The 130,488-nt window shown below is 44.3% G+C and overlaps 4 protein-coding genes, 1 long non-coding RNA gene and 1 pseudogene across 11 annotated transcripts in view; 3 read left to right on the top strand and 3 right to left on the bottom strand.

The window, feature by feature from the left end:
- Window positions 1-9,653: 9,653 nt before the first annotated feature.
- Window positions 9,654-44,443, top strand: NMT2 (N-myristoyltransferase 2). The gene is made up of 13 exons (XM_039240052.1): window positions 9,654-9,869; window positions 16,134-16,192; window positions 16,516-16,651; window positions 21,037-21,181; window positions 24,148-24,266; window positions 24,362-24,453; window positions 24,569-24,685; window positions 26,193-26,363; window positions 27,562-27,670; window positions 36,085-36,255; window positions 41,555-41,722; window positions 43,241-43,378; window positions 43,780-44,443. Exons 1-13 carry the CDS (start codon window positions 9,654-9,656, stop codon window positions 43,798-43,800), a joined length of 1,662 nt encoding a protein of 553 aa, XP_039095983.1. The 3' UTR covers window positions 43,801-44,443.
- Window positions 44,444-46,949: 2,506 nt separating this feature from the next.
- On the bottom strand, window positions 46,950-51,698 carry RPP38 (ribonuclease P/MRP subunit p38). The gene is given in 3 exon segments (XM_039240039.1): window positions 46,950-47,892; window positions 49,784-50,000; window positions 51,649-51,698. A coding segment is annotated over 1 exon segment (843 nt). The 5' UTR covers window positions 47,882-47,892; window positions 49,784-50,000; window positions 51,649-51,698; the 3' UTR covers window positions 46,950-47,038.
- Window positions 51,699-65,839: 14,141 nt separating this feature from the next.
- On the top strand, window positions 65,840-74,934 carry ACBD7 (acyl-CoA binding domain containing 7). 3 transcript variants are annotated; one of them, XM_039240036.1, is made up of 4 exons: window positions 65,840-66,119; window positions 74,371-74,488; window positions 74,627-74,689; window positions 74,770-74,934. In XM_039240036.1, the coding sequence occupies exons 1-4, from the start codon at window positions 66,072-66,074 to the stop codon at window positions 74,841-74,843; spliced, it is 303 nt and encodes a 100-aa protein (XP_039095967.1). In that variant the 5' UTR covers window positions 65,840-66,071; the 3' UTR covers window positions 74,844-74,934. The 3 variants fall into 3 exon arrangements, with proteins under 3 accessions (XP_039095967.1, XP_039095968.1, XP_039095969.1); XM_039240037.1 differs by lacking the exon at window positions 65,840-66,119 and adding an exon at window positions 66,297-66,405; XM_039240038.1 differs by lacking the exon at window positions 65,840-66,119 and adding an exon at window positions 69,630-69,649.
- Window positions 74,935-103,594: 28,660 nt separating this feature from the next.
- LOC120236918 lies at window positions 103,595-107,790 on the bottom strand. The gene is made up of 3 exons (XR_005529806.1): window positions 107,699-107,790; window positions 106,388-106,577; window positions 103,595-103,891 (listed from the first exon to the last, which is right to left on the bottom strand). It is a non-coding gene; the product is annotated as an uncharacterized LOC120236918 (long non-coding RNA).
- Window positions 107,791-117,088: 9,298 nt separating this feature from the next.
- Window positions 117,089-117,356, top strand: LOC120236920 (annotated as a pseudogene).
- Window positions 117,357-118,955: 1,599 nt separating this feature from the next.
- Window positions 118,956-130,488, bottom strand: part of MEIG1 (meiosis/spermiogenesis associated 1) — a 16,503-nt gene continuing 4,970 nt past the window's right edge. Inside the window, exons 1-4 of one of the 5 annotated variants that reach the window (XM_039240032.1) lie at window positions 125,982-126,128; window positions 122,773-122,974; window positions 122,011-122,177; window positions 118,956-119,288 (exon numbers count right to left, since the gene is read on the bottom strand). In XM_039240032.1, the coding sequence (XP_039095963.1) occupies window positions 119,160-119,288; window positions 122,011-122,148 (267 nt within the window). In that variant the 5' untranslated portion in view covers window positions 122,149-122,177; window positions 122,773-122,974; window positions 125,982-126,128 and the 3' untranslated portion in view covers window positions 118,956-119,159. Of the gene's footprint in view, window positions 119,289-122,010; window positions 122,178-122,772; window positions 122,975-124,873; window positions 124,979-125,981; window positions 126,129-130,488 lie in introns of those variants that run through there. The other 4 variants (XM_039240030.1, XM_039240035.1, XM_039240034.1 and 1 more) reach the window with 4 other exon arrangements.

The raw sequence follows: 130,488 nt of genomic DNA, 5'->3' as shown, positions 1-130,488 counted from the left end.
GATGACTTTAGTTACCACTACCCCCACCCCCTGCACCCAGTATGCTATTGAGCACATAGTAGACGCACAATAAAGACGTGATAAGCTATGTGTTACAGCAAATACTCGGCACCCAGGAGAGACAAGCATCAAGCGTTGGGGAAATCTGAAAAGACTGTTTATTTTGCACTGGTGCTGGCCTAGCCAGCTCACCTCCAAAGGCTGAGCATCTGGCTCAGGTTTTACTGATCTTTTATACATAATGTGCTTCTGGGTTGGGCCGGACTAGTATAATGAAGTTTCTGGTTCCTGGCTGCTGGCTGATGCCAGAGGCAAGCAAGTTTGCAGAAGCCAAAAGCATGGAAAGGGAGTATCTGGTCTTGGACATCCGGCTGGCCCTTTTTATCTGCATTTACCAGCTTTCCTTCTCTATAGTAGGTTTAGCCTGTAGGTGGGGAGAATTGTAGCTTTCAGAGGCATTTTGCCACCTGGCAGTAGGTGATTTAGAATCATCTCAAGAGCCAGAAGTATTCACTCACGGATTCAACAAGCATTTGTCATAAAAATCTACTAATGTCAGGCATTATGGTATCTCAGACCTAGGGATTGCAGATGTGAATAGCTTTCATCTCTTACTCCTCCCCCCGCCCCCCCCCCCCCACAGATGCGGTACATCCATAAACCACACAGTCACAGTTCAGCAGGCTCATCACTCTGCAGGGGGCCAGCCCTGGGGACATTGAGGGAGGGAAGCATGAAATATTCGGACTCCCAAATCAGAGAATTCACAAAACCATACTTACCCGCAGCGTATTTCCTACGCCTATATGTGGCTTTGATGTGTTGAAGCCCAGTTGCTAGTCAGATATTTATGGTTGTTTTTAACCACCAGATGATTTTAAAGATAAACATCACAATAGTACAAATTTGATGAAAATAAACAACTCGTTTTGGGGTAGGAATACATGGCTGTTTATAGACCACTTGGGTACCATTTGGCAGGGTCTTCACGTTGTCCAAAAATGCACACTCCTTTCTATTTTCAGATCAGGAACTGGGAACTATGACCCTATCTCAAGCACTTCTCTTCAGCAGTTTTCTCACGGTGGAAGATACCTTTTACTTATTTATTAACTTATTTTAAATTAAATCAAATTTAACATTTATTCATTTTTGAGAAACAGAGCATGAGTGAGGGAGGGGCTGAGAGAGGGAGACACAGAAGAAAGCAGGCTCCTGGCTCTGAGCTGTCAGCACAGAGCCCAATATGGGGCTCAAACTCACAATCCATGAGATCATGATCTGAGCTGAAGTCAGACACTTAACCTACTGAGGCATTCAGGTGCCCCTCTTTTTTTTTTTTTTAATTTTTTTTAATGTTGGAAGATACCTTTTGTATTTTGACTTACAGAGAAGTGAATTTCCATTTTAAATGGAAAAGTTTTTTATTTTAATACATAATCACTGGAGGAAAGAAGAATCCCTTTATGACCTTGCTATTGGGTGATAAGGCTTTGTTATCATTTAGGATACTCTGAGTCAGCCTATGGTTTAAAAAAAAAAAAAAAAAACTCACAATGCTGTCGTGTAAGTCACCAAAGGTTTGTCTCCCACCGACCCTGTGTGCATGCAGGCAAGGTCCTCCACTCCTTAGAGGTATCAGGGGCCTCACTACGTAGGAGGCTCCTTCTGCTCTTGACTCAGAGCCTCAGGGCTTGGCTGGAAGGTGAAGTCAGCAAAGAGGAAGTGTAATGACTCTCCACCTTTCACCTGTACTTGTTCTAACCTCCATTGGCTACGTGAACTGCCTACCTGCACATCACTTTCAAGGGGATGCGGATGTATATGTGTCATATTTTCCAGTGCCCGTAGAGGAGGAGATTCAGAAATATTGGTGAAGAGAGGGCCTGGCTGGCTCAGTCAGTAGAGCATGCAACTCTTTTTTTTTTTCTTTTCTTTTCTCTTTTTTTTAAGTAGGCTTCACTCTGAAGCCTAGCATGGGGCTTGAACTCACAACCTTGAGATTAAGAACTGAGCTGAGATCAAGAGTTGGGTGCTTAACCCACTGAGGCACCCAGGTGCCCTGAGCATGCAGCTCTTGATCTTGGGGATGTGAGTTTGAACCTCATGCTGGGTGTGGAGATTAGTTAAGAAAAAACATATTGGTGAGCATGAATAATGCTTCCCACACATCTGAGTAGGAAAACCCTGCTCTCCCGCCGCGGTTTTCCTTTACCTTCCCCTCCTGCCACATCGCAGTACTGTGATCCCAGGTGTGCGGGCTTTCCACCTAGCGGCTCGGCCATGTCAGCTGAGTGCCCTACACATTAACTCCATTCTGACACTGTCTTTCTGAAGAGCGGCCCACATGACTGCCTCCCCCCTCACTTCAGATGCCAGTCTCAAGCCCAGGTTATCACCCCTACTTCTGACCAGCCAGTTATAAGTTGGGAGGTTACACCAGCCCCTCCTCAGGTTCAATTAGTTTGAATTCACAGAACTCAAGAAAACAAGTGACTTACTCTTTATTAGTTTGTTATAAAAGGATGTGATAAAGGTTACAGGTGAACATCCAGATGGAAGAGATGTGTAGAGTGGGGTAGATGGAAAGAGGCATGGAGTGTCCATGGCCTCTCCAGGTGCACCACCCTCCCAGCACCCCTGCCTACTCCCCAACCTGAAGGTTCTCTGAACCCTGTATGTACTTTTGGGACTTTTACGAAAACTTCATGAATAGGCACGATCGGTCATTAACTCCATTTCCATCCCCTCTCCCCTCTCTGGAGGATGGGGTGGGGGAGGGCTGAAAATTCCAGCCTTCTTTTTTTTTTTTTTTTAATGTATATTTTTGTGTGAGCAAGAGACAGAGCGCAAGCAGGGGAGGGACAGAGAGAGAGAGGGAAACACAGGATCCGAAGCAGGCTCCAAGCTCCCAGCTGTCAGCACAGAGCCCGATGCGGGGCTTGAACTCACAATCCACAAGATTATGACCTGAGCCAAAGTTGGACGCTTAACTGACTTAGTCACCCAGATGCCCCTGAAAATCCCAGGCTTCTAATCATGGCTTGGTCTTTCTGATGATCAGAGACTGATATCTATATATTTTCCTACTATTTCATACATTTTACAGAGAAATGGGAGATGTTCTTTTCCTAAGGAGCTTACGTTGTAGTGGGAAGAGCAAGAAAGAGCACCAGGTTAGAGTGTGCTTTGTAGAGAGATACTCCGATGGCAATGGCAGGGGGGTCGTTAAGTTGGGGGCACCTAATTCAGCTTAGGGGAGGGGCAAGAAGCTTTCTCAGAGGAGGTGATTGTTGGCCTGAATCTTGAGTGACAAGCACTTTGCCAGGCAGCAAAGGAGGGAAGGATGTCCTGGCAGGGAAAACAACATGCCTACCCACATAGTCCTGGCCGTACCTACTGTCTGTTGGCTGGCGTTCTTTGTGCGAGCCGCTAGACTACACGCCGCGGGCCCTGTCTCATTTGATTTCCCACGGCTCTCCCACTAGTGTATTATCTCCTGCCTTAAGATTATAAGCCTCATAAGACAGGACTTGCTCTGTTTGCTCTTGTACCTTTATGTTCCAGTAGCTGGTGCCCTATAACAAACAGCAGACATTTCATTAGGCTCACAGGTCCTATGGGCTAGGAATTTGCAGAGAGCCCGGTCGGAGGGGTTTCTCACGGGGGCTGACTCATGCAGCCACATTCACATTCCAGCTGGGGCCGCGGTGAGCCGAAGGCCCCACCCGACTGGACACCCAGGGTGGCTCACTCACGTGGCTGGCCAGTAGCTGCGGCTCAGCTCGCTCCTCCCTCGGCGTGGCTACCTGTCGCCTCCCCAGCAGGGCTGGACCCGGGGTCCTCTGTCCGAAAGAGTATTCCGCGAGAAGTAAGTGGGGGCTGCTTGCTTTTCTCACTGGACTTGGAAGTCACATATTGACACATTCGTTGTGAATGCTTGGTTATAAGTGAGTCGCCACACTGAGTCCACACATTCAGGGGAGAGGAACTGTTCCCAGGACACAGGGGTGCAAGAGCACTTGGCTCTAGGGGTCCCAAATAGACCGGGGTCAGCCACTCACCACTGACAACCCAAAGGCAGGGAGATGAGTGGGGGCGAAACAAGAAAGGAATTCATTTCAGTGAGGCCAACACCCGGAAGTGAGTAGTCTGGTGCCTGCAAGAGTGTCTCCAAACTGCCAAAAATACCTCCAGGTTTGTGTAAGGAGCACATGGGACAGAGGTCGGTGGGTACATGCAGGAGGTGCAGTCAAGGTCAGGTCGATCATTGTCTTGGGGGTCTTGCTGGTGTCTAGGTCCCTATTGCTTGAGGAGATAGTTTCGGGTCCCGTCGTGGGATGCTTTGCCTGCAGGGTCTTTTGCCTGAGTTAAGACATAAGCTGGAGAGAAGAACTTAATCAGTCAGAAAGCACGGACTGAGGTCAGAATAGAGAGAGTGGAAGTCCTCATTCAGATGCGCCTGCCTGTGGCCCTGTCCCTGCTGTCAAGCCCACTGTCAAAACACCGTACCATTTCTGTGGAAGGAGAAACCCATTTCTTCTGTAGCCACTTCCTGCTGACCACGGATGACACAGGGATTTTAGATTGGAAGACCTTGACAGGGTAGGACTTGGTTTCTCTAGTCTCTCCTGAAATAGACAGTAAGGGCATCTCCACGCCTGTGCGAATAGCATAGGCTCCCATTTGACAAATACAAAAAAGTCAAACAACAACCAAAAAGAACAAAAAATAGAGCAATGCTTAGCAGAGCATATTTCCATTTGGAAGGAATCAAATTTAGCCAAGTACTAAAAGGATCTAGAGCTAGAGTGATTATAGCAGTGATGTGTTTGTTTAAATCTTCTGTGGCTTCAGTTTTCGGGTAATTTGGAGTATAGACACAACATTCTGTTTGTTTTTTTTAACTCTATTTATTTTGAGAGAGAGCGAGCACAGGAGGGGCAGAGAAGGAGAGAGAGAGAATCCCAGTCCACACTGATAGCACAGAGCCTGATACGGGGCTGGAACCTATGCATTATGGAATCATGACCTGAGCCACCCAGGCGCCCCTGACGTAACATTCTGTTTTAATGAGGGTATAGTTTCCTTCTTGGGCTGCAGGGATAGTATTAGGGGCCATGCTGTTTTCTGTTTCCGTTTTGTCTTGTTCTTTTCGAGTTTGAGCATGAGAGAGAGACAGGGTGGGGCGGGGGCAGGGGGCAGAGTGAGGGGGGAGTGGGGGGAGAATGTCTTAAGCAGGCTCCTTGCTCAACATGGAGCATGTTGAGCATGGAGCCTGACATGAGGCTTAATCCCACGGCTCTGGGGTCATGACCTGATCCAAAATCAAGAGTCAGACCTTGACCGACTGAGCCATGCAGGTGCCCCAAGAGCCATCCAGTTTTGAAGGACTACTTTTCGAATTTATGTGGTCATCATTTAAGAGGGTGACTATGTGCTGGGTTTAGTTAGAGATGGTCACTGCACGCTTAGCTAAAGCCTTGATTTGTAATTCTGCAATGATAGAGGAGCTCCTGGGACAAATATGATCAAGGGATAAAACCATCAAGAAACCCTCTTTGCCTGAGGTCTAGCTTTAACAATGTCCTAATTACGAGGAGTCTCCAGCAAGTGGGAGACAACTCCTAGGAGTTATAGGTGTCCCCAGGTGTATCATCCAATCAGTCATCAGGAAGGTGGGCCATCCCCTGATTCCACAAGTCCACAGCTAACCCATGGAGCAGGGACACTCCGGCTTTTGAGGAGCGATTTTGCCATCCCCGCCATGTAGAATCAGTCAAGGTGATAGTTGACTTACACAACTGTTGGGGAGTCCATCCTGTTGCCCAACTGTTAAAATAATCACATGTCCATGGGGTCCTGTCATTATTCCCACAGAATAGTAGGCAAGAAGACTGTACGTGAGGTGTTGTGGCAACTCTGAAGTTTACCTCCAGTTGTCTAGCTCAGGCAGGCAGCAAACATCCAACAGCAGTCAGAGCTAGAATTTCATATCCCGAAAGGCGTGTTAGTGAAATATAAATTTTCTCTCTAAAATCACTCTCATTTTCATCAGAGAGAGCCAAAGTAAGACGAATTTGTTTGTTTAAAAAAAAAAAAAGATCCAGTTTTAACCAGCTTGGCCTAATTATTGGCATAATTCGTAAGTATTGGCCTGATCCCACCGGCATCAGAATAGTGACTATAAGTTCTTATAAATCTCCTTTGCTGGAACTTTTAAAAAAGATTTTTTTTAATGTTTTATTTATTTTTGAGAGAGAGAGACAGCATGAGCAGGGGAGGGTCAGAGAGAGGAGACACAGAATCTGAAGACAGGCTTCAGGCTCTGAGCTAGCTGTCAGCACAGAGCCCGATGCGGGGCTTGAACCAAGGAACTGTGAGATCATAACCTGAGCCGAAGTCGGACACTTATCCGACAAGCCACCCAGGCATCCCTGCTGGAACTTTTTATAATGAATTTTAGATTGAACTTTTAATAGCCTCTCGGGGCCAGAAAACAAGCCGAATACTTGCCAGCAGATTTGCCTTCGATAAGGGCACCTGGGTGGCTGTCGGTGAAGTGTGCGACTTCAGCTCAGGTCATGATCTCAGTGTTCATGAGTTCAAGCCCCGCATCAGGCTCTGCACGGACAGCAGGGAGCCTGTTTGGGATTCTCAATCTCCCTCTCTCTCTGCCCCTCCTCCACGTTCTTGGCCGTTCATATGCATGCTGTCTCCCTCTCGAAATGAATAAACAAACTTAAAGAAAAAAGAATCCCTTTTCTTCTTTTTTTAATTTAATTTATTTTTTTATTTATTATTGAGAGATGGAGAGACAGAGCAGGAGCATGGGAGGGGCAGAGAGAGGGGGAGACAGAGTCTGAAGCAGGCTGTCAGCACAGAGCCCGGTGCGGGGCTTGAACTCACAAACAGTGAGATCATGACCTGAGCCGAAGTCGAATGCTTAACCAACTGAGCCACCCAGGTGCCCCAAAAAGAATCCCTCTTCTTGAGGCCCCCAAAATATCCTAAGGTTTCCTACACCTATCAGGAAGTGACCTTCTTGTTTTACCTAGTAAAGTGGGGGGAACTCTAAGCGAGGTATCAGGGCAGCATTTGCAAGGGCTCCGTTGGCTCCACGAAGTCAACCTGAATTAGTTCCGTAAAGCTGTGTGGTCATATTGGAGTCGACGCGTGCCTCTCGAGTAGGACATTCCCGTCAAAACTGTGGTAACCTAACCAGCATCTCCAGTGTTGTCCTGTCACAAGGAGAACAGATGTTTATTGAACTTATACAAATAATTGTAATTGCCATGAAAGAAAGAATACTCACTAAGAGTTTGCAACCTAGAGGGTTTGGGACGGGACAAAAGATAAATGTTTTAGTTTGTTCACAGAGGAATATTTACCATGTTTATGCAAGTTGTAGACATGAGAAACAGTTTCCTTAAATCTGGGAGAGCAAACGTTAGAGAGCCAGCTCAAACAAGAGTCACACGACTACCGTCATCTTCCTCAATTCATTCAGTCCCGTGTTACTAATTCTTAGTTCTGTTTGAATGCAGCTTTTCCTTTAGTTCCAAAACTTCTTACCCAGTTTAATTTTACAATCTTGAGGATGTCAGAAACCTGTATTTATCAAAAGCACTTTCAATGAATCGCCTTGAAGATGAAATGTATTTTGCAAGAGCAAAGGCACAATAAGTATAAATGACTCAAAAATGGCCGTGTTTAGAGATCTGATGAGAGTGCATTATAATGCTGTTGACAAGGAAATCCAATTATTTCTGTGAGGTTTGGGGTGATGGGTTCCTGGGTCCCAGAGCCGATGACCAAGAAAGAATTCTTGAAGATGTCTTTGGGGCAAAAAGGAGATTTTATTAAAGCTCATGGACAAGAAGAGCTGCACTGGGGCTGTGGGGAGACACTGTTTTATTGGGGGCTGTGGAGATAAAGTCAAGAGGGAGTTGCCCAAACAGACTTTCACACGCTAGACTCGCTGGAGGCCTACCTATTGTCAGGCTAAGGTTGTTTCTTCCTGTTGCAAATTATTAAGACTGTTGGGAGTTAGTTCCTTTACGTTAGGCTATCATGGGATTCCCTTTTTCTGGTAAACTGGTGGATATTCTTATCAGTTTAACCATTTTTTTTTTGTCCTTTCCTGTTTTTGGGTAGCCTAGAGTGTCCAAGGAATATCGTGCCTGTCCCAGGGCGGGGATGAAGTGGGGGGTGGGGGTTCAGTTGAATTGAATGGGGGACAGGATGGGGGGAGGTTCAATTGAATCCAAGTTCAGTTCTCATCCTTGGGAGCTGTCCTCCCCGGCTCTGGTCTCTTGTCTTTCGGGCTGTTGGTTCTGGCCTTCCAGTCATCCTTCCAGAAGAAAACAGACTTTGCACCTGAGTGAGTAACCTTCTCTGTCGGCTTCCTGCCTATAAAAGATTGAGGGGGTCCAAAGGCCCGTTTTCATTTTGTTCTGCTCTTTTTCAAGAGGGTGTAAGGCCTTTAGAAAGGCCGTGGGCTTTCCTAAAGTTTCCGTTTTAATCCACTCTGTTAGACAAAAGCCACCCAGAAATCTCTTCTTTCAGATAAGCTTCTCTCTGTGCTGGGTTCCTGGTGAGGATGCTAGAGATTCTTAGAAGCTCTGTTTACAGAGGGTGCACAGGTCTCATCCTTCTGTGTCGGCCTTTTGTGTGTCTGGAATGGTCGAGAGGCACCACCTCTCATCTGTCTAAGGGCCTAACAAAGGGTCATATGGCTCCACCCTCGCGGTTGACTTTCTGTCCTGAGGCCATCTCCTTTTTGTTTTTTTTTTTAATTTTTTTAACATTTATTCATTTTTGAGAACCACAGAGAGAGAGTGTGTGAGCAAGGGAGAGGCAGAGAGAGAGGGAGACACAGAATCCAAAGCAGGCTCCAGGCTCTGAGCTGTCATCACAGAGCCCAGTGTAGGGCTCGAACTCATGAGTCTTGAGATCATGACTGAGCCAAAGTCGATGCTTAACTGATTGGGCCACCCAGGCGCCCCCTGAGGCCATTTCTTAATATGCAAACCCTTTGCCTCCTGGAGGTGCAGGGGGATGAGAAACTTACTTTTTAACCTCCAGAGTACTGGCTGAGTTTCTTATATTCTCGAACTTCCACTAAGAAACTGAGTAGCTTATTCTTCCATTGATCTCTCTCCTGTCATTATAGAAAGTAGGCAAAGCCCGCAGCTGCAACCCTCTGCCCAGAAATCTTTTTAGTTAGATCATCAGCTCATGGGTACATTTTCTGTTTTCCACATCGTCACTGGCAACAGCTTTCTGAACATTCCTGCGTCTCCTTTCCTCCATCAGATTCCATATTTGAAAACAAAAAAATCACAAAAATAATCATGACATGAAGTACTGTCTCTGTTTTTCTTGTTGCCCTCGCCAGGAAGCACCACCCCCCCGGCCTTCTCACCTGGCCTTGGGGCCATTGCTCATGTTTTGGGGTTTTCTTAGAGCAGCCCTCTGTTTGCTGGTACCACATTTCTGATCCGGTTTTTATTGCTGTGTAACACATCAGCGCCAAGTAGTGACACAGAACAACGGTCCCCTCGTTCTGCTTGCACGCTGTGCGGGTCAGGAGGTGGCAAGGCAGTTTCTCGCTTGCTGTGTCATGTGCAGGTGCAGGCTTGACCGAGCCTATGGTCCAGCAGGCCACCCCCTCCCGCCCCGCCCTGGTTGCTGCCAGCAGCTGCGCGGAGGTCGGGGCGCTGTCCCCTGGCCCAGTGGTCTCAGAGCACTTGGACCTCTTCCATGGCTCTGGCTGCCCTCAGAGTGACATCCTCAGGGAGCTGGGTGGAAACTGCATGGCCTTTTGTGACCTAGCCTCCAAAATCACATGGGGTCACTCCTGCTGGGTAAAGAGCAGGGGTGACAAGCCCGCCCAAATGCAAGGGGAGGGGAATCCACTCCACCTCTTGGGAAAAGTATCAAAGAATTTTCAGACATGTTTGGAAACTGCTTGCACCTGGAATGGTATCGGGAAAAAAGAAAACCTCGGTATGTCATTGCATCCAGTAAATGGGCCGGTGTGCCTCCCTCATTGTATTTGCTCATCAGTCTTTGGGCAGGTGCCGTGGGACCCAGGAATAACAAGCTGATGTTACAACAGGGCTTGTGTTTGTAATGTCTTCTTGAAAAACAGAGACATGTACTCCACACTGTATACCTTTTATTCCTAATGAATTAGAAAGCTAAATATTGTTTTCCAAAAGTCACAGAGTTGGTAGAGGGAAAACATAGAAGGATGATTATATACTTTTGGAATAGGGAAGGTCTTTCTAATAAGCAATGTTTAAAAGCCTCGGAAGCCACAAGGGAAAATTTTTAAAATATTGGACTCCACCAAAATGTTGAATGTCCGTACAAGAGAAGATACCATAAAAGTAAACCAGGTAGAGTATTTGCAATCTACATAATACACAGCAGCCTAGACAATGCAATGCAGACGGAAAGCAGTGTTGCTTAGGGCCATAGGAAGGGTGAAAGGAAAGGGCTCAAAGTAAAAATACTTAACACCTGATAGATCCCATTCATGTGTTTCTAAAGATCACCTACACATCCATTTTTGAAAGATATGGGTAACAGAAAAAGGATATGAATGAGTGATTCATGGAAAACTATAAATGGTCAATTAATATGAAAAGATGTATAGCCTCGCTACTGATTAAACAAAGAAGAATTAAATCTGCAATGAGACTTTTCTACCTGTCAGACGATCAGAGATGAAAAAGAATTGTGATATTTCAGTACCGGCAAAGAGGCTGGGACATCGACGGTCTCATTTCCTTACTGTTCTTTGTTCCTTTGTAGGTGAGGTGTATTTTGTCTCTGGCTTCCTTCGGGATTTTTTTTTTTAATCTTTGATTTTCTGTAGTTTAAAAAGGATATGCCCGTGTTGAGGCGTAGTGTTTTGGGACCTGTATCCTGCTCACTGTTCTCGGAACTCCTATGTGTGTGGTTTGGTGTCTGACTGATTGGTGGGAATTCTCAGTCATGTTATTTCAAATATATATATTTTTAATGTTTATATATTTTTGAGAGAGAAAGACAGAGTATAAACAGGGTGAGGCAGAGAGAGTGGGGACAGAGGATCCAAAGCAGGCTCCTACTGACAGTGCAGAGCCTGATGTGAGGCTCAGACTCACAAACTGTGAGATCGTGACCTGAGCTGAAGTCAGACACTTAACCGACTGAGCCACCCAGGCGCCCCTATTTCATTTATTTTTTATGTTCCTTCTCTCCTTCATGCATGTGTTATATCTCTTGTAGTTGTGCCACAGCCTTTGGATGTTCTGTTCTGTTTTTTCAGCCATTGCTCTCTTTGCTCTTGACTTTTTCAAGTGTCTATTAAGGTTTCCATTGCTGTATCTTCAAGCTCAGAGATTCTTTCCTCTGCCACATCCAGTCTGCTAGTAAGCCCATCACAGGCACTCATCATTTCTCTTATGGAGTCTTTGTCTATCATTTCCTTTTTGTTTTTTCTTAGGATTTCTGTCTCTCCATAAACATTGCCTATTCTTGCATGCTGTGTACTTTGTTCATTTGATACCTTAGCATATTAAACCTAGTTGTTTTAAGTTCCTGGTCTGACAATTCCAACATCCCTACCCTATCTGGTTTCTGTGCTTGCTCTCTTTTCCAGCTATGTATTTGGCCTTTCAATATGCCTTGTAATTTTCTCTTGATAAACAGCCGTGAAGTACTGGATAAGAGGAACAGCTGTAAGTGGGCCTTTAGTAGCATGGTGGAAAGGTGTGCAACGTGCAAGTTCTGTGGCCCTGCGATTGGGCCCCTGTCAGCTGTTAGTGAGCCTGTGCCTCTGGACTGTGAACTCACTCGTGCTTTCCTCAGTGTTCTTGCCCTCCCCAACCCCCCATATGTGGGACAGGATGCTACAGTGGGCTGAGTTTGCATATTTCCTTTCCCCGTGTCCCTTAGTCTCTAGTCGACTAGTTTCCCCTAGGGGCCGGCCTTGTTGAGAATGGAGTCCTCTGGCTGATTGCAGAATGGTACCTCTTGTCCCCAACTGCCAGGAGCATATGGGGATTTTTCTCTGGTATTTACTGTGGGAACCTGATCAGGCTCCTGGAGGTAAAGTGTGGGTCCCCTGTGACCGGGTCTCTTTGCTCCACATGCAGGCCCAGCACTTGGTCTGTTACATTTAGGGTTTTCCCCCTTCCTTCCTTCCTTCCTTTCTAAATTTTTTTAATGTTCATTTATTTTTGAGAGACAGATTGCATGCAGGCAAGGGGCAGAGAGAGAGGGAGACACAGAATCCAAAGCAGGCTGTCAGCACAGAGCCTGACATGAGGCTTGAACCCACAAACCGTGGGTTCATGACCTGAGCCAAGGTTGAACCCTTAACTGACTGAGCCGCCCCGGCACCTTACATCTGGGGTTGTCTCACTGAGCACGGGCCCCCGTGAGGTGTGTTGTCCTGAGGCTATGCCCCGGGAAGCCGCAGACCCTGTATTCACTGATCTGTCTCCAGTCTTGGGGCCTCTGGTTGGCCCTGTGTCCTTGCGTTTCTCTTGGATCCAGTAGGAGTTGTTGATTTTTCAGTCTGCTAGGATGAAGTGGTGATTTCTAAGCTCTTTACATGCAGAGCCAGAAACTGATTTACTGTTGGTGGAGTGGATATTGGTACAGTATGTAGTAAAGCGATCTTAATTTTCTTACTAAAATTAAAACTATGCATGCTCTTTAACCTAGCATTTCCACATTTATGAAAGCATAAAGATGTAAGTACCAGAGGGGTTTTTTTTTTTGCAGTAGCATTTTATTTTATTTTTTATTTTTTTAAATAGTTTATTGTCAAGTTGGTTTCCTAGAACACCCAGTGCTCATCCCCACAAGTGCCCTCCTCCATGCCCATCACCCCCCTTCCCCTCCCCCCCACCCCATCTGCCCTCAGTTTGTTCTTGGCATTCAAGAGTCTCTCATGGTTTGCCTTCCTCCCTCTCCCCCAGTATTTTTCCCCTTCTTCTCCCCCATGGTCCTCTATTAAGTTCTTCCTAATCCTCCTATACGTGCAAACATATGGTATCTGTCCTTCTCTGCCTGACTTATTTCACTCAGCATAACACCCTCAAGGTCCATCCATGTTGCTACACATGGCCAGATTTCATTGTTTCTCATTGCCGTGTAGTATTCCATAGTATAGATAAACCACATCTTCTTCATCCATTCGTCCGTTGATGGACACTTAGGCTCTTTCCATGTTTTGGCTATTGTTGAGAGTGCTGCTATGAACATTGGGGTACATGTGCCCCTATGCATCAGCACTCCTGTATCCCTTGGGTAAATTCCTAGCAGTGCTATTGCTGGGTCCTAGGGGAGTTCTAATGTTAATTTTTTGAGGAACCTCCACACTGTTTTCCAGAGGGGCTGCACCCGTTTACATTCCCACCAACAGTGTAGGAGGGTGTCCGTTTCTCCACATCCTCGCCAGCATCTAGAGTCCTCTGATTTGCTCATTTTAGCCACTCTGACCGGCATGGGGTGGTATCTCAGTGTGGTTTTGATTTGTATTTCCCTGACGAGGAGGGATGCTGAGCATCGTTTCATGTGTCTGTTAGCCATCTGGATGTCCTCTTTGGAGAAGGGTCTGTTCATATCTTCTGCCCATTTCTTCACTGGGTTGTTTGTTTTTTGGGCATGGAGTTTGGTGAGTTCCTTAGAGATTTTGGATATTAACCCTTTATCCGATATGTCATTTGCAACTATCTTTTCCCATTCCGTTGGTTGCCTATTAGTTTTGTGGATTGTTTCCTTTGCCGTGCAGAAGCTTTTCATCTTGACGAGGTCCCAATAGTTTATTTTTGCTCTTGATTCCCTTGCCTTTGGGGATGTGTCAAGTAAGAAATTGCTGCGGTGGAGGTCAAGGAGGTTGTTTCCTGCTTTCTCCTCTAGGGTTTTGATGGTTTCCTGTCTCACATTCAGGTCCTTAGCATTTTAAAATACAGGAATGGTCAAATAAAATAAATAGTTACACAATGGAATGCTCTCCACCTGCTAAAAAGAAATAAGGTAGCTTGGTATATGCTGACATGGAAAGGAGTCTAAGGCACATTAAGTCGAAGGAGAAGAAAGCAGGTTGGCAAACAATATGGTTTGTTTGTTGTTTTTTTTTAATGTTTTATTTATTTCTAGGAGAGAGAGAGACACACACACACACAGCGTGAGCAGGGGAGGATCAGAGAGAGAGGAAGTCACAGACTGAAACAGGCTCCAGGCTCTGAGCTGGCAGTCAGCACAGTGCCCGACGCGGGGCTCGAACCCACGAACCGTGAGATCATGACCTAAGCGAAAGTCGGACGCTTAACCGACTAAGCCACCCAGGCGCCCCAATATGGTTTTTTTTTAAGGTTTATTTTTGAGAGAGAGAGAATGCTCATGCACTAGTGTGTGTGAGGAGGGGAGGGGCAGAGAGGGGGAGAGAGAGAATCCCAAGCACAGAATCAATGTGGGGCTCGATCCCACAAATGATGAGAACATTACTGAGCCCAGACGCTCGACCAACTGAGCCATCCAGGGGCCTCAGCAAATGGTAAGTTTTTCAGATTTAGTTTTTGTCTAAAACTTACTCATAACAGGGGCGCTTGGGTGGCTCAGTCAGTTGAGCATCCAACTCTTGATTTCAGCTCAGGTCATGATCTCACAGTTTGTGGGATCAAGCCCTACATCCAGCTCTGAGCTGACAGTGTGGAGTCGGCTTAGGATTCTCTCCCTCTCTCTCTGCCCCTGCCCTGCTCTCATGAGTATGTTCTATCAAAAAGGAAAAAAAGGGGGAAAAAACCCAACTTATTCATAGTAAAAATGAAGCCATGCTTAGAGAAGAAAGAATATTTTGGAAGAACATCTATCAGAAAAACCACTGGCTGCCTTTGAAGGACAATGTTTAAAGCTGTTAATACATATCAGTGACATTTGTGTCTTGTATGATGCATGTATATTTGATACTTAGGTAAAAATTCAAGAGAGAGAGCAGGCAGTAACAGATAATTGGGAACAATAGAATGGAACTGATTGTTTCCATCACGTTCCCAACATCCAGGTAGTAATGCAGTAGTAATCGTGAACTTAATTTTAACTTAACCTTCTGGGAATACTCTGGTAGCCTAGACACAAGTAACTGGAAATTGCAAATCTCTTTGCGTCTCTTGCCCTTTCAGAAGGTGCCGGCCATAAGTTGACAACAGTTCCAGACAGAAACACCCGTGAACGTTTTTTTTTTCCATGTAGAATTTTTTATTGTTGATTCTTCTTGTTAAATTATTTATGAAGGACAATTTCCCTTCTGCAGAGAAGCGGTTTCTTTGGCTCTGTGGTGTTGAGATTAGTGGTTTGTTGTACCCAAGAGATGTTTATAAAAGACTTTTTTACAACATGTATCTCTCCCTTAAAGAGCCGACTAAAAAGTAGGTTAGCGGAGCAGTGATATGTGTGAGAGCTGTTTGACTTCCATGATAAAATACGATCTATAGCTACAGTTTTCCTGCTCTCGTGATATCTGAGATCTAAGCACCTGTGATGTGACGACTGAGTTACTTGTCCTGTTAACTTGACATCTAAATTTCATTTCCTGCTTTACATCCTGTTTTGAGTTTCTGGATCTAATTCCATCACGTGTATGTGGGGGGTGGGGCTTCCCTCACGACACCAGGCAGTTCTCGGACTCCAGCAAAATTCTCCTACGGTTACGCTGTGATACTCTCTACCCGGAGGTAGCCTCAGATTCCCTGGGGGAAGGGTTCAGTCCTACCAGACTGCTCCGGCGCCACCCTGTCCGCCCACTTCAGGCGCCACTTGCAAACCCAAGTTGTCACCTGAATTTCCGACCAGCCAGCTGTAACCAGAGGTTCCCAAGATCCCCTGCTCAGACTTGATTAACTTGTTAGAACAGCTCACAGAACTCAGAGAGACATTTTACATAGTGGATCACTGATTTATCAGAAAAGGATAGGACTCAGGAGCGGCCAGATGGGAGAGATGTGCAGGGCCAGGTGTGGGGAAGGGGCGTGGAGCCTCCGCGCTCTCTGAGCCGCCACTCTCCCCGATTCTCCCCGTGTTCACCAACCCAGAAGCCCTCCAAACCCTGCCGTTTTGGCTTTTTATAGAGGCCTCATTACATCAACATGACTGATGAAGTCATTGGCCATTCTGCTGCCCCCCCGGGGTTGGGGGTTGAAAGTTCTAAACGTCTAACACATGGTTGGCACCACTGGCCACCAGCCCCCATCCTTAGACGCTTTCCCGAAGTCACCTCATTAACAGAAGAGACATCTTTAAGCCCTTGTCACGCAGGAAGTATGTGTGAGAGCTATACACCTGGTCATCTGAAAGATCAAATATCTCTGTTTCTTATAAATCACAGTGGCATGCATCCTGACATAGCTTTTTCCCCCCCTGCCTGTGTCTAATTTGTGTTGTTCTAAATGATTAACTTTATATAATGACTTTGTGTTCTTGTTTTGCCCTCTGTGAATTTCCTCCTAACAGAAGTCCTGGAGCAGACTTGGGTGCCAAAAAGAAAAAGAAGAAACAGAAGCGGAAAAAGGAGAAACCAAATTCCGGAGGCGCCAAGTCAGACTCGGCCTCTGATTCCCAGGAGATTAAAATCCAGCAGCCTTCCAAAGTGAGCCCCCTGTTTTACTGTCCCCTCTGTGATATCTCAAGCACGTGAGGGCCGTTTGTGCAGCTCGGCGCCCTGTTGGGCACCCGTAGGGGTCTGCTGTGACTGTGCCGGCTGGCGCTGTAACTGGAGGCTGTCCACGGCCTCCCTGAAGCCGATGTTAGAACCTGAGTGACTAAGAGGTACACATTGCGTTGTTGCGTATATGTGGATACAGGCTGGTGTTTTCCTTTATCTCAGGGCAAGTTAGTTTGCAGATTGCAGCAAAAGAAGTTAAGTCTCGTTGTGAGCTTGTTAGGTGTGCTGTTTTTTGATTTTTTCTTTTTTTGAAGTGACACTTGACTATTTAATTACTTGTAGTCCAGAAGATATTCACATTTTCATTTTTCTGGGTGTCTGTCTAATTACCCGAATAGCACAACACCATTGGGCAGCAGATTTCGGCGGGAGCAGCCACAGGTAAGTCCTCCATTGACTTTGGGTCCAACCAGTCTTCGGTGGCCGTTCATACAGTCCATCGCCGAGGGGGGGACATCACGCCTGACGTTCCTGCTGCAGAAGTGCCCATCCAGGACCCAGCCAGCAGTTGTTCCGCTGAGCCCCGTGTTGGCAGACTGCCAGCTTCATGGGCCTCTGGCAGTATAGACGGCAGGCACCCCTTCCTGGGTGGCCGGCCGCGGGCCCTCCGGCAGGGAACACAGGCCTTGTGCGCCGGGCACAGGGAAACACAGAGCCCTCGATGCAGGCAACTCACAGCGTGTAAAAGGGCAGGATTCGCAGGACGAGGCACACAGGATTTGGGCGCGCTCAGGTCTGGGTCGGTTCTCCCGGGGAGTGCGTGGTGTAGCGGAAAGGGCTCGGGAGTGGACCGGGGACCGTGGGCTCGTGAGCCGTGTGGGGGTCGCCCCCTGTGAGCCTGTGTCCTCCCCTGCGGCATGGGGGTGATGCCTTCCACCCCTGCCCCAACTCACGGGCCCGTGAAGAGGTTACAGGGAGATCCTTCCCGTCAAATGATCTTTATAGCATAAAGCACTGCCTACCTGGTGGTTAATACCACGATGCAGGTGTCGTGGGGATGAATTTTTTTTTCCTTGTGCACAGTTGACACTTTATCGCGGTCTCGCAGGCAGTCTGTGTTGTTACTCTTTTAGTCGTAAGGACCAGGAGTCACTGAGAGGATGCTTGCTTTGACCAGTTTTCCCTGACTGCCTCTGTGGGGTGAGAAGAAAACGGGGGCTTCCCCTTTCGCTTTTCAGCTCGTCTCTCAGGTAATAAATACTCTGTCCACCAGGCATACTTGCCGAGGCCACTCGGTTAAGGCACACTGTAAGCTCGCAACACACTTTTCCCTTTCCTGTCGCTTCGTGGGATCCCTGCTGTGTTACTTGTATGCAGCTGTGAGCCTCCTGATTGCTTCTCCCCTCGCCATCAGCCCATTCCCTCTCCGCACCCCCAGTGGTATTGTGCCTTTCCTTTATTTCTGGTCACTTACAAGAACTAGAACCAGCCACTGCAAGAGGAACTGCTTGCACCATATGGTAGAGAGATTATTTTCTTTTTAAATTGAGAATCAGAATTGTTTTAATGTGAGCCTTTCTCCATTGTATTTTGTTTAAAAAAACTTTTTATGGTTTTTTTTTTTTTTTTTTTTTTGAGAGAGAGAGAGTGCACGAGCATGAGAGGGGCAGAGAGAGAGGGGCACACAGAATCCAAACCAGGCTCCACGCTCCGAGCTGTCAGCACAACCTGATGCAGGGCTCGAACCCATGAACCATGAGATCATGGCCTGAGCCAAAGTCAGACACTTAACCGACTGAGCCACCCAGGCACCCCTCCATTGCATTTCTTTTAAACTAGGGCTTCTTTCCCTGACACTACTAGATGCTAGCTCTGGATAACCCCGTAAATTACAGTGGGCGATGTTTAGGAAATATTCTTCTCTGTACTCAGGAGCCAGAATAAGATGATATTTATCTGGATTCTTTAGACGTCTTAGTGGTAGAGGGCTTGGACATTTTTTCCAAGGTATTAAATTGAGAAAATAAAGGGTAGAGGGCACTGTTGATACTTAATTTTCCTCCGAGGAAAAGAGCTGTGCCCGACGTCGGGATATGGCAGCGGGAAGCTAACATGAGGTTGATACACATTCTCACCTCCCCTAACACTAAATCATTTCCCCCTAGGTGATGCTGTTGTGGGAGGTGAATGGGTAGATTTGAGAATATATCATAGCTGGGGATGAGCCCTGGGTGTTGTATGTAAGCGATGAACCTTGGGAATCTACTCCTGAAGCCTAGAGCACACTGTACACAGTCAGTTAGCTAACTCGATAATAAATTACATTAAAAAAAAAAAAGAAAAATACATCATAGCTAAATTTTCCTTGCTGCTTTCTGACCACGGATTTGAAAATTGTGCTTACTTGTATGTACTTTAAGAAAGCACTTAAAATAGCGAGCATTCAGATATAAATATTTCATGAATGGTCATTTTGGGGAAAGATTGCTCGTCAACCCGATGAGGCTGAGGTAGGGTTGACACCACTCCGAGGTCTTCGTTGAGTGGGATGGCATTGGCTCATTTGGAGCAAAGATGCTGATTCATGTCGGTTGCAAAATTGCTTGGGTCTGGTATATTAGGGATGGAGACTTTAACTCCAAAATTAGGAAGGAAAGATTCCCATGACAGATTCAGTGCAGGCACGGCATAGGTTCAAATTTGCTTCTTAAAAGATAAACGGGTGCCTGTTCAAGTGTTACTGGTTGAAATATGCTGTGTGCTCTGCGTTCCAGGTGAGATTATAGGTCTTCAAAGAGACTGCTTTGTTGGGGGTTCAAATGGAGGTAAATTTCATTTTGCTGGCAGTCAGTCACTCTTATGTTGGAGGTTCAGACAAGACCAGAGCAGGAGAAATCTAAAAATACAATAAATGCGAGTAGCCAAAGTATTCTGTCAAGTTAATATGTGTAATTGAAATATGACCTTTGTGACTTAGACCTCTATGAAAATACAAGCTACACAGCGTACAGAACTGTGGCAGTCCTGGGGGGTGCTGTTGGATTTAGAAGTACTTAGAAGTACTTCTTAGAAGACAGTACTCACTTGAACTATCTCTGGTTAGACTCCAGCACTTTGTGTCCTTGAGTTATTATAGTGGCAAGAATCCCTAGCAAATCTGGTGATAAAGACAGGGCAGTCGCTGTTAAATAAATCCTGTCTTGTACTGTGTCAGATGGGTAAAGCTTCCCAAGTCAAAAGATCAACTCCAGACCACAGACCCCCCCCCCCCCAGATTCAAAGCTGAACGGAAGTCCAGAGCCACTGTGAAGAAAAGAGCGAGTGTCGATCGTATCTCTCTGTGGTCCCTGTGATGTGTTGACATATAGGAAAACCCAAGGGCTCTGAAATTCTCATCAACCACTTCTGAACTACAGTGAAGAGCAGTCTTCATGTAGCATCAAAATTCTAAAACTAATAATTGTGCACGTTGAAAAATCTCCATGATTTTCCTGTTCAGCACTACGTGCTCTCATTTCAAGTATAGTCTCATTTTCCATGTGGAATTACATTATTTGAGGGATTCCCCGCCTCCCCCCCCAAAAAAAAGAGCTGGGGAGCCTTCAGAGATAAGAGGAATATTGGCTTGGAGGAAAGAACTTTAGAGTTTAAAGATATGTTCAGTTTTCCAGACTGAGCATCTGTTTTGCTTAAAAAGGTTAGTTCCCAACGCTTGGGCTGGGGAAAACAGGCTCACGGAAGAAACCACCCACTGAAAGATTTTGTCTCTGGGGAGGGATCGGGGCTGGGAGAGGGCAGGGTGTGGTCCAGCAGGAAGGCCTACTTGGTGAGATTTTCTTTCTTGATTAACTTCCTTCCCAGCTCATCACTCAATTCACATTTCTTTCTGTCTTCTTTTTCCTTTGTTTTTGTTTGAACTAAAATTCCCCTTTTCTGCCCGGTTTGCATTCCAGCAGTCATTTCCATCGTCCCCACATTGCTGTTGCCGCGCGGGACCCTAACAGTGAAACCCGAGGGTGTGCGGGACTGGCGGCTGCACGGCAGTAGCGCATGCGCATGTCACTCCTCCCTGCTGCTCCGCCCACAGGCGTGGCGGTTAGGACCCCTCGCGGCCGGCGGGACCCTGAAGCCAGCGGGTGGTTGGCTTTACTTCACTTTTCCAAACCTGTCAAAGCCCGATTAACATAATGTGTTTGCTTGTATTTTAATATGTTAGCACCTGAGCCCAAGGCCCTGACGGGGCTTGGAGGAAGAGTGTTCTCTTGGTGGTGTGGGCTCCCAGGCCGAGACACGCGTCTCTGCCCCGGGTATCGGAGCGATGGCAGCTTCCTCATGTCTGTGTGTGTGTGTGTGTGTCTTTGCCGTTGTAGAATCCCACCATCCCGATGCAGAAGTTGCAGGATATCCAGAGAGCAATGGAGCTGTTGTCCGCATGCCAGGGCCCCACCAGGAACACTGATGAGACTGCCAGACACAGACACCAGTTTTGGGACACGCAGCCGGTACCCAAATTAAGTAAGCTTTTCTGCCTTCCCCTCCACCGCCGCCCCTCAGAACACAGCCGGGTTGACCACAGACAAAAGCATACTTGTTTTATGCCACAGATTAGAAGTTTACACAGAAGTCGTATTTTTCTTCTTTAAAATATAAATACTGGGTAGTGACGTGGGCTTTCCGTACAAACAACTTTGGAGTCTAATTCCTCTTCCGATTTAAAAAAAAATCCAGTTTCCCCCTCTTGAAACATTAGTATATTTTAAAAATATATGAAAGGGAGGAGCGCCTGGGTGATTCAGCTGTTTAAGCGTCCAACTCTTGGTTTCGGCTTAGTTGTGATCTCACGGTTCATGAGCTCAAGCCCCACATCAGGCTTCACACTGACAGTGCGAAGCCTGCTTGGGATTCTCCGTCTCTGCTCCCCTCCACTGTTTGCACGCACTCTCTCTTTCTCTCTCTCTCTCCCCTCCCCCAAAATTTAAAAAAAAATATATATATATATATAAAAGAGTCTCAGAACCAGTTTTGGTTTTGAACTTTATGGAAGTTTTCCCTTTACATGAATTTTTAGCCATCTCACATCTCATTTATTGCAAAAGACACAGGAAATTTGCCCCATTAAATCTAATTGAAATGGAAAATTTTATGCCTCTTAATAAGAGGCTTCTGCACACTCACCACTGGTGTTAATTATTAGCAGTGGGAGAACACGGCAGCACAGCAAGGGTACCAGGCCCCTCGGGAGGCTCCGGGGCCCCTCGGGTACCTGGCATCTCGGCTGTAGGCCTCTTCCCTCTGCACTTCGCCTGCTTTCTTACATTCACATTGACCTTCTCCATAAACCTCATCTGAAGCGTTCCCTTTTCACAATAAAAAAGATGATATAAATGCACTAAAAATGTTTTATAACTGTACTAAAAGCTAGACCCACTGCTTACAATTATCCTCATGTGAAGATAGATTATAATTATTTCTGTGTTTTTCTTTCTTGATTGTTCAGGTTCCAGTAAGGTAAAGGATTATGTGTCATCCAGATCTCATAATATTTCACTTATGGACAAGTAACCGGTTTTGTCATATAAAAATCCGGGAACATCCTTGTCTGTGCCCTCACATGGTGGTTTTCACACTTTTTAAAGTTATCGCCCTTCTCCCAGCCACACATCTTAGAAAGCAATTATCCTCCCTGGTCTTTTCTTTCAGGCTCTAGAAATAAATGTATTTGGTAGCGGAGGGAGAGTCTAGCATGAGTATACAGGATTTTAAATGCCACTGAATCGCGTGACCATTAGCTAAAGCGATGTAGGCTTATTGACCCGAATGTATTGGATTTAGCTGAGTGCTGCTTGGCAGGCTGTTGGTGGCTTTGAGGTCAGTGCCCCGGGGGACAGGAAAGCCGCCTGTAGCCGGACTATAAGCAGAGGTCCCGGAGGGATTCTAAGGGAGCAGCTGAGAATCTGGCCACTCAGACTGAGTTGACGAAGCCTCAGGTATCCATAGGGGCTTGAGCTGGCGGAGCGGACACAAGAGGGATACACCAAAGGCAGGCGTTAGAAAGACAGAGAAAACGAGCCCCCTTGTAGCTGGAACAGACCCTGTGGCTTCCCCCTGTGAAAAGGTGCTGCCAGGAACCTATACCTGAGGGTCATTAATTCAGCAGATACTCGTTTCTTGTTTTCCTTCCAGCTCTATCTGTTTCTTTATTTATTCGTTGGAGTATAATTGACATAAAGCATTGTTTTAGTTTCAGGTGTGCGACATAGTGATACGGTGTTTGTGGACATTGTGAAATGACCCCCTCAGCCAGTCTGGTTACCACACACAGTTACAGTTTTTCTTTTTCTTATAATAAGAACTTTTAAGATCTGCTCTCTTAGCATCTTCTAAATAAGTCACATGCTGTTCATGACATCTCCAGAACGAACTTGTTTCTATAACTGGAAGTTTGTACCTTTGACCCGCCTTTACCCATTTCACATCCCCCACCATCCCTGACAAGCACCTTTCTGTGTCTGTGAGTTGAGAATTTTTGGTTCTTAGATTCCACATAGAAGTGAAATCATACGATATTTGTCTTTCCCTCTCTGGCTGATTTCCCTTCACGTGGTGCCTTCAGGGGCCATCCACGTTGTCTCAGATGGCAAGGTCTCTCTCTCTCTCTCTGGGAAACGTACCTGGGAAGCAGTGATGGGAAAGGACGATAGGAATGGTGGCCAGGTGGGGGTGGGGGTGGGGGAAAACCTCCTCCAGGGAGGAAAAAGCTTTCATCAGGGAGGTGGGGTGGGGAAAGGGCTGTGTAAGCCTGTATCCGAGAGCAGGAGAAGGGCCTCGCGTGCAGAGGGCAGCCGAGGCCTGAGGGGGGTCCCTGTGGATGGAGCTGGAGAGCCAGGCCGCCTGGGTGGCTGGGTGGGCGTCGTTGCAGGACGAGCCCGGGTTCTCTTCCAGTTGCCCTGGGAGGCCGCGGGGAAGGGACTCGGGAAGGGCGCCTTTGTGGAAATTACCAGAGGGTTGATGACTTCGGCTGCGCTGGCAGCATTCTAGGCGGAGAGCGGTGAGCACCTGAAACTAGGTATAATTTGGCTGGGAGGGGTCAGAGGTCGCTGCAGCCCTTTCCTCCACTCTCGGATCCCCCCCCCAGCCCCCCCACCGCCACCACCATTAGAGACCGTCTCCAGGCTGTGCCCTGCGGAGGCTCTGCAGTCTTCTCAGGCGGTTGAGCCTGAGAAGTCCCTGTCATTCCATAATAAACACCTTGTCACTGCATGAGAGAGGATGTCTCCTTTTATTTAATGGGTGACACAGCAGCTCCTCTCCACTGCCCAGCTGCCCTGGTTCCACTCCAGAAGTGGCCGAAACAGCAGCTTAGTTTCCAAGATTATACTAAACCCGAGGCCCCTAAAAACGGTGGCGCTTCGCGGAAAGGACCATTGTGGATCATCCGAATCCCTTGTCACTGAGTGTTCTGTCTCTGTGTCCCTCTCCAGACGAAGTGATAACCTCGCACGGTGCCATCGAAGCGGACAAGGACCACGTGCGTCGGGAGCCGTACACCTTGCCGCAGGGTTTCATGTGGGACACTTTAGACCTGGGCAGCGCCGACGTGGTGAGTACCCGCCCTCGCTCGGCACCCGCCCTCGCACGGATTGCCGCCGAGGTGGTTGCCAGCGCCGTAGACAGGACGCTCGCTTGCTCTTGTAGCTCAAGGAGTTGTACACGCTGTTAAACGAGAACTACGTGGAGGACGAGGAGAGCATGTTCCGGTTCGACTACTCGCCCGAGTTCCTGCTCTGGTGAGTGGCGCGGGGCGACGGGGTGGGCGCGGGCGGTGGGGACGGCTTGCCTCGGTCTCTCCCCGGCCCTGGGCCACTAACTGGCGCCTGTCTCCCTTGCCCGCATGGGCTTCAGGGCGCTGCGTCCCCCGGGCTGGCTCCTTCAGTGGCACTGTGGGGTCAGAGTGTCCTCGAACAAAAAACTAGTGGGGTTCATCAGTGCCATCCCGGCAAACATTCGGATTTATGACAGGTACGTATTAAAGCTTGTCCATGTCGGTTTTGATGTGTTCCTTTTCCAGAATGGCTGTTCTGACGGGCTTTTGAAATTACTTGTGCAGATTGCTGATGGTGGGGGAGGTCGTGTGTGGGTGTAGGCAGGGGCTTAACAGATCTCTGCTTTCTGCTTAGTTTTGCTCAAAAAGGTAAAGTTGATTTAATCAAAGAAAGCCAGACTGTGAACACCAAAAAAGTGCAGCTCTGTGTCTCTGCTTCTCCTTCATACAGACACTCGATGTTTTTATTTTTAATTTTTTTAACGTTTATTAATTTTTTGAGAGAGAGACCGTGGGGGAGGGGCAGAGAGAGAGGGAGTCACAGATCCTAAAGCAGACTCCACGCTCTGAGCTGTCGGCACAGAGCCCGACGTGGGCCTTGAACCCACAAACCATGAGATCATGACCTGAGCCGAAGTCAGATGCTTAACTGACTGAGCCACTCAGGCGCTCCACACATTCAGATGTTCCGTGTGTGTACACATAGACATGTGTGTATGTGTGTGTCGGAATAAAGCTATAAATAGGTATTTCACACTTATTTCTGGAGAAAAGAAGTTACCTTAATAAACTTTAGGAGAGGTTTTTTAAAAAAAATTTTTGTATGTTTATTTTTGAGAGAGAGACAGAGTGTGAGTGGGTGTAGGGCAGAGAGAGAGGGAGATGCAGAATCTGAAGCAGGCTCCAGGCTCTGTGCAGACAGCTCAACCCCACAAACCGTGAGATCATGATCTGACCTGAAGTCAGACACTTAACCGTCTGAGCCACCCAGGCGCCCCTAGGAGAGATTTTTTAAAAATCTTTTTATCCACGGGATAACTGTGTTACATTTTTGCTCTGGGTCTTTAGCCCAGAAAGTCAGAGAGCAAATGCATAATAGGCCTGCTTACCTTTCATTGTACTGGGTTAGTTGATTTGCTGCTCAAAAGCATTTGATGCCAAGTAGTCTTGGTGCCAAATGGAATGCCTGCGTATCTAGAGCCAGAGCAAGGAATGGGCTATGAAGCTCTGGAAGGTTTACTGTAGCTCAGAAAAATAACCAACTCTCGTCTGGCCAAGGCACCTCTCGGGGACCCCAGGAGTTGCATTATCCTCCAAAGCAAGATCCTACCAGATTCTGCATCTAGGTGACCCCGTTATTGTCCTCATTGCATACATTACAGAAAAAACAGATGTAGAAACTTTGAGGTGCATCTTACCCAGTTTCTAAAGTGAAAACTTATAAAAGATCAAAGTCCTCACGTGTATGTAGGACAAGGAGGTCTGGGTCTCCATGGCCTGAAGTGATCACTATTTGGGCGGGGATGTGGGGGGGAGGGGCATCCGTCTGCGTTTGTGAAATGTCTAAATGAAGGGCTGTTTTTCTTAAAGACTGTAGTAAAGGAGGTCTCTCAGTCTCTTATTCTTTGCAATTTTATGGATGCTGTCGTATTTTTAAAAATATTTTCATCTTATGTTCGCCCTACTTTCTGACATCTTTCTTAGCGTGAAGAAGATGGTGGAAATCAACTTTCTTTGTGTTCATAAGAAATTGAGATCAAAGCGAGTAGCCCCAGTGTTAATTCGAGAAATAACCAGAAGAGTAAACCTGGAAGGTATTTTTCAGGCTGTTTACACCGCTGGAGTGGTTCTTCCTAAGCCGGTGGCCACATGCAGGTAATAGCGCCACACACTCATCTCGAATCTTACCTCCCCGCCATGTCACGTGGCTACCAGGAGGGTTCTCACATGTAACTGGGAGATTGTGCCTTACCTGTTCTTACGTGGTTGGTTTGGTAGCAGAGGTGGAGAGTAGACCTAAGAACCCTCAGACCAGTGTTGTTTCCATTCTACCGTACAGCTACTTGGCGTTAGGAAGAGTGTTTAACATTTTCCTGCTGACGATGCCGGTTCTGTATTTCTGCATCTCTTCCATTGAAAAGCTTCGTACTGCCTCTACCTTGGGGAACCCAGGGCACCGCGATCTTGAAATTGGAATGCCCAGCCTACTACCATTTTCTTTCCTTCCAAACACTTAGATTTGCGTGTTCTACACTGCTCTCAGGAGCTATTCCAAAAGTATGGTAAACACCATTGGAAAGCCCAAACAGATTTGTTTGCTAAGAGTAGGAAAGGGCTCAAGCTCTGTTTTTATGAGTTCATCTGTTCTCATCAAGCTTTCAAAGGTTAGGCCAGTGAGAAAATGGTTTATCACGTTTGTCCCTTGATGAACCTGTTTGTAAAGCATCTAAAGGAGTCTCTCTCCCTTGACTGTTTTGGACTCAAATAAGATGAAACTTCCACTAGACAGTAAAAAAGGTAAAACTGTAAAATGACTTGTCTCCTATTCAGTTAGTCATAGATAAGCTCAACAAATAGGACTTCACAGGTAAATGTTAATACGAATCATCCGTGTATCTAAACTGGAATTACTTAAGAAACTCAAGGTCATCTCTCAGAAAGCTGTTTTCTTTGATGTGCATTATATGAAAGCAGCGGCTACTAATTTAGAGGGGATGTTTTCATGTTTTTAAAAGTTTTTAGTTTGCTTTCTGTAGAATCAGCAGTGGCCGTTAAATACTTGCCGACTGGACATTTTTAACTTTATTTTGCAGTTTTATGATAGCTTTTTACTGGCAGAGATGAAAGGTCACAAACTACAAAGGAATATAACTGGAAAGCAGGACATGTTTTCGATGTAAAAAAACCCAAACAGCTAATTATACAAGAACAGGGCCAGCATCCAACACTGCACGGGGTTGGAGGACAGCAAGGGTGTTCGTTAAATGCCTCTATAACGACTGAGCTGAGGCAAAGAGTTAAAGCTGGTAGAGTTAGAAACCAATCAGATTTTAAAACCTTTGTTGTATTCCAGATACTGGCATCGATCGCTAAATCCCAGAAAATTGGTAGAAGTGAAATTTTCTCACTTGAGTAGAAATATGACTTTACAGAGAACAATGAAGCTCTACAGACTTCCGGATGTAAGTAAGAACGTTCTGCAGTTTTTCGAAGCTATGACGACTAAAGCTTTTAATGTAGAAAATGATTATTTGCAAGAGTCTTAAAAACTGGCTCATGAACTTGAAGATGTGAAGATGTAGCTTTTTAGAACTCCGGGTGAGGAAAACTAGGGGAGCTTATTTGAAAAGTAGGGTGTGTGTGTGTGTGTGTGTTTAAGGCTTTTTAAGTCTTCCAGTTTGTGGTTGGATGGGATTGAACTTGAGACATGTAAGTTTTGAAATTTTGAGTATTTACCATCTGGTATGTAAAAGGAACTAAGGAATAAGGCTCAGAGGAGAGACCAAGGAGAAGAAATAATGTTTCATAAATTATCATCTTTTTAAGCTATCAAATTCCCAACATGACAAGTTGTCTCTTAATAGGGGGAAAGTTAAATAAATGTGTTTACCGGTGTTGCCTTATTTGAGGCTTGGATGGTGTATTAATTTTCTATTGCTTTGTAACAAATTACTGCAAGTTTCACAGTTTTTATTTTATTTCATTTTGAGAGAGAGAGAGAAAATGAGTGCCGGGGAGAGACAGAGAGAGAGTCTGAAACAGTCTCTAAACCCAGTGCAGAGCCCAACACGGAGCTCAGTCTCAAGACTGAGTTCATAACCAGAGCTGAAATCAAGAGTTGGACACTTAACCAACAGAGCCACCCAGGGGCCCCAGTTTAGCAGTTTAAAACATCCATTTATAATCTGCCAAGTTCTGTGGGTCAAGAATCAAGGCCCACCTTGCCTGAGGCCTCTGCCTCGGGGTCTCTCATGAAGTTCTCTCAGGGTATCAGCCGGGGCTGGGTGCCATCTGAACATTGGGCTGGGGTCCACTCCCAGCTCACATGGCTGTTAGCAGGCTTGAGTTCTTGCAGACAGTTGGACCGAGGGCTTTCCATTCCTTGCCGGCTGTCAGCCCGAGGCCCCCCTCAGCTCTCTGCCAGGTGGGACCCCCCGGAGCCCAGCAGCTGACAGCACAGCAGCTTGAGCTTTGCTTCCTCAGAGCCAGTGAGGGAGAGAGAGTCTCCGGGGTGAACCTGCCAGCAGGATGGAGAACTGTGTGTGGTCAGTTCATGGACATGACAGCCAGCTACCGTCGCTGTATCCACTGTTTAGAAGTGAGTCCCAGGTCCTGCCCACTCTCAGGAGGAGCACAGGGGTGTGGACATCAGGAGGTGGCATCACTTGGGGGCCATCTTAAAATCTGATCTTGCATTTGCAGCTTTGATTTCGTCAGGGCTGTTCTTCCTTTCGGGTTGTTAAAAAGTAGTTTGGTGAAGATTTTAGCTTGATCGAGGGATTGGGAGGGCCCCACCTGTCTAGTGGCTTTTCTAGTTGCAGTAGACTCTAGTTCCTTTTGTCATGTGGCCATTGCGTGTTTACCAAGTACCTGTAGCCAGTGGTAGCTACACAAATTGATATATTTTTCTTTCTTTCGTTGTATTTTTCATGTTTATTTTGAGAGAGAGCGAACAGGGGAGGGGCAGAGGGAGAGGGAAAAGCACAAGCAGACTCTGCCCTGTCAGCTCAGAGCCCGACAGGGGGCTCAGGCCCACAAACCGTGAGACTGTGAGCTGAGCTGAAACCCAGAGTCAGATGCTTAACCGACTGAGCCACCCAGGCGCCCCTTGATGTATTTTCTCTGATGACAGACAGGAATCAACTAATTTCTGACCCTAGGCATTTCATAAGGACAGAAGTGGAGGTGAAGGAAACAGGCGAGGGAGACCTGCAGATCATCATTCCGGGCTTCGCAAGCTGGCGGAGGGATCGGAAGGCCTCTTCTTCCCTTGTCTCCTCTGTTGTTGCAGAGAGCGGGGCTCAAGCTAGTGACCTCACCGCCTCTGAGGCCGTGATGGGAGAGGAAACCGAGATCGGGAGAGAGGAAGATAAAAACAGGGAGGCTTCCGGGCCCCAGGGCTGGAGCGGCAGAAGGGAAGGTGGGCGCGCGCGCGGAGATGCGCGCGCCGAGCTGTGGAAGGAGGGAGAGGTGCAGAGATGTCGCACTGTCAACATGACAGTTAATGTTTACTGGCCAGGGGTCTTTTGAAGCTATCGGCCGAGACCCCAAGTGACCCGAGCGGGACAAAGTCCCGTAGAGGCACAGGCGGCCGGGGGCACAGCCGAGACGACGTACCCGCCCCGCCGCCCCGCTGCTCTCTGCGTCCTCCCCCCGCTCGTCTGAAGACCCTGCCGTCTGTGCGGGGCTTCCAGACGATTTCGGCTGGGGGTGCGCGCGGGGCCGCGGTCGTCTCCCCGAATGTCATTCCTGAGCCCAGAGCCGCCGGCTCGTGTGTAAGGAAAGCGCCCGCTTACGTGTAGGTTGTAGAAGGAGTTTTAATACCTGGCATTGGTGTTTTCAGGGTGATTAGAATCTGAGCTGCTAAGGGGAGTTTTGACTTTTGTCCTTCATCCTTCATGTTTTTACCCTAAAATCGATCCACTCAGGTAACAGTTTCAACAGGTTGGTAGCAAATCACTGGCTGGTCAGGCATTGGGTTTTGGTTTTGTTTTTTTCCCAGCGAACTGAAGTGTACAGAGTGCTCTCACATACAGTATTCGTTGTATTCTCACAACAGCCTTTTGAAGCTGGTGTGTCTGACGTGCATGTTACTGTGAGAAGATGGAGGCCCACGCGGGTTGACGCGGGCCTGTCACTGTCACAGACATCCATGTTCACCTGTCAGATCCCGGTGCTCCCGCCATCACCTCTCCCGGGGGCCGGGGGCCGGGGGCCGGGGGCCATGGCTCAGGCCCGCCGGGTGACCCTGCAGGCCGTCACTGCAGCGCGGGTGCGCACAGCCAAGGATGACGGACGAGGCCCGGACGGCGCTCGCTGGCGTGTGCACCGGCCTCCCTGCCCGCGTCCCGTCACAGGGAAGGAGGGAAAAGGGAGAGTAAAATTATGAAGGAAAGGAGGGTCGAAGGGACGAGAGGACAGGTACGAGAAGAGTGGAAGGCCCCCCGCAGCCACCTGAGGGTCCGCCTCTTGAGGCAGAAGCTGGACAGTGCGGGGGCGCCTGGCAGGCTCGGCTGGTGGAGATGCGACTCTTGGTCCCGTGGTTGTGAGTTTGAACCCCCTGTTGAATGTAGAGATTACCTAAAAATGAAACCTTTTTAAAAACATTTATTTATTTAAATGTAAGTTAGTTAGCATACAGTGTGGTGTTGGTTTCAGGAATAGAACCCAGTGATTCATCACTTACGTGCGACACCCAGTGCTCGTCCCAGAAAGTGCCCTCCTTAATGCTCGTCACCCATTTGGCCCATCCCCCCACCTCCCCTCCAGCAACCCTCAGTTCTCTATATTTAAGAGTTTCTTATAGTTTACCTCCTTCTCTGTTTTTATCTTGTTTTTCTTTCTTTTCCCCGTATTCATCCATTTTGTTTCTTAAACTACACGTATGAGTGAAATCATGATATTTGTCTTTTCCTGACTGACTTCTTTCACTTAGCATAATATACTTTAGTTCCGTCCACGTTGTTGCAAATGGCAGGATTTCATTATTTTTCATTGCCAAGTAGTGTTCCATTATATACACATACATATATACACACACACACACACACACACACACACACGCTACATCTTATTTATCCATTTGTCAGTCGATGGACATTTGGGCTCTTTCCATAATTTGGCTGTTATTGATAGTACTGCTAGGAACATGGGGGTGCATGTGCCCCTTCAAATCAGGATTGTTATATCCTTTGGATAAATACCTACTAGTGCATATTGCTAGGTCATAGGGTTTAAAAATAAAATCCTAAGAAAAGAAGAAGCTGGAGAGTGCAGTGTTTACCAGACCACGGCCTCCCCTCATAGGGGCCCAGGTGGGTGATTTAGGCAATCATGTGATTTAAGAACATTTTTATACCATTAAGTGTAAAAAGAAGAACCTTATTGAACACAACCTTTGCTCTGGATCAGTCTCATCTTCTGATTCATCATTACTGCTTCTGCCTCCATCCTGCTTTATGTCTTACTTGTCTTATTCGTGAAGTTCCAAATATAGGAGCTAACATTATCTTGGCCAGAGTGGTACTAGCCACTGCACGTCCACAGTCTCATTTCTCAGGCATAACCATCATAGAGGGGCCAGGCAGTTGCCCCAGTTTCGTGGAAGAGAGCAGTGAAATTGCTCTGCCCCGAGCCTCCTAGGTGGGAGGGCACCGGGTGCCCACGCCTCAGCCTCTTCTGCCCGAGATGCTGGGCTGTTCCCAAGAGTAATGCCTGTCCCTACCCTGTAAACATTGGGTTTGCTTTTCATTTGCTGCTGGTTTTTTGTTTTGTTCTGTTTGTCAGTGCGCATAAAGGTGAAGGCACGTAAAGTAGGCAGAACGCCGGGGTCAGGTGCATCTCCTGCTGTCCCGGGCGGGTTGCCCGCGGGACACCCTTGGAAGACGTGCTTAGACACACAGTGTCCTACCCTTAGTAGCGGCAGAGGCTTTCTTTAGTGTTAGCGTCCTACTGCCGCTTCCTTAAATCCAAGAACCTTAATCACTGCTTACATCTCTGCTCTGGAATCTTGGCTCTGAGACAGTTTACACCACGTAGCTTGACAGAGAACAACACAACTTCTGTTTTTTAATAGAGCGCTGATCCATTTTTCCCTGATGTACTGATAAGCAGATTTTACACATATTTCAATGAACAGAGAGTCCGAGGGATGCATGTTAGTTGGACTCTGGGAAAATAAGTCTGATTGAGATCATAGAGTTTGCTTATGAAATGTTGGATTTTTCTCAGTCACTAGAAATGTCTTTGTTTTTTATTGAATTCTCCGGAAACATGACCACCATCCTCTTTCGGGGTATGTCAAAACTTACCATTTTTATCCAGGCTGAACATGCTCCCCACCTCTTCCAGAGGACTGCAGCTATAACTTGAGGGTTTATCTCACACTTGCACATTTATTTCTGTAGATATTTTGGAGAGTGTTTGACTTCATGATGTTAGAAAGAAGCAAGTTTAGGGCCTGAGACACGTGACCATTATGAGCCAGCATAAGCAAATATTCTTCCTCTGTTTTTTGGGATCTTATATATATTTTTATGTTTATTTATTTATTTGAAGAGACAGTATGAGCAGGGGAGGGGCGGGGGGAGTGGGAGAGAATCCCAAGCAGGCTCCATGCTGTCAGTGCAGAGCCCAGTGTGATGCACAAACTGAGATCATGACTTGAGCCAAAACCAAGAGTCGCTTAACCGGCTGAGCCACCCAGGCGCCCCTTGCATTTTTCTTATAGATGATACAATCCTATGTTTCTTTTACAAATAACTCTTCATAAAAGCACTTGAAGCGTTTATAGCCTGCCCAGCGCGTATACCCTCTCTCTGCCTGTTTGCCCAAACATGGTTCCACTGGGTTTCCCATACCCCAGCTCTGACCCTTGGACACTCAAGCAGCAGCTGTCCAGTGTAGTCCTGGGACCCCTGGGAGTCCTCAGGTCTGTTCTAGACGGGTCTGTGATGTCGACACTCTTTTTGTATAACAGTGAAACATAAGATGCATTTTTTGCTGTAATTATCCTGCAGATGCGCTGTGAAGTGTACCAGAGGTTGTACGGAATGTGTGCTCTAGTATTGGTTTTGTCTTAAAGTTTTCTTGGCGTTAATTTCTAATATGATAGATATGGGTAGATGGAACCCACAGAAGCAAAACTTTCTGGGAATATTCAATTTAAGAGGGTGAAGGGGTTTCAGACAAAAATATTTAGGACCTGCTGCCTTAAAGATGTCTGCCAGGCAGAAGATGTTGGTTTTAGTGATTTTGCAGTATAAATATTCAGTGAATGAGAATCGTCCTGCAGAAGAATGTTCTTGTCTCAGAAGACGCTGGCAAGCTTTTTCTTCACTTCTGAACGTCTGCTTAACCGATGCACATATACTTGCTTTCGTTAGTGATTCTAATCGCTTGATCTCGTTACTGAACCAGTAGCAAAAGAAAAAGCAGTTTAATGTTGAGCAAAGCTACTTAAATTTTACCAAGGTCATCCTGTGGAAGAAAATCATCTTTTTAAATGCATTCTTTCTAGGGATTCCTGGGTGGCTCGATATAGGGGCTCCTGGGGGGCTCAGTCCATTCAGTGTCCGACTTCGGGTCAGGTCATGGTCTCGCGGTTTGTGAGTTCAAGCCCCACATCAGGCCCTGCGCTCACTTGGGATTCTCTCTTTCCCTCTCTCTGCCTCTCCCCAACTTACACATGCTTTCTCTCTCTTTCTCTCTCAAAATAAATAAACTTTAAAAAATGCATTCTTTCTATACGTATTTTAGTTTTCCTATAAGCGTTTAGAAATATACATTGATTATATTTAACAGCATTTGGAAATCACATAGGTTCTGTTTTCCCATGAGTTTGCAGTATAAAAGTGCTACCAGACACTAAAATTGGTTCAGGGGAAATGAAAGAAGAAAAGAATGTTATGCGTGGCTTACACGTAAGTGCCAGGCCAAAGAAATCTCATCTTTGCAGAGCGGACAGTGACTTTTTTCCCTGTATACAGCCTTCATCACACCCTACTAGGTAATGATTGTGGTACAAAACATAGGAATTCATTCATTCACTCATTCATTCGTTCGTTCTTTCGTTCGTTCGTTCATTCAGCACATATTTGGGCTGTTATTGCCCTGCCTGCTTGAGTGATTAGGCATTGGATGGAAGCCAGGACCTGGAGATTTACCCTCCTTTGGCTTTGTGCTCCACAGAAAGGCTAGAAGTATGAGTTCTCTAGGACTTTGTTAAGGACTGACAGTCTCTTGATTTAGACTATTACACTGTATACACTGTATTTTAGCTGCATTCCTGTGTCTTCATTGAGTACATAAATCAGAACAGAATGGCACACAGTAAGGACATGGGGTCTGTAAATACAAAGAACAAATCGCTCAGCCCCCACCAATCAGAAATCAGTCAGCATTGTTTGTCATGGACCCTTGGAAACCTCGGCACAGTCACTGGGATGGATCAGACCAGCACTCAGGATGAAAACCCATTTTTTACCTTGGGCTTCTCCTGTCCTTCTAGACTAGGGCATGCAGGAACTGTAATGATCTAATTTTAGAGGCAGTAGTTAATTTTAAAGTATTTAAAAATAACTTAGAATAGGAAAGGTAGACTAGCAGTATTTATATATAGTTACTTATTGCTTAAAATGTACCCACTATTTAGGGGCACCTGGGTGACTCAGTCGGTTAAGCATCTGACTTCAGCTCACGGTTGGTGGGTTTAAGTCCCATTGACAGGGGCTTTGTGCTGACAGCTCAGAGCCTGGAGCCTGCTTCCGATTCTGTGTCATCCCCTCTGCCCCTCCCCTGCTTGTACTTTGTCTCTCTGTGTCTCTCAAAAATAAATAAAAACATTTTTAAAAAATGTTAATGTACCCACTATTTCTAAAAGAAAATCAAGTTAACTGTACAAAAATTATATTTCTAGGTTTTTAATATTTTGTACAAACAAGCACATGTAGTGGGTTTCACTTCTAGGCTCAAGTGTCCTGGTGTGTGGGCAATTAGTTCCTAGCATAAAGCCAAGTGATGTCTGGAGCCCTTTTGAGGACAAGCAGTTGAACAAATCCACACGGGGACCTGTTCGGACCCTTAGGTTAATTCTTTTCCCTAACAGAATACTGTAGACATCGTGATGCTCTGGAATGATGGTCTCGGATGCCTGGTCTGATCACCTTTGAATCAAAAGACACCACAAGAGCCCGGGGCCAGTTCTTGGCAGCTCGCCATTCATTCCCCTTTAGAAAACACCTGGCTCTTAAAATGCTCTTCCCCACCTTTCTGACCAAAGTGATTTATTTTTATTTCATTTTTGTTGCTCACAAGAACAGAATACCAACAGCCTCTTCACAAGCCATTGAATAAAATCAGTTTCTCAACTCTTTTCATCTGCATTTTCAACGCGTCAGACAGGGCAGTTTTAAAAGGCGAAAGATTTATGCGATCTGAAGAGAAACCAGAGTATATCAGACAGGGCAGTTTTAAAGCACAGTATTCTAGAACACATGCTAATAAGAGTGTTCTGCCCTGTGGTGTGGGCTGTTAAAATTCCAGCACTGGAACAGAGATCAGCTTGTAGTACTCTTCTAACTTCGGGCAGCATTGTCACGGGCAGTACTGACCAAGGATGAGGCGCAGGGACAGAGGGGACAGTACACTGTCGAGCATATATTCTAAGTTAGTGCTTCTCCAACTTGAATGTGTATGCAGATCACCAGGGAATCTTGTTAAATTGCAGATTCTGACTTGAGCAGGTTGTGGGGCGGGGGGGGGGGGAGTGCGCAAGATTCAGCAGTTGTGACAAGCTCCCTGGTGACGCCAAGACAGCTGGCCTTTTATTCCTCTTCTGTTTAAACTTCCCAATTTGTTTTGTTTTTACTGCATCAAGGCCACCAAGACTTCAGGCTTGAGGCCAATGGAACCAAGAGACATCAAAGCAGTTCGTGACCTAACCAACACTTACCTGAAGCAGTTTCATCTTGCCCCGGTGATGGATGAAGAGGAAGTAGCTCACTGGTTCCTCCCCCAGGAGCACATTATTGACACGTTTGTAGTGGAGGTAAAGATAAGGTGATAAGACAGTACAGAGAAATACGTAAACACCTTCCAGTCAAGTCTCTTTTCTAGAAGGATCAAAGAATGGCCCTCTCTTTTCTTGTTTCTCCCTGTTTCTCTGCTTCTAGACTAGATTTCTGCTCTCCCTGATAGAATCAGAATTTCTTCTCACAGTTTCCATTCCTGGAGAAGAGCACATTTTTACTAGTTATTAATGGGAAATCCAGATTCTCTTCTGTTGGTCCCTGTGTGATTAATTGCTTTATTCCGTTCTGAAAATGCCGATTTGGCTGACATACACTTCAAAGTTTAATATCCTTTAGCTTTGCAAAATTGGCTTGAACTGAACTGCGTTTTGGTTGAGATGGCATAATTCAGCCACTTAACCCTTGTTCAGGGGGAAGAAGGAAAAGTGACAGTCTGGATTTTCTGATTATTGGTTAGACAAATTTAACATCATGCTTTTTAAGTGCCCCCCCCCCCCTTTTTTTAAAGCTTGAAATTTGTTCAAATGACGTTTCACTTAGAACCTCTTTCGGGTGAAATAGGATTGGGTTGAAAAGTTGAGGTTTAATCTGGTAAGTACCTGGAGGAGAGGAGGGGCGAGGCAGTGGTTAGAAGCCCTGGTGGGAGTCCACTCACCGTTCGGTTGTGAGCAGTGAGCCGGAAGTGTGTTGTCAGCCCTGTCGCCCATTGGTCTGGATGTGGGATGATAGCCACGTGAGGGCGGAAGCCGGGGAAACGAACAGGGTGAATTCAAAGGACGTTTCTGGAGAACAACAAGCTTTTGTTTCTGAAAACAGTGCTGGAGTGGACATCCTGATGCACAGATCTTTATGCGTTTGTGTAAGTTTCTCCAGGTCAGAAGTTCTCAGAGGTTTTGATCTCAGACTCCTCACTCTGAAGAATTATTGAGGACCCTAATTTTATTTGTTTTTATTTTGCTTTTATTTTTGTGGGTGATATTTAGATATTTATCACATTGGAAATTGAAACAAAAAGGTTTATTATTTTATAAAACAGATAGGGAAGGCTAAATACTATATGCTCTCACTTATATGTAGAATCCAAAGCAAAAACAAAAACACCAGCCAGATGCAGAAAACGGCTTGGTGGCTGCCCAGAGGTAGGGGTGGGTGAAATGGGTGAAGAGGATCAAAAGGTATAAACTTCCAGTTAATAAAATAAGTAAGTCATAAAGATATAATGTACAGCATAGTGTTGTATATTTGAAAGTTGCTAAGAGAGTAGATCTTAAAAGTTCTTATCATAAGAAAAAAAATTGTTACTAAGTGTGGGATGGAGTTTAACTAAACTTACTATGGTGCTCATTTTGCAGTATATACAAATACTAAATCATTATCTTGTACACTTGGAAGTTATATGTCAGTTATATCTTAGTTTAAGAAAAGAATAATTGAAAAAAATACATACTATTTCATTTAATAACAGTATAAGAAGAATAAACATGTTACCTAAATAACATGTTTTTAATGAAAAATCGCTCTTTTCCAAAGCACCAAAATATAAGAATGGTATGTTTTATATTTCTGCAAGTCTCTAACATCCGATTGACTAGAGGACAGCTGGGTTCTCCCACCTACTTCTGCATCCCATCTATTGTGATATATTCTTTGGGCTGAAATATGTGGGAAAAAATCCTTCACATGAAGTATTGAAGATAAGGGAAAGAATGAGTATTTTAACAGCCTATTCAGATCATTGTGACTATTCCTTATCTGAAAGCGTGTTAATGAACTGCTCCTATTCTGTTAGGTTAAAACCCGTTAGTATGTCTTGTCCTTTGATCATCCTTTTATCAGTGTATGAGTTTGTAACGTCATATATGGATCATATATGGATCTGAGTTACAGATCTTCCAAACATGAACGTCTCTCTATACCTTCAGGCTTCTCTTTGAGACGATCTTTATGTTTCCAGACACAGAAGTGCTGTATGTTGCTTCCTTCTAGGCCATCATACAGGATGTTAAAAGGATGAGTTCTTGAGGGTCAAGAGTAATACAATTAATAGTTCTTAATCAAGGACATGCTTAAGTGAAACTTATGTTTAATTGTGAGGGTGTGGTGGTAAAGAGTTAAGTGACCACCGTACACTTCGGTGCCCCTGCCTTGTATTGTGCTGAGCCACAGAGAGCTGTGCCACATTGTCTCCCCATCCTCATGGCAGAGTCCACATGGTAAAGAAGGCAGAGAACTTCCTAGTGCTGTTATGAAAATCGTTTTGATTTCTCGGACTTCTGGAAGGGTCTCAGGCACCCACAGGTGTTCACAGACCACATTTTGAGAACTGCTGCCCTAGGATGCATACTCAGAAGTCTAACTGCACAGTCTAAGGGTCAGACACGTCTTTAAGTATCACTAGAGATTGCCAGATAGCTCACCAAAGTATCTCTTAGCATCGTATGAGAAGCCCTCTTTCTGCACATCCTCACTATCACTTGGTTATTATCAGACTTTACATTTAGGCCAGTCTGATGGATATCATGTGGTCTGTTTTTAATTTGTTTGTATTACTAATGTATTTGAACATCATCTGTTAGCCGTTTGTACGCTGGTCATATAGCTAGCCTGTTTTTCTTTTTAACTGTCATCTTCTTGATTTCTAAAAGTTTTTGTATATATTGAATACTAATACTTGAATTGTGCTCTTTTTCTGGGTCTCTCTTCTGTTCCACTGATCTATGGGGTCTTTTCCTTCATCAACACCACTCAGTCTTAATTACTGCAGCTCTGTATAAGCCTTGATATGAGGTAGAATGATTCATTCTACTTTATTCTTCGTCAAGATTATTTTAATCTATTTCCTTCGCCTTTCCTTAATAAATTTTAGAATAAGTGTGTCTTTGTCTATGAAATACCTTGCTGGGATTTTAAGAAGAATGCATTAAACCTGTATATTAATTTGGGGAGAACTGACAGGTCTTCCAGTCCCTGAACATGGTATGTCTCTGTTTAGATCTTTTAAATGTTATCAGCATCTTATGATTTTCAGCATCCACATCTTGTAAATGGTTTCTTAAGTGTACATCTTACATACCTGACTTTCCTTGGAACAGTTATAAATGGTATTATGCTTTTAGTTTTGGTTTCTGTGTATTCATGGTCAGTGTATAGAAGTGCAGTTGCTTCTTCCGTGTTGATCTTGTATCCTGCATCCTTACTGAAACCAGTTATTAGTTGCAGGAGTTTATTTGTGGATTCTCGGGATTTCTACATAGATAAGAATGTCATCTGCAAATAGGGACAGTTTTAATTCTTCCCATCTGCATGCCTTTCATTTCTTTTTCTTGCCTTACTGCAGGGGGTAGATCTACCAGTACTTATTTGAATTGGAGTGGTAAAGGTCGACATCTTTGCCTTGTTCTTGATATTAGTGGGAAAGCATGCAGTCTTCTATCATGAGGTATGATATTAGCTGGAGATTTTTATAGACGCTTCTTAACAGTTTGAGATGATTCCCTTTATTGCTGAGTTCTTATAATGAATGGGTGTTGGATTTTTTCCAGTGCTTTTTATTTTTAAATTTTTTTAATGTTTTATTTATTTCTGAGAAAAAGAAAGACAGCCTGAGCAGGGGAGGGTCAGAGAGAGAGGGAGACACAGAATCCGAAACAGGCTTCAGGCTACGAGCAGTCAGCACAGAGCCCAAAGCGGGGCTCGAGTTTCCAGTGCTTTTTCTGCTTCAATTGATCTGATCATGTGATTTTTTTCTCTAGTCTGTTGATGTGGTATATTATAAATTGGTTGATTTTCAAATGTTTGACCACTCTTGCATTCCTATAAAAAAAAAAAACACTTGGTTATGGTGTATAATTCTTTTTGTACATTGTTGAACTGGATTGCTGATACCTTGTTGAGGATTTATTGAGTTCATCAGAGATACTGGTCTGACATTCTCTTTTTTTTATATGCTGCCTTTGGTTTTGTTATCAGGATAATATTGGCCTCGGAAAATGAGTTGGGAGGTACTCCTTCCTCTTCTCTATTCCAGAAGAGAACATATAGAATCTGTGATAATTAAATGTTTGCTAGAATTCTCCAGCTGATACCATCTGACCTTAGAGAATTCTTTTTTGTTAAAGTAAGTTCTATTTTTTTAATGGTGTAGGACTATTCAGGTGATTTCTTTCATCCTGATTTTTAGTAGGCTATGGTTTTTGAGGAATTGGTCATTTCTTCTAAATTGTCAATTTTAGAAGAGTAAAGTTGTTGTTTTATTTTCGTGTCCTTTTAATGGCTACAGGATCTATAGTGCTAATGCTTCTTACATTCCTGATATTGATGATTTGTGTCTTCTCTTTCTATGTTTGTCAGTCTTGCTAGTGTTGCATCAGATCACCTGTAAATGATTTCTTTTCCTGCAAAGAACAAGGCTTTTGTTTTATGGATTTTCTCTGTTTTCCTGTTTTTGGTGTCATTGATTTCTATTCTTATGTTTATTATCTCCTTACTTTTCCTTTCGTTGGGCTTATTGTATTCTTCCTTTTCTTGTCCCTTAAGGGATGGACTTAGATTATTGAGGCCTTTGCCTGTTATAGTGTTCTGCTGAAAGAAATCCTAGCAAGAACAGACACGTGCTCTAGCCCCCTCAGCTGTGTATAATTTAGGCAGATCGCGGTTTGAATTGTATGCCAACCGCATAGGCCACCAGTGCTAATTAAAACAACCTCAATAATACCGGCTAATTTCTTGTATTAAAAGGTATACCAGTGATGGTGAAATCAAGACCATCATTTGGGTCACTTTTGATTTTTGGTAGCTTCAGATTCACAGGTGTGTGTCTGGGTGCGGTACTGATGCCTTTCACATGCTTCTCAAAACAGCTTCTAGACTCTCTCCAACCTCATTTTACGCTGATAAAATTCTTGCTTTGTGCTAAGAAGATGTTAGTATGACACAGTGTCTTTTAGTTGCAGAAGATAGCCTTCCGATCGCTCTAGCTCTTGTTTCTGCAACAACAGTCAATCCACTTTCATCTCTGTTCAGGGGTCTAGGGAGACTCATTAGTCAAGCTAAGGGTAACTGGAACATTGAGCTTCTTAAGAATGTTATGCAAATTGCCAGCAAAAACGAGGCTAAGGTCTGACTCCATGCTCTTCTCAGACTCTACCCAACATACCCTAAGGGCCCCCCCAAACCCAGAATGCTGACCGAGAGGTATAGGAATTGCTGCTTTTTGTTCTAAAGTTCCGGTACATGTCAAAAATCAAAAAGTTGGCTTAAATGCTGGATGCAGTTTGTTCAAGAAGGTATTTACCTAACATTACCTTTGTCCTTTAGAACTCCAGTGGTAAACTAACTGACTTCCTGAGCTTCTACACACTCCCCTCCACAGTCATGCACCACCCTGCTCACAAGAGCCTCAAAGCCGCCTACTCCTTCTACAACATTCACACCGAGACGCCCCTGCTGGACCTCATGAGTGACGCACTCATTATAGCCAAGTTGGTAAGCGACTCACTCCTTTTTTGTCCCATGTGTTTCTCCAGACCTGTGTGTCAAATGACATAAAGCCCCTTACTATATTTTCATCCACACAGGAGCAATTCACTTGAGATATTTTTTAATGTTGACCATCAGAGGAACAATTCTGATTAAGAGTTTCTTTTAAAGCTTCAGTGACTTTCTGCATCATTCATTCTAATGCAGCTTAACCCAAGAGACATTCTGTGCAAATTAGAAACTTTTTTTAAAATGTTTATTTATGAGAGAGAGAAACAGAGTACAAGCAGGGGAGGGGCACAGAGAGAGGGAGACACAGAATCCAAAGCAGGCCCCAGACTCTGAGCTGTCAGCACAGAGCCTGATGCGGGCCTCGATTTCATGAGCCTTGAGATCATGACCTGAACCGAAGTCAGACACTTAACCAACTGAGCCACCCAGGTGCCCCCAAATTAGAAACTTTTAACCCTCATATAAGAATGCATAAAACTCATAATACAAATTCTTGCTACAAATAAACGTTTTCTTTTAAAAAGCAGTTGGGGGTGCCTGAGTGGCTCAGTCGGTTGAGCGTCTGGTTCTTGATTTTAGCTCAGGCCATGATCTCACAATGGTGAGTTTGAGACCCATCTTAGGCTCAGCACTGAGCATGGAACCTGCCTGGGATTTTTTTTTCTCTTCCTCTCCCTCTGCCCCTCTCCACTTGTGCTGTCTCTCTAAAAATAAAAAATAATAATAAAAAAGTTGAAATTAGCTAATGATTATTTTGAGGTAATTATTGAACATGAGAAAATATTATTCATGAGAAACTGGGAACAACACGTCAGAAGTGTCTTTGCATTTATCTGGTATTTGGTAACTGAAAATTTTTCCTTTAACATTGTACTCTCAGATCCCCAAGTCAGCCTTACCCTGATTCTTTGATCCTATTCCTCTTTTTCAGCTACTTTCTCCCCCCCAAAAAAGCCAATAATAAATGACTGAAGGTAAAGCTCCTGAGAAATAGAAATTTAGGTGCTTCATCTATACCATGTTTTGCATAGTGTTATTAACATTTTCAAGAAATCTGAGTTTTACTATTAAAATTTTACTAAATTTACTTCCCAGCCCAAGACAAGTATACACTTGAAGTCTTTAAAGCTTTAGCTAAGTCACAACTTCAGAAGGCCAAATAACTAACAGTTCTAGAGATGGAGCCGTCTGGGCAAACTGTTCCTTCTAAAACAGGGACAGAATATTCTCTGAGATCTTAATCGATTATGTCAGTGTTAGCCATCATACTACCGATTTTGACTCGGCATTTCTGGGTAAGCCTCCTGACTCCATAACACTCACTGCTACTTTTATAAGACCATTTCAACGGAGTTCTTCACCCATACGTAGATTATAGGCATTAAACCTCTTCAGTAGAAGTGCATATTCAAGCTGTTAGTAGAGGAATTAAATTTTACACTGAAATACATAATATTGGAAACCCTCTGGTCCTTTGAAATTTAAATGTTTCAATCCTTTTTACATTGGCAGAAAGGATTTGATGTTTTCAATGCACTAGATTTGATGGAAAATAAGACTTTCTTGGAAAAACTCAAGTTTGGCATAGGAGATGGTAATTTGCAGTATTACCTGTACAATTGGAGATGTCCAGGAACAGATTCTGAAAAGGTAAGTGAAGTTGATACAACCCTTATAAACTTCATACATTTACCTAGGAAATCTCATACTTGCTTCCCTTAGGATTGGGAAGGTGTTTCTTGGTAGCTGTTAAAATATACAGATCTGGGGGTGCCATGATGGCTCAGTCAGTTAAGTGTCCGACCTCGGCTCAGGTCATGATCCCCAGTTTGGGGGTTTGAGCCCCAAGTTAGGCTCTGTGCTGACAGTTCCGAGCCTGCAGCCTGCCTCAGATTCTCTCTGGCTCTTTCTGCCCCTCCCCTGCTTGTGCTCTGTTTCTGTGTTTCTAAAATAAATAAACATTAAAAATAAATAAAAATACACAGATCTGTTACACTGTAATTTATTTTTTCTTGCTTACCTGTTCTATTATGTTTCTTCCCTCCCTTTAGGTTGGACTAGTATTACAATAGATGGATATTTCTATTTTTCGAACTCTAACATCATCATTTGTTAATATTCTATTTGATTCCTGGAACTGCCATTCCAAAGAAGAATAAAAGCACAACTTCACCGAAATCGATGTCGTCGGTAACAATCAGAAAAGATGAAAAAAACACCCATATGTGACCAATAGTACATATTTCTAGCTAGAATGTTAATGTTCTTTTTCCACTGTTTACCCACTTGTAGGAGGGATGAAAGGGTACAGAGAGCACATTCCTCTGATTTTCAGACTTTTGGCTCTCTCTTGATGAAGAGAAAGTATTCTTCCTCTCTGTAGAAAAGGGACTGTTTTTCTGTGGACTGAACGGAAGTCACAGAATTGTATAAAAAAAAAAAATCTTCCCTGCTGTGTGGAGATAAACTGCTGCATTTCTGTGTATTAAGCGTGGGTCTGTCTGTCCGTGTAACAGATCGAAGGCTCCATTTGCCAAATGTGTGCTTCCCCACCTTACACAGTGCGATCGGGAGATTTATGGAACCATGACTTGTGTAACTCAGTGGGGAGTGGGGGGCGTTAAGCATACGGTGAGATAAAAAGGTACTGGGGACTCGCAAGTACACTTATTTCTCCAGGAGCAGAGTTGCCAAATAAACACACACAGATTTGTACTTTGCTCTTCGACAGGCCAGTGGATTGGTTCAGAAGCAAAGTTCTGTGCAAACACGGTCTCTGAGAGTCTATACCCGTGGCTGACTAGGCTTTGCTGCTGCTGCACAAACTCGCTCCTCGGCAGCAGCAAGAGATGGGAGGCAAAGAAAATCAAAGCTCTAAAGCCAAAAGAAATGCTCAGTGGAATTTACTAGTGCTATCAGGACATTGATAGTGTGAATGTTTTTATTACTTATGCAAAGTTGCACATGTTCCTTTACGCTGACTTGACTTTATCATGAAGGCTGCCGTGCTAATGGAAAATGTCTTATTTGTAAATAAGTATTCATAATTTTGTTACTGATGGTGTTTTTATCTAGAATTTGAAAACCAGTTTCCTCAGTGTACATATACATGTGTATATTCTTGCCAGTAATCCGGGTGGGGGAGTACATGTGAACGAGGCCACATATAACCTGGCTTTGGCTAAAACACCACAGAGTAGATACTTCTTCCTGCCTTTACTGTACCAGTGCCTAGGCTCTTCAGTCCAGAAAAATTTAATTTTAGACAATACACGGTCTTTCCTTTATGTTGTAAGTGGTCAAATGAAACCAGTCATCCTTACACCAGGCAGGAGCTAGCAAACTATGGCCCGTGAGCTACATCCGGCCCATCACCTCTTTTTGTACAGCCTATGAGCTAAGAATGGTTTTTACGTGTTTGAGTGGTTCCGGGGGCTAGCAGGGAGGGAGAGGGATCAGAGAAAATAACATCTTGTGACGTGAAAATGATAGGAAATGCCGATTTCAGCATTCATATATAAAGTGTCATTGGAACACAGCCACACTCATTTACGTATTGCCTGTGGCTGCTTCACACTACAAAAGGCAGTTGAGTTACTTTGACAAACCTGTTTGGCCCAAAGGGCCTAACGTATTTACTACCTGGCCCTTTACAGACAGAAAAGTTTATCAACCCTGATTTCCACTGAAGAGCTGAAAAGCCACTTTGTGCACATCCACAGCTATGGCAGCCCCGAGACCACCGCTAGAGGGCGCCCGGGGCCCCACAGCAGCGCCTGAGCACAGGGATGGGTACCTTTGTGAAGAGTGAGATGATTCAGACCCAACTGCATTACCATTCTTCCTTAAGGAGAGAGGCTTTGGAAGCAAAACTGAACTGATTCACTGAAACACTACACTAAGAATTAAGTAAACGGGATTTTTTAAAAATTTTAAAAAATTTCCCCGTTTATTCTCCAGAGAGAGAGTGTAAACAGGGAAGGGAAAGGGAGACACAGTATCCCAAGCAGGCTCCAGGGGCTGAGCTGTCTGCACAGAGCCCAACGCGGGGCTCAAACTCACAAACCTCGAGATCATGACCGGAGTCTAAGTCGGACGCTTAACCGACTGAGCCACCCAGGCACCCCAAGTAAATGGAATTTAACTTAATCTGGCATCAAGGCTCTAGCTGGGAATTATATTCCACTCATTTTTATGGCACAGTCTTAGATGATGTAGGTTTTCAAATAATTGAAGAATTGCCAAATTTTATCACCAGCTCACTTCATGATGAGACTCCGGCACTTTTCCTTTGTTTACATAATTCCAGTTGTTAGAGAGTTCCACTGTTTTACTGTCATTTTTTAAATGCAGTAGTTAATAAATGTCACATTTCCCTCTTAATAGTTTAGGCAGATTCCAGTGAATGTTTCAAAATTGAAAATTAGTAAAATCATTTGTGTTTATAAAGTTATCAGGACTAAATTTTTTTTAATGTTTATTTTTGAGAGAGAGAGAGCGAAGGGGCAGAGAGGGAGGACAGAGGATCCCAAGGCGGCTCCACACTGACAGCAGAGAACCCGACACAGGGCTTGAACACATGAACCATGAGATCATGACCTGAGCTGACGTCTGACGCTTAAGCGACTGAACCACCCAGGCAGGCGCCCCATCGGTTTACTTTTTAATTCTCTTCCTGCCTTATTTCAGCTAATTACCGGCCTACTTTTTACCCACATTACATTTCCAAGAAAGTAAGTTAACCACGTAAATAAAGGGGTGAGTTTCAGCCATTCACAATACTGTGCCTGGCTTTTTCTATAAACAGTAAGCCTTTCTCCCAAGCTCATGCATTGCCTGCCTACAAACTTAAGTCAACAGGGAGTTAAAAAAAAAAAAAAGATTTTTTAGTATCTTTCTTTTCAAGCTGATGACACATCTGCAGCCGGCACCCCGGTTTCACCGGCACCACTAACCAGAACCTCTTTACTGTGGCACCTTTTCCAAGTTTGACAGGAAGATGTCAAGTGTTGCGGGACGCAAATTTTCTTTCTTACAAGCACTGGTACCAGCCTTTTAGAAGGCGAATTTATACAGGCATGGACATTAGTTGCAATAAACTTTTGCTATGATATTCATACTTCTGAGTATTTTCTGCACTGTTTTTAAGCGTCAGCCCATCCAGCTCTACAGAGTCTTACAACACATATGAAATGGATGTTGCTAAAAGTATTCCAGAATATACATAAAAATTAGCGCATTTTATTAGTTCCAAGGCTTCTTTGTAAAGTGTCATCTTACAACTGTACAGAATGACAAGTTTATACACGATTACTTTGAAGTCGTTTTTTTACCTTTGGGTGGCTTCCTTATCTTATTGGGGTTTGGAATCAGTTTCTTTATTTTAAGGGGTTGTAACACCACAGCCTGCTGACCTTCAACGAGCTTTCTTTTATGTTTAGAGAGGTCTTCAAAGGACGTTTCCAAAACCTCTCTGTCTAGGCTTTCCAAGGACGCAGTGTCTAAAGTTTCCCCCGAGTCCTCAGGTCTGCCTTGAAGCCAGGGCACGTGTAAGCTGGGTACTCGGGGAATTATGGCTCTGACTTCAGCAACAAAGGCCGTGGTGGTCTTTCTGAACCCCAAGGCCAGGACACACTTTAAGCCAATGACCGGTGCGAGCCTCTCACTGAGCCGGGGAACCTGACAAGCGGGGACAGATCGGCTCAGACTTAGCTGAATCAGGTGCGAGGTGATGCGGGCGGGCTTGGCCGACTTGCACACCAGCACCAACTGCAGCCCGTCCCTTTCCAGAGCTCGGGTGACCTCGTTAACGCCAATGGCGAGCTGCTTCCTGACGTCAGGAGGGGTCCACCCCTACCCCTGCTCACTACCTTCTGGTGGTTTCTCCTTCGGGTCCTCGCTATTCTCAACCTCTGTGCTATGCTGGTCTGGGCTTTGTTTTTTTAAAAACTGCTTTTTCTTTTTCTTCTCCTCAATCTTCCGAAGCCCAAGAGACTGAAACCTGTCTTCAAGCGTCTGTAGTATGAAGTGCATGTCTTCTCTGTCTAGAGCGCTCCAACAGATGGTATAAGGGTTGGTCAGCGAGGTCTTCACAGTTAAAGGCCTCGTCCTCCGAACAGAGCCCCTCCCCGGTGCTTGAGGAGCCGCGGCCATTTGGAAAATCCCTCGGGGAGAAGCAAATGACAAAGGAAAACTCGTGTTACTAGCAGTGCATGTCACAAGACTACCTTGTCTGTACTACTGATTCTCGATGGGCCGTAGCAAGCCTCATTCTACAGAACTCTCCAAGTGACCATATACCGGGCCCCTTTTACAACTAAGGCATTTATTGTCCCCATTTTTTCATGATTATGTCTTTCCTCATATACAGGCAATATACACATGTTTTTGCATTACTGCAATCACCATGAAATTCTATTTATTTCCTTTATTAAAAACGTTCCATGTTTCTACCTGTTCATGATTATTCCTTTAATGACTGTGGTATTAATCTTACAATTTTGCTGACTTTTTCTGAGACGCTGTCCAGTTAGGCTTCCATTCAACAAAACTCCCCCCACCCCCCAGCCCCTCCAGTGAGCAGGTGGTATTCCAGCAGGGTTCAGCAGGGTGCCAAGTCCACGTGCACAGAGCTCACCGGGAGGGCCCAGAAGCCTCCGCCGTTCATGACTACCAGCCAGGTGTGAGTTTTAAGAACTGCAATAGTGATCTATGCACACGATTAAAAATTCAAATGAGATTTTCGTTCTGTGCGCTTTGTAAGCCAGCCGCCCTCCCTCCCTCCCTCCCCAGACCCTAAGCTTCTTGTGTGTCCTTCCCTGAACATCTCGTACAGACTCCGCGGATGTCCCCCTTCCTGGTTCTCCCAAGCGGACTGCTGCTCTGGCTGGCAGTCTGTTGAAAACCACGGGGATTTTGTAATGAAACTTAAAAGTACTAATCCGCTAAAGAAAAACAGGAAGCCTCCTCCTTGGGAAAATGTTGTAAGCGCTGATGTGGGGAGCACGTCCCGGTCCTTCCCAGAGCAAGTGCATTTCTCTTCCCCCGCTTTTAGGCTTCACTTCTTCCCGGGGCTCAGCTAAGAACCATGGTGACCTGCGTGGCAGAACTGAAGGAGGTTACACAAGCCAGCCCCCAACAAGTCTGGCATCCGGAAAGGTCCCTTTTTTCAGGTAACCAGATGTTCTCCTTCCCAGACAGCCCCTCGGTCCGGGTCCAGATCATGTATCCCACCGAGGCCTGCCTTCCCCAAAATGCCCCCCGCACAATTAAGAATTAAGTTCTCTCCAGTTAAACTTCCCCTCACCCAGGCTGGCTGCTACTGATGGTGGAGTGTGTCAGAACTGAGAAGGCACCTTCTCCGTGTGCTACTGGATTCTCACAAAACTCCTATATGATTACCCAACGTGTGGATAAGAAAACAGCCTTGGCTTTAAGTGCCTCGCCCAAAGGTTTTCCGGGCCCCCATTTTATGCTCTTCAATCCTGGCTGCGCCTCAAACATAACCCTTTGCCTTTTAAAACATACAGATGGGTTGGTCCTTATACCGAATGTGCTGAACCGGGATTCCTGGGACTGGGAGCCTGGCACCTGTACTTGTAAAAAGCTGCTACAGAACCGGGTCACGAGCTGCTGGCGCAGGGCTGTGTTACACTGGACGGCCTTTGGAAATGGCCTCCTGACCTCCACTGCTCTCCACGGCTCCTCCTGAGTCACCTCCTAACCGAAATCCAAAATTCAGCTCCTTTGGGCAAGGTGAGGCCCCGTTCGTGCCAGTGCTGCCGGCGCCTCGGTGCCCGCGGCAGAAGCCGTTCCTTCACGCAGCCCCTCCGCACCGCACCGCCCTCCTCGTCCTGCATGCTCCCCGCGGTCCCCTCAAGCTCTGCGAATCGGGAAGTGGGGACCGGGCGAGGCGGGCGTCAGCTTGAAGTGGCCAGGAAGACGCACAAGCAAGACAGATCTGATCTAACAGAGCTCTTGCCAAACTGCCAGTCCGTCCGCGGGCCTCAGTATTCGAACAGCATGGAATACTTAAATCCTTCAGTAGATACTTACAGTTGTGTGCCCGGGAGGGGAGGGCAGGGCATGCGTGAACCCCTGTCTTCAGAACGTAGCCGGGAAGACGAGAGCCAAGTAGTTCCGCCAAGCAGTCTTACGTCACACAATCCAGAAAACAAAGCAGTGACTGATGAGAAGCAACCGTTTCGGATGAGAAACACAGGAAGGCCTTGCCGAGGTGCCTTTTGCATTATGTCTTAGAGGCATCCATGACCTAGAAGATCAAGTGCAAACCCTTTAAGGTGACACCCAAGGCCCTCCCCACTCTGGCCCCAGTCTCCCCACCAGCCTCTTTCACCTACGAGCCCCACCACGCACCATCACAGCCGGCCGCGGAACCACTTACTATTTAACGAGGCCACCAGTCTCTCAGCTGCACACCTTCGTGCACACTATTCCCTCTGCCTGCAATACTCCCACCTTCGGCCCCACTACCACCGTTCTTTCCTCGAGTCTTTCTGGATTATCCACAGCGCACGGGGCCATAAAGTATCAAGTAAAAACCGTTACTGACCTCACTGAACTTAGAATCCATGAAAAAGCCATACCAGCAGGTAATAAAATAAGAACATGTGCACACTGAAATCCAGGAACTACAGGATACTAAGGAAACAGCAGAAGCCTGGCTTACTTGAGGGGGTCAGCAAGGAGGTCCCTGAGAAAGTGAGCTTTTAACCTACATCTGAAGAATACCTGCCAAAGGAAGTAGGAAGTTCCAAGGGGACACATTTCACGGAAAAGAAGTAAGTTCAGTGTCGCTGGGGCAGAGCTGCTAGAGATGCTGAGGTAACAGCAAAAGTCGGCAAAGACCGGTGGGTGAAAGTCCTTGCGAGCCTTGTCATGGGAAGGGACCGTAACGTTTAAAGCAGAAGAGTGGCGTTATTAGAAAAGCAACGCAGCAGGGGCGCCTGGGTGGCTTAGTCGGTTAAGCGTCCGACTTCCGCTTAGGTCATGATCTCGCGGTTCGTGGGTTCGAGCCCCGCGTGGGGCCCTGTGCTGACTGCCAGCTCAGAGCCTGGAGCCTGTTTCGGAGTCTGTGTCTCCCTCTCTCTCTGACCCTCCCCTGCTCACGCTGTCTCTCTCTCTCTCCTAGAAATAAATAAAAAAAAAACATTAAAAAAACCCAAAAAACAGAAAAGCAAGATCTTCGCGGATCCCCGGCCTGGTGGAGTCCTCTGCCAAGAGTGGAAGGGGCAAAGGGGTTCTCAGAGGAGACCTGACGGTGGCCTGCACTGGAGTCGCCGCGGAGGGGAAGGCACTGAGATGCATCCTAGATGAAACTGTTAGGAGCTAGAATCCACCCGGCTTAGTGTCATCAACCCGGAGAGAAGCAGAGGAAGGACTCCGAAATGCCTTCCGGTCTCCGGATCCGGTGGCAGAGGGGAGGTCAGCCCCAGTTCCGGGGGCTGCATTCCTGTCCCAGAGCCACCCCCTCCCTGTGCACGCCGCCCCCGTATCTAGTACCGTCCTTCCTCAGGACTTGGCCTACGCAACCGTGGTTACCCCGAGGTCCGTCCCCGCTTCTCGGCCGCGGAGCACTGAAGGACCGGGGGGGGCTCTGTCTTACTATCTCTCGTACCTACAGACGCTCAACTCAAGCAGGACAGAGGGGAGGAAGCCAGGGGCGGGAAGCAGGAAAGTACGCCGGTCCGGGGGAGGGGGTGCGGCCACGGAGACGGGGTTCCCGGGGAAGGCCCGGGGACCTCGCGTGCCCGCCGCCCCGCGGCCGCCACACTCCGCCGCGTCCCAGGCCGGATCCCACCCGGCGCGACCCCCCAGTCCCTCTGCATACCCCTTGCCGGACCGCGACAGCACCGCCTCCACGTGCTTCGCGACGCGCGTGCGCAGAGCCCTCGCCCTACCTGGCCCCGCCTTACAGACGCTCTGGGAGCTTCACATCTCATCATCCCGCCTTGTCGCTCACCACGGGGAGAGTCAGCCCACAGCGTCGCGAGGCCGGAACTACAAAGAGCCTGAGTTTGGGAGCGTGGCTGGGAAGCCCAGGACAGTGTCCTATAGCGGCAGTGCGCAGGCGCAATGTCTGTCTCGCGAGACCTCAACGTTGCCGTGGTAACCCGCCGCTCACGGTCCGCGAGGCTAGGCCTGGGGGCTCTCCTCTCTTCGGTAGTAGTCGCCCGAGGGCTGGTTTTCTCACTCGTCGCCCACGCCCTTTTAACCCAGTTTCTACCTTTCAGAGCCAGGCGGTGTTGGCTGTGCCTCTCTTCTCGCTTTTCTGTATTTGGCTCCCCTAAGGGGACGCAAAACCCTGGTCCTTCTCCCAGAGTCCCCATCTCTGTCGCATCCCCAGTACCGGGAAAATTCAAGATAAACGGGGTATGAGGGATGGTTTGCGATTTTAGAAAAAGAAAAGAGTGCTTACCGGCCACAGTGTAGGCAGTCTTGAGCCCCCTGAGAGAAAAGTGTCAAGACGTCTTTGCGTTCTGCGACAGCGGCTCCGAAAAGTCCTCCAAACGTCTGCTGTAGCTCCCCGACCCGGGGAAACTAACGGTTCTGAATGGAGTCGCTAGGAAGGCGGAGACAACTGCAAAACAGCCGAAGGACATTTGCAAGGTCAGGCGTCTGAATCTGTTGATTTACCTGTGCCGAGAACTTAGAAGAAAGTAGGTTGCTTCTCTTAGAAGAAGAAAGAGAAACTAAGGAGCCTGCTCCCTCCCCACCCCATTCCTTTCTCTTTTCCAGCTCAATTTAGCTCCCCCCTTACTTTTCCTCTTTCAGTCTTTCTCAAAATTTTTCTCAGTCACGGTCTCTTCACTGCTCGTTTTATTTTCCATTTTTTTGGATCTATTTCCTACATTTTCAGTTTTCATCACCTGCATAGTACCTAACTGGCCATAAAGTAAACGAAACAAACAGTGTTCCCTTGGGTCAAAGATTATTGCAGGTGACACAGGGTTAAAGTGCAATGTGATTTTTTTTAAAAAATCATAAACAGATTAAAAAGAATGAAGTTACAATGAGTTTGAGTGTAACAACAGGCTTTTGTTTCATAAAATGAATCTGAGTGGTTCACGATGAACTGCAAACATCTAGTTTTAAAGTAGTCTCAGATCTAATTGAAATGCTAGAGTAATGGGAAGGAAATGTGCATAGATTTTTGTCCCCCTAAGGTTCCAGATTGTATAGATAGATTTGTAGCATCTTCTCTGTTTGCATTCGCTCCATGAGGATTACCTACCACTTACCACCCCCCCGCCCCCATGACTCTGGAGGCACGCTGTCTGGACTGAAACCCTAACTTCCTCCCTGACCAGGCATCTGACTCCTAAAGCAAGCTAATTAACCCGCTCCATGAAGTGATAAAAATAGTACCAGGGGCGCTTATTAGAAGAGATCACCTCTGTAAGGTGATTAGCACAGTCCCTGGCACGTAGAAAGTGCTGGATAAGTGTAACTGTGATGAATATAGGGACAATCTGATTTAAGAGTTACTAAAACTTAACAGTAGCCTCTATGATTTTAGTGTTTGTGTTTTATGTTGAGACTACCAGTATAACTTCCACAAGAATTTTGGTAAAATGAATGACTGCATTTCAAAGAATTTCTCTCAGTTGGATCACACAAACATTGCAAGAAAAAAACCCAAACGCTTCTCCCATGACCCAATTACTTCAACACACATTTCCTTTCAGTGTCTCTTTCTAAGTTGTTTCACATTTCTGCATGCATTCAAATTGTGAAATAATGCAGATTATATTTTGTATTCTGACTTTCTTTCCATAAAACATTTTTTAATGGTTTTCACATAGTCTTCAAATTATCACTTTAACTCATGTGGCGTATGTGTATATATATGAACATATGTATATATAACCTTTTTTTTAATGTTTATTTTTGAGAGACAGAGCATGAGTGGGGGAGGGGCAGAGAGGGAGACAAGCAGACACAGAAACAGACTCCAGGCTCTGAGCTATCAGCATAGAGCCTGTCACAGAGCTCAAACCCACAAACTGTGTGAGATCATGACCTGAGCCTAAGTCAGATGCTTAACGGACTGAGCCATCCAGGTGCCCCTGTATATATAACCTTTTAATGACAGCTGTTACAGTTATTTTGGCCTGTAAAACCTCAATTTGGTCTTTGAATAATACGGTTTACTTTTTACATTAATTGCAGAATTGGACTAGTGGCAAATTATATGCCTGTCATGATGTAAGAGTGGTTTAAGGGACTTGGTGATAAGTCATGTCATTAGCCCTCTGTGTAGGCAGTGTAAACCTGAGGCATTTCACGTTTCAAGCCATTAAGCAATCTCTAAGCAACAGAGTGGTGACAGTGCCAATATGCATCGATTAAGCCGGTAAGGAGAAAAAGAATCTAATTGGATTTAGACCATTTATTATACCTCTAAGACAGTAAAAGCAAGATCAGCATATCAGTTCCCTGATCCCTAGGCCCAGGAGACAACATCCCTAGGCCCAGAGATGAATAACTATAGGTGTCACGAGTGATGGGTCACTCTGCAGTGACATGCCAACTTTAAACTTCAGCTGAGCAGTTTCACAGACTTACACAGAAACCTGAAGCTGTATATACCGTAAGCAGAGGGGGCGGGAGGCAAGGTGAAAAGCATTAGTCTCCATTAAAACTAGACAAATGGAAGAGAAACACCTTTTTTAAAAATTTTTTTTTAAATGTTTACTTATTTTTGAGAGAAAAAGAGAGAGGGAGAACAAGTGGGGGACGGTCAGAGAGAGAGGGAGACACAGAATCCGAAGCAGGCTCCAGGCTCTGAGCTGTCAGCACAGAGCCTGATGCGGGGCTCAAACGCACAATCTGTGAGATCATGACCTGAGCTGAAGTCAAATATTTAACCAACTGAGCCACCCAGGCGCCCCAAAGAGAAGCACCTTTGTGGGAGTCTTCCACAAGATAGGGACCCTCGCTCCGGAAGAAATCTCAGGCATTCTGCCAATTCAGTCAGGCCTCACCTACATGGCTAGATGGAGACAAGCAAGGTCATCAGGGGAACTTGGCAGAGAGCTATCCTATTAAAAAAAAAAAAAGGAAATTTGAAAGATCTTAAATGGTCAAAAAGCTCTCTGGGATGTTCTATTTTTTTAAGTAGATTCTATTTATTAGAGTTTTGTTTATTTTTTAAAGTTTTCTTTTTTTTAAAGTAACCTCTACATCAAACGTGGGGCTCAAACTCATAACCCCAAGATCAAGAGTCATGCACTCCACTGACCGAGCCAGCCAGGCACCCTTGTTCTGTAGGTCAAGGACTGATGTGAATCTAGGCTTTAGATTTTCTATAGGTCCTAAAGAGCCAGCACCAGTAATTTTGGAAATAAAGTGTATGATATAAAATCAGCTGCAGGTAACTATTCACAATGTGCCATAGATATACATAAACTTAAACCTATAATTTTAGAATTATTTGAAGTAGACATTTATATGAATTAAATTATCACAGTTCTTTCTGAGGCAATATGAGAACAAGTGATTGAGAAGCCCTTTTACGGCAGAAATGTATAAATATGTCTGGATGTATTTGGTAAAAAAAAATATAAATAGCATTTTACTTTGTTTCACCAGTTTTTATTGAGCATCTTTTATATGTCAGGCAATGTGCCACATGCTAGATACATAAGAATGTTTCTTTCCTTCTTTTTATCCACAAATAACAGTATTTATTGAATTCTAAGTGTTAGGGATAAAGCAGCGAATCGATGTGCAATTGGCGGAGACTGACAATAAAACAAAATAAAATATATAGTATATTAGGTGATGAAAAGCACTTCAGAAAAAAAATTAAAGCAAGAAAGGGAGGAATCGGGTGCTGGGGGGGGGTTGCTAACCTTTAAGGGTTGTGGGGTGCCATTTCAACCAAGATGTGGAGGAAGTGGAAGATTAGCAGGCAGACACCCAAGGAAGAGTGGGGGAAGACTAAGGCCCTCAGGCAGGAGTATGCTTGACCTATTAGAAAAGGAAGGAGGCCCAAAGAGCAGGGGGAGCTGTTGGAAGGAAGGTAAGAATAACAGGAGAGGAGAGAGGTGGCTGCTGGCTTGTAGCCCACACTAAAGATAATTCTTACCATTGAAGGCTTCCTGGAGGAGGTGCAACTCTTGAAAGAGAGGCTGGCCAATTAAGAAGGTGGAGAAGAGTATTCCAGACAATGAGGCAGTAGCTAGCTTTAAGCCTGGATACCCAGGGTGGGATGTACATGTGAGGAAGGAGAGAAGTGAAAGATGAGGTTGAAAAGGTCGGTAGGGCCTGAATAATCCTGGACCACCACATACACTATGCAGAGGCTATTCTAATTAGTGAGCTCCTGGGTGGCACAGTTGGTTGGGCGTCTCACTTTGGCTCCGGTCATGATCTTGTGGTTGGTGAGTTCAAGTCCCGCATCGGGCTCACTTGCTGTCCATCTGTCAGCACAGAGCCCACTTCAGATCCTCTGTCTCCCTCTCTCTCTGCCCCTCCCCTGCTTACACTCTGTCTCTCTCTCTCTCAAAAAAAAAATTTTTTTTAAAAAAGCAACAGAAAATATCAAGTGTTGGTGAGCAATACTGTGAAATCAGAACCTGACTACATTGCTAGTTGGAATGCAGAAGATGCAGCTGCTGTGGGAAACAGTATGTCAATTCCTCTAAAAGTTGAAATGTAGAGTTATGGTATAATTCCACTCCTAGGATATACCCAAAAGAATTCAAAGCAGGACTCAACAGATACTAGGATCTGCTCATAGTTGCATTATCCACAAGAGCCAAAAGGTAGAGACAATTTAGATGTCCATCAACGAATGAGTGGGTGTCATGTTTAGATACAAGGAAATATTATTCAGCCAGAAAAAAGAATAAAGTACTGACACCCAATACAACATGGATGAATTTGAAACCCATTATACTAAGTGAAATAAACCAGTTGCAAAAGGACAAACATTGTGCAATGATGCTATATAAGCTACCCACACGAGGCAAATTCATAGGCTCAAAGGGAGAAGAGAGGTTATCAAGGCTGGGGGAGAAGGGGAGGAGAAGTTGTTCAATGGGCACAGAGTTTCTATTTAGGAAGATGAAAAAAAATTGCAAATAGTGGTGATGGGTACACAGCGTTATGAATGTATTTAATGCTACTCTAAATACTATTTTTTCACTCATCTTTTTTTTATTTTTATGTTTTTTTTTTTTTGAGACAGAGACAGAGATAGAGCATGAATGGGAGAGGGGCAGAGAAAGAGAGGGAGACACAGAATCTGAAACAGGCTCCAGGCTCCAGGCTGTCAGCACAAAGCCCGACGTGGGGCTCCAACTCACGAACCGCGAGATCATGACTTGAGCCAAAGTCGGATGCTTAACTGACAGCCACCCAGGTGCCCTTCATCTTTCTTTACTATTCCTTTTTTTATCTCATTTTCATCTTTTTACTCTTTTTTTTCTCATTTCTTCCTTTTAATTTTTTTTCTCTCTTTTTTAGTTTGTCAGTATTCAGTTTTGTTTCTTTGTATGCTTGCCTGCATTGTGTTTTGATTCCATTATAACGGTCAGCTCATCAGGTGGACTCTGGAATTGATTTTCTTTTGAGTAATATGGGCCAAGTTTCTCACCAACTTCTCCCAATTTTAAGTTGACCTTGGGATACTTTGACTCCAAGGTTGGCACTAAGTCCAACACGCCGCAGGGCCTCTCCACTATCTCTGCTGAGGTAGAGATCCATTTGGCCGCCAGTTCTCAAGTCCATCACAAAGGTAACCTGGCCAAGTTGAAGTGGGCTCAACACATCCCGCCTTAGGAAAGAGGGGGTCACTAAAATCATTGACAAGACTTAGCAGAGCTCCTCAAAATTCCAGAGAGTATCCTGTGAATAAGAATCAGGAAGGCCATGAACCATCCCAAAACAATTATTTGAAGTCATCCAGACCTTGCCCTGTCATGGAGTACTCTAGTGAAAGAGAGGTGTTTGCATTCCTGCTGGCTCAGGGCAGTCTGCAAGAAAAAAAGACCCCAGGTAAATTCTGTCAGATAATGTCTGTGGTGTATGGTCACCAGGAGCATAGGTATAAAGGCATAGGTTGTTCATAGGTATAAAGGCAGAACAGAACACCTGCTCTGGAGTACTGACCAGTTAAGTCTGAAGACTTTGGCTTCAATCACAATTCACATTTGGCAACAAGCTGGGTGCCTCCTTGGGCAGCCCCCTCTCCATCCTGCCCTTGAACTCCTCCAGGGCCAGATAAGATGCAACCGTGGTGGGAGTGTGGAGTCCGAGGGTGTCCTGTAGACACTGGTCAGCGGACCCTTGCCTCCAAGGAGTACTCAGTGGAATATACCGTATCCCCTTTTACATATCCAGGAAATGTGAAAAACTGCTCGAGAAACCTCTCATTCTCAGTCCCAGCAAGAGGGCACTTTAGGGCCCAAGATCTGTGGGTGAATACAGGTCATGGAGACAAAGAAACCCTTATGTGGAGGCACTCCCTAACTACAAGGAAGCCTGGTCAAGTTGATGGTGCCCGGGTGTCACACAGGGAAGAGATCAAGACTAGCTGATGGGCCATAATCACAAGGAAGCGATGATCACCTGCTTGCTTCTGAGTTACAAGGGAGCCGAGCTGGAAGGCCATGTCGTGGCCCCAAACCCCAGGCTTCAGCCGATCTAACCAAAAGCATGCTTTCCTCGGCACCAGGTCTCCCTCTCTCTCTGCACCTCCCCCACTCATGTTCCATCTCCCTCTGTCTCAAAAATAAACAAACACTAAAAGAATTAAAAAAAATTTAGAGGCGGGGCGGGGGGGGGGGTGTGTGCGGTGAGCACAGAGGATCCAAAGCGGGCTCTGCACTGACAGCAGGGAGCCTGATGTGGAGCTCAAACTCATGAACCATGAGATCATGACCCTAGCTGAAGTCAGACATAACCAACTGAGCCACCCAGGTGCCCCTCACCTCTGATTCCTACTCTAAGAGCGCTCAGAGGAGCAACACAGAACATAGGCCACCTGACAACCATCAGGTGTCAGAGTAGAAGTTCTACCAGTCCCTGACCCTGCCTGGAGAGGAAGAGACTCCCTCAACTTCAGAAGCAATGACCCCTCCACCAGGACAAATCACCTTGAGAATTCCCCACTTTGGGAGTAGGCCAGCTTTGGCCAGGCCTCCGTGCAGAAGGGCAGAGACAGCCTAACCCTGCCAGAGTCTGGGGCCTCCATGGCCTCAGTTCCCCTCCACATGCCACCTCTACACCCCAGGCTCCCAACAAGGCCTTACTTGCAGGGACCCAAGGGCCACAGCTCAATCAGGCCTCAGGGCTGTGCCCCTGAGAGGTGACCTGTCCGGTGCCCCAGCCCAGCACAGACTCCCAATTATGTCCCTGTAGCCACTTCTTCCATGCACACTTCAGAAGCAGTGGCAAAGCTACAGAGAGACCCAGTTTTCCCCAGGGTGTGTCCAAAGGAGCCTCCACTCACATAGGCAACTTCCCACAGATGAGCCATTCCAGCTTCTCCCTCGGACAATAGCAGGGGTCGGCAGGGGGCCACTGGGAATTTCTTCAGCTGGTTCAGGTTCAAGTTTATACTGAGACATCTGTGTTTCAGGTTTGCCAGAAGTAACCTGAAAGCAAACACTGATAGGAGACCCTTGAACCTCACACAGTGGGAGCAGAAACAGTGATAGAGAACTGTGGGGAGGCCAAATCGTGCTCATTGCACTTGACTTGGGGTAGAAAGAGCATGAACTTCATGGAGCCCAATGAGAAGATGCAGAAGACCCACCAGGAGCCGCACGCAAACCGTGGCCAGTAGGAGCCGAGGAAGAAATGTGCCTGCTGTGCGTGCAGGGTACGCTGGCCAAGGGGATTTTGCACAGTGGATGGAGGGGTCCACATGGTCACAGCCGAATCTCAGTGAAGTTCCACTTAAGCCACGCCTCTGCATCCATAACCATTGCCTCCAAAATCATGGCAGCTTAACCTTTAAAAGGCTGCCAGGAGCCTCCAGGGAGACAAGAGGAGGGGCGTCCACTGGCCCCCTATCTGGGCAAGACTGTGGAGGCCCCATGGCCTTGTTTGTGTGGGAGCCGCCAAGGCGCTGCAGAGGTTGGCCCTTGGTTCTTGTGTGCTTGTGGGGGAGGGGAGTTGGTGTTTCCACAAGACAGTTAGGTAACACACCAGAACCCTTAATGGGCTGTCCCGGGGAAAATCTCCTGGGTGACTTTCTCTCAGGGCCTCACTAACAGCGCTATGTCTGCTGCCAAAAATAGTTTGGGGTTTATCCTAAGAAAGCTGGGGTGCCACTGACTTAATGCCACTTGCGCTGTAGGACACTCACTCTGGCTGCGAGTTGGAGGACAGATGGGATAAGCAGTTAGGCTGCCCTTGTGCTTTGACAGTGGCTTTAACCTCTGGGGCTGGAAGAGAAGGAGGCAGCAAGCAGAAAATCAACCTGAGTGTCACTGGCTGCTGTGTGACCTTCTCTCATTTGTGTTCTTCTCCATTCTACACAATTTATTCCAGATGCAGAGACAGAAGGGTGCTTTCCCAGCTTGTTTTATGTGCTGGCATAATGCTAATACAGGAAAAAAGGGGGGGGGCAGTCTGAGGAAGGGAAGTTACAAAATAAAGATGGATGAAAAATCCCTCAAAATACAGCCCACAATCCAGTAATGTATTTTAAAAACAAAGAAACATAAAGGTCAAGTCAAGATTAATAAGGAATGCAAGGTTGGTTTCACAATTGAAAACCAATTCATGTAAGCTCTCTTTAAAAGATTAAAGGAGAAACATATGATCATCCCAATCCCAATAGAGACATTAAAAAAAGGTTTTGAAAATAAATAAATAAATAAGCTTTTGATGAAATTCTACACCCATTCATGAAAACAAATTTTGCCAAACTACAAATAGGAAGAAACTTCTTTATCATGTTAAAACTTGTATATCCATCAAAATAAACCAGCTGCAGTGAACATATGACATTTGATGGTGAAACACTGAACGCATGCATTACCTTTAAAGAACCATATACTATTCCTATTATATATTATTATACTCAGGTCCATGCTAGTGCAGAAAGGCAAGGAAAAGAAAGATTTGAGGAGTGGAAAGGACTAAATGAAACTGTCATCATTCATAGACTATTGTTTGACAAATAGAAAACACCAAATCATTTGCTGAAAAGTAAAACTTAAAAGATTTATCAAGGCTGCTGGATAAATAGTCAATATACAACAGTCAATTCCCTTTCTCTGTACCACTTACAAAAGGATAAACAATGAAAAAATTTTAAAGACTCCATCTATAACATAATCAAAACTTATAAAGATACTTAGAAATAAATCCACACAAGGGGCTCCTGAGTGCCTCAGTCAGTTGAGCATCAGACTCTAGATCGCAGCACAGGTCCTGATCTCAGGATTGTGTGTTCAAGCCCTGAATTGGGCTCTGTGCTGGGCGTGAAGCCTACTTAAAAAAAAAAATCCATGTAAGATGTGTGAGACCTTCGATGGAGAAAATTAGAAAACTATCTGAAAACATTAAATAAGAAAACTAATTGAAAAAGATACATGAGTCATGAATAGTGAAACCCTGTATCACAGACATACCTGCATCTGCACTCTCACCCAACTGATAGAGCTTTTCAATGCAATTCCAAGAAAAATTCAAGAATTTTCTTTCATGGAACTTGACTCATGGATATTAAAATTTAGAGAGGAGAGCAAAGAGCCAGAACAACCCTTTGTGAAGATGAACAAAATAGGTAGGATTTAATGATTAAGACAGTGTGATATGCGTGGAAGGAAAAAACAAAGGGAGAGTCCAAAGAATGATTACGTAATTGTATCTCGTGTTTTCATAAACCCACTCTGATCAGCCTTTGTCCCCGACCACTGCACCGAAACTTCTCTCCAGGTCGTCAGTGATCTTGACAACGACCAAGGTCCAACTGATAATTCTCAGTCCTCCTCCAACTTGACATGCTTTTTCACTTGATACGCGTTCTGGTCACCACATTCTCTTGGTTTTTCTCTTATTCAATGTCCACTTCTTCTCTGTCTCTTACAATCATTCTTCCTCTCCTTTCCAAGCTCTTAATGTTGCAATTTCCCATGGCTTAGTCTTCAGTCCTCTTTCTTCATCTATATACACTCAATTTCTAGAGTCACCCAGTCCGAGGGTTCTAAATACCATCTCTATGTTCATGAGTCTCACATTTATACACCCAGCCCAAACCAGACTTGATATCCACCTGCCTATTTGACATCACCACTTGGATATCTGATCTCTCAAAAGTAATAAGTCCAGAACTAAACTTCTAATCTTTGCTCCCCACCAAACCTACTCTACCAGTGGGCCTTCCAGTTACTAAGGCCAACAATCTCGGAATTATCCTGACTCCTCTCTTTCCTTCACCTCCCATGTAGAATCTTTGAAGGACTACTGTTGACTCTACCTTCAAAATATACCCAGAATCTGAAATACTTCTCACTACTTCCACCACTACTACCACCTGAGTTTGAGACACCCAAAAGTTCTTCCCTGGATTACAATTCTAGTAAGAATTTTGCTTCCAACCTTGTTTCCTTACAGTCAATTTTCAACACAGCAACAAGAGTGATCCTTTTAAAAAGTAGTGGTATCATGTCAGCTCTCACTCAAAACTCTTCAATGGTTACCCGCCAAGGAAGCTCCTTCCCTAGGGTCTCTGTATCAGATGCTCCCTTTGCAAGGGTTGCTCTTAGGTGTCTCCCTGGTCAGCTCTTTCACCTCCTTCAAACTTTTACTCAAATGTCATCTCCTCAAAGAGACCTACCCTGCATACCCTATCTACCATTGCAGGTCACCTTTTCCATCCCACATACCCAAGACTTTCCATCTCAGCAATCAAAAAGAATGAAATCTTGCCATGTGCAACAGTATGGTTGGAACTAGAGTGTATTATGCTAAGTGAAGTAAGTCAGTTGGAGAAAAATAAACATATAATTTCACTCATGTGAGAAATGTGAGAAACAAAACGGATGAACATAGGGGAAGGGAAGGAAAAATAAGATAAATATAGAGAAGGAGGCAAACCATAAGAGACTCATATACAGAGAGCCAAATGAGTGTTGCTAAAGAGGTTTGGGGTGGGAGGGTGGGATAAATGGGCAAGGGGCATTAGAGAGGGCACTTGCTGGGATGAGCACTGAGTGTTCTAAGTAAGTGATGAATCACTAAATTCTGCCCCTGAAGTCATTATTACACTGTATGTTAACTAACTTGGATTTAAATAAATTTTTTTAAAAAGACTTCCCATCTCCTTTGCTATTTTTAAAAATTGCACTTATTGGGGCACCTGGATGGCTCAGTCAGTTGAGCGTCTGACTATTTCAGCTCAGGTCATGATCTCATGGTTCGTGAGCTCAAGCCCCATATCGAGCTCTGTGCTGATTGCACTGTGCCTGCTTGGGATTTTGTCTCTCCCTCTGTCTGTCCCCACCCCCGCCCCCATGCTCTCACTCTCAAAAAATAAATTTTAAAACTTTAAAAAATGTTTTAAAAATTGAACTTATAATCTAACGTCTTTTAATAGACTATATAATTTGCTTATTATATGTGGTATTGTCTGTAATACCCTACCAGAAAGTAATGCAAGGATAGGGATTCTTGTTTATTCTGTTGACTAATGTTTTTCAAGACCCTAGAACAGTGCCTTGCTCATACTGAGCACTCAGTAACTATGTGAATGAATGAATGAATGAATGAATGAATGAAATGTGGAAGATAGGATGTAATGGAATCAGAGGAGTCATGAAGATAAAGGTAATGTTCTATTTATTAAAAAATTTTTTTTTAATGTCCACTTATTTTAAGAGAGAAAGCATGAGCAGGGAAGGGACAGAGAGAGGAGAGAGAGAGAATCCCAAGCAGGCTCCACACTGCCAGTGTAGGGCTCTAACTCATGAACTGTGAGATCATGCCTGAGCCAAAGTTAGACACTTAACCAACTGAGCCACCCAGGCACCATGGTAATGTCTTATTTCTTAAACTGGTATTGGGTTCATACATGTGTCCTTTATTTTTTTAATTTACATATCTATGGATGTATGTATGTATATTGGTCTGTAATCAATATTTAATAAAATAGTAAAAAAAAAAAAAAGCTCGATTGTCCAAATTGATTCACTTCCCAAGTGCTCAGAAAGCTGGGTTTTCACTGTACCTAGTATATTATTATCACTGGACAGAGACATCAATATTTCCATCGTCTTTTCTTTCTTTTGTTCCTTGGAACAAGACACCATGCCTCTAGCGTCTGGTCAGGGGAGGGCAACTCAAGAGAACATGCTTTAAAAAGAGTTCTTAAAAGAGCGTTAGAGACTAAAACAGCAGAGTGTACCCTCCCTCTCCCCTTTCCCTGAATTTTTAATTTTAATTTTTTTTTTTTTTTTTGAGAGAGAAAGAAGGCATGGGGAGGAGCAGAGAGCGAAGGAGACAGAGAATCTGAAGCAGTCTCCAGGCTCTGAGATATCAGCACTGAGCCCGATGCAGGGCTTGAACCCATGAACCACAAGATCATGCCCTGAGTCCAGTCAGAGGTCCTTCTTTTCCTGATTTCTCATAATGACTATAATGCCCAAATGTCTCAGCTACAGGCTCGCACCGATACCGGAGGTCACCCCCAGTGTTTCCCTACTGAAATACTGTTAGAGCTGCCCCAGCAGAGAAAGCACTCACTGCTCTGCAGGCCATTTGCCTTTGTACCCGACAGTGCATTTCCCATCATCTGGAAATTTAAAAACTAAAAACCAAAAAGAGCCTGGCCAGTGCATCTTGTTTACATTAGCTTTTTGTCTTCTGCTTGGAAATTCATTGATTACACTGTGAAAATATTTTCAAGGAGAAAATTTAAAAACCAAAGGATTTACATGAAAAAGCAAAGCAAATATTTTTTAAGGGTAGTTTTATGTAAAAACCAGCTAAAATGTCTTAGGGCCTTTCTTTCCCATCACTTGCATGGTTATATGTTCCATTGTTAGACTTTCCAAATCAGTAACTTTCTAAATCCTGAATTTGTCAGTTCTTCCAGTCACTTGGCTCTACAAAAGTTTCTTTTTAAATGAAGAATTGGGGGGTGGGACACCTGGGTGGCTCAGTAGGTTAAGCCTCTGACTCTTAATTTCAGTTTAGGTCATTATATCACGGTTTATGGGACGGAGCCCCGCTTGCAGCGAGGAACCTGCCTGGATTCTCTCTCTCGTCTCTCCCTCTTTCTGCCCCTTCCCTACTTGTGCTCTTTCTCAAAAATAAATAAATAAACATTTAAAAAATATAAATAAATGAAGAGTCGAAAAATAACTCCTCATATCACCAGAAAATGCTGTTCCAGTTCTTTGAAAACTTAATCTCATGTGAATCGCAACCTCTCTCTGTGTTATCTGTAGATCTTCAGTGACATTGGATTTGTTCTCCTGGAGAATGGCCTCAAATGGAATAGACACGTAGTTTTGTGCCTTTGCCGTAACTGAGAACTAGTTCGAGTGGTTGCAGCACGTGTTCAGAACACGTAGTTTTGTGCCTTTGCCGTAACTGAGAACTAGTTCGAGTGGTTGCAGCACGTGTTCAGAACGTGTTTTTGCTTTTTTTTTTTTTTTTTTTAATGTTTCTAGGAGAGAGAGAGAGACAGCGTGAGCAGGGGAGGGTCAGAGAGAGAGGGAGTCACAGACTGAAACAGGCTCCAGGCTCTGAGCTGGCAGTCAGCACAGAGCCCGACGCGGGGCTCGAACCCACGAACCGCGGGATCATGACCTAAGCGAAAGTCGGACGCTTAACCGACTAAGCCACCCAGGCGCCCCGTGTTTTTGCTTTTTAAACGGAAGGCGCCTTTTTCATTGCTGATGAACTGTGCTTACAGGTGGGAAGGGAGACGTGAGAGGTCTCAATATACTGCCTAACGGTCCAAGTTTCCAGGTTTATGAGGAAATGGAGGGACACATATGTGTACAAAAAAAAAAGATGTCCGTGCCCTGGAGAGACCTTTCTGGATTTCCTGCAAATGATCTCTAGAGAAAGAATGGGGAGCGAGCCAAGAGCGGAGAGGAACTCATTTAAATTCCCTGCTCCGCCCCTTTACAGTTCCAAGTTGCAGCCTCCCTCGCAGCAGACAATCCCGACGCGATGCTGGAGACCCAGGAGGATGCCTCCGACCCGGCAGGTGCCGCTCACGGTTTAGCCCCGCCCCTCAGTACCGACGGCCAATGGGAGCCGGCCGGGTCAGAGCGCCACCAATGGGAGCGGGCGGGCGGAGGCGCGCCGCCATTTAAGGAGCCGCGGGGCGGGGTCTGGGGAGCGTATGTTCGGAGTGTGGCCGCGGTTGGGTGCGGTGACCATGTCCCTGCAGGTGAGTCAAAGGCTGCGCGGGCGGGTTTGCCCCCGGAGGGACGCGCTCCAGTGGGGCAAGCGTGACGCCCCCGGCCGGCGGGCCGCCCGGACCCGGAACTCGGGACTGCGGTTGCCCCCGGACTCCCTCCCCGCCCCGAGTTGTCCATTGTGATGCCAGGACACTCCCACCCGCTTCGCGAGCGCCCGTTTACCGCAGTGGGGACGGCGCCGGTGCCATCTGTGGATGCCGAGCCGGGACTCCCTGTGGCAGCTCTTGTGAACCCCGGGGACTGGTTAAACGCCAGGTAGGCTAAGCGCCCAGGAAGGCGGACACCTAGTTGCTCCCGGAGGACCAGACGGCCCTGCTCCGCCCCGTTCTTCCCACCTGAGAAATGGAGGCAAGGACGGCTGGGGTCCTACCCGCGCCCCTCGCTCTTTGGCGCAGCCAGGGGCTCTCTCAGGCAAATGTTCTTTTGGACAGCAGAGATCTGTAAAACTACAATTAAAAATACTGGTATTTTTGCTGATATGTGAAAGAAATAATATGTTCAGGGCGGGAACTTTGGGGAAAGAGAACAAATATAAAGTAAATAAAAACCATCAGGAATTCCTTCATCCAGGAGATAAGCAACGCTAACACGATGGATTAGTATGTGTGTGTGAAAATGTGTACGTGTGTACATATGCCTGTACGTGCTTGCACATACCGGTGCATGTGTACGTACATACATGTGCATAGTATGTGTGTGTATATACACACACTGATTCCATTACACTCATGTAGAAGATGGCACATGGCAGCCACACCATGGAGCAAGAATGTATCAAGTTGTGGCACCACAGAAGGGCAGGCTGGATGGAGAGCGTGATCTTGGTCCCTGCTCTGGAACCGGCTTCTCTATCCTGGAAGGGAGAAGGAACGGGGATCCCCGAAGTTGTGTGTGAAACTGTGTCCGGGCTGACCTCTTTTGGAGAGGGCCCAAGACTTTCATTAGGTTAGCAAATGGCTCCACGTTCCCCCACTTGCGAGGAACAGTTTTCCAGAAGGTCCTCCCAGAAGGCAAGGACCTAGCATGGTTGTTGAGAATCCTTAGAGTTCTCCTCAAGGCTTGGCTTGCCAAGAGTAATTGGGTTTCTGTCAGTGGAAAAGGGCATAAGACCTTAGAGCAAGCACATCTGAAGGGGAAGATCTCTATACATCTCTGAATAACCCTGCCCTGCCCTTAGGAAGCCGTGAGTACTTAAGAGCATTTGCATTTTGTCCTCATTATAGACACGAGAGGGGCGCCCTACAGAACATTTGGAGAGTGCAGAGAGTCTTAAAACACCAGAAAACTTAGCAGTAATCAGACGCGATTATCATCTGCATATTCTAGTATATTTCTTGCTAGTCTTGATTTTTTCTACATGCCTTACAAAGCTGAGTGTGTAAAAGCCATTTGGTATTCTTTGTCAAATCAACGTATTTTTCGTGTCTTCATTGGGAATACTTTTCTCAGTTTTTTCTAGAATTCGTTTCTTTCCCCCCAGAGACACTTAAAATAATAATGGTAGCCTTTTAAACACTCACCATGTCCCAGGCACTATTTAATGTGTTTTCTATGTGTTGGGATGCCTGGGGGGCTCAGTTGGTTAAGCGTCCAACTCTTCTTGACTTTCGCTCAGGTACTGATCTCCTGGTTCGTGGGTTCCAGCCCCACAGTGGGCTCCGCACTGACAGTGTGTGGCCTGCTTGGTTTTCTCTCTCTCCTCTCTATGCACCCCCCCTCCCCAAATGAATGAACTTAAAGAAAAATAACTGTTTTACGTGTGTTAACCTAATTAATCTGGCTAACAACCTTGTGGATACGTGGTATTTTTGTCCCATGTTCTGGCTGAGAAAACAGACACAGGTTAAATAACTCCCAAGCACACATAGCTCTTAAATGCTAAAGCTGAGACTCTAACTGAGGCAGGCTGGCTCTAGAGCCTCGGTTCTTTTTTCCTTTTTCTTTTTCTTTTTCATTTTCATTTTCTTTTTCTTTTTCTTTTTCTTTTTGAGAGAGAGAGGGTGTGCGAGCGGCAGGGCCTGCACAGAGCCTGATGAGGGGCCTTATCTTACGACCCTGAGATCATGACTTGAGCCAAAATCAAGAGTCAGACACTCAACTGACTGAGCCTCCAGGCGCCCCTAAAGCCTGTGTCCTTCGTTTTTCTTTTCTTTTTTTTTTTTTTTTAATTTTTTGAATGTTTATTTTTGAAGGAGAGAGACACAGAGCATGAGCAGCGGAGGGGCAGAGAGAAAGGGAGACACAGAATCCAAAGTGGGCTCCAGGCTCTGAGCTGTCAGCACACAGCCTGACGCAGGGCTTGAACTCACAAACCATAAGATCATGACCTGAGCCAAAGCCAGACGCTTAACCAACTGAGCCACCCAGGCTCATGACACTGTTTAAAGCAGGACACTCAGAAAGATGAGGCAGAGTGCGTGACCCTTGTCACATGCACCCATGCTTCTTAGACCCCCGTAAGGATTAATTAGGAGGCTGGGCCATTTTCCAGGTTATTTAGTTTGCAGAACCCAGGCGCTCTGATTTACAAGTGACTTTTGTTCACGACAAAACACTGTCCCCGTTGTGCTACTGCCCTGTCTTCAGTGCTGGAGGAAACTTTATCCAGCAACTCGGCTGAGACCTCACCGGTTCTGACATTACAGTGGTGCTATCCGCTTTCTGTCCCGGACTCTGCATGTGTGGATCAGAGGCAGCTCTGCATTGGAGAAAGAAAATGGAGGTGGGGGTAGAATGCCTCCTTGAGCTTTTCTTGTTTGATACCCTGGCTGCTGATATTTCCTGCTTATCCCTGATTTAAATACCACAAGGTAAAATAAGGTTTATTTTTTTTAAAAAGAATAGAAAAATTCTATTAAGGAAAATAGTCACCAAAGCCCTTTTTAGAGAAACGGAGAGGTTGAAAGACATGGGATAAGGCTAAGAGCACATATGAGGCTCTTGGCTGGCTCAGTCGGTGGTACGTGCAGCTCTTGATCTCAAGGTCGTGGGTTCGAGCCCCACATTGGGGGTAGAGATTACTTAAGTAAAAAATAAAACAAAATCTTTTATCTTTTTATTTTATTTTTTTATTAATTTTTTTAATGTTTATTTATTTTTGAGGGAGAGAGACAGAATGCAAGCAGGAGAGAGGCAGAGAGAGAGGGAGACACAGAATCTGAAGCAGGCTCCGGGCTCCGAGCTGTCAGCACAGAGCCTGATGCGGGGCTTGATCTCACGGACTACGAGATCATGACCTGAGCCGAAGTCAGACGCTCAACCGACTGAGCCACCCAGGTGCCCCAAAATAAAAGCTTTTTAAAAATACTGGGAACACATAGATATTCCTCTGTGCAGAATATGCCAACAGAGATCTGCAGGCCAGCCTGACGCTCTTTGGGAGTGAGGCAGGTCAGGGTTTCAGAGTTAAGTCACAAATGGGGAGGACAGGGTTTATTACTGTGTATATTTGTATACAGAGCTTCCAGGAAGCCAGTTTCTTTTCACCAGTGAGCTCTAGGTTGGCTATGCAGCTTCTCTTTTTTGGAAATATGTTGAAAGAAGTCTTTTAAATTTTAGTCTCAATGTTTAAAGGAATCTTTTTTTAATATTTTTAAAAATGTTTTTATCTATTTGTGTGTGAGAGACAGAGAGACAGTGTGAGCAGGGGAGAGTCAGAGAGAGAGGGAGGTACAGAATCCGAAGCAGGCTCCAGGCTCTGAGCTAGCTGTCAGCACAGAGCCCGATGCGGGGCTTGAGCCCACGAACCGTGAGATCATGACCTGAGTCAAAGTCGGACACTTAACCGACTGAGCCACTCAGACGCCCCTAAAGGAATCTATACAAGCAACTCAGTGAAATCAGAAATATGGCCCACAGAGGTGCGCCTGCCTCACTCAATAGGTTGAGTATATGATTCTTGATCTCAGGGTCATGAGTCTGAGCCCCATGTTAGATGCGGACATTACCTTAAAAACATGAAGAATTTTTCAAAAGAAAGAAATATGGCCCTCAGAAACTAGCCAGCCACTAAACAGGTATAAATAAGAGTGATGCTGAAAAGTGCAGGCAAAGAGGAACTAAGTGGTGAACGCTCTGGATGAAGACTGATTGGTAGTAAAGCTACCACATATGGCAAAGGGTGGATTTAGGAAGAAGAGGAGGTGTCCGTGAGGGTGATCGAGAAGGCTGCACTGGGTGTAATACTGCTTTTCAAAAATTATCAGAAACTTTTATTTATATGCTTTTAACTTATAAGAAATGTGTATTGAAATTTCTCTTGCTAGATTTTCCCCCCATCTTTTGACCACATTCATCCATTTCCCCCACCCTTTGTCCCCTGTCTGTGGTAACTGCAAGTCTGTCCTCTGTTCCCCTAAGTTCAGTGAACGTAGAGTCCGCATACGAGATCCTTCAGTATTCGTTGGTCTCTGTCTGACTTATTTCACCTCAGGTAATGCCCTCGGGGCCCATCCATGTTGCTGCTCATGGCAGGATCCTTCCCTTTTTATGGCTGAATGATATTCCACAATGTGTGTGTATGTGTCTATATAGTGTTTTTGTTATCCATCCATCCATCATTGTGATGAGGGGCCATTAGGCAAGCTGAGGGCCAAGCACAGGCTAGCACAACACCCTCCCCCAACCCCAGGTGGCACCTGTGTGACATCCCTCAGACACTCCTGGCTGCCCAAGAACAAAGGAAAGGACAGAAGACAAATGGTTAGACTGATAGTGTCTCCATCAGTTTACAAGTATCTTAGTGATATTACAAGGAAAGGGCAACCTTATCAGTAACCCAAGTCCAGGAACTCCCTACTGTCTCAATGTCAATGCTTTGCTAGATGGAAATACGCGGCTTTGATGTGCATTCCTGGTGATGAGTGATGTTGAGCACCTTTTCTGTGTCTGTTGGCCATCTGTATGTCTTACTTATTTTTAATTAATTTGTAAATGATTTATTGCTTTTTTTTCAGAAAAACTTTCTAAACCACATACAGACTACATACAGTAGTCTACATACACTACCACATACAGTTTTATACAGACAAGCTCTCTCATTTAAAAAAGTTTTTTTAATGTTTTTAGTCATTTTTGAAAGACAGACAGACTATGTGAGCAAGGGAGGGGCAGAGAGAGAGGGAGACACAGAATCTGAAGCAGGCTCTAGGTCTGAGCTGTCGCACAGAGCCTGACGTGGGGCTTGAACTCACGAATTGCGAGATCATGACCTGAGCTGCTGCTGGTCACCAACTGACTGAGCCACCCAGGCGCCCCACTCTTATTCTTCTTTCAGCCTTGATTTGCTTCTTAGTTTTCATTTTTCTGACCATCTGCCATCTTTTTTAAAATTATTATCTCCATTTTATTTATTTTTAATTTATTTATTTAAATTCAAGTTAATTAGGGGCGCCTGGGTGGCTTAGTCGGTTAAGCGTCCGACTTTCGCTTAGGTCATGATCTCGCGGTTCGTGGGTTCGAGCCCCGTGTCGGGCCTTGTGCTGACTGCCAGCTCAGAGCCTGAAGCCTGTTTCAGTCTGTGACTCCCTCTCTCTCTGACCCTCCCCTGCTCACGTTGTCTCTCTCTCTCTCTCCTAGAAGTAAATAAAACATTAAAAAAATTAAAAAAAATTATATTAATTAATAAACTATCATTGTTAAACTTAAAGCTCAATGATGGGTTAAGCAAAAGATAAGACTTGCAGAAAAATTAGCCATTAAAAGGCAGATTTGAAGAAATTATTCAGAATATAGCATAAGTAAATAANAGTCTGTGTCTCCCTCTCTCTCTGACCCTCCCCTGCTCACACTGTCTCTCTCTCTCTCCTAGAAATAAATAAAAATATTAAAAATAAATAAATAAATTCAAGTTAATTAACATAATTTTTTTCATCCACTTTTATTTTTTTTTAATATTTTTATTTATTTCTAGGAGAGAGAGAGAGAGACAGCGTGAGCAGGGGAGGGTCAGAGAGGGAGATACAGACTCTGAAACAGGCTCCAGGCTCTGAGCTGGCTGTCAGCACAGAGCCCGACGTGGGGCTTGAACCCACGAACCGTGAGATCATGACCTAAGTAAAGTCGGACGCTTAACCGACTAAGCCACCCAGGCGGCCCTCATCCACTATCTTTTAAATCATTTGGCATTTTTTGTTTTCTGGGTTCCCCAGGCATTATTCAGAAACTGGGCTGCAGCCCTCTCTGCTGGTAACCTCTTCTTTTCAGGACACAGGAATGTATCCACAGAGTTCTGTTGGATCAGGGACCATACAAACGATTCCGTCTACAGGCTTTCCCTGCTTGTCTTGAATCTCTCAGATCTTGATCTTTTAGCCTTAGAGCCAAGTAGCTTTTATTCTGACTGATAGACTGTACTTTTTATACTTTTTCTTTGTTTTTTTTTGTTTTTTTGTTTTTTTTGGACTCACTTCCTTTTTCATATTCTTCGTTTTTCTTCTGCAAATGAGCTTCTTTCTGGCCAGCTGTAGTTAACTCTTCTAGAATGTTATCTGGGAGGCGTTTGTTGTTGTTGTTGTTGTTGTTTGTTTTTTGTTTTTGTTTTTTTTGTCTCCTTCAGAAGCCCCAACCCGCCGCTCCTCTTCTCAGGCTAAAAGTGAGCTCCGCTTGCTGTACTGCTGCTGGGCTGTGCCTCCTGCTCCTCCCGCAGGGGGTGCTCTGCTTCCCCTCACCCCGCCCCCCCACCAGGTGATGCACTATCTCTGGACCCTCCCCCAGGAGGTGCTCCGCTTCCCTTGCTCCCCACCCCCCACCCCGGGTGATGCCCTGCCTCTGGATCCTCCCCCAGCAGGTGCTCTGCCCTCCACCTCCTACCCCGCACGGGCTGGCTCTCTGCCACCATCACCAGTGCCGAGGCCCGACGACAGAGCCGCACCATGGCCCATGCAGCGTCAGACCCTCTCCATTTGTATGTCTTCCTTTCCCATTTTTTTTAAATTAAATTTTTTCAGCTATTGAGTGGTATGAGTTCTTTATGTATTTTGGATATGAAGCACTTTTTTAAGATACGTGATTTGCAAATATTTTTCCCATTCCATAGGTTGCCTTTTCATTTTGTGTACGGTTTTCTTTACCTTGCAGAAACTTTTTAGTTTGATGGAGTCTCACATCTTTATTTTTGTGTTAGCTGCCTTTGCTTTTGATGTCAGATCCACTCATTGCCGAGACCAGTGTCTATGCCCTATATTTTCTAGCTAGGAGTTTTATGGTCTAGACAAAAGGTCTTACGTGACCTTACATTAAACCCACTTTGAGCTGTGCATAGTGTCAGATAGTGGCCCAGTTTCATTCTTCTGTACGTGGCGGTCAAATCCCAGCACCATTTGGTGAAGAGACTGACCTTTCCCCCATTCTACATTCTTGGCTCTTTGTCAACAGTCAATTGACCATATATATGCATGTTTTTATTTCTGGGCTCTCTCTTCTATTTCATTGATCTGTTTGTTTTTAGGCCAACACTGTACTGTTGTGATTACTGTAGCTTTGTAATACACAATCGTTGCAAGTCACAAAATGTGAGGACTCCAGCTTTGTTATTTTTTCTCAAAATTGCGTTGTCTATTCTATACAAACTTTAAGGTTGTTTTTCTCCATAAACTATGCCTTTGGAATGTTGATAGGGATTGGCTCCAATGAATCTCTAGATTGCTTTAGGTGGTATGGACATTTAAACACAATTATTTCTTCCAATTCATAAGCATAGAATAGCTTTCCATTTATTTGTGTCCTCTTCAGTTTTAAGATTTTTCAGTATTAAGAATTTTCAGTACTGGGGCTCCTGGGTAGCTCAGTCGGGTAAGCATCCGACTTTGGCTCATGTCATGATCTCAGGGTTCATGAGTTCAAACTCCGTGTCAGGCTGTGTGCTGACAACTCAGAGCCTGAAGCCTGCTTCAGAGTCTGTATCTCTCTCTCTCTCTCTATCTCTCTCTCAAAAATAAATAAATAAACCTTAAAAATATTTTCAGTATTAAGAATTTTATGTAGTTGTCCCTCTCTTCTCTATTTATCAGGTAAGTACCAGGAGAGGTATCCGTAAACTAAAACAAATTAGGATAGTTCCGGTGAGTTCTGGTGACTCAGAACCATAATGGTTCCATTTCTGCTTGAAACCTTCCTCTTTGTTTTTGAGTTCTCGCTCTTTGACGGTAAATGGCCCCAAAATAGATGGGCCTGCTGAAAGTTAGTGAATGCACCATGTACCTTTTTTCCCTCTTGTTCTAGGCTGATTTTGAAAAGATCGCAGAAGATGTGAAGAAGATGAAAACAAGGCCAAATGATGAAGAACTGAAAGATCTCTACGGGCTCTACAAACAGTCTGTAGTTGGAGACATTAATATTGGTATTTCATGTATATATACATATATATGTTCATCATATTTTTAAATAATATATTTAAAAATAATAAATTTCATTTGAATGTTTATAGGAGTATAGAATAAAAAATAACTTGAAAATATATCTGTCCTTCTTTTGGCAGAGTGTCCAGGGATGTTAGATTTAAAGGGCAAGGCTAAATGGGAAGCCTGGAATCTCCGAAAAGGTGGTTAATTCTTAAATAAGCGAGATAAACTTTCTTAATTGCCTAATATGACAGTGAGATAATGTGTCGTGTCTTTCTAGGGATGTCGAAGGAAGACGCCATGAGGGCATATATTGAGAAAGCAAAAGAGCTGATAGAAAAATACGGAATTTAAAATTCGGCCCTGGAGAAAGTTCTTCTTTTGACACCTTTGCAATGGTATCGTGACCTACCATCTAGGGAAGAAATACACTGTTAACTCTTTACGTGTCATGAATATTTTTGCCTTTAACATGAATTGTAATCTTTAATTAGCAGGACACTGACATTATGTATGTAATGAAATTTTACTTGCCTAAACCAGATGATTTTAAAAGTTCTTTTAAAAAAAAGTATTGCTCAGTTAGTATGTGCATAAAAACATTAACAATTTTTGGGGGAGCTTACCTGTTTTCCTACGGTGAGTTAGCATTATTGGTGTATAATCAAAACCATTTATTCAGAATGAGTGACAAGCCTCTTCCTTTGTTGCACGGTGTGGCTTTGGGATTCTCACTGACATGGGGCCTTAGTCACCCATAAACTTGGGCAGTTCTTGTCCTTACTCTAATTCTTCACTAGGTGACTGAGGCAGATTACATAACCTCGCCACTCAGCCTCGTCCATAGAGTGGGGGAAATCAGTCTCGCAGGGTTGTAAGGTCTAAATGAGGTAGCTGTAATTATCATACTTGAGTTTAAAGCATATGTTATCAGAAGCCTAACAAATTAGCTAAAAATTTTTTAAAAATAAACTCATGAGTCGCTGACTCTTCAAAGAAAGAAAAAGGCTATCTGTCAACAATTTTTTCTTTAAATTTCTACGTTTAAGACAAACCAAAAAATCAAATGTAGTATCTAGTGATAATAAACATAGAACTACGATGCCTCTTAAGCTCAGTTTTGATCGTAGTGAAAATGCAGAGTCTGGGATATCCTAATAGCCAAATCCTCAGTCTTTCTTACTGGCACTCAGGTTTCCTGGAGGAAGGTGGTCTTCTTTTAGTAGTTCTATAAATCTGTGTGTCTGAGATTGCATAGGATAAACCTCACCCAAACCAGTGTACCTCTATTCCCTGGACAAGGGGTATGCATTTGGTATGCTATGACCAGCAAGGGATAAATTCATTTCATGTGACTTAAAAAAAAAACAACCAAAATACTTAGATTGACTAGACTAGATGAATTTCCAGGGAAGTGAAAAAGCCAGTCTCAAAAGATTACACAGTGTAGGATTCCATTTATGAAACATTCTTGAAATGGCAGAGTTACAGACCTAGAGGACAAAATAAAGATTGCCACAGAGGACAGAATAGGGAGGTAGATGTGGCTTTAAAGACAGCAGGAGGGGGGGAGGGCACCTGAGTTGTTCAGTCGGTTGAGCATCCAACTTCGGCTCAGGTCACAATCTCACCATTCCCAAGTTCAAGCCCCACGTCAGGCTCTGTGCTGACCTCTCAGAGCCTGGAGCCTGCCTCAGATTCTGTGTCTCTCTTTCAGTCTCTGCCCTGCCCCCACTTGTGCTGTGTCTCTGTCTCTCTCAAAAAACAGTAAACGTTAAAAAATGTTTTTAAAAGAACAGCAGGAGGGATCCTGTGGGGATGGAATGTTCTGTTCCTTGACTGTATCGCAGAGAACATCTGGCTGTAACATTACACTGAGTTTTGCTCATGTTACCATTGGGTGCAACTGGCTAGATCTGTATGACTGCTCAGAACAAACAACATGTGAATCTACAGTTATCTCAAAATTTAAAAATTCAGTGAAAAAAAAATCTAGCTTGGTTCCTATTCTGGAAAATTTTGCAAAGTAAAGATGATTCTCATCTCTACTAACCCTTCCCTGAAGATAGTCAGGAATCTTCCGTGATGAAGTCAGTGTCCAGATCCAAGAAAATGAAGAGATCAGCAATGACACGGCCGCTCCTTCTCATCAAGGGTCTGGAAGCTCCCAGAGCTATTCCTATGTGGACTTCACCTTCCCTGGCTGGGAGGCAGTGAGAAGACCTGCCTCAAAAGCCTGGCAATGGCTACAACCTGAAATTCGCACTGTGGACCGCAGTAACTAAAAATTGTTCAAATGAATGATCACAAATCAAATGACTTTTGCGTCAATCCTTCCACAAAGGAGCCCTGGAGACGGTATCACACCAAAGGGTAAAGTACAGCAGGTACTAAACTTGTATTATAATTTGCATGAGGCTATTTTTAGCCCAAGTTGATTACATGAATTCTAACTCCTCCCACAATGAATTTTTAGTATTTTAGAAAATATTTTATTTTTAAGTAATCTCTACACCTAAGGTGGGGATCACGCCTACAACCCAGAGATCAAGAGTCACATGTTTCACCGACTGAGCCAGCCAGGCACCCCACCCCACAATGATTTTCTTATGTTACTTAATCTTCTGTTGGAAAGTAATGATCAATTATGAAAAATATCTCCTGTATGCATTTTGTTCTATCTTATTCACTAAGATTCTCTGTATGTGATTTTAAAACCTTAACACAAACATCAACCCACAATATGTGACCATAAACCAACTGATTCTTTAGGGCACCTGGGTGGCTCAGTTGGGTAAGCGTCTGACTTCGGCTCAGGTCAGATCTCAACGGTTCGTGGTTAGAGCCCTGCATCAGGCTGTGTGCTGACAGCTCAGAGCCTGGAGCCTGTTTGGGATTCTGTGTCTCCCTTGCTCTCTGCCCCTCCCCCACTCATGCTCTGTCTCAAAAATAAACTATAAAAAAATTTAAAAAATCTGATGCTTTAAAATGGAATATCTTAATATAGAATGCTGTGTTAGGCACTTTAAGCCTAAAGGAAGCCATGTCGGTGGCACCAAGTAGTGTTTATCATGAAGACCCACAGGATGTAGGGAATCGGGGTCCCTGCTTGCACCTCCCGGATTCCGGATACAAACACAGTCTGGGACTTGCCGCCCCAAGCGTTAGATGCCTCTTGTCACAAGAGGTTGTGGTACCAACCTTCTGCCTTTTCAGACTCAGCTAATTTTCCCTGTATTTCTGCACTGAGCTTGTTTTCTCCAACTGCTCTGCTTCCTCCCTAGGTGTGCACTGCAGTGTCACACAGTGAGGCTGAGGCATTGCCTTGGGCACAGTGGCCACTCCACACACACACACACACACACACACACACACACACACACACACACACACACACACACACACCCCCCCCCTCCTGAGTACTCTTGCTGGCCCGAGTCAGTCATTGCGGGCCGTAGCAGGGCCTCGGAGCCAACAGGTGCCCAGTGTAGGAGGGGCCCGCAGCAAGTGCCCAGGTTTAGGGGCTTTCTGAGGACTGGCCCATGGAGACCTGCAGTGATCGCTCAGGACTATCTTATTTTAATAAAGCAGGAGGTTACATTTTCTAATTGAATGGGAGGACCCTATGTTTCAGATTCGGATCAAGCTTTGAACCAAGCGTGTTGATGAAACCATGCATCTTCTAGCATTTTCCCTATCCTTGCCACTGTTAAAATAATCGAAGGGAAAAAATGGATAATTTACCAAGCAGAAATTTTGCTGACAGATGAGACGCATCCCACAGATGAGACTCAAATGAGATTCCGATCCAAAGATAAAGGACCCTGCCAGAAATATTCTTTACCCCTTTGTCTTGTGTCTCCAGATGCAGAAACGCTCTGTGAAGAAATACATTTGTGTATAACACACCACCCCCATAGAAGCAAATGCATAATTTTCCATCCTTGAATAAAACTAATCAACGACTTCTTGGTCAGGCTACCTGAGTGGCTCAGTCAGTTGGGCCTCCGACTTTAGCTCAGGTCATGATCTGGCAGTTCGTTAGTTGGAGCCCCGCATCGGGCTCGCTGCTGTCAGCCCAGAGATCACTCTGGATTCTCGGCCTCCCTCCCCCTCTCTCTCTCTGCCCCTCCCCCACTCACATGCTCTCAAAAATAAACATTAAAAAAAAAAAAAACCTAACAAACTGCTTCTGAAAAATTAAGAAGAGTATCATACAATCACTTGGGACTGTCTTCAGACTGAAAGGGACAATATCTAAAAACAGGCAAGATATAAATAGTTGTAGACACTTGGTTATGTGGTTCTTGAGGAAGGGTCTCCTAGGAAGTTTCCATGAAGATAAAAGTGACTTCCTGGAGCACATGAATATCAAAACTTGGATCAATTACATCTTCCCAGGCTAAAAAGAAACAAAATTGTATTTCACAACAACAGACGCTTACCACCATCAACAGAAGATTTGCTTCCAGATACTGCCTTTCTAAAGCTGACACCGATTGATAGAGTTACTTCTGAGGTCTCATGTTCTGTAAGGCCTGTATTTTTAATTTCTCGAAGACCTATCAGTATACAGTGCTATTACTTGCATTCTCTTACTTCACACACGGCTGACCTCTCTCCGTTCACACTAAAGAAAACCTCGGCCAAGTTTCTACCTCCCGCAGTAACTGCCAGTTCCTATTAGCTGAAAATCACCAAACACATCTCTGAAAATACAGCAAACTATCAAAACAATTTCACCCTCCATGTCCTTTGCTGTATCTTCAGATCCAATACAACATGTTAAATCACAGGAAGGAGCAGCTTCAGACGGTGTATCAAAGCAGCGAGTCTTAAGAGCTGGTTGGTGGCTTTTCATCGCCGACATCTCGGAACCTTGTTCATGTGGTGAAATGCGGGGCGTCTTTGCTTCCTTCCCATTTGCTATTTCCAGCAATACAGGCATTTTCCCCAGTGGGGCCCACACCTGTCACTACCTGCCTGAGACGCACTGTGGGCCCGGCCACTTTCAAGGTCATCTGACTTCTAGAACAATGCAGGTGACAGCCCGAAGGCACCTGGGCACCCAGTCCAACAGGGCCAGTACCAACCAGTACCTTTAACTGTCATCTCCAGAAACATCGACCTATTTCCCAGCTCTCCAGACAGCTGCCATGTACAGAGCAAAAGCAGGTTCGGGCACGCAGGGTCCCTGAGTGGTTTCCACCTGTTCTCAGCTGGCACAACAACAGATTTATTGAGCTGGGTGCTGGGTGCTCAGTTCGCCACCAGGGACTCGCGGGTACATAAACAGCCTGATTACTTCACCAGCTTAGACACTGGCTGGGAGGCCACTAGAGACAGGCATTAAGTGCTACTGGGTTCAGGGGCGCCTGGGTGGCTTAGTCGGTTAAGCGTCCGACTTTCGCTTAGGTCATGATCTCGCGGTTCGTGGGTTCAAGCCCCGCGTCGGGCTCTGTGCTGGCTGCCAGCTCAGAGCCTGGAGCCTGATTCAGTCTGTGACTCCCTCTCTCTCTGACCCTCCCCTCTGCTCACGCTGTCTCTCTCTCTCTCTCCTAGAAAAAAAAAAAAAAAAAAAAAAGTGCTACTGGGTTCAGGGTGATCTGTGAGCATGACAGGTGGGGCTGGGGGAGGGCCAAGCAAGGTGTCCCTGGGGAAATGGAGCTGCTCTGAGGTCTGGATGGGCAGGGAAAGGGTTGGCAGGGGGAGAGAGGCAGCATGGGTAGAGGGAACAGCATGAGCACAGACTGTCGGCTGTCATTCAGAGAGCCAGGGGGGTGTGGGGACAGATTAAGGGAGAGGGGGTAGGCGAGGGCCAAGTCGAGGCCTCCTAAGGGACTTTGGTCATCTGAGAGTGACAGGAAGCCACCAGAAGGATTGAAGGCAAGACGTGCCACGACCAGACTTGTCTTTTATCCCTGCAGGAAGTGTGAGGAGCGGCTTGGAGGGGACAGAGCATCTAAGAAGGAGTCAGTTCAGCGGGCTCTTCCTTTCCAGATGCCAGACAAGAATTCCCGCTTCTGCCTGGGACGGAGGAAACGAGGAGCGCCTCTCTGTCCCTAACAATGAGTCGAAAAGCCCGACAGACTACAAAGTCATCACGTGTCTTGAACTCAGCTGAGTTTGCAAGGCAAAGTAGGAAGCAGATTCTGAGGAGAGGCAGGCCCCTCTGCAGACAGGAGGGACGTGCGGCTCCTGGGGGTGACCTCACGTGGGCGGCTCACGGGAGGAAGGAGTGCGTGCTGTACCTTCCAGAAGACAGCAGCTAGAATGCTAACAACGTGCTGGCGATCAAGCAAGGGGCCATGTGTCAAACGGGACTCAGCGCCTTGCGGGCCCTTTTCCCCAGGCCTCCAGCGGGGCTTCAGGACGGAGACTGGGGACAAGGCAGGGGGCCAGGAGGAGCCCATTGGGGGTGGGCCGGCAGCAGGGAACGGGCTGTGGCCTCGAGATGGGCTCTGCCCCCGCCCCTGCCCAGGCCCTTCTCTCCCAGGAGCCGAAGCCTCAAACTGCTGGGGGAAAGGCAGCCAGAGCTTTGGCCCTGGGCACAGGCACGGACGCTCGGCTGTGGGGGCAGAAGCATGAACCCTCTACCCTCGAGGAAGGAGGGGAAGAAGGGCTTGGACGCACACGGATACCAACACTACTTCTGGAAGGGGGCAGGGAACGTCCATCCACCGCCAACCACAGATACCAGGCGAAGGGTGGCTGGTGTGCCGAGAAAGGCCCACTCGCAAGGCCCAGGCACAGCGGGCCCGCCTCAGAGCCAAGGGCACGGCTGCCTGGGGCCTCCCAGAACCTCCCCCCCGGGTTACCCCAAAGGCTAACACAGCACATAGGGTAACCGGCAACAGCAGCGGGGGGGGCGGGGGGGGCACCTGGGGCCTGTTCTACAAGGCACCAGCAAGACTGAGGCATTGAGGAAACTCTCCAGCAGCCTGGGCTGCACGCTGAGCACACACAACACGGGGGACTTGGAAGCCCGTGTCGTCCTGCTGTGCCCACGGCACCAGCCGTCTCCAGGCCACGACCCAGCTGCCCACGGCGCCTGGCGGAAGAGATGTGTGCAAACCCAGGTGAAACACGATTTCTTTCTAGCTCTGTTTTATGCAAGACACCTGGCTTTCAATGAAAAATTCTCAGACCGGGGCACCTGGGTGGCTCAGCAGTCAGCTGTCAGCACAGAGCCCACTTTGGATCCTCTGCCCCACCCCCCACCCCCCGCCCTTGCCCCTTTTGCTCGCTCGCTCGCTCTCTCTGTCTCAAAAATAAACATTTAAAAAAACTTGATAATATAATTTACTAAAAATTTATTGGACCTATAGGAAAGCAGTGAATAACTCCATTGTCAAGAGGCAAAAGAATAAAAACCATAAGACTCAGACGAGACCCAAATGTTGGAACTCTCAGAGAATGACTTTAAACCTACGACTGAGGTGTCAAAGGATTTCATGGAAAAGGTGGACAACACATGTGAATAAGTGGGGAAGATCGCCAGAGAGTGAAGACGATAAGTGTAGACCGGAAATTCTAGAAATAAGCAGCACTGACAATGAGGAATCCCCTTAACAGGCTCATCAGTAGACGGCACAGCTAAGCAAGTATTCCCTGAGCCTGAAGGTGGTCGATAGAAAAGATCCAGGGGCCCGTGGGTGGCTCAGTCGGTTTAGCACCTGACTCTTGATTTCGCTCAGGTCATGATCTCAGGGTTCATGAAATGGAGCCCTGTGTCTGACTCTGCACTGAGCGTGGAGTCGGCTTGGGATTCTCTTTCTCTCTCCCTCTCTTCCTCCCTTGCAATCTCTCTCACCCTCTCAAAATAAAAACGGAGAAGGGGGAGGGGGAGGGGGGGAGGAGGAGAAATGATCCAAACGGAAACACAAAGGAAAGAAAGAATTAAAAAGACAGAACATCCAAGAGCCAGGAAGCGCTATCCTGGGGCCTGGGCATGTGTGCATAATGAGAGCCCCAGGGAGAGGAGGGAACCGCACACTAGTCCAGGTGAGGGACGGGGGCAGCTCCAGGGAGTGGGGGCAGGAGGCCATCTTTTCCAGCTGTGACACATTTCCATTTGGCCACCAGGCTGACCCTTTTTTGCAGGAGGTGGGGAGGGAGGGGGAGGCCAGGGAGGCGAGTTCTCAGCTTGATTGCGGGCACTTTGGAAAAAGCAGAGAGCAGGCAGGGGAGACTGAGAAGGGGGGAGGAGCGGGCATGGAGGGAGGAGCAGAACCCGGGGAGCGGGGTCTGGGGCTGCTTGCGATTTGCAGCGAGGGAGCTGCCGGTGGTGCACAGCTATTGGGATTTGATTCACTGGGGAGACGGCGAGAACGTTAAGAAGGTTTTTTATACTTCCTGAGTGGAAAATCCCAGACAGTGATTTATCTTCTGTTTTTGGCTCTGGGGAAGTGTCTTTTGAGAGCTGTGGAGAGTCTAGCTAAGCTCCTCTACAATATTGCTGCCTCGGCACCCACACCTCGGGGTCAGCGGGCGCTCGGACCGAGGCCGGCCCTCCGGTGAGCTTGAGCGCATGCGCTGGACGTCACACGTCACACGTGAGGGTAAGTTCCCATAGGTCTCTGGACCAGCCCTTGCCTCCCGGAAGCTTCCCTGGTGCGCCCCTCAGATGAGACCCCGGTGAAGCTCACCCAAACCCCGCTTTTGTTGTTCTGAGTTGACCAATCAGGCCTTAGCGGAAGTACTGCACCTGCGCAGCCCAACAGAGGCTGTGCTGTGCTTCTCGCAGCTCCCTCTGTCTGCCCTTGGCCTTGACCCCAGCGTGGCAGCCCTAGGCGGCCCTGGACCTCCTCCGGGACCCTCAGCAATAAGCTCCTCCCTTTGCATTTCTCTGGTGGTCTGTTGTTGAAGCGAGGCTCACCATCCCGCAGCTGCGGCTCTCCCCCGGAAATGCCAGTTTGACAAACTCACGGGAGCCTTCGGTAGTGAATGTCTTTGTTGTGTTGTGTTTTTAAAAATTGCTCGTGGTTTTGTGCCAGACTGTCAGCTAAGCGCCACGTCGTTTAATCCCCACCACGACGCCTGGATTACAATTCTCCCTTCCTCCATATGTGAGGCGCTGAGTCGAGGCTCCTAAAGCCTCAGGCGGAGGGTTTGATCCTGGTAACTGGAGTGTGCATACAGATGGCGCCATTCACATTTATGCAAGGCTTCATTTTAAACACCCAGCTGCTGCTTACGTTATGTCTTTGAATGTGCACAGTGATTTGGATTACTTTCCCATTTTGGGGGGTTGATGTCACAGTGGGGTTTCTTTGACCGTGACTCTTGGCTAAGCCAGCAACACACACCGCCTCCCCCGCCCCCCATGAGGATCACACCGGAGAGGAGCCGTTGGGGTGGGAATGGCCAGAAATTTATACACGGGGGAGCTCCCAGGAGGCGAGTGGTGGGCTCTGCATAGACGGGAGGTGGGCGGTGAACGGAGGGCCGCGAGCGTGCGTGGGATTGTCTCCATTCTTAGGTTGCGGCAAGTCCGTGCCACTTGTCCCAGCTGCTGTGTTTAAACTTCTAGTCCCAAGCTCTGGCCACCGTGGCCCTACACCTAGTTCCAGGCTTTGTGGAGAAAATAAAAGAAGCATCTGCCAAACATCTGCCTTCTAGGAACTTAAACGGAAAGGACGACACCCAGGCATAATAAGGAGAAGAGCATGACCGTGTGTAATGGTGACCAAGGGCCAAATGCTGGCCCCTCAGTATCTGCCTTGGGGAAGTTAGAACAGGAAAACCATTTGTACGTGTGGGTTATTGGGGAAGGTTTTGCAGGATGTTCGGACTCCTCCCTCTCGGAAGAATCAAGCGCCCCTTACACATCTCACCAGACAAAGGAATGGACGTGGACTGGAGCCCAAAGAGCTTTGGACCAAAACTCTCATAAAGGCAAACCGCTTCTCCTGGTTCAACCTCCACACTTAATGTATAGGGTCCTGCTCTGCTGACCCTTCTAGGAAAGAGGAGAATGCTCTGGCATCCATCTATTCAACAAATACTTGTGAAGTGATGAAACATATATGCTGACCCATTGATTGATTGGCTTTCGGTGGAGCCTGGGCACAGAAATCGTATGTATAATGCGTGAATAGAGCATGTTTTTACTTAAAATTATTTCTAGATACAATTTCTGTGCCCAGGCTCCATTGCAAGCCAATAAAAATGTCACCGGTGGCCCCAAGGGAGATGAAATCAAACTCTTAGAATGCTTTCTTCCTGTATCAGCAGCCTCAGAACTGTCAATCTACTTTTTTTTTCTGTAGATAATTATATATGTTAAAAAAAAAAAAAAAGAACACTTGTCTCAGTTACATACATGTAATTATTAAATCCTGGTCGCAAAAGTTGTTGTTGTCAAGAAAATCCTTCAGAGTGCCTCCGAGATCCATAAGGAGACAATTTGTTCTTCTGACAGTTCTTTATCTGAGGAATCGGAGGCTGGGCCTTTGGCTTGAAACATAAACAGCAAAGGCCTGAAATTTCCTATAACACGCTTGTTCAGAAACTGACATCTACCTATAGATGGGAAAAGTCATTAAATCATTACGGTTGGGAAGTGGATTTCTTTATCTACAAGTTGACTAGTAATTCCAGTGTCACCATGCCACCAAAATGGCATTCTGGGCCTCGGATCTTGGGACAGTGTGGGCCTCTCTCCTGGTGGGGAAGGGAGAGCAAAGGGGGAGGAGGATGCGCAGCAAACAGCGGAGCCCACGTTCAAAGCCACGATACTTCTGAAAGGTTGGTGTCACCATCTCCTTGGGAGCCAGAATTCTTTCCCAGATCTCATCCAGGTACTTTGCTGAAAGTCGGTTGAATTCCCCGCTGACTCATTAGATGAAAGAAAACACACTCAGGGTTGATATCAGCTCAGAGATACTGGGGACATGCCAGGCACTGAGCAGGAAACAGTTAAACCACATTTCAGAGAAAAGGAGAGGTGATACTGACAGATTTGAAGGTCTTTTCACTAGCCAGGGGAAGAAAAACCCTGATTACCACTGTTAGCAAAACTCAGGATAATCCATTGAAAGTGGATGAGAACAAGTATCACACACATGGCAGTGATCATGAAGTCAAAAGAAAAGTATAAATCAGGTGAATAATAACTAATATATTTGTAAAGGTATCTTTTTAATGGTTTATATCAGTTTAAAAAGTCTTTTAAGACATCATAAAATGGGTGGCTCAGTTGGTTGAGCAACCAGCTCTTGATGTCGGCTCAGGTCATGATCCCAGGGTTGTGGGATCGAGCCCCAAGTCACACTCCACCCTGAGCATGGAGCCTGCTTAATATTCTCTCTCCTCTCTCTCTCTCTCTCTCTCTCTCTCTCTCTCTCCCCCTCCTCCCCCACTTTCCCCTCTCTCCCACACATGCATGTTCTCTCTTAAAAAAAAAAAAAAAAAGACACCCTAAATAATTCAGATGAAGATTTGGTACTGACTTCCATAATATCTTGAAATTAATTTTTGTTTTCTCCCTTAAAGATAGAACTATCACTATGTCTTTGATAGTCTATCTATCAGCAGGTCTTGCAGTGTGGTCTGGGGAACCCCTGGGAATTCCTGAGAACTTTCCAGGTGGTTAAAGCTATTTTTAGGAAAATAGTAAAATATTATTTGCCGATTTTACTCTGATTCTCTTATGAGTGCATAGTTGAGCTTTCCAGAGGCTATGTGACCTGGGAAATTGTGACAGTTTGAATGTAGAAGCAGAAATGAGAATCTAGCTACCTTCTAGCAACACATTAGACAGATTCGCAAAACTGTAAAACAATGCCACTCTTCTCACTACATTTTTGGGGGTAAAATACAGTCTTTTATATAAAAAGATATTTGTATATAATGGTATATTAATGTTACCATAAGTTAAATGTCTTTAAAATTTCTGAATTTTAATTTCTATATTGACAAATAGGTCACATGTAAACAAAAGCTCTCTGAGGTTCTCAATGCTTTTCAAAAGCGTTAAAGCACTTCTGTGACCACAAAGTTTGTGACCTGCTATAGGCATTGTATAGATATATTTTGTAGAAGATAAGTTATGTGTTGAGAATACTGTGGGAGGGACGGAAACCCAATGCCATATTTATTGCTAACGGGGTGTAAGTCGCAGATAATTTGGAAATATGTATCAAGAACTTTAACAATATGTTAAGCCAAAATTCTGGAAATTTATCCTGAAAAACTTAGGACTGATATATACTAAATTTTTGCAAAGTGTTCATTGAGGTGTTCTTACCGCAGAAAAAGGTAGGAGTAACTCTTATTTCACAAAAGGAAATTGATAAAATAAGTCAGAAGCAGTGTATTCTTACAGCAGTAAAAATGCCCATAGGAATAGTGACCAAAAAAGAAAAAAAAACCCAGGAAAAAATATAAAACAGGATTTCATCATGTAAGAAATAATATGGAATCAAAATTTTAAGATATTATCTGAGCTAATGGGTACTTTTCATTTTTCGTCTTTTACTTGACCATACTTATTGGGGTGCCTGCATGGCTCAGTTGGTTGAGCCAGCTCTTGATTTCTTCTTAGGTCATGATCTCCTAGTTTGTGAGTTTGAGCCCTGCATCAGGCTCTCTGATGAACAGTGTGGAGCCTACTTGGGATGCTCTTTCTCCCTCTCTCTTTCTCTCTCCCTTGCTCTCTCCCTCTCTCAAAATAAATGAAAACTTAAAAACTATTAAAATTTCAAAAAGGCAATAGCATAATATACCTGAAGATAATAGAATGACCTATTGCTGCTGCTCAGGAAAAGCCAACCCACTTCATCAGAAGCAGAAATAAATGTAAGAAACATGATGCAAAGAGTATGAATCTAGCTTTTTCAGCTAATGAAAATGCTTTTTCAAAAACACAAAGCATGAATGGATGTTGCAGTTTGTCAAATACTTTTTCTGCATCTATTGAAAGGATCATAGGGTTTTTAATCCTTTCTTTAATTAATGTGGTGTATCATGATGATTGATTTGTGAATATTGAACCACCCTTGCAGCCTAGAAATATGTCCCACTTGATTGTGGTGAAGGATTCTTTAAGATGTTTTTTATTCATTTTTGAGAGAGCGAGTGGGGGAAGGGCCAAGAGAGAGGAATACAGAGGATCCAAAGCACGCTCCACTCTGATGGCAGAGAGCCTGATCCAGGGCATGAACCCATGAACTGCAAGATCATGACTTGAGCCAAAGTTAGACTCAACCGACTGAGCCACCCAGGTGCCTCAGTGAGGGATGTTTTTAATGTACTGTTGCATGTGGTTTGCTAGTATTTTATTGCTATGTTCATCAGAGATACTGGCCTGTAGTTCTCTCTTTTTTTTGGTGTAGATTTTGTCTGGGTTAGAGGGAATATATCTCAACATCATAAAGGCCATATATGAAAAACCCACAGCTAACTGCCATCCTCAATGGGGAAGAACTGAGAGCTTTTCCTCTACAGTTAGGAACATGAGAAGGATGTCCACTCTCACCATTTTTATTCAACACAGCCCTGAAGTCCTAGCCTCATTAATCAGAAAATGAAAATAAATAAAAGACATCCAAGTAAGCAAGGAAGAAATAAAACTTTCCCTATTTGCAGATGACATGATACTCCATGTAGAAAACCCAAAAGACTCTATCCCAAAAGGTCTAGAACTGATAACATGAATTCAGTACAGTTGCAGGATACAAAACCAATGTACAGAAATCGGTTGCATTTCTACATACCAATAATGAAGCGAAAGCGACAGAGAAATCAAGAAATTGGTCCCACTTACAATTGCACTAAAAACCATAAAATAACCTAGGAATAAACCTAACCAAAGAAGTAAAAGATTATCTACTTGAAAACTGTAAAACACTGATGAAAGAAATTGAAGATGACACAAAGAAATGGAAAAACATTTCATGCTCATGGATTGGAAGAACAAATATTGTTAAAATGTCTATACTACCAAAAGCAATCTAACACATTTGATGCAATCCCTATCAAAATACCACCAGCATTTTTCACAGAGCTAGAACAGTCTAAAATGTGTATGGAACCAGAAGAGACCCCAAAGCAATCTTGAAAAAGCAAAGCAAAGCTGGAGGCACCATCAATCCAGATAATTTGGATACATTACAGAGCTGTAGTGATCAAGACAGTATGGTAGTGGCAGAAAAACAGACACCTAGATGAATGGAACAGGATAGAAAACCAAGAAATGGACAAACAACTATATAGTCCATTAATCTTTGACAAAGCAGGAAAGAATATCCAATGGAAAAAAGACAGTCTCTTCAACAAATGGTGTTTGGAAACCTGGATAGCAACCTGAAAAAGAATGAAATTAGACTGGTTTCTTACACCATAAACAAAAATAAGTTCAAAATGGGTAAAAGACCTAAATGTGAGATAGAAAACGAAAAACCTAGAGAGGAATACAGGCAGTAACCTCTTTGACATCAACCATAGCAACATTTTTCTTTCTTTTTTTTAAATTTCTAAAATTTAATCCAAGTTAGTTAGCATACAGTGCAATAATGATTTCAAGAGTAGATTCCAATGATTCTTCCCCTATGTATAACACCCAGTGTTCATCCCAACAAGTATTTTCCGTAATGCTCCTTACCCATTTACCCAGCTCCCCCCTTGCCCAATCCTTCCAGCAACTCTGTTTGTTCTCTGTATTTAAGAGTCTCATATTTTGTCCTCCTCCCTGTTTTCATATTAGTTTTTCTTCCCTTCCCTATGTTTATCTGTTTTGTAACTTAAATTCCACATATGAGTGAAGTCATATAGTTGTCTTTATCTGACTAATTTCGCTTAGCATAATACCCTCTAGTTCCATCCATGTTGTTGCAAATGGCAAGGTTTCATTCTTTTTGATTGCCCAGTAGTGCTCCATTGTTTATATATACTACATTTTCTTTATCCATTTATCTTTCGATGAACATTCAGACTCTTTCCATACTTTGGCTATTGTTGACAGTGCTGCTGTAAACATTGGGGTGCATGTGCCCCTTTGAAACAGCACAGGTGTGTCCCTTGGATAAATACTTAGTAGTGCAATTGCTGGGTTGTAGGGTAGTATTATTTTTAACTTTTTGAGGAACCTCCATACTGTTTTCCAGAGTGGCTGCCCCAGTTTGCATTCCCACCAGCAGTGCAAAAGAGATCCTCTCTCTCTGCATCCTCGCCAACAACCTGAGTTGTTAATGTTAGTCATTTGAACAGGTGTGAGATGGTATCCCATTGTGGTTTTGATTTGTGTTTCCCTGATGATGAGTGATGTTGAGCATTTTTTTCATGGTCTGGTAGCCATCTACATGTCTTCTTTGTAAAAGTATCTATTCATGTCTTTTGTCCATTTCTTCACTGGATTATTTGTGTTTTGGGTGTTGAGTTTGATAAGTATTTTATAGATTTTGGAGACTAACCCTTTATTTACTATGTCATTTGTATATCTTCTGCCATTCTGTTGGTTGCCTTTTAGTTTTGCTGATTGTTTCCTTCACTGTGCAGAAGCTTTTTATTTTGATGAGGTCTCAATAGTTCATTTTTGCTTTTGTTTCCCTTGCCTCTGGAGATGTGTTGAGTAAGATGTTTTTGTGGCTGAGGTCAAAGAGGTTTTTGCCTTCTTTCTCCTCAAGGATTTTGATGGCTTCCTGTCTTATGTTTAGGTCTTTCATCCATTTTGAGTTTATTTTCATGTATGGAGTAAGACAGTGATCCAGGTCCATTTTTCTGCATGTCACTGTCCAGTTTTCCCAGCACCACTTGCTGAAGAGACTGTCTTTATTCCACTAGATATTCTTTCCTGCTTTGTCAAAGATGAGTTGGTCATATGTTTTTGGTTCGTTTCTGGGTTCTCTATCCTGTTCCATTGATCTGAGTGTCTGCTCTTCTGCCAATAACTTAATGGCTTGCTGATTACAGCCTTGTAATACAGCTTGAAGTCCAGAATTGTGATGCCTCCAGTTTTGTTTTTCTTTTTCAAGATTGCTGTGGCTATTCAGGGTCTTTTCTGGCTCCATACAAATTTTAGGATTGTTTGTTCAAGCTCTGTGAAGAACGGTCATGTTATTTTGATAGGTGTTGCATTGGATATGTAGTTTGTTTTGGGTAGTATTGACTTTTTAACAATATTTGTTCTTTCAATCCATGAACATGGAATATTTTTCATTTTGTGTGTCTTCTTCAATTTCTTTCATAAGCTTTCTATAGTTTTCAGTGTATAGATTTTTTGACCTCTTTGGTTATGTTTATTCCTAGGTATTTTATGGATTTTGGTGCAATTATAAATGGGATCAATTCCTTTATTTCTCTTTCTGTTGCTTCATAATTGGTAGATAGGAATGCAACTGATTTCTGTGCATTGATTTTATATCCTGCAACTTTGCTGAATTAATGAATCAGTTCCAGCAGTTTTTTGGTAGAATCTTTTGGGTTTATTTTATTACTAATTTGATTACTTTACTGGTCATGGGTCTGTTCAAATTTTCTATTTTTTCTTGTTTCAGGTTTGGTGGTTTATATGTTTTTAGGAATTTGTCCCTTTTTTTTCTAGATTGCCTCATTTATTGGCATATAATTGCTCAGATAGTCTCTTATTATTGTTTGTATTTCTGCAGTGTTGGTTGTGATCTCTCTTGTTTCATTCTTGATTTAGTTAATTTGCATTATTTCCTTTTTCTTTTTGATCAAACTGGCTAGGGTTTATCAATTTTGTGAATTCTTTCAATGAACCAACTCCTGGTTTCATTGAACTGTTCTACCTTCCCCCTCCCCCCCCCCTATAGCATTGATTTCTGCTCTAGTCTTTACTATTTTCTGTCTTCTGCTGGTTTGGGGTTTTATTTACTGTTCTTTATCCAGCTCTTTGAGGTGTAAGGTTAGGTTGTGTATCTGAGATCTTTTTAGTGAAGGCCTGGATTGCTGTATACTTCCCTCTTGACCACCTTTGCTGCATCCCAGAGGTTTTGGGCTGTGGTGGTATCATTTTCATTGTGTTCCATGTTCTTTTAAATTTCCTCTTTAACTTCTTGTTTAGCCCATTCATTCTTTAGTAGGATGGTCTTTAGTCTCCAAGTATTTACTCTCTTTCCATATTTTTTCTTGTGGTTGATTTTGAGTTTTATAGCATTGTGGTCTGAAAATATGCAAGGTATGATCTTGATCTTTTTGTACTTGTTGAGTGCTGATTTGTGTCCCAGTATGTGATCAGTTCTGGAGAGTGTTCCATGTGTACTAGAGAAGAATGTGTATTCTGCTGCTTTAGGATGAAATGTTCTGAATATGTCTGTTAAGTCAATTCAGTCCAGTGTGTCATTCCAAGCCATTGTTTTCTTATTGATTTTCTGCTTAGATGATCTGTTCATTGCTGTAAGTGGGCTATTGAAGTCCCCTACTATTATGGTATTATTGTCAATGAGTTTCTTTATGTTTGTGATTAATTGATTTCTATATTTGGGTTCTTTCACGTTGGAGACATAAATGGTTACAATTGTTAGGTCTTCTTGGTGGATAGACCCCTTAATTATGATATAATGTCCTTCTTTGTCTTCTGTTATAGTCTTTATTTTAAAATCTAGATTATATGATATAAACACGGATATTTTGGTTTTCTTTTGGTGACCATTAGCATGATAGATGATTCTCCATCCCCTTACTTTCAATCTGAAGGTGTTTTTAGGTCCAAAATGTGTCCCTTGTAAACAGCATAAAGATGGATCTTGTTTTCTTATCTAATCTGTTACCTTATGTCTTTTGATTGGAGCATTTAGTCCACTGACATTTAGAATGAGTACTGAAAGATATGAATTTATTGTCATTGTGTTTCCTGTAGAGTTGGAGTTTCTGGTGGTGTTCTCTGGTCCTTTCTAGTCTTTGTTGCTTTTGGTCTTTTTTGTCTTGTTTCATCTTTTCTCCCCTCAGAGAGTCCTCCTTAAAATTTTTTGCAGGGCTAATTTAGTGGTCATGAACTCGTTTGGTTTTTGTTTGTCTGGGAAACTCTTTATCTCTCCTTCTATTTTGAATGACAGCTTTGCTGGATAAAGAACTCTTGGCTGCATATTTTTCCAATTCATCATATTGAATTTATCCTGCTACTCTTTTCTGGCCTGCAAAGTTTCTGTGGATAGGTCTGCTGTGAACCTGATCTGTCTTCCCTTGTAGATTAAGGACTTTTTTCTGTTGCTGCTTTCATGATTCTTTCCTTGTCTGTGTTTTGTAAATTTGACTATGATATGCCTGTTGATGGTCAGTTTCTGTTGAATCTAATAGGACTTCTCTGTGCTTCCTGGATTTTGATGTCTGTGTCTTTCCCCAGATTAGGAAAGTTTTCTGCCATGATTTTCTCACATAAACCTTCTACCCCTTTTTCTATCCCTTCATCTTCTGGTACCCCTATGATTTGGATGTTATTTCTCTTTAATGAGTCACTTAGTTCTTTAATTCTTATATCATGCTTTTTTGCTTTAGTTTCCCTCTTTTTTCTACTTTATTATTCTCCATAAGTTTGTCTTCTGTTTCGCTGATTTGCTCCTCCGCTTCATCCCTCCTTGCCACTGTGGCACCTATTCGAGATTGCATCTCAGTTATGTATTTTTAATTTCGTCCTGACTAGCTTTTACTTCTTTTATCTCTGCAGAAAAGGATTCTAATCTATTTTCAACCCCAGCTAGTATTATTATTGTGATTCTAAATTCTGGTTCAGACATCTTCCTTGTATCTGTGTTAAGTCCCTGGCTGTCACTTCTTCATGTTCTTTATTTTGGGGTGAATTCCTTCATTTTGTCATTTTGGAGGAAGAAAAAGAATTAATAAAATAAAAGGTTAAAATTAAAAACAACACAAAAAACCCCAAATACAGGATGCTAGATCCTATGTGTGTTTTGGTCTCGTTGTTGGAAGAAGCTTGATAGATTAGAGAAAAAAGGGAAAGTAAAAAAAAGAAAAATAGGGGAGAAAAGTAGGAAAATGTCATAAAGTTAAAAAATGAATACAATAAAAAACGTAAGATGATGAAAGTAAAATAAAAAGATATGTAAAAAACTAAAAATATATTAGAAAAATTTAAAGAAAAGTCTTTTTATAAAAACGGAAAATAAAAGTAATTTTTTCTTTTTCTGTATTCAAGAATAAAAAAGTAAATAAAAAGAAAAAATTGAATAGATGATCCAATAAACAGAATGAAATATGATTGAAATTACATCCAGTTTCCCCTAGAAGTCAGATTATGAAGCACTTTATAGTCCGTTAACTGAGGAGGCGGAGAGACTTGTGGTGTTCCTCTAGAACACAATTGGCATTGTTGGGTGGTGCCTAGTGTGCTGCTTTGTCTACTGGGGTGGATCCTTGTGGCACATGTATGCAAGTATGTGCATGCTCGGGAGAGGTGAAAATGGCTCACTCAGTTACCCAGTCTCTAGCATCAGAACTCTGTGCTCTTGCCCACTGGCAATCAAGCACCCCTCCTCTGTCTTTGGCTTCCATCCACTCCGCGCTTCTACACTGTCCTCAACCAAGCCATCAGCCTGCCAGGTGGCACCTCCCTCCCAAATTTTATCTCAGATGGGACTGTGTTTCCAAAACTGTCCCTTTTGAGGGACCGTGGCTTTGACCTACTCCGACTTTTTGGGGAAGAGTCTTCAGTGGCTGGTGCCAGCATGCCCCCAGGAACGTTCATGTGACTGCACTGCAGATGCCCAGAGACTGCAGCGGAGTGTCAGCCCACTCCAGAAAATGTTCAACGGACGTTGTAGCAACAGTGTTTCAGCTATGGTAAATCCTAACACACATCTGGCACCTAGCTTCACTGCCCCTTAACATTCATGTTCCAACACCTGCAAACGTGACAGTTCCCCAGAATCTGCTTGGACCTTTGCCTATGGGGAAGCTGCACAGCCTCTACCAAATGTCCTCTCAGCAGGCGATCCGCCTCTCCCTGTGTGGCCCAAGGACCATGAGGACCTTGCTATCTGCTCCTGGGGATTCATCCTTCCCACCAGAGCTCTGCCAAGTATAGGGCTGCAGAGTTTCAGACTCTGTGCTCCCCTATTTATAGAGTCCTAATGGTATTTAAACCCTCTCCTTTCTCCCTTTCTTATTCAGTCCCTCGTGGGTGGTTCCACTCTCCTTCTCTCCGCCTTCTTTCAAGGGGAATGCTTTTCCTGTACTCTCCCTGTCTCCATCCTCACTTCACAAGCAAAAACAGCTCCCTACCCTCCATGGCTTCCTTCTCCCTCAGTTCACCTCTCCGTGCCACATACCTGCTGAGTTCTGTGGCTCAGTTATGCAAAGTGTTGTGTTAATCCTCTGATCAATTTTCTAGGTGTGCAAGATGGTTTCATATTGATCTAGCTGCATTTCAGGGACAGGAGAAGCAGAAAACTTCCATGCTGCTCCGCCATCTTGGCCCCTCCCCCTTAGCAGCATTTTTCTAGATGCATCTCCTGAGGCGAGGGAAGAAAAAGCAGAAATAAACTACTGGGATTTCATAAAAATAAAAAGCCTCTGCACAGTAAAGGAAACAATCAAAGTGAAAGGCAACTTTCAGAATGGGGGAAAATATTTGCAAATGACACATCTGATAAAGGGTTAGTATTCAAAATATATAAAGAATTTATAAAATTCAACAGCCCAAAAACAAATAATCCAGTTAAAAAATGGGCAGAAGACATGAATAGACATTTTTCCAAAGAAGACATACAGATGGCTAACCCACATGAAAAGATCCTCAACATCACTCAGCAGGGAAATACAAATCAAAACTACAATAACATATCACCTCGCACCAGTCAAAATGGCTAAAATTAACAACACAGGAAACAACAGGTGTTGGTGAGGATCTGGAGAAAGGGGAACCCTCTTACACTGTTGCTGGGAATGCAAACCGGTACATTCACTCCGGAAAACACTGTGGAGGTTCCTCAAAAAGTTAAAAATAGAACCACCCTATGACCCAGAAATTGCACTACTTGGTATTTTTACCCAAAGGATACAAAAACAGTCAGTCCAATATTTATAGCAGCAGCATCAACAATAGCCAAATTATGGAAAGAATCCAAATGTCCCTTGACTGTTGAGTGGATAAAGGAGATGTGGTGCACACATACACACACACACACACACACACACACACACAGTGGAATATTACTTGGCCATAAAATATGAAATCTTGCCATTTGCGGTGATGTGGATAGAGCTAGAGAGTATGATGCTAAGTGAAGTCAGTCAAAGAAAGACAAATACCATATGATTTCACTCACGTGTGGAATTTAAGAAACTAAACAAATTGTACATCGGAGGAAAAGAAAGAAAGGCAAACCAAGAAAGAGACTGTTAACTATAGAGAACAAACCGGTAGTCACCAGCGGGGAGGTGGGTGCGGGGATGGGTGAAATACGTGGTGGGGACGGAAGAAGGCACTTGTAATGAGCACTAGGTGTTGTATGGAAGTGTTGAATCACTAAATTCTGTACCTGAAACTAATACTCTATGTTATCTCACTGGAATTTAAATGAAAACTTGGAGGGGTGCCTGGGAAGCTCAGTTGGTTAAGCGTCCGACTTTGGCTCAGGTCATGATCTCACAGTTCGTGAGTTCGAGCCCGCGTCGGGCTCTGTGCTGACAGCTAGCTCAGAGCCTGGAGCCTGTTTCAGATTCTATATCTTCCTCTCTCTCTGACCCTCCCCTGCTCACACTGTCTCTCTCTCTTTCTCTCTCTCTCTCTCTCTCTCTCACATACACAAATAAATAAAAACATTAAAAAAATTTTTTTAAATAAAAACTTGGAAAGAAAAAAATGTAGTGTGTTTAGGAATAAAATAAAATGTAAGGGAATAAAAACACCGACAAAGCAGAAGAAAACTTAACACAAACACTCCAACATGAATTAGGTTTAATCAAATTATAGAAATATGAGAATACTGTAACTCACAAATTTAAAATTCTGAATAGAAATAGATAGTTGCAAAAAGAGCTGACAGGATACTGGAGAGAAAGTGAACAAAAGGGTCTCCTTTTCTCCACATCCTCACCAACACTTGTTATTTCTTGTCTTTTGATAATAACTGCTCCGACATTTGTGAAGTGATGTCTTACTGTGGTTCTGGTTTGCATCCCCCTGATGAGTGATGCTGAGCATCTTTTCATGTGTCTGCCATCTGGATGTCTTCTTTGGAAAAATATGTGTTTAGGTTCTCTGCCCATCTTTAAATTTGATTTTTTCCTTTTGCTTTTGCCTATTTTTTTTAAATTGGAGTTTTAAAAATGTTCTTTGTTTTGCTTTTTTGCTATTTAGTTGTATGAGTTCCTTTTATAGTTTGGATATTAACCCCTATTGGATGTCTGGCTTGCATATATTTTATCCCATTGGTTGCCTTTTCATTTTGTTGATTGTTTCCTTTATTGTGCAGAAGGTTTCGTGTTTGATGAAGTCTGGTTTATTTTGCATCTGTTATTCTTTGAGTGTCACACATTAAAAAAAAAATTCATTACCAGGACCAATGTCAAGGAGAGTTCTCTCTCTTTTCTTCTAGGATATTTATGATTGCAGATCCTATATTTAAGTCTTTAATCTATTTTCAGTTAATTTTGGGAAGTGGTGTAAGATAAGGGTCTACTTCAATTCTTTTGCAAGTGGATATCCCGTTTTCCCAGCACGATTTCTATTGAAGAGACTGTCTTTTCTCCATTAAGTGTTCTTGGCCCCCTTGTCAAATATTTCAAAATACTAGCTGACCACATACACATGGGCTTGTTTCTGGGCTCTTGATTATGTTCCATTGGTTTATATGTTTGTTGTTATGCCAATACCATACTGTTTTGATTACTATAAATAATTTCTGGGGATGTAATGTATAGCAGGGTGACTGTAGTTAAGAATACTTTATGTTTATTTGAAAGTTGCTAAGAGAGTGGATCTTAAACATTGTCACATAAAAAAATTAAAACTGTGTGAGGTGATGGATGTTAATGTATTATGGTTATCATTTTGCAACATAAATATAAACCATTATGCTGTTTGCCTTAAATTTATACAATGTTATATGTCAATTACATCTCAATAAAACTAGAGAAAAATAAAATCAGAATAATTACATGCAGATTGGGGGAAAAAGTCGTCAAAATCGGACAATAACAATATTGTCAAGGATATGGAGCAGTAACAATTTTCATATACTGCTTTGGCAGTGGAAATCCTTGTCATTCCTTTGGAGAACAATTTGGCAATATTTTATATGATTGAAGACGTTCATACCCTGCCCTCCAGAAATTCCACTCCTAGATGTAGACTTTTTTATACATGTATATAAGAAGACATATATAACTACTCATAGAAGCATTGTTAATAATAGCAAAACAATGAAAATGACCTTAAACTCTGTAAAGAAGGGACACATAAATTGTATTATAGTCTCACAATGGAATATAATAGTTAAAAATCAACTTAGTAGACATACATATATCTACCTCATGAATCTCAAAAAAGTAAATTGATAAAAACAACTTTACATATGATACACATAAATAAAGTGAGAACTGTGTGAGATGGTGGGGTATCTGGCTTCGGTCAGTATACGAGGAGGCCAAAAGTAGGGAAAGAGGAGATACAATTGGAGAGAGAGTAAGTACCTGGAGCCTCACTTGTAATATCTTGTTCTTTAAGGGGACCAGGGGACATGGTTAAGTTTGTGGTATTATTCTTTATACATTTTTACATATTAATTACTTACAAATGTGTTTAAAGGAGCAGGATTTAATTGTCTGTAGTGAACCATTTGCTGTTGATGAACAACCTCATATGAAACTCTTTTTAATCATTAAAAATATTTATGCATTAATAACAGGGCTCTCTTCCAGCGAATGGACTTTTTTTTTTTTTTTCTGGTATCAGAGTCATGGCTAGCGAGGAGGAAAAAACGGACTTGGTAAATGAGAGGGAACACAGAGTTGTGGTGTTGGGAAGACAGCATTTCCAGGGGAAGAAAAACTACCTTTAAGCGGAAGTGTCTGTTGGAAATCTAATGGCAAAAATAAAGAAGGAAGGGGCTGTAGATAAGCATCGTGGTTATATTAGACAAACCAAAGAATATACAATCCTCAACCATATAAACAAAATGCCATTTATTTTTTTTAAAACTGCACAGAAGAGGGCACTCTTGGACCAAGAAATAGAGTAAGCAACCAAACACCTTGGTCCCAGTAGAATGATCGTTATTGCTGGTCAGGAAAAGTCAACACACTTTATTATAAGCAGGAATAAACGTAAGAGTAGAGAAAGTATAAATTAAACTTTTTCCACTTATGAAAATGCTGTTTAAACTCACAAGGCAGAAGATAATACAACATTCCAACATGAATTAAGTTTCATCCAACAAATTATAGAAATGCAAGAACACTGTAACTCACAAACGTAAAATTCTGAATAGAAATCGTTGCAAAAAGAGCTGACAGAATACTGGAAAGAAATTGAATAAAAAGACAAAAATTACTTCAAAAACGACTACAAGAAAATTATGAGACAATGGATGCAAAGTATTTAAATGGATACAAATGACAGGAATAAAAGAGCTAAGAACTGCCATTTGAAATTATTACTTCTGCACATTTCACTGAAATAAAATATGAAGCTGTGTACCAAAAGTACCTATCATATGATCCATAATATTAGAATTTAAAGGTTACGAACCTTTAAATTCGAACTGCCAGTGCAGAGCCTGCCACAGAGCAGAGCCTGATGCAAGACTTGAACACAAACCGTGAGATCATGACCTGAGCTGAAACTAAGAGCCGCACACTCAACTGACTGAGCCACCCAGGTGCCCCAAAACAACTTGTTTTTAAATGCAAGAGGGAAGAAAAGGGGAAATGGAATAAGTTTATTGATTTCATACAGACAATAGATGTTGTCTAAGGGTATTAAACCTGACCAAGCAAAGAGTAGAAGCCTAATTAAGAGATTAGAAGGCCAAAGAAATTGTATCAAGTATGAAGGTAACTACTAGGACAAAGTCACAAACATTCCGAAATAACAAAAGATACAAAAAATAAAAAGAGAAAAAAACAGTTCTACCACATAGTGAAAGACATATGATCCATATGACACAGAATAATATAACTGATCAGAGACCAAACATACTGAGATAACAATAAATGTAAATGGGCTTAGTCCACCTATTCAAAGAGAAAGATCTTTAGATGGCCATGCAAAGCAAAACCAAACTCTGTGCTATGTACAAGAGACAATAGCAAAAGCCAGAAGGAGGAAATGGAAGTATGCTGCTGTAAGGTTCTTAAATTTTACCTAAAATTGAACAGTACATTAAAAGGAACATACACTATGATCAAGGGGGATTTATCCTCAGAATGCAGTGATGATTCAATATATGGAAATCAGTCAGTATGATACACCACATCAACAGAATGAAGAATAAATCAAGTGATCCTCTCAATAGATGCACAAAAAGCATTTGACATCCTTTCATGATAAACACTCTGAATATACTAGGTATAGAAGGATCGTACCTCAACGTAATAAAGGCTGTATGTGACATGCTCACAGCTAATGTCAGACTTAACAGTGAAAAGCTAAAAGCTTTTCCTCTAAGATCAGGACCAAGACAGGATGCCCACTCTTGCCATTCTAGTCAAAATAGTTCTGGGGTCCTAGTCAGAGCGATTAGGCAGAAAAAGGAGATAAAAGGCATTGAAATTGGAAAGGAAGAAGTAAAATTGTTTTTGTTTTTAGATGACATGATCTTATATACAGAAAACCCTAAAGACTCCACCAAAAAACTCTTAGAACTCAGAAAAGCTGCAGGAGATGTAAAAACCAGTTGTATATACTGGCTTTTTTTTTTTCTATAACCTAGCAACATACTGTCCAAAAAAGAAATTAAAAAAACAATCCAACTTACAATAAAATAAAAAACAATAAAGTGCTTATGAATAAACTTAACCAAGAATAATATTTGAAGGTAGACTATGGTAAGTTAAAAAATGCATATTGTAAATTCTAAGGCAACCACCAAAATAAAAAAACAAAAACATATGACCAATAAGGCAATAGTGAAGACAGAATATTTTATAAAAATAGTCTATTAATGGGGTGCCTGGGTGGCTCAGTCTGCTAAGCGTCCGACTTCGGCTCAGGTCATGATCTCACAGTTCGTGGGTTCAGGCCCCACATTGAGCTCTGTGCTGACAGCTCAGAGCCTGGAGCCTGTTTCTGATTCTGTGTCTCCCTCTCTCGCGTGCGCGCCCTCTCTCTCTCTCAGAAATAAATAAAACATTTAAAAATTTTTGAAAAATAGTCTATTAATTCAAAATTAAAGGAGAAAACAGCTAAAATGGAACAAATCACAGATGCGACAAAGTGAAAACAACTGTAGATTCAATTTAACCACATTGACCATTATATTAAAAACAAGTACAGGGTTCGAATACCATCTGCTGAAAAGTCCTTATAGCTCAAGTGATGATAACAAAATAAAGTAACAGAATTTTCTACTTTAGAAATATAAAAATCACTTATTGAAGAGCAATCTTGAATGTCTATTGTTAGCTATCAGTAAGGAATTTCTTTACATGCTTCAGATTCCTGTACCTGCATGTCATTTGATCTTATAAATCACTTAGATGATGATGCAAATTAATTTACCAAATTAATATTAATCTTTTGGCTCCATTTGGCAAAATCAAGGGAGCTTACCTCCTGCCCAGGAAAAGCAAATCAGCTTAAAAATTGCATCACTGCTTTAGTATAAGTAGTTCACAACTTTTTCAGTATTAGGGAGAAAATGCAAATGTATGTAACTTTATACAAATCAAGTAACCTGTCCGAACTCAGGTATGTTTTAATGGAAATCTTTATTATGAAGAAAATGTGTTCAAGTATAAAGTGATTGCCAGTTTTCCCATAAACAAAGGCTAAAAAACTTTTTATGGGTTTGATTTTGACAATTTGAATATGTAAACTTTCAGGGATGAAGATGAAAAAGTTAAGTATAACATTTAGTAACTACATTTCATACGCACATTTATAGTGATATAAATGTTAATTTAGAAATCACTTTTCAGGAGCTCCTGGGTGGCTCAGTTGGTCCAACTCTCGATTTCAGCTCAGGTTGTGATCCTTGGCTTGTAGAATCAAGCCCTGCGTGTGCTACGCCCAGAGCTACATGCTGAGCATGGAGCCTGCTTGAGACTGACTCTCTCTCTCTCTCTCTCTCTCTCTCTCTCCCTCCCTCAAATAATAATTAGAAGAAGAAGGAGGAGGAGGAGGAGAAGAAACAGAAGCAGAAACAGAAATAGAAATAGAAATAGAAATGTCTTTGGGAGCCAGAGTGAGGTGCTGCCAAAGGGACAGAAAGCTTGAACAGAGAGAGGAAGTTCACCGAGGGTGGAGAAGCCATTGGTCTCTCTGAGTGTCAGTCATAATGGTCCAGAGCTGTCAGAGAAACCGCCTGGATGACTCACTAGGATTTCACTGACTGTGTGTGGAAGTACTTCCATCTTAGATAATGATATGGAATGCAGGCAAACGTGGCTGCTACTAGCAAGGGAAATTGCAGTCAGGAGGAAAGTTACAAAGCTTCAATAAGGTTAGGCTAAATTCCTCCAGCTCTTTCTCATTAAAGTGGGTAAAACCCTTCTTACTGATGAAATTTCTTTTGACACCCCCCCCCCACCTTGTGATTAATTACACTTGGAAGGATTAAACATTTACCCAGTGTTCAAATGTACTAGACAGACATTTCCTAAGGCCTGTGATCAAGGTCCTGTGGGCATTTCTCAACATTATCCTCCGGTAAGAAAGGTAGTGACTCTGCCCCCAAGAGAAAACTACCAGAAGCATCTATCTATTCAATTGAAGCCCCAGAGGGGAGAAGAGAGGGTATCTAGTAGGGGCAATCCTCAAGAGGTGTTGGTTTGGTTTCTTCAGAACTGATGAATGACACAAGTGCACATTCCAAGCAGAATAAATTAAAAAGAAATCTACATATAGATGCATTATAATGAAATTGCAAAGCAGTAAAGTTGAAGGACAATATGAAGAGCAGCCAGGAGGGTGAGGAAGTGGGCTTGGACTATTTTCTTGGAAGGAACAGCTGTCAGACTGACATAAAGCTAGAGAGGGTAAAAGGGTCTCTTAAAGTGCCGAAAGAAAAACTCCCACGTTAGAATTCTCAAAGCAGTTTTTTTTTTAAGTTTGTTTTAGTTTTTAAGTAAGCTCTAGACCCAACCTGGGGCTCAGACTCAACCTCAAGATCAAGAGTCACATGCTCCATTGACTGAGCCAGCCAGGCAGCCCTCAAGGCAGCTTTTAAGAAACATGGTAAAATAAAAAAAAAAAAAAAAAAAAGACTTTTTCAGACAAGTCAAAAGTAAGTTTGTCACCATGAAGACACTCATTAGATAAAATTAAAAAAATTTTTAATGTTTACTTATTTTTGAGAGAGAGGGAGACAGTATCAGCGGGTGAAGGGTCGAGAGAGAGAGAGACACACACAGAATTCAAAGCAGGTTCCAGGCTCTGAGCTGTTAGTACAGAGGCCAGCACAGGGCTTGAACCCACAAACCATAGTACCATGACCTGATCTGAAGTTGGATGCTTAAATGATTAAGCCACCTAAGTGCCCCTCATTAGATGAAATTTTAAAGGAAGTCCTTTGGGCAGAAAGTAAATGATCCCAGATGGAAGATCTGAGATACAAGAAAAACAAAGAGTGATAAATACGTTGGCAAATGTAAATGAACAGCGACTGCGTGACTTAGGAACTGTGATGTCTAGTGGGCCTTAAAATAGATATGGAAGTAAAATGCCAGACAAACATAATGTGTAAGTCAGTAGCAAGTAAAGAAAGGCCTTATGTTATTTATCATTGAGATTTCATTCAATTTAGACTTAATAATTATGTATGTTTTAATTTGTAAAACATGTCCTTAAAAGAATAGAAACACCCTATAAGTGAAACACATTGGAAGAGAAGACTGATCAGTCTCAAAGCAAAAAATACATACAAATGTTGCCAGCAGGTGGGGTCTCAGGACCCAGAGGGGGTCCCGCGGGACCAGCCGGGAGAGTAGGGTAGAAGTCAAACATGAGCCAGCAGGAGGTGAAAGCAGAGTTTATTGAAGGTATAGAGAGTGCAGGTGTGGACAGAGTGTCTGGGAGACTCAGGAGAGGAGGAAGTCTCCTCTTTGCTCAGGGTCTGGAGTTTTGACTGAGGCTCGTGGTCTGGTGCATGTGTCCCCTCAGGCATCCGGGAACCGGTTAGAACGAAGACGAGAGTCCAGGCGTCGTTCCTTAGAGCCAGGGGTCTTGGCATCGAGACGTCTAGTGCAGGATCTGCATATGGTGGCTTCATCTGGTCATTCTCACCTGGTCCTTCCTTCGCTGTTAACTGTTCTAGAGAAATCTAGAGAAATCAATCATTCCTTGTATTCCATTGTCCTCCTTACAAGAAGCACATGCGCTATTTGTGCTATAGGGCATGTGTAAAGTGGGGTTCAGGACCGAATAAGAATAGAAGCAGGAAAAGGAGCAAAATAACCCATTTCCCCACCACCACGGCCCCTTCAGTTTGCCTATCTCGGCCACTGGCAGGTGACAACAAAGAAGGTCATGGAGAAAGCAGTGGCCAGAGAACAGGCAGAGAGAACACTGAGCCACAGCCCGGTGGAGAGGTAGTGTGTGGGCAAAGAGGAAATGAAAAGAATGCATTTGGCTGGAGGCCAGAGCATGGCCAGCAGGTGCTGAGGGAAAATAGCAAAGAAATAAGTAGGAGACAGGGCGTAAGCGACCTTGTCAGCCAGCAATCAGAAGCATTTTGGACTTGATCTTAAGAACGATGAGAATCCATTGAGAAGTATGAGGACCAGAGCTACCTTTCAGAATGGTGGCATAGGGGTGGAGACAGAAAGCCAGGAGGCTGATCCAGGAGAGAAAGGTTGGTGACTTGGCCTAATGGTAACATTAGCAAACACAGAGCCCTGACCAAGGGCCAGGCATTGCTCTGAGCTTTCAATATTTATCAAGTCTTCATATTTTCAGTTATGTGGGCACTATTCACAAAAATTAAAATATTTCAATTATCTCCATTTTGGAGATGAAAATATAAGGTACAGAGAAGTAAATGTGATGAAAAGACACGTGGGTAGAGAGTGACCCACGCAGTGTGGCTCTAGAAGCTTGCTCTTCAGCCCGTGTACCTCCCTCCTCTGTGTGAGGGGCTAAGGTTGGCCATTTACCAGACATGGTGAGTGTGGGAGGAGGAATCAGGATGACCCCCACCTTTCCGGCTTGGGCGGCCAGGTGCATAGTAGTGTCCTTTACTGAACCAGAAAACACAAGAGGAGGAATGGATTTGGGGAGAGGTGACGTGTTGAGTTTGGGATTGTTAAGTTTGGGGTACCCGTGAAGCCTCCCAGAGGAGATTTCCAGCCAGTATTTGGCCATCGGGATCTGGCTTTCAGGAGAGTGTCTGGGAGTAGTTGGGGTTTGTCTACGTTGAGGGGACATTGAAGCAGAGGGATGGAGTAAGATGGCCTTGCAGAGAGCGGAGAATGGTGTTCTTCCCTGAGATGGAGGCAGAAAGGGGGCCCAGAGACTCCAGCAGACTTGGATGTATATTGTGGCCCTTCTTTCTAGAAGAAATGCTCATGCCTATTTGTTAGGCTGGCACCCAGTGCTGTTTTAATAGGGGTCGTGGACCATCTCCCCTAAGCCTACCCATGGGCTTACTGAAAGTCAACAGATTTCAGGTTCAAGAGGAGGAGAAAGCAGGCCACGACGGAGCGCAGGGATCACTGTATTTAACTGTCAGGCAGGAAAAGAGAAGGTGAAGGGGGCTTGGATGCAGAGGCCGGGACAGTAGGAGGGTCAGGGTGTGTCCCACATGCCGGTGTCAGGGAGCAAGGATTCCTGTCTCCTCAAAGGTCCTTCCAACAGGACTAAGAATCAAATCGACATGTGACAGATTAACAGGAGAAAATCCAGTGTAACAGGCGTACGTACAGGGAATCCACACAGACAACAGAAATTGCAAAGACGGGGAAAATGAGGTGTCTCTGGCACTCTGAGCTCAGGGAGAGGGGAGGACGGGTCTGGACCTCAGAGGAGAACAACATACTTCCCAGGGCGAGAAGAGCACATGTTTGCTACATAGATGTGTGCCCTGCCATAGAAGTGGGTCACTCAGATAAACTTTGTCTCTGTTACTAACTCTCATTCTGGGAAAAACCCCCGAGTGAGATTCTTGTGTGTGGTTAAGGGAGGGACAGAAGTGGCTCATGAGCCCATAAAGTCCCAGGGACCTTCGGCTTAAAATAATCCACATGCCCGAATGGCACGTTTGGAGGAGAGGGCTGTCCTGAACCCCTTCACTGGACACCAGATGCAAATGTAAGTCCAATCAGAAGGCATCAGATGGGTGTCTTAAAAGTCTCCTCCAAATGCACCTTTCTAGGGCGATTTTATAAACTCCAGCTTTTCTGCAAGCTGCCATTCCTTAATCAAGATGCTGACGGTTTTTGCAAGACTTGAGTGGCGCTGCTACAGGCATGTGGAATGATTGGGTACTGTACCTCATCCCTTCCTCTGTCTACCCTTCCAGAGACTTCTCTCACATCCCACCCTCTCTCCCGACGTCTCCCCAGCACCACGCAAATTCCCCCATGAGTCCCACTCCCGAGGGCTGGGCAAAGCCTCTCCTGATCCATCCTGGCCATGTTCCCAGACAGTAGCTGTTGCCTGGCAGTGCAGAAGGCAGCAACCCAGAAGTCTCGCGCGTGGCCAGAGTTGCTCCCAAACACACACAGCAGAGGGCAGTGCTTACAACAAGGCTGAAGTGTAATGCCCCCCAGATGTAGAGAACCTGGGCCAAGGGGTGGGTAGGATGTAGGATTTTCTTTACCATCCCTGTGCCCTGCTCAGACACACCCTCGCCTGTAGATGGCTCAGGAGAAACAGGCTGTGTATTCAGAGGCCATCAGGGTATCAGTTCAGCCGGTGTACACGCCCTCCCCCAGCTGTTGCATCGACAGCTAGCCATGTATGGATACTTCTTGCTCTCAGTTATTCTTTGGGGGCTTGACAGGAAATAGCTGTAACCATAATTAAGTGTAAAGACAGTAACATGACTTAATGTACAGTTCTCAGCTTCTGGACCAGGCCCCTTGAGAGTTTCCTGGGCACTTCTTTCTCAGCGGACTTGTTACGGACAGCGCGGTAGTGTGCAGAGGGGGTCTGGGCTAAGCCCAGCACCTCAGCCACGGTGAGGCCTTGGGCACGCCTCACATCTCTGTGGGCCTAGATTTCTTCAGCTGTTGGGCTACAGGTCCTCTGAGGCTTGTTTCAGTTCGAATACCCTTTGATTTTGTGACGTTTCCAAGTTGGGAGATGATGCACTCTGAGCCTGTGCCCCCCCTTCCCCACCATGCAGTCAGTGCTGCCTCTCTACTTCCTCGTGGGGTCCCAGCGCAGTATGGCAAGAAGAAAGTACGAGATGCTTTTGACCGGGAAGAACTGGGACACAGAAGGTGGTGGTGTTTGCTCCACTCCCAGGATTTGGGACGCCACCATTGCAGCAGGCCATACTGTCCCTGCTCTGTGGCTTCCTTTTCTCATTTTTCTTCCCCGTGTTCCTGGAAGGGCCCTCCGCCACTGCATTCTCTCCTAGCTCCTACCTGACTTCTCCTTCTAGGAGGTTCAGTGAATGACCCCCTGCTTTTCAACTCTGAGTAATTTACTTTGGAAAAGTGACCCTGCAGTCTGAGACACCCTGTGATTTCAGCAGAAGCCACACTGGTGCCCACTGTGGGCTCCCAAGATGGTAACTCATCAGTCCTCCATGGAGCATACTTCCAAGATGGCAGGGCCACGGCTCTGTCCTGCCTCTGCACATTCCACCACGGGCTAGTCCTGCTTCACCGCCATTAGACTCCAGTGCCACTAGATTCCCCCTTCCCCCATCAGCCGTGTTTCCTTTTCAGATTCCTTGGTGTCCATTCTTACCCATCAGAGAAGTTCTAATAATGTTGAACTTCAAAAAAGGATAGAGTCCTCCCTTTCCTCCTAGGAGGTTCCTCAGATCCTACAGAAACTACTTCTTTCTCTACTAGCAGTTGTACATGTTAAGGATTATTAGGAGAAGCATCCTTCCTTGGGTTTTAAAAGTCTATCCTCTCCTCAGGACTAAAATGTCTTTCTGCCTCTAGTCACCTACCTAAGAGGGAGAGGCCATTCATGTGCTTCAACAGCCAGCAGACTCCTATCCCCAGCAGCTTTCCCTAGAGTCTCTTCCCACCTGTGTCTCTGTCTCCTTTCCTAGCTCCCCCTCCTCCTAACCCACCCTTTTTCCTTCCTCCTCTTCTCCAATCCTATTTCTTACTATATGCAAACTAATAATGGTAAAGAAAGGAGTCAGCAAGTCATGCTCATATGCCTAGATTTTAAGTCATAAAAGGATTTGACCTTTGACCCATTTTCTTTATGACAGATGTCCTATGTTATGAAATCCTAATTCATGAACCATAAAAAATAAAATGAGAGAAAGAGTGATTTCTAGCCATTATTCCTGCTCAACAGGCAGTGAAATTGCTAAGTGAGTTCAATACATTCCTTCCTTATTGGGTATCAGAATGAAAAAAGTTGTTTCTCACGAGAGAGAGAGAAATGTAGGGCTAGATTTACTTATCACGTCTCTGAATTTAAGAACATGTTGATTTTCACATCTTTTGAAAACCACTTCAGAAGTCCCTTCCTGTCCCAGAAATGATGATAGTGAGAAATTCAATGCATCAAGCAAGTTACGAAATTCTGTGTGAGGTGATTTTCGTCTTGTATGGTTTACCGTGTTTGGGTCTCACGTGAGGACATGTGCAAACTGCCTGTTACCTGTCGGCAATGAGGCCGTAGCTTGAACCTGCTGGGTGATAGCCAGAAATGAGTATCCAGAAGGCTTTCTTGGTGGTTTTCATGCATGTAAACAGTTTTCATTGTTACAGATTACTTGCAAAAGTGAGAGGAACTTAGGTAAACCAGTAAAAATCATTCTATGAAAGACATAAAATAGCAAAATAAATACAGCACAGTTAAGGCACATTTTCTTTCAAAGCACTGAGTCTAGGTAGCTATAACTTAGGATGAACAGAAATAGTGTAAGGGAGAGCTTTGAGGTAAGATGCCTGGGTCCTTACCCTGGCTCTGATATTTAACCAGTCCTGTGACCTGGAACCAGTTACCGAATCTCTCTGTGCCATATTGGGTTACTGTGAGAATTTCTGAGCCTAAAATATTGGTAGAAAGGGATACACCAATGTTATAATATGCGTGTAACCATGGAGCCATAGGTGACTTTTGATTTTCCTACTCAAGGTAATTTCCTAAATGTTCTTCAATAAACATATATTGCTTCCAAAGGGAAAAAAAGAAAAAGACATGCATCCAGTATTTCCCAGTGTATTCTGGTAATAAGTGATTACTACTTTTATATCATAGGGCTCTGTAAAAGTTGTAATAATATAATTCTATTTTGTTAGTCTTTAGTAGAACGTATTATTCATCCATTCGTCCATCCATCCATTCATTCTAGAACTACAGTTCTAAGAGATGCCAAGACAGAGAGACACTGGAGGTTTCTGCCCCCACGAGTTCACAATCTTACCTGGGAAGGGGTTGGGCAGGCTAGATAAGAAAACAGACTTTTACAACAGAGTGTGATGAGTACTGACGTAAAAATGCTGTGAGAACATATCAGAGAAGGGCGCCTAACTAGGATTCAAGGGATTGAAGAAAGTGAGGGAGGCCACGGTCAGCAGAGCAAGGGGAGAGAGTGAGAGAGCCAGCTGGGACAAGCTTTGGGGTGGCCAGTGGGGAGAGTGGCAGCCAGTTGGAGAGAAAGCTGGTTGGTGAGAGAAAGCTGGATGCCGTAAGAATCTGCCAAAAAGGTTAGTCAGGTGTGGAGGTTGGAGCTTCTCAGAGAAGAGACCCAAGGAAACAACAGTGACAAGGTCATGAAGGGCCCTGGGGGACATCAGGTGCCTTTGAGCTTCATCTTGAGAATGATAAGGAACTTCTGAGGAGTTTTGTAAACGAGTCACATTTCAGTTTTGCACTTTGGCTGAGTGGAGTGGAGGTTGGCCGGGCGGAGTGGATACCTTTGTAGTTCTCTGGAAGGGAGGGGACGCAGCCTGGCCGAGCATGGTGACAGGGGGCATGGAGACTGTGGAAGGCTTGGGGAAATAGCCTCTTCAGGGAGAGTCAGCAGGACTGGAGGGAGCAGGAAGTTAACAGAATCCAATTGCCCCTCAGACACTCAACTGTGCATCTCCCACAGGGAAGGGGAAACACACTTGAGGTAACATTCAAATGACTTATTGACAAGTCTCTGAAGAGCCACTCATCCCAAAGCAAAAGACTGCAGCCTTGTTCTTGATTCCTCTTCAAATAAGATTATCATGAGGAGGCTTTTCTATAACCAAACTATAGGAAGACTCCCTGGGCTACTCTGAGATCCTTTCTGTTTGTCTTTAAAATTGTTCTTGTGCCCTTGATAAAGCTATGGGGTGATTTCATACTGCGGGTGATTCCCACTGCTCCTGAGGGCTCGTTGGCTCAACACCAAAAGATGCCATAGAAGGAAGGGAGCTTGGTCTCCACACTGAGTTCAGTAATGACCTTGGGCAGGACTGAGGTTACATAGATGTGTAAGACCCCAGGATGAACGATGGACATGTGGCCCGGGAGAGAGGGTTGCCAGCACTGTCTGAAAGCTACATGCAGAAATGCTCCAGAAGAATTAGGATGGAGACAGAAGGAGGCAACGACACTTTTAGAACTTAAGTGGTGACCCTCTGCTCCTCAACTGTTACCATCCACAGCTGAGTGCCTTCTAGAGCAGCCTTTGTCCCATAAGGCTGGGTCTCTCTGTCAGCCTTAGATAACACTTTTTTCTTCCATACCACTGATACCACTGCTGTTTGCACATTTTTCTGTGGATAAGTACCTGCTTCGATGTCCCGACACAGCGTTTTGTCAGTCTGAATTTATCCATGGCGGTTCTCAATATGGTAGCTGTGTCAATATCTTCATCCCTTGATCCACTGAGCAAACATTTACTGGGCACTTACCGTGTGTCAGGCATTGTGCCGGGCACTGGACACAAACATGAATAAGCCATTATTGCTTCCTTCCAAGGTGCCACCCAACCCAGTGGAGGTTTTCTTGGTGGGACCCGGGAAGCTCTGTACCTGTGACTAGGTTCTGTTCTGCTCAGGTTTGCCCTCCGAGAGTCGTACGCAAACTTTGTGAAAGCTTTCCCTAATGTCTCCAGCCTATAGAATTCATCTTTGTTCTATCCATGCTTTGGTATCAAATGATGTGCTGCTGGGCTGTGACTCATTTCATCGTGTATTTGTTACCTTCTTAACTGGATTGTGGGTTCTGGGCGGGAAGGTTGTATTCGGCAGAGTTCTCTGAAGATACAATCAGTGGGAGATATAAGGAATTTCCTGTAAGGAGTTGGCTCAGGTGTTTATGGAGGCTGACAGGTTCCCAAGACCAGCAGTCGGCAATCTGAACACCCAGGAGAGCCTGCATGAATTGGTTCCAATTCAAAGACAAAGACCTATGTGGCTGACTGAGTAGTGAAACAGGAGTGTCCCCTTCCTCACAGGGAAAGGGGAGGAGTGTGCCTTTTTGCTCTTTTTAGACCTTAAATTGATTGGGTGAGGCCCACCCACGTTAGGGAGAGTGATCTATTTTACTCATTCTACCATTTCAAATGTTAGTCTCATCCAAAAACACCCTCCCAGACATGCCCCAAATAATGTTTGACCAAACATCTGGGCATCTCATGGCCCAGGCAAGTTGACACATAAAATTAGCCATCACAGGGGTCTACCAGTGGTTCCCATCTCTTTAGCAGCACCCCCAGCTTCCATGGCATGGGCTTGGTATCCAGTCTTGCCCTCAAAGAGCAAGTCTAGGCTCAGCCATGGTGTCCTGGAAGCTGCTAATGTTCAGGAATTGGGGCAACCTCAGTATGCAGGCTGCAGTGCACGGGGCCATGGGCCAATCAGAGGAGCAGTATCTTGGGGAGAAAAGATGCTCTGAATTAAAGAGCCAGAAACACCATCCAAAAAAGTCATCCCTGCAGAGAGGAGAGAACCTGGGTTCAAAACAGTAGAACAAAACCCAGACGAGAGGGAGACAATTCAAAGCAAAAGTAGGAGCTGGAGGTAGGAGAAATCTGATCTGGCGAGTGTAGGAGATGCTTCTCCCGGCTCTAAACTCTTCCCTGTGACAAGGAGGCCTGAGGGTCCCCGAGGCTTGCGGGGAGGAGGCACCAATGGTGTCTGACGCACTTCAGGGTGTGGCAGGAGCCTCCTGACAACCATTCTTCTTGCTGAGAGTGCGTGTAGGGGGCCATGTCATGGTGGGGTCACAGCTCCTCTTCTGCAAGCTGATGGGGATCGTCAGGGGCTGCCAGACAGGAAAGTGGGGGGCCTAGAGCAGGGAGGAGGATGTGTGTGGAGCATGGGGTCAGTTCCCTCACTCGAGAACAGTCTGTAGGGAGTCTGTCAGACCCCGTGTTTTGTACTCTGTGGAATCCAGCAGTGGACAGAGCAAAGCCTTACTCTTAGAGAGCTCAACCCTCAGAGGGCGAGGGTGCTTGGGTGGCTCAGTTGGTTGAGCATCCAACTTTGGCTCAGGTCATGATCTCATGGTTTGTGAGTTCAAGCTCCACGTCAGGCTCTATGCTGACAGCTCAGAGCCTGGAGCCTGCCTTGGATTCTGTGTCTCCCTCTTTCTGCCCCTCCCCTACTTGTGCTCTGTTTGTCTCTCAAAAGTAAAATAAATAAACATTAAAAAATAAAATTAAGCACACTGGAGCAAATCACATGGCCCATCAAGGGCTTCTGTATCTTAAAAAAAAAAGAGTGAGACAATGGGGCTTATAGTCAGATAAGTTGGAAAAGTTGACCTTTAGGCAGTGACACATTTGAGCATCTGGAGGTGACACAATAAGCCAGGAGGAAGGAACATTCTCGTGCTGGGAGACCAGGATGGAGGCCAGTGTGGTGGCGGCCAAGAGAGCAGGGCCGCAGTCAGCAAGGACAGGTCAGCCAGGATATGTGGTTCTGTCCCTGGGGAGCCCATTGCTTTATCCTTGAACATTGTCTCCTCTCTGCTGGCCAGTGAGCTCTCCACTGCCATGTGTTCAGGGCGCTGGGGACTTGCCAAGGACAGGGAGTGTGGAGTGGAGAGGGGTGCGGAGGGAAAGGTCTGGAGAGGGCCGTGTTGATATGTTCCAAGCATTCACTTCGATTGGCCTGGGGTGAAATGTAGGAGAATCTGGGCCAAAAAAGGTGGTAACAGCCTCCTTCGAGGCCCCGACTGCGAGCAGAGCGCAGCCGGATGTCTCCAAGCAGCGCCTTTCAACATTTTTCCTTGACACATAGGTCAGAAAAAACTACATTTTGCACCAAAACTTGGTCGTACAATGCATTCTTTTCTACTTAATTTTTTTGAAAAGCTAATGGTTGCGACTCAGCATATTGAGCCTGTGAGCCAATGGGTTCCACGCCCCAGCTGCCGGTAAGAAACACCACGTATAGATGTCTACACTGCACCTGTGGGGGCTCCCAGTTGGGAAATCTGGAGCAGGGCGTAGCATCCATGTTTTGAAAAGCTACCAGATGATTCTAATGGGAAGCCAGGGAGGAGATCCATGGTGCTGATGGGTGGTGGTGACCCACGTTATAGAAAACACTGCCATGTGTAGAGATAATTGGCATCTGGGAGGGGGAAGGTTTTCCCATTCTCTGGCCCTCATCCCACCTGGTGTGCGAGCCATGGGGTGGGAAGAAAAATCGGGCAGTTGTGCCAGCATGTGCTGGGCTCACTGGACGGAGAAGTGCTATCATTGTTCATATAAACAGTGTCTGAACCACTCTTATCAGCCGTGGTGGGGACTCTCCTGAAATCCAGGTGCCCAGGTAGCTGACAGAGAGCCAGGCTTGCCGGCCTTTCTAAGGATTGTTGTCTCAGCCCCAGAATGCTAAGTCTGCACGTTGTCTCTTATCCCCATCCCATTCCTTTTTTTCTTTAAGTTCATTTATTTATTTTGAGAGAGAGAGAGAGACAGAGAGCATGCGCATGTGCGTGTACACGCATGCAAGCTGGGGAGGGGCAGAGAGAGAGGGAGAGAGAATCCCAAGCGGGCTCTGTGCTGTCAGTGCAAAGCCCAACTCGGGCTCGATCTCAATGAACCATGAGATCCTGACCTGAGCCAAAGTCAAGAGTCAGACGCTTAAGTGACTGAGCCACCCAGGTGCCCCCTCATCCTTTTACTTTTGATCATCTACATCTACTTCTGCCACTTAAGGAGAAACACAACTTGAAGCCATATGACATCATAATTTTTTAAGTTGTCCTAGGATAGGCTTCTTGGGGAAATTTCCCAGACAATATGGTAGGGGTCCTCATTCAATAGCCTTGGATCCTGGTCACTGGTATAGTTCAGGCATTACTGGAAGCACTAGAGATCTCCAATAACTAACTTGCTGATACTTTGCTGATCTTCATAAAAGAAGAGTTTGCTATTTCGGATTGCAGAGATGAGCCAGAATGCCTGATGAGTCCTGCTCCAGAGGCCTTAGCCACAGGTCCCTGAGGCACACAGCTGGGGCAGTGCGATAACGCTCAAAACGAATTGCAGAACCACACACGGGAGCCAAGCTGCTCCATGCCATGCCTGAAAACATCTCTGTTTGTCTAGCATCTAGGCCCTCTGGCCAGGAGGTGGCTGGATCAGGGCTGTGAACCCTACAGAAAGCAAGAGCTGAGGGCAATTATTTGCACATTAAAATCACCCTGGGGAGTTTTTGTTTTTGCTTTCTAAAAATGCCTGTGTGGCTCAGTCGGTTAAGCATCTGACTTTAGCTCAGGTCATGAGTTCGAACCCCGAGTTGGGCTCTGTGCTGACAGCTCAGAGCCCGGAGCCTGCTTCAGATTCTGTGTCTCCTTTTCTCTCTGCCCCTCCCCCACTCACACTCTGTGTCTCTCTCTCTCAAAAATACATAAACATTTTTAAAGAATCCTGTGTCCTATCCCCAGAGATATGGTTTAACTGGGATGAGGTAGGGCTCAGGCTTCAGTATTATTTAAAAAGTGCCTTGTGATATTAACAAAATGCAACCAGGTTGGAGATCCATGGTCCTAGACAGAAGCACAGCTGGTGAAAATTGCCAGCTTCTTGGCAGGTGTCACCATGTGCACTTAACGGGAGCCATATTTTGGGTTTGAGACACCCAGGCAAGAGAGGTCCTTCCATAGTGTCCATTCGGGACTGCCATGACACAGCTCGACAGCCTGGCCCTGCTGCTGCTTCGGTCTGCACTCTAGCCAGAATGAGCACCCGCTCCCGAAGCTGAGTGCCAGCATCTAGCACAGAAGAGACGGCAGTTCTCTTGGAAGGGGGGCTGCTGTCATCAGGGACAGAGGCCTGTGGACCGAGTCTCAGCACAGGACGGACACCCTACAGAGAGCACCTGGCAATGGCTTCACACGCCTCTCACCAGCACCACGGTGGTCAGCGGGCACAAGCACAGTATAAATGTGGCAAAAAAAAAAAAAAAAAAAAAAGGAGTCAAGAAGAAAATAGCTTATCCATTTTTAAGAATGATTGGCACTGCAGGAAAGCCCCAGCTATGCTCACAGTAAGACCCATTGGGAAAGCACTAGTCACATGGACTCGAGGAATCCAAATTGCATCTGATGGTCCCAAGAGCCATTTGTCTGAAGAGAGTCTTGCTGCAGAAAGATAAAGTGGCATTTAAAACATTCGAGCTAATCACTGAGAATGTTCCAGGCAAAAAGTGCCAGCTTCCTTGGAACGGATGTTATCTTTAACAAGATGCATTCCCTGGTCAAAAATGGCAGACCATGACTGAAGCTCATGTTGGCTCCAGGGCTATGGATGGGTATTTGCTCCATCTGTTCTATGTAGGGGTATCTTTCCTCTTGCTTCTATAAAAATCACCACAAACTGAGTGGTGTAAAACAACACTAGTTTATTTTCTTATAGTTCTGGAGGCCAGAAGTCTGAAATAGGTTTTGTTTGGTAAAACCAAGACATGGGCAAGATTGTGTTGCTTCTGGAGACTCTAGAGAGAGACTCCATTTTCTGGCCTTTTCCAGCTTCTAGAGGCTTTATGCATTCATTGGCTTTTGGCTTCTTATTTTCATCCCTCAGACCTCTGCTTCCATCATCACACTACCTTCTCTAATTCTGACCATCCTGCCGCCCTCTCTGAGGACCCTGGTGGTCACATGGTGCCCACCCAGATATCCCAGAATAATTCCTCATCTCAAGATCTTTAACTTAATCACATCTGAAACTGTGTAAGTACACAGTTTTCAGGGATAAGGGAGTATTTGGAGGCAATATGGATTTCAGTGGATGTCTTCTACTGAAGGTTAAAAAAAGGTAGGTTAAAAAAAAAAAAGCATTATTGGAATCAGAAGACCTCTTATGCTCAGCACCTAGGGATTTGTCAAATCTGGAGGATGATAAAAAGCATAAGCAGATAGGTGCAGATAAATGACTTAAAAGAGGTAAGATGATCCCAAGTAATGCTGGAAAAGGCATAAAAGGGGTTTGCCAATCTATTTATCCTTCCTGTGCTGTGTTTGCTCAAAAAGAAAAAGTGCTGAAAAAGCACAACATTGATGTGGGAAAACTAATGGAGCTTCATGGTGCAGACATTTCTGGAAAATGGGAGCTGAAATTGAATGAGCTGAAATAGATATGAGCCCCATATCCAAAAATCTATTTAAAGGTCATAGCTTACAAATGGTAACAAATAAAAATCTTAGTGAAAACACAGTTAAAATAAAAAGGGTGTCTTTCATTTATTTAATCTCAAAGCATTCAAGACTCAACAAATTTTAGGGACTTCCTATGTCTTACAGGTTAATTATTGCCTTACTCATTAGCATTCTAGCTGTTTCTGCAGTGATTCAGCACTGGAACAGAGGTTGTCTGCTAAATGTGAGACAGGAAACCATCAAAATCTTAGGGGAGAACACAGGCAACAACCTCTTTGACCTCAGCCGAAGCAAATTCTTACTAGACACGTTGTTGGAGGAAAGGGAAACAAAAACAAAAATGAACTACTGGGATCTCATCAAGATAATACTTCTTGTTTTGGTGGAATAGTGATGAGTGTAGTTGCCTTCCAAGATAAAACTTCTACACAAGCGAAGGAAACAATCAACAAAACTAAAAGGCAGCCTATGGAATGAGAGAAGATATTTGCAAATGACACATCTCATAAAGGGTTAGTATCCAAAATACATAAAGAACTTACCAAAGTCAACATCCAAAAAAATCCCGTTAAGAAATGGGCAGAAGACGTGAATAGACACTTTTCCAAGGAAGACATCCAGATGGCTAACAGACACATGAAAAGATGCTGAACTTTGCTCATCATCAGGAAAATACAAATCAAAACCACGATGAGATACTACCTCACCCCTGTCAGAATGGCTAAAATTCACACAGGAAACAGTAGGTGGGGAGGGCCTTGCAGATCCTGAGGGTGCTCCTATGGCTTCCAGGGGGGTGATCATGAGTATGGAGAGTGTGGCAAATGAAGCTCCTGAAATTCCGGACAACGTGAGAGATTGGTTTTAGGGTGCCTACTACTTTGCCACCAATAGGAACAATTTCCAGAGGAACTTGATCCTCAACTTGGGACTGTTTGCTGCGGGCATTTGGCTGGTCAGGAATTTGAGTGACATTGACCTAATGGCACCTCAGCCAGTGTAGCCAAACGACACATGGAACCCCCTGTGCTGTACCTGAACCTTCCAAAAACAGCTTCCAATCTTTGACCATCACAAGACTTGCCCTGATGGAAGCTGAAGTTTCATTCAGATGGGCATCTTCCCTTCCTGATTTCCTTTTCTTTATTGAGCCCATTCAGAAATCCATTCTCTGGTCAGCAGTGAGGTTTCAGCCAAAGTGTTGTCCTCTGTTCTATAAAGTTCTGTACAGAGTTCCTAGGTTTCTGCAGGGGGTGATATTTGCTTTTGTCCTGAGAAATAACGTACTGGTATTTTAACAAATATTTGTAATATAGACTGCACACAAAGATGAGAGAGAGAGAGAGACAGAGAGAAACAATAGGTATTGGCAAGTATGCAGAGAAAGGGGAACCCTCTGGCACTGCTGGTGGGAATGCAAGCTGGCAAAATCACTCTGGAGAACAGTATGGTTTCTCAGAAAGTTAAAAATAGGGGGTGCCTGGGTGGCTCAGTCGGTTAAGTGTTTAAGTGTCTGACTCTCGATTTGGGCTCAGGTCATGTATGAGACTGAGCCACGCATTGGGCTCCTTGCTGAGCATAGAGCCTGCTTAATTTTCTCTCTCTCTCTCTCTCTCTCTCTCTCTCTTTCTCCTCCCCACTCTGTCCCTCTCCCCTGCTTATGCCCTCTCTTTCTAAAAAAAACCATGAAATCTTGCCGTTTGCAATGATATGGATAGAGGTAGAGTGTATTATGCTAAGTGAAGTAAGTAGAGAAAGGCAAATACCATATGATTTCACTTGCATGTGAAATTTAACAAACAAAACAGATGAACATATAGGAAGAAGGAAAAAAGGAAAAAAGAGAGAGGGAAACAAACCATAGAGACTCATAACGATAGAGAACAAGCTGAGGATTGATGGAGGAGGAAGATGGGGACTGGGCTAGATGGGCGGCGGTCATTAAGGAGGACACTTGTTATGATGAGCACTGATTGTTGTATGTAAGCGATGAATCACACTGCATTCTACTTCTGAAACCAACATTGCACTATATGTTAACTAATTAAAAATTTTAAAACCCCAAATAAACAGAAGTTGTCTAGACTGGGAACCCAGAAGCTGACCCTGGGACAAAGCTCCAAGTACAAGGAGCTGATTCAGGAGGAAAGGACCCCCTGGCAGGCAGTGGGGGGGGCAGGAAGGAAGGGAGACAGCCAACAGACTATGTGATGCAGTCAGTTACTGCTGTGGAGACTAAAGCTTTGTCCTGCTGGGGAGCTGGGCACTGGTGTAAAGCGCACCCCTCAGATGGGTTCCTTTGAGGTACCAGGTGGCTGGGGCTTTTATATACCTCCTCCCCTTCAGTCATTGGTTGAGAGCTGCTCCCAGGGCCATTGGCATTTCCAGTCTACTCAGCAAGAGGCAAAGGACTCCAGAAGGAGGCAAGAGGCAAAGGACTCTTTTCAAGAGAAAGCCCTCCGGCCACAGGGCGCAGATCTGATAGTTCAAAGGGGTGGTCTTGGAAAGTGGTAAAGGCTGGCGGTGGGGTTGGTGGGTGTGGAGCCCATTAACATATTAGCTGAGTCACTGAAGTGGCTTCAAATGGGGGTGGCTTTTTCTGTGCATAATGATAACTCTTCCTCAGTTAATATTGTCAGAAGAACAAGACCAAGACGGGCACAACTTTAATGCTTCTCCAATTATATTTTTGGAAAAGATCAGGATGATTGATACCAGGTTTCATGGCTTTTGTGTTTCAAAACATTCAACTGCAGTCTGCATTTTGAATTATTTTGTGAAGTGACATTTACATGATGTAGAACAGAACAATGAATTCTTAAAAAGTAGGGATGAGATCAGAAGAGCAAAGACTAGTAAGCATAAATTTTCACTTTGTGAACTTCCTTGTCATCACATTCCCTCTGTTTGTTGTAGTAATAGAAAGTATTGTCCTTTCTCTGAAGTTTCTTCACGTATCCCGTCTCCGGCCAACGATCTACCTGCACATCAGAAACCAGAATACAAATACTGTGATGCTGGTTTTATTTCTACATAGTATGTAACTATCAAACAGTTAGCAGTATAACTCACCTCTAAGAATTAAAGCATAAAATTAAATCTAAAAATTCTTGATTTCTCAAGAAGAGTATTATACATAATTCAAACACATCGTCAAGTTGCATCCTTATACTGCAAAACAACTAATTGGGTGCTTCTCTCTAGATCCCAATTTCTAGATTTAATAATCTACTCATTGGCCAAGATGAAACATTCAAAATACTCTAAACATTGTTTTTTATGTTTTCAAATTAGTTCAGACATTACTACTTCCTGACTTCTAAAAGTAAAGCCCGAGGAGGGAATTGGGCTCGGGCCCCACTCTAGTGCTGGACATTTACAGCAATGACAAATGGAAGCAGTTAGATTCTTGATACCTCAAGGTGCGCATTCATTCCTCATGTCTACCTCACAAGTTCAGCCTGAAACCTATTTCTTAATAGAAATTTGAGGTTATGATTTTGGTTCTCAGCTATCTTTCCTTACCTTCCCCCACACTATTCTTTCTCATATGTCATTTGGCTTGCTGACTTTATCATTTGGCATGACCTAGTTTGGACATTTTTCTCACTTTCCTCTCCAAATTCATGTTCCGCTTTCTTGATTGGATCAATGCATTTCTCTTGTTGTGCGGTATGTTTCTTCTGGATTCCATAAGATCTACTCTATCATTGTCAAAACCTGATTATTCAGGTGTTGTGGTTTAGATAATCAAACCCTCTTCTTCACCATCATCTCTACAGGCAGCTCATTACTTCTCATTTGCCCCACCCATAAATCACAACTTTCCCTCATGACTACAAAGGAATGCATGCCCTTTATTTTCTAATAGAGTGTTTTCATTTTCTCCTGTTGTCTCATTTATTTAAGAATTTACAAAACTAGGTAACAGCATAGCTGATAAATCTTGGTGGACTCTCTGACATATACAGTATAGAAAAAAAGTCAATGCTTCCTATCACTTAGGTCAGCTTGTCTTTCATAGCTTCCCATGTTCCCAGTAGAGAAAGGAGGGTGTTCTCAAAACACCATTATAACCCTCTTCCTCTTAGAGCCATGAGCAGGCTATGTTTTATTTACTAGGTTCCCCCAAACCATCTCATTCAGTGAAGAAATAGCCACTGTATATGGGATGAGCCTCCAAACAGCTGTATTGATTCTGTGCTCATCAACCTCTAGTCATTTTAAATACCCCTTTGGTATTTTATAATTTTTTTCTTCTTGGCCTTTCACTTGATGATGCCCATTCAACCTAGGAAAGCTTCACTCTTGTGAGTAGAACAGAGTGGCATAGTATGGTCCTCAAGACTAGCTAGGGAGGTCATTAAGCTCTAATAGCTATGTGTCCTAGAAGGCCATGTGCTTCAGGTGAGGAAAGAGAACTTTGTTCAAATCCTTCAGATCTCTGTATGCTAGGAGAGACATGCCAATCAAGGCAATCCTTCAGTTACCATCCCGTCCAACCTTTAAGATCTTCTGCAAATGTCTCTGGGGGCATAGAGCCATTTTGGAGGATTGTCCCCCAAAGGAAGCGATTTTATCTTCCTCGAAATTGTTGTGCCTCCTTTTTAAAGGCACACACATTTTGACTTGCATCAGGTTTTACTGTTCTTGTCATTGTTAATCTTCTCCAAGATTATAAGAATAATAAAAGCTATACTTCATTAAACACTCAGCATTCATTCACTCAACAAATTATTAAGGACTACAATGTCAGGCACTTCAAATGCATGATTTCATTTAATATTGTGACCATTTTCTAAAGCAGGCACTGCCATCCCCATTCTTCTGTTGGGCTCAGCCAAGATGAGAACCTTGTTCAGGATGACCCAGCTTATGAGACACAGAGCCCGGATGCTGATCCTGGACAGACAGATTCCAAACCTGGTTCTCTCCACGCTGGTCCACTCAGTTTCTTAAGGTCATGTACTCACTTACACTCTTATCTCCTAAAGCAGTTGGCACAGAAATTTGCACACACTGTGACATGCTGTGCCCGATATGCGACTTTGGCAGAGTGATTGTTTAAAGTTACTTGAGAAACAACCGATGCATAAAGGACACTCTGACTCTCCTCTCTGTCCCCCTGAAAGCAGGAAATAAATCTCCCATGTGAAAGCTACCCTCCCTGCACCCGGAGACAGACAAAGGGTGTTCTCTGACTTCTCTTAGATCTGATTTTATTGCAATCACATTATTGGGGGTGGGAACGTAAAGCATAACCAAAGTCAGAAGGTGCTAATAGTTTTTTGTCACTTATAATCTCCATAATAAACAGACTCTAACCTCTTCATAATTTGTGGTAATGAAAAAGAAAGTGGAAAGAAATAATAGTTACACAACAAACTGAATATCTGGGAATAGAATTACCTGAGTAGGTGGAAAAGACTCTACTTTTGTGGTTTACATAAATGATTCATTTAGTGGAGCATAGTTGCTCAATAAAAGCTAGAAAGTTCTTAGTGTTTCCATGCTGAGAGACCACCTCTTCCTCCAGTCTACCTGAACTTCACTCTTCTGGGCCTCAATCTCCTTATCAGTAAAATGAGAGAACTGAAGTAGAGCTCCTTTTTAGTTATTCTTTGGTTCTTTGTTTTTAAATTTGGATTTTAATACTTTCCACTAAATATTTAGAGTTTGGGTTTGTAGAACTATAAATCTTACCATAGAAACTTGTTTCACTTGTTTATATTCAATTTCATCCCGATATCCTGCTTGTTGAAATCTGTATAGATTTTCTATCTCTTCTGACCATTTTTTGGCATGACTTATTGATTTCGGCTTCATATTAGAACTAGCCATGGCTACAGAAGTCTTATTACCGATTATTTCTGAAAGATGTTTAAAACAAAATTAATAGCATAACCATGACAATTTTGAAAGTCTCTTTAAGAGTGAACAAAAGCACAATTAAAAAAAAATTAGAGAGTTGAGAATCCCATTAGGTATATTAAAATTTAAACATTAAATTCTAAGACTGAGAAGGATTCATGTTCTACTTTGGAAATAAAATAAATCCTGAGAGATACATAGGGAACTGTTTTTATTTCTTCATCAAATAAAATTGCATTCAGGGGACCTGGGTGGCTCAATCAGTTAAGTGGCTGACTTCGGCTCAGGTCATGATCTCACAGATCATGGGTTCGAGTCCCATGTCAGGCTCTGTGCTGACAGCTCAGAGCCTGGAGCCTGCTTTGGATTCTGTGTCTTCCTCCCTCTCTGGCCCTCCCCTGCTCACACTCTGTGTCTCTCTCTCTCAAAAATAAATAAACATTTTAAAAATTTTAAAAATAATAATAAAATTGCATTCAGAGTGTGATGCCCTAAAGGCTGTATACTAATTCTGGTGTTCTAGGCAATAGGTTACACATTTCTGAAGTCATGCTCTAATTTTTAACTACTCAGTAGGTTGTCAAAATATCTCACCATCATTCCATTTGATTATATTCAAAACTGCACCCCCCACTTTTTCTTTCTCTTAAAAAGGGAATGTAAGATCGATCTTCTTACTGTCTTCTTATTCTTTTTGCTGGGAAGCAATGGTTTCCTCTTTTTCCATGTCTTAACCAGTTGGAGACATCCCAGTCACTCCAGTCCATTCACTCAGGTGGTCACCGGCACCCTGTTCCTGCAACAGCCCGATGTGAAAAGATAGACGAACACAAAGTCCATGAAAGCTGTAAGACTGTAGGATACTGAGATCATTGATTTTACAACAAAATAAGCAGTCACCGATAGCTTCTGAGGTTCAAACATTCAACTCTAGTGCATGTAATTGTCTATTCACCAAACTTCTATAGTCAGTTTTTCAAAGACATAATCTTTAAAAAAAATTTTTTTTAATGTTTACTTATTTTTGAGAGAGAAAGACAGAGCATGAGTGGGGGAGGAGCAGACAGAGAGGGAGACACAGAATCCAAAGCAGGCTCCAGGCTCTGAGCTGTCAGCACAGAGTCCGATGTGGGGCTGGAACTCATGAACCAGGAAATCATGACCTGAGCTAAAGTCAGATGCTTAACCGACTGAGTCACCCAGGTGACCCCTTCAAAGACAGAATCTTGCGTTTGTTTTCCTAATGTCCTATAATTACCAAAATACAACAGTTAACTGAGATAAAGTGCCCAGAATTTTCACGATGATTTCTTGAATTCATTTTTCTATTAAAATATGTTCTAACTGGCTGAAATACATTCAAATTTGGCCTCATAAAGTAGGTTAATAAAAATAGATTAAGAGAGAATAGAAGGCGAAAGTCATTTATTTGAGCTTTATATATCAGTCACACACAAGTACCAACTGATTCTTCTATGAAGAAGTGAATTGGTCCAATGCTTCCTCCTACCTCCTGTAGATTCTTGTTACATTCTTAATATTCTAAAGGTTGTGGTATTTACATTCTGCCCTGAAACCGTAATTCTCACAGGTGTCTGGGCTTAGTTACAGACTTAGAGGAGTTAAAATGAAGTCCTTTGAGTTACACAGTTACTCTGATGAAAGTAGCACCCACACAAATGGATATATCATGAGTCTTGTTTGCTTTTTCACCCTACATGTATTACCAACATGTATAATGACTAGATCAGAGAAAATTAAAGGATTGTGAATACTGGATTTTAAAACACTTTTGACCCTTCTTTATTCATTTAGGTTTAAGTTCATGTTGTATTTTAAGGCAATATGTTAAGTTATTGTATGACTTTATGTATAATTTGGAATACCCCACAAAACGGTACGTGTGCCATATTTCAGTGAAGCATTTGCCCTTCATTTCCCTTCACTGTAATGGGAGGCTCACTGTTTTGTTGCTGCACAATACACTAGATACGACCAAAAGTGAGTTGGACATGTGTGGTCCAGCCTGATAATCCATTAACATATATGACTATGTAAAATCTTTTTTTTTTCCATAGCAAAATAACACGAAGAAACATAAAAAGAAAAAAAGGTGCAAATTCACCGTATAAAAATACTTTCAAAAAGTCAGGCTTGCCATATGTATTCAGTGGCTGTATTATAGTGCTTTTACAGATGAAGCATATTTTCTAAAATTTGTGGCACAATCATACTTTCTGTTTTACCCATGCCATTGCTGCTTTAGGCTCGGGTTTTTGATACATCACAAAACACTTTTATTTACGCATATTCATTCAAGAAATGGTTTCTTGAAGGTCATCTATGTAACGTTTTGTCACTTTCAAACAAAGCAATCATGTCAACTGTAAACAGAAAAATGCTTTCAATAGAAGAGCAGAAAATATGCTGCATTCGGTTGTACTGGAGAAGTAATCTTTTTTTCCCCACTAGAAATATGCATCTTCTAGACATATTAGGTATTTCAAAACTTTGTTTTCCTACAACAGCTAAAGGGAAGATCAATGCATTTTCACAACAGAAACCCGAGTGGCTCCTGAAACTATACTATCTAGTGGTGGTGCAAATCCCTCCCCTACCTTTTTGTCTGTCTTATAACTTACTTTCTACTTATTAAAAAACAGAATGAAACTAAAATTGGGAAAGATCAACTTACAGTTTTTCGATTAAATATTTCAGTAATCCTGGGAAGTTCAGTGGCAATATTAATTCCGCTAGTAACATTCAGCACTTTGAAATTTGATGGTTTACTTTGCTGACAATTGTGGCAAAAAAATAATTATTATAAAGTACATTTGATCTTGATAATGCTAAGCTGTGGCTACAGAAACAGGAAATGGTAATACCTGACTTTCTAGTTTTGTAAACATTGGATTTTAATAAACAGTATTAGGGTTTGTAGAGGTATCAAAAAGAAACCGAGCTATATCAAATCCTGGACAATCTAAGGTTCTAATCTAAAAGTAGAGCTTTTGATGTACCAACCATCTCAAACCCCCTCTAAGCAAAAGTCCTTTTCACTTCTTTTTTTGCTCTGAAAAGTGTTTTTTACCTTTAGTGGTATTAAAACCCCAAGAGCATTAGCATCCCAAATCTTCCTTTCTTTCCCTATTTTAATTTTTTCTGCTTTTTCACCACCAATTGGCAAAGGAGCCAATCAATTAACACTCCTCTGGGCTTGTTTCCCCAACCGTAAAAAACGTCTCATTAGATTTCCGACGTCCGTACACCTCCCTTCTCAAAATGTGGGAGAAGGCCAGCTGAAAAAACTCATTTCCCAAATAAGCCTTTGTAGTCTATGGTCTAGGTGTGCTGCTCTGCATGTGTGCAGCGTCAAGCCACTCCTTTCAGCCCCCACAGCTGGCCTGCCTTCTCCAGCCTCTCAAACCTTTCTTCTGCCAGAAATCTCCAATTTCGTATGTAAGGTAAACTGTGCCACAGAAGGCTGAGACGGAGAAAGAATTCTGGAAACTCGAGGCCAAATGACTGGTCCGCAGAACTCTGAAATGGGAACCCATAATAGCGGCCTCTCAAGCCCAAGAGAACGTGGGCCTGGAAGCTACTGGAAAATCAGATTCTGAAACTCAAGAAGCAGCAAACAAAGACCACCGCTAGGAGAGAAATGACAGAGACGAGCAGCACAAATCTCAGACACCACAAGCGCATGCCAGAGCGGAAGGGGCGGAGCCGAAGCTTCCGGGGGCGGGGCCCGGACAAGAGCCCCGGACTGGGCTGAGCGCTCGGGCCCCTCGGGGTCCACCCACCCGCTGGGTCGGGCTCTCCGTGGTGACCCTCGCTGACCGACCTGGAGAGGCCGAGGCACCCCTCCCGGGAGCTCGCAGGAGAGCGCGGCGGTGCTTAGGGTCCGCGGGCTGGTCAGCGAGACGCCAACTGTCGGGGCCTCGGCGACCCTTGCGTCTCCTAGCAACGCGGAGCGCCCCGCCCCGGCCCCGCCCCCTGCGAGCGGCCCTTGGGCGCAGGTGCAAGGGCTTGGCTGGCCGGTGGCCCTAGTTTGGAGAGTCAGCAGGGGTGGAGACTTGCAAGGGCTGAATGTGTTCTTTGCTTCTGCAGTCCCAGACGGAATTCCGCTGGCGATTTTAATTCCTGATAGTAGATGTGTCCTGTCTGTCCCACGCCATTTCTCATTTTGTTGAAAATAAACGAACGAGGGGCGCCTGGGTGGCTTAGTCGGTTGAGCGTCCGACTTTCACTTAGGTCATGATCTCGCGGTTCGTGGGTTCGAGCCCCGCGTCGGGCTCTGTGCTGACTGCCAGCTCGGAGCCTGGAGCCTGTTTCAGTCTGTGTCTCCCTCTCTCTCTGACCCTCCCCTGCTCACGTTGTCTTTCTCTCTCTCCTAGAAATAAATAAAAATATTAAAAAAAGAAAAAAAGAAAATAAACGAATCAACTCACAGGGTAGAGCATACTGCCTGACAATTGGTAAACCTACAATAAACAACATCCGTAATTTAAATGATTTTTCTCTATCATTACCTTTATTCGCATATTTAAAATACTATCGATCTACGTATAATTCCCAAACTTGTTTCCTCAGCCCCGATCTCTCTCTCTCTCTGAATTCCAGACCTGTATATCCAGCCTATATTCAACATGCACTTGGTTGTCCAACACAACCCCCTCTTCAAGCACCCCATCTCCGGCCTTCTCCTTCCACAGTCTTCCCCCTTCAGTAAATGGGTCCTGGAACCTTGCCCTCTTTATTCATCATTGCTGGCTTTTCTGTTCCCGGCGAGTCCAAGCCACCATCATTCCCCGCCCCCTCCCCACTCTGGTTATTGAGCGAGTCCCCAATGGGTCTCTCTTGGCCCCCCTTATCTATTCTCAACACAACAATCAATGCGATCTGTTTAAACATAATTTAGGTTGTATCCTGTGCAATGGCTCCTCATCTTAACAAAGTGAAACCCAACAAAACCCCACAAGATTTGCTCTTCCCTTGCTCTGGAGCCCTGGACTGCTCCACCCCAGCCATCCTGACCTGGCTGTTCCTGGCTTTGCTTCCATAGTGAGGCCGTATTTGTGGCTTTTGCCTCCGCCTGGAATGGTCTTGCTCCATTTATCTCTCTGGCTCTTTTTGAAGCCTTTGTTAATGTCTCAACTTGCACAGCCCCATGTCTCTAGCTCACTCTTCCCACCGTGCTCTCTTTACCCCTTACTGAGTTCTAGCGTTTCTTTCGTCCACAGCACTTAATCACCACCCCATTTACTGTTTACATTGCTTATTTCTTAATTGTATTGTCTATCATCTGCGAGAATGTGATTTCTCATTCATAACAAGAAGAGATCTTGTTAACCAAATTTCTAGAACAGTGCCTGGCACACAGTAGATGCTAAAGCAATGTATTTCAAATGAATATGTTTCACCAGCATGGCCACTATGATGCTGTGGAGGCAGTATATCGCATGGCGTCTAAGACTTGACCTTGGATTTGGATCTGGTTTTTCCTAGTTGCCACATGACTGTGCAAATTACCGAACTTCAGTTTCCTTAACTGTAAAGTGAAGACAAAACTGTACCTATCTGATAGGGTGGTTCTGAGGATGCCAATAAATATAAACCATTTAGGACAGCACCTGGGACCATATAAATGATAGGTATAGTTTCCACTCGAATGTACACTGCATTGCCACATAGGTTTGTCTCTACTTTGCTCACTGTGGTAACTTTAATGTTCAGAATAGTGGCCAACACACAGTAGCTGGTCAGGGACTGTTTGTTGAATAAAGAAATGAATCCACACCATTGGAGTATTGTGGCAGCTTCCCACCAGCATGCCCTGCCCCAGACTGCCCGGGTGTTCTTTCTAACTCAAATTGCTTTCACACCCAGTCCCCTGGAGCGTGTGTTAAAATAGATCGCTTGAGAGTTCTAATTCAGCATGTCTGGGCTACAGTAGAAATTTTGCATTAAAAATAAAAACACTTTAAGTAGGCTCCATACCTAGTATGGAGCTTGAATTCACAACCCTGAGATCAACCAAGCCAGCCAGGAGCCCCAAGATTTTGCATTTCTAATAGGTTCACAAATGCTGTTGGTGATACTCTTACAGGTCCATACTTTGAGAAATATTGTTCTGATCTCACCTGTCACTGTCTTGTTTCAGACCACCCAGGCTTCTCACTGCCACTCAAGTTAAACTCTTCAGTTTGGTCTGGTCCCTTCTTACCCAGCTTAGCCTTGACTTCCTCTGTTAAGTCCCTATTATTTTATCCCCTTTGCCCCTAGGGCTTTGGTTAAAAGGAATCATTTGCAGTTCCCAAACTGAATAAATTCCTCATAATTGAGCTCTTCTGCCTGACGTCCACACCAGATTCTGAGCACACTTCCATTAAAGCACCTGCAGAACTTCTTGCATTTGTTTATTTCCATGAGTTCCCACTTCCACCAGATCGTAAGCTCTTGTTCCATGGCTGATTCCTCTATGTACATCCAGGTCAAGCACAGTGCCTGACACTTAGTGGGTGCTCAGGAGATAAGAATAAAAGCTAATATTTATTGAGTACCTACCATTTTCCAGGACTTTTGTTTTTCCTTTTACAGTTTATTGTCAACATGTAACACCATATAACACCCAGTGCCCATCCCAACAAGAGCCCTCCTCCATGCCCATCACCCCCCCTTTCCCACTTCCCCTCCCCCATCAGCCCTCAGTTTGTTCGCAGTATTCAAGAGTCTCTCATGGTTTGCCTCCCTTCCCCTCCACCACAGTCCTCAGTTAAGTTTCTCCTGTTCCACTTATGAGTGAAAGCATATGGTATCTGTCCTTCTCTGCCTGACGTATTTCACTTAGCATAACACCCTCGAGGTCCATCCCCATTGCTACAAATGTCCAGATTTCATTCTTTCGCATTCCCGTGTAGTATTCCATCGTATAGATAAAACCACATCTTCTTGATCCATTCATCAGTTGATGGATATTTGGGCTCTTTCCATGATTTGGCTATTGTTGAAAGTGCTGCTGTGAACATTGGGGTACAATGTATCTCTTGGATACATGCATCAGCACTTCTGTATCTCTTGGATAGATTCCTAGCAGTGCTATTGCTGGGTCCTAGGGGAGTTCTAGTGTTAATTTTTGAGGAACCTCCACATTATTTTCCAGAACGGCTGCACCAGTTTACATTCCCACCAACAGTGTAGGAGGGCGCCCCTTTCTCCACATCCTCGCCAGCATCTAGAGTCTCCTGGTTTGTTCCTTTTTGCCAGTCTGACCGGCGTGAGGTGGTATCTCAGTGTGGTTTTGATTTGTATTTCTCTGATAAGGAGGGATGCTGAACATCGTTTCATGTGTCCATTGGCCATCCGGATGTCCTCTTTGGAGAAGTGTCTGTTCATGTCTTCTGCCCATTTCTTCACTGGATTATTTGTTTTTCAGGTGTGGAGTTTGGTGAGTTCCTCATAGATTTTGGATACTAGCCCTTTATCTGATATGTCATTTGCAACTATCTTTTCCCATTCTGTCAGTTGCCTATTAGTTTTATGGATTGTTTTCTTTGCCGTGCAGAAGCTTTTTATCTTGATGAGGTCCCAAGAGTTCATTTTTGCTCTTGATTCCTTTGCCTTTGGAGATGTGTCAAGTAAGAAATTGCTGTGGTTGAGGTCAAGGAGGTTGTTTCCTGCTTTCTCCTCTAGGGTTTTGATGGTTTCCTGTCTCACAGTCAGGTCCTTCATCCCCTTTGAGTTTATTTTTGTGTATGGTGTGAGAAAGTGGCCTAGTTTCATTCTTTTGCATGTTGCTCTCCAGTTCTCCCAGAACCATCTGTTAAAGAGGCTGTCTTTTTTCCACTGGATACTTTTTCCTGCTTTGTCAAAGATTAATTGGCCATACATTTATGGGTCCAGTTCTGGATTCTCTATTCTATTCCATTGGCCTATGTATCAGTTTTTGTGCCAATACCATACTATCTTGATGATGACAGCTTTGTAGTAGAGGCTAAAGTCTGGGAATATGATGCCTCCCATTTTGGTTTTCTTCTTCAATATTACTTTGACTATTCCCATTTTCCAGGACTTTTTGGGTGGACTCCCTTCCCTCCTTCCTTCCTTCTTTCCTTCTTCCTTCCCTCTTCCTTCCTCCCTCCCTCCCTCCCACTCTCTTTCTTTCTTTCCTTCCTTCCTTCTTTTTTCTTAGTTAAATAATAACACTTTTTAATCAAAGGGTTGAGAGTAGGAAGAATGAAGAAGAGATATTGGTGGTAGAGAGATATATGAAACTAATGGAAAATACACACACATTGTAATTTTTCAAAG

Source organism: Hyaena hyaena, unplaced genomic scaffold (assembly GCF_003009895.1).
Source record: "Hyaena hyaena isolate Hyena2069 unplaced genomic scaffold, ASM300989v1 scaffold_165, whole genome shotgun sequence".
Classification (NCBI taxonomy): domain Eukaryota; kingdom Metazoa; phylum Chordata; class Mammalia; order Carnivora; family Hyaenidae; genus Hyaena; species Hyaena hyaena.
Note: the sequence above shows the minus strand (reverse complement) of the source record. Positions and strands in the feature narration are given on the sequence as shown.

Coding starts and splice junctions, on each gene's coding strand:
- ACBD7 (XM_039240036.1), top strand. CDS start 66,072: ATGTTCGGAGTGTGGCCGCGGTTGGGTGCGGTGACCATGTCCCTGCAG. Junction 66,120..74,370: donor CGGTGACCATGTCCCTGCAG/GTGAGTCAAAGG, acceptor CTCTTGTTCTAG/GCTGATTTTGAAAAGATCGC. Junction 74,690..74,769: donor AGCCTGGAATCTCCGAAAAG/GTGGTTAATTCT, acceptor GTGTCTTTCTAG/GGATGTCGAAGGAAGACGCC.
- NMT2 (XM_039240052.1), top strand. CDS start 9,654: ATGGTCCAGCAGGCCACCCCCTCCCGCCCCGCCCTGGTTGCTGCCAGC. Junction 16,193..16,515: donor CATTCTGCTGCCCCCCCGGG/GTTGGGGGTTGA, acceptor TCCTCCTAACAG/AAGTCCTGGAGCAGACTTGG. Junction 36,256..41,554: donor TTGACACGTTTGTAGTGGAG/GTAAAGATAAGG, acceptor TTTGTCCTTTAG/AACTCCAGTGGTAAACTAAC.